General features: G+C 38.0%; 7 protein-coding genes across 28 annotated transcripts; 3 read left to right on the forward strand and 4 right to left on the reverse strand.

The window, feature by feature from the left end:
* Positions 1–442: 442 nt before the first annotated feature.
* On the forward strand, positions 443–15,387 carry MFSD14A (major facilitator superfamily domain containing 14A). 3 transcript variants are annotated; one of them, XM_075038760.1, is made up of 13 exons: positions 446–682; positions 1,390–1,816; positions 6,203–6,298; positions 7,400–7,462; positions 8,071–8,198; positions 9,311–9,425; positions 10,580–10,798; positions 11,061–11,174; positions 11,660–11,731; positions 12,214–12,326; positions 12,509–12,606; positions 13,219–13,382; positions 14,049–15,387. In XM_075038760.1, the coding sequence occupies exons 2-13, from the start codon at positions 1,781–1,783 to the stop codon at positions 14,253–14,255; spliced, it is 1,425 nt and encodes a 474-aa protein (XP_074894861.1). In that variant the 5' UTR covers positions 446–682; positions 1,390–1,780; the 3' UTR covers positions 14,256–15,387. The 3 variants fall into 3 exon arrangements, with proteins under 3 accessions (XP_074894860.1, XP_074894861.1, XP_074894862.1); XM_075038759.1 differs by lacking the exon at positions 1,390–1,816 and having other exon boundaries at positions 443–682; XM_075038761.1 differs by lacking the exons at positions 446–682; positions 1,390–1,816 and adding an exon at positions 6,593–6,621.
* A 112-nt stretch (positions 15,388–15,499) lies between these two features.
* On the reverse strand, positions 15,500–27,937 carry SASS6 (SAS-6 centriolar assembly protein). 3 transcript variants are annotated; one of them, XM_075038762.1, is made up of 16 exons: positions 27,703–27,937; positions 26,614–26,693; positions 25,403–25,507; positions 24,301–24,472; positions 23,251–23,328; positions 22,139–22,258; positions 21,843–22,034; positions 21,447–21,641; positions 20,965–21,054; positions 20,693–20,872; positions 20,005–20,086; positions 19,463–19,572; positions 18,462–18,584; positions 18,055–18,143; positions 17,482–17,588; positions 15,500–17,379 (listed from the first exon to the last, which is right to left on the reverse strand). In XM_075038762.1, the coding sequence occupies exons 5-16, from the start codon at positions 23,317–23,319 to the stop codon at positions 17,294–17,296; spliced, it is 1,443 nt and encodes a 480-aa protein (XP_074894863.1). In that variant the 5' UTR covers positions 23,320–23,328; positions 24,301–24,472; positions 25,403–25,507; positions 26,614–26,693; positions 27,703–27,937; the 3' UTR covers positions 15,500–17,293. The 3 variants fall into 3 exon arrangements, with proteins under 3 accessions (XP_074894863.1, XP_074894864.1, XP_074894865.1); XM_075038763.1 differs by lacking the exons at positions 24,301–24,472; positions 25,403–25,507; positions 26,614–26,693; positions 27,703–27,937 and adding an exon at positions 23,930–24,287; XM_075038764.1 differs by lacking the exons at positions 24,301–24,472; positions 25,403–25,507; positions 26,614–26,693; positions 27,703–27,937 and adding an exon at positions 23,924–24,287.
* Positions 27,938–29,883: 1,946 nt separating this feature from the next.
* On the forward strand, positions 29,884–37,791 carry TRMT13 (tRNA methyltransferase 13). 5 transcript variants are annotated; one of them, XM_075038768.1, is made up of 11 exons: positions 29,884–30,158; positions 30,601–30,647; positions 30,736–30,802; positions 31,656–31,718; positions 31,848–31,917; positions 32,342–32,448; positions 33,428–33,595; positions 33,898–33,970; positions 34,674–34,748; positions 35,470–35,718; positions 36,833–36,967. In XM_075038768.1, exons 1-10 carry the CDS (start codon positions 30,024–30,026, stop codon positions 35,700–35,702), a joined length of 1,038 nt encoding a protein of 345 aa, XP_074894869.1. In that variant the 5' UTR covers positions 29,884–30,023; the 3' UTR covers positions 35,703–35,718; positions 36,833–36,967. The 5 variants fall into 5 exon arrangements, with proteins under 5 accessions (XP_074894869.1, XP_074894870.1, XP_074894868.1 ...); XM_075038769.1 differs by having other exon boundaries at positions 35,470–35,672; positions 36,833–36,965; XM_075038765.1 differs by lacking the exon at positions 35,470–35,718 and adding an exon at positions 37,564–37,791 and having other exon boundaries at positions 29,893–30,158; positions 36,833–37,247.
* Positions 37,792–37,958: 167 nt separating this feature from the next.
* On the reverse strand, positions 37,959–50,195 carry LRRC39 (leucine rich repeat containing 39). 5 transcript variants are annotated; one of them, XM_075038774.1, is made up of 11 exons: positions 49,155–50,195; positions 48,364–48,408; positions 47,767–47,812; positions 45,516–45,644; positions 44,498–44,603; positions 43,260–43,416; positions 42,552–42,688; positions 40,869–41,014; positions 40,332–40,484; positions 39,112–39,251; positions 37,959–38,098 (listed from the first exon to the last, which is right to left on the reverse strand). In XM_075038774.1, the coding sequence occupies exons 4-11, from the start codon at positions 45,638–45,640 to the stop codon at positions 38,046–38,048; spliced, it is 1,017 nt and encodes a 338-aa protein (XP_074894875.1). In that variant the 5' UTR covers positions 45,641–45,644; positions 47,767–47,812; positions 48,364–48,408; positions 49,155–50,195; the 3' UTR covers positions 37,959–38,045. The 5 variants fall into 5 exon arrangements, with proteins under 5 accessions (XP_074894875.1, XP_074894873.1, XP_074894872.1 ...); XM_075038772.1 differs by lacking the exons at positions 48,364–48,408; positions 49,155–50,195 and adding an exon at positions 46,215–46,354 and having other exon boundaries at positions 47,767–47,922; XM_075038771.1 differs by lacking the exons at positions 48,364–48,408; positions 49,155–50,195 and adding an exon at positions 46,215–46,354 and having other exon boundaries at positions 45,516–45,716; positions 47,767–47,922.
* A 154-nt stretch (positions 50,196–50,349) lies between these two features.
* On the reverse strand, positions 50,350–62,859 carry DBT (dihydrolipoamide branched chain transacylase E2). 5 transcript variants are annotated; one of them, XM_075038752.1, is made up of 13 exons: positions 62,714–62,800; positions 62,350–62,584; positions 59,242–59,306; positions 58,135–58,258; positions 57,887–57,962; positions 56,831–57,012; positions 56,340–56,467; positions 55,311–55,554; positions 54,353–54,519; positions 53,269–53,346; positions 52,160–52,351; positions 51,922–51,993; positions 50,350–50,993 (listed from the first exon to the last, which is right to left on the reverse strand). In XM_075038752.1, the coding sequence occupies exons 1-13, from the start codon at positions 62,762–62,764 to the stop codon at positions 50,826–50,828; spliced, it is 1,782 nt and encodes a 593-aa protein (XP_074894853.1). In that variant the 5' UTR covers positions 62,765–62,800; the 3' UTR covers positions 50,350–50,825. The 5 variants fall into 5 exon arrangements, with proteins under 5 accessions (XP_074894853.1, XP_074894857.1, XP_074894854.1 ...); XM_075038756.1 differs by lacking the exon at positions 62,350–62,584 and adding an exon at positions 57,610–57,711 and having other exon boundaries at positions 62,714–62,786; XM_075038753.1 differs by lacking the exons at positions 62,350–62,584; positions 62,714–62,800 and adding an exon at positions 59,987–62,072.
* A 323-nt stretch (positions 62,860–63,182) lies between these two features.
* On the forward strand, positions 63,183–73,155 carry RTCA (RNA 3'-terminal phosphate cyclase). The gene is made up of 11 exons (XM_075038758.1): positions 63,183–63,860; positions 63,985–64,085; positions 65,115–65,258; positions 66,694–66,817; positions 67,368–67,426; positions 67,949–68,090; positions 69,846–69,970; positions 70,104–70,162; positions 70,792–70,886; positions 72,056–72,160; positions 72,519–73,155. The coding sequence occupies exons 1-11, from the start codon at positions 63,183–63,185 to the stop codon at positions 72,615–72,617; spliced, it is 1,731 nt and encodes a 576-aa protein (XP_074894859.1). The 3' UTR covers positions 72,618–73,155.
* A 23,625-nt stretch (positions 73,156–96,780) lies between these two features.
* On the reverse strand, positions 96,781–105,198 carry VCAM1 (vascular cell adhesion molecule 1). 6 transcript variants are annotated; one of them, XM_075037552.1, is made up of 9 exons: positions 105,049–105,198; positions 104,045–104,323; positions 103,017–103,334; positions 102,121–102,393; positions 101,236–101,502; positions 100,613–100,791; positions 100,325–100,476; positions 100,187–100,235; positions 98,749–98,992 (listed from the first exon to the last, which is right to left on the reverse strand). In XM_075037552.1, the coding sequence occupies exons 1-9, from the start codon at positions 105,098–105,100 to the stop codon at positions 98,966–98,968; spliced, it is 1,596 nt and encodes a 531-aa protein (XP_074893653.1). In that variant the 5' UTR covers positions 105,101–105,198; the 3' UTR covers positions 98,749–98,965. The 6 variants fall into 6 exon arrangements, with proteins under 6 accessions (XP_074893652.1, XP_074893651.1, XP_074893653.1 ...); XM_075037553.1 differs by lacking the exon at positions 100,325–100,476 and adding an exon at positions 99,758–99,871 and having other exon boundaries at positions 98,897–98,992; positions 100,525–100,791; XM_075037555.1 differs by lacking the exon at positions 98,749–98,992 and adding an exon at positions 99,854–99,871.
* Positions 105,199–137,456: the final 32,258 nt, after the last annotated feature.

Genomic DNA, 137,456 nt, shown 5'->3' on the forward strand with positions numbered 1-137,456 from the left:
CTGGATAGGGAATAAAGTCAAGTGCCTCCAGCAGTAGGGGTGGGGGATCGGTGTGCCAAAAGAAAGATGGAGGCTGCTGAGGGAGAGGTAGCACGCCAGGACAGAGGGGCTCCGTCTCCCTCGGGCGCTGCGGCCGGGCACCGCCGCACCGAGCCGGTTGCCCGGGACCGGGGTGCTGGCCCTGTCGGTCGCGTCACAGAGAACCGCACGGCTCCTGGCAGCAGTCTCTTCTCTTCTATTTATTTTTTTTACTGTATTTATTTTTTCCATCAATGGTTTTCCAACCATTAATTTTTCGACAGGCACCGAGGCGAGGCCCCGCCTGCCCTGGAGGCGGAGGCCCTGGCGCGGCGGGCCCGGGGAAAGGGCGGGCGGCCGGGGGCGTCCTGCGCACGTGACCGGCGGCCGGCCAATGGGGCGATCGCGTGATGCGCGGCGGCGGCTGCTGCGCCCGAGGGTGGCTGGCCAAGATGGCGCCGGGTGCGTGAGCGGTGGCGGCGGCCGCGCGGGGAGGGGAGGCGAAGGCGAAGGCCCGGCTGCTGGGGAGGGTCCGCTGCTGCCCCCGCCCCCCCCCCCGGGGCTGTAGGATGGTAAAATGACCCAGGGGGGCAAGAAGAAGAAACGCGCCGTGAACCGCAGTATCATGCTGGCCAAGAAGATCATCATTAAGGACGGCGGGACGGTGAGGCCGGGGGGGGCGGCGGCTGTGGGGCGAGCTGGCGGCGGCGGAGCCCTGGCTGGCAGCGGCCGGCCGAGGCAGGGGCGGGGCGGGGGGCCGGTGTGCCCGCGGGCCTCGGGCAGCCGCGGCTGGCGGCGTGCGAGCGGGCCGTGCTCCGGCGGCGGGCTGAGCTCTGCGGCGGGGTTTCAGTTTCATTTATGGTGAGGGCTGCTGCGACCCCCGGTAGCTGCGTTCCGTCACCCCGGGCGGGTGTCCTTGAGGCCGTTGCCCGAGAAGCACCTGTAAGGGCGTCGGGCTGGTTCAGGTCGTCTGCGGAAATGCTCTTTCTCAGCGTGGGCCGATTTTTAGGGCTCGGGAGCAAGTGTCGTCTCAGGAGTTAGGCGTCCGTAGCTGCAGATCGCTTACGTTTGTCCGAGATCGGGCGGGTACGTGTCTAAACCGAACTTTACCTCGAAAACGATTGAAACGAATCTTTGCGGAAGGAAGAGCTGCTGGGAAGCCAGCTGTATGCTTGGGAGCAGCAGTTGGCTGCGCGACAGCCCGGGACGGTGTGGGCAGGCAGCTGGCCGTTGTGAAGGAAAGCAGGAAGCGGCGAGTGTGGTTGGGATGCAGTCCTGCCGGCGGTGCAGAGCCCGCCTGGGATGGGCTTTGCCCGCACGGTGAGTGGATCGCCCCATCGTGGCAGCCTTCTGTCTTCTCTGTTTCCATAGTCTGAGAAAGAACAGGCCAGCGAGTGGGACAGTCCTGCGTCAGAGAAGTCCCGTAAAGGGTGCCTGGAAGAAGTGTTTTGCAGTTCCCTCCCGCTATCTTGCTTCCTCGTAAATACATTTTAGAAAGAAGAAGCTGTTAAGTGATTTGGCTGCTGGAGCTTGTTGGTTTTTTTTTTCAATTGATGAGTAGCGTTACTTCCAATGTATCATTGGCCCTGGATTTTTTCCACAGTGTAGCATTGTGTAGCTTTGATGTGCACTCTTCTAAATACAGTATCATTTCTTCAAATAAAGAGATGTCTTGACAGACCAAATCGCTAGTGGCCCTTCAGTTTGTCTTTTTGGAACAATAATGGAGAAGAGGGAGGTGTCGGAGTCACTATAGTTGTTCATGATACTGGTGACCAACTGTCTGGATTACTTGGTGGTAAGAAGCAAAACTAATTCCAGTGATGGATGTTGATGTTTTCCAGGACATGCTTTCCTGCTTTTTGTAAAGATAGAAATGTATGAGATTACCTTGTACAAATGTTAAATGCAAATATTTTAAAATGAGTAATAGAAGCAGAGTAAATGTAGTTACTCCTGGGACATAGTGCTTCAGAATTTCTCTCTGGAGTAATCCTTGATTAAAATACAATATACTTCTAAGCATCCTTTATCTCTTAACTTTAACTTTCTTTTGCCAAGAGAGGAGAAAGGCTATTTATGTAACCACATTCAGTGATACTTCGGGTGCTGCGTTCAGTGTCTACCACCAGTTTCAAAAGCAGAATGCAAACTTGCATGAGTTCTGTATGATTTTCAGTTGTTTTTAAAACAGTGGAAAAATGGGCTATAAACATTAGATGAAGGTGTGTAGATTGTGGTTAGATAACAAAAATACCAGCTTGTGATATCTTCTGCCTTCAAATAGATGGTTTGAGAATTTATTTGTTTTAAATACATTTTTAAAGTTATGAAGTCTGGTATAGCAGAGTACGCTTTATAATGACAGCAAAAACTTCAAGCTTGGGTATTTTCTTTAATGTTTGCTGAAACATATAATTAACCTTCTCTGCTCAGTCTCCTTAGCTGCTTTGCTTACACAACATGCTATGTGACATTATGGGAAACATGTAAATGAAAATGGCCCATGTCTTGAATGACTCCAACTGGCAAACCAGTAATTCATCAAGCATCTAAGTGTACAGTCTCCAGCCTGATTGGTTTGTTTTGAAACTATTTGACATCAAAGAAAACTCTGTGACTCTTTTGCCGGCAAGAATATACAGCTCTTTAATGAGGCAGTGTCACAGGCAAAAACAGTTTACTGATGGGGAGCTTCAGTCAGTTTAATTTATTGTCACTTCTAGTCACTGATTCTGATGTTGAATGAAAAAAAAACAAGCAAAAGGGGAGAAAATAACGCATCGCCTCTGCAGAGGCTCTCCTCCTGCCACAGGTTACGCAGGGTCCCCTTGGTGAGGCAGTGGGTGGTGCAAGAGGTTGGGTTGCTACATGGTGGTCTTTTTGTGTTGTTCTCTTTGCAGCTTAGTTAGTAGCTGTATCACAGAAAAAAATGTGTAATGGTGTGTGTACTCAAGTGTGTGTGGTCAGATTCACTGAAGAGGCAGTAACACCACTGAAGTGGTTTCAACACTGTTCTTAATTTTGCCTTCCTTTATGACCAGTTGAAATTCATCCTATGTAAGATTATGCATTTTTGAAGCAGTCATGAAATGGATTAGGAGGTGCACGCCTGGGCAATGCTGGATAGAATTAGAGCTTAGTACTTTCTTTGGTGCCTTTTCCTTTGCAGCTGAGGAGCAGCAGCTATGATCTTATATCTGATGCCTCTGTTGCTTTGATAGTTATTCTGTTGTTGTCAGATGTGTGTTCTTACAGTTGCCTGGCATAGACACTTTTTATCACTGGCATGACTGACAGTACAAACTGTTTGGTTAAAGACATTTTCTCTCTAACTAGAGAAGGGGGCATTCTTAGAGCACTGTTTTGTGCTACAGATTTTGCCAAACATAAATACACTCTGCTCTGGCTACATGGTTGCAGAGAAGGGTTGCTATTACTCTAGTTGGAACATCTCTGTTTCAAGCTGTTCACGCAGACGGTCCCTATCTTTTATTTCCAGGTGTAAGGCCTTCTGATTTGGTTGCACTTAGGTATTGGGCTACATTATGCTACATGAGCCAGTTTGTAAAGCACAGCAGAGCAGGTTTGTAGAGTTAAGACAGGGCTGAATACCCAGCCCTTGCACTATGCATGTTGGGGTAGGAGAGTACATCATACTGATACTTAAGTCTTGTGGACTGAACGCACATAACGTATCTTGATGCACTGTAATGTAACGACTTATTAATCTCCTTCCCTCTTTCTTTCACCTCAGGAGTATTTTTGCTACTTCATAGTTGCAACAATCTTTAAAAATAGCTATAGAGGTGATGGTCTAAATGCGACTAAATTACTTCTTTTTTTATAGGTAAGAACAAATAATAATACCTGTGATAAGTGAGCATTAGCAACAAGAAAGCAAGGAAGTTTAACCCTAGTGAATTAAATGTCAGTTCTGTTTGTTTCTGCCAATGTAATGGAAACATCTGATAAGGTTGCTTACAGCTGGATGACAAGGCAGAGGGCAGCCAGTCACCTGCTTGAATGCCTCAAATCGCCAACGCTTTAGCTGTGCAGAACAGCCGCTGCTTTCATTCTGCTGTTTTGGTTTGCTGTTTTGGAACAGCCACTGGTTTCATTCTGCTGTTTTGGTCTGAGTAGCTGCCCAGAACTGGACGAGGGTGGCATAGAGATGGATGGCTGTTGAGCATGTGTTTGCTGTATGTGAACAGTCCTTTTGACCCCTGGTGCTTGGAGGGGCAGGGATGGATGATTTGTGACTCCTACCTCACCATCTGTAATACTTTGGGGAGTCATGAGCCAGTAACTTGACAGGAATCTGGGGACTATGAGAGTGAACCTGATTTTCTGTACGAGACTGAGCCAAACAACCAAGATTGTTACTTACGGTTTGTGCGGAGCTGGATAAATTTTTAACCCAAAACTACAGTTAGGTTTGTGGGTGGAAAGGGAAAGGAATTGTGGGAAGTGAAGATCATTATAGCCACTTTCTGTACCTATAAAGACTGTTAATTTACCTCCTTAAAAGAATAGGCTGAAAAAATAGCAGAAATATCTGTATGGTATGTCTGTATTTACTGAAGAGGGCTTGGGAAAGAAAAACAGCACAGTGCTAAGGTACTTTTGTAGCTCACCTTTTAGGTATTGATATGGTTACTTTTGAAAATTATGATCTTTTCTAGCAATAGGGCTGAATGGCCAGTGTGTTTTTCTGTATTTATTTCCTACAGTTGTTCAAAAGCCTTTTTTTTTTCTGTGTTGGAAAGTATTGGAATCTGGAAAGAAAAGCTAGGTATGACTTGCATAAATCTTGTAATAAAAGAAAGACTCTAGTATTATGTAACTGAAACTTAAAATTGTGTAGTATTAGAGGTTGGAAGACACCTCTGAACGTCTCTAATCCAACTACCCACTCTTCCCCCAGATAGGGTCAGCTGGAGCAGTTTGCTTATGGCTGCGTCCAGTCAAGCATGGGGCATGGAGATTTCACAGCCTCACTGGGCAACCTGTTTCCAGGGGTTGGTTTTGTTTAAGTTTTAACTTTAACTTTAACTTTAGAATTTCCTGTATTTCAGTGTGCGCTTCTGGTCCTGTCACTGACACCTCTGAGAAGAGCCTGGCTGTGTTGTCTTTACTCCCTCCTATCAGATACTTATACACACGTTGATAAGGTCTCCCTGAGCCTTCTTGAGAAGCAGCTGAGGACCTTAGCCTGTGTGTGTTTGCTCAGTATAAATCCTAGGTCTAATCAAATCGGCCACTCTGTTAGTAACTCACCTTCACACAAAGCCAGGAAAGTAGATGTTAAGGCAGCACTTCTAAGCTTAAAGAATGCATATGAGATTTCTGATGAGTTGTTCATGCTACCTTCATATGACAATAATTAGTGCACCGTTTCCTCAATTTGCAAATGATGAACTGTGGCATGTTGTTTGACAGGGTAGCATTTACAGAGTATATGAGATGAGCAGGTTGTCCCACCCATGCTCTTTTTGTTCTCTTCAAAAGCTACTTCTGATTATACTAAATCACCTAAGAATCTGAAGTTCCTTATTTCAAATCTTTTATCCAGCTCTCTTCCTACATTTAAAGCACATTGTAGCTATTAGGCCTGCTCTCAGTATTTGGGAAGCAGTCAGTGCTGTTCCTGAGATTCACTTCTGGCATTCATTATTTCAGTTTTTCTTTCCTGATTTAGAGCTATCAAAATTTTGTACGTAGCCATGGTGCCTTTTAGTAACAGAACTACTATAAAGCTGTTTGATAGAGCTGGTGATTAGACTTTGGGATAGCCGAGTGTGAACACTACCATGTTCTGAAATTATGAAAACTTGATTTCCATGCAGCATTGTGTGGGCTTAAGCATTTTTCTCAAGGAAAAGGAACTAATTCTCCCAAGAAGAGTCTGTTTCTGCTTTCAGTAGCATCCTTGTTTCCCAGACTGGCAGTAAAAGTGGTTTATTTTTTTAATTTGAGATGGGAGCATACTTTGTGTTCTCTGGAGGATTAAGACACTATAGGACATTGGCAGCAAAGGGTTAAAAAGGGAATTTCACTCAGTACCAGTTAGCTTGAGTCCTGTTTCATTTCTTAATCCTTCTGTTTATAGTGTTCACATGGATTTCTCATGACTGTGATAGATTGTTAGATGTTTAATTACCTGGTTTTTCCCTTGCTTTAGCCTCAAGGAATAGGTTCACCGAGCGTCTACCATGCTGTTATAGTGATCTTCTTGGAGTTTTTTGCTTGGGGACTCTTGACAGCACCCACTCTGGTGGTAAGTGATATGCTTAAGCTTTTTCTTACTGTATGGGAAATAGGGCAGTTACTGCAAAGGCACTGAACATTGTCTGAATTCAATGAAAATTACATATTGTAGAACTGCTCTGTTGTGCAAGTGAAAAGTTTTGTGTTTTTACATGGAATCAGGAATTTAAAATTATTTCATTAAAGCAGTGTAATGATGCAGCATAGCTGTTTATGTGCAAGCTGGCTAATGGTCAAGCTTACATGTAAATATTTTCTGACTTGAAACCAGTAAGACAGTAATGAAATTATCTTTCCTTTCAAGATGCTACAAAAAGTTGACACATTACAAATGTAAGGACAAAAATACACTTGGAATTTGGTAAAATTATGCAAGCATGTGTGTGTAGGTAGAGAGATGTGCTGTGCTTGAAACAGAAGCTTCAGAGCTCAGACCCTATTACACCAGTCAAAGCTTCCCTATGATTAGCAAGACAGTCATACCAATGTGTTTGTACCAAATTATTTTCTAATGTAGTTTGTTGCTTTCCATTTGGATTTAATCTTTACGGGTGGCATATGCTTACAAATTAAAAGGAGCAAAGGCTTAAAGATCTCCAAGCAAACTCCACGTAAAATGCAGTCTTGGTGCGGCTCTGTAAGCTGATGTTAACCATGAGCAGTCTCTTGGATATAAACTGCACATCCATCACTGAATGGAATCTGCCTCACGTAATATAAGTCAGACTGAGAGAGGTGCCTGTTTTAACCTGCATGTCTAGGCTGTGGTCACTGAATTGATAACACAGTAACATGTGGAGAGTCTGGTCTGAGATAATTTTCTAGGTTCTCTGTGGCGTGTTTAGATTTCAAACACAAAAGTTGGAAGACATGGATCCTTCCCAAAGTGTTGAGAGACCTGAGGTCCCTATCACGTAAAGCTAAAATCTCAAAATACCTTCCATGTGAATTAAAGATTAAATACATTATTTGTGGTGTCTTTTTTTTCTTTCTCTGTATTCTATGAAAATAGAAAACTATTGTGCGTGTGCCACTGTAGAAGTTGGATGCATCATGAGCAATATTTGTAGTTAATATTGTGTAAATGACAGTGTTCATATTTCTTCTCCAGGTTTTGCATGAAACCTTCCCAAAACATACATTTCTAATGAATGGTCTAATTCAAGGAGTAAAGGTAAGGTGACAAAAATTAATCACAAGTACAATTTAAAGTGAATGGTGGGAGGAATATAGAAATTACTGTCAATTGAGAGAAGCATTCAAGAGGTTTTTCAATATAGCTTTCATGGTATAAATAAAACGGGAATAAATTATTGCTAAAAAAGCAAATATGCATCATTTTACTTTTATTAAGATATTGCTTGGTCTGTACCTGCTGTTTGGGTTCAGCAAATAAAAAGGTATTTGAGTAATCCCAAATGACATACATGGTGTTAAAATTTGAGAATTTTTTTACTTGGAGCTTGTTGTTCCAGCAGGGTATTTTCAATTACTTACATTTATGTGAATTCTAAATATATAAAACACTGTTCATGAAACTGCTAGTATGACTGGATCACCTGCATTTTGTACTTTGTTTAGTTCCGAGGTAACAAATTTCAAATTTTATGTAACCAGACATGGAATAGATCAGTAATGCTTGATCATATTGCCTTTGATGCATTGTACTGTAGTCATCAACTTTAATAAAAATAGAGCCCAGGCTGCTATCAGATTGTGGTATGGTCAGCTATCGCAATTCTAACCACTTAGTTCTAACTTAAAATGTTTTGTTTCATGTAGGGCTTATTATCATTCCTCAGTGCCCCACTCATAGGTGCCCTATCTGATGTGTGGGGACGGAAGTCCTTTTTGCTGCTAACAGTCTTTTTCACCTGCGCACCAATACCACTAATGAAGATCAGCCCATGGTTAGTAAATTTTTTTCACACTAGATTTGCCATTTCTTGTCAATGTTGCTATACAATGCTTATGTTTGTAGCATTGTTGATAAAATATGGTTTGTGCTCCATGGAAGGTTGAGGCTTTAGTATTACTTCAGTGCAAAGTTGGGAGAACAGAGTCAAAGTGAAGTAGCTGCCATGAGGCCAAACGACTTGGTCAGAATTTTAAGAGCTGCTGGTTTTGAGCTCTGTGCTGTAGGCCCCACTTCCTACTTCAGCACATTTGCAAAAGATACTAGAATGCTATCCAGTAAATTGTGCAGGTCTTTATTGTGGCCATATTGCTCAAATACTAGCTAACTATGCAGAAATTAAAACCTTATCTAATGCTAGCTAGTGCATGGAGTAACAATTTGTAACCTAAAACGTTGCTGCAATTTTATACTTTTGTTTCTCAAGTTTTAAAATCCACCAGCTTTCATGTCGTGTGCAAGTTGGTAAGCTCTTAACTGGCATGTACGTTCCCCAGGTAGTGCGTGAGTCAGAACTGTCAGTGGTGTTGGACTACCTGCATGCTGTACCTCAGGGTGTAGCTGAAGTAACATAGACTGCACTGATGCAGGGCAGAGCCAGCTGTTCTGGTAGCGCTGTGAGCCTTTTCAGTTTCCTTTCTGGTCACACAGATTGTTCATGGATTCTTCATCCCTTTCCTGGGAAATAGCTTGTTTCTAAGTGTAGACTAATATTTCAAATAATGAGTGCTAGTGTCTGTAGCATAAAGGTAAGGCTAATGTTGAAACCTTTCAATGACCAGATTCTCAAAATACTGAAGTTCCTAATTTGCTTTGTGTCATAGGCATCTGGCTGAAGTTAGTCTAACACCCCATTTCCTAGAAGTACTTAATCACAGCAGCTTTTTGTAGATGTTACAAAATTATGCTGTTTATCTGTGTACTCAGTGCGCTAAGGAGGAATTACACAACTGTATAGAGACACATTCGCATTGGCTTTATCCAAGTTTATCTTAGCGTTTATCAGGAAAAGTTGGACAAGATAATTTACTGTTGAACTGTACTTGGATTGTAAATAGAGAGTTTTTGTTCTCTTTACCCGTTCTAATTTTTTTACAATGCTCTTAGGTGGTACTTCGCTGTCATCTCTGTCTCTGGAGTTTTTGCAGTGACCTTTTCTGTGGTTTTTGCATATGTAGCAGACATAACCCAAGAACATGAAAGAAGCATGGCCTATGGTTTGGTATGTATTTTTTTGGCTCTGTTTCTGTGGTATTCAGTACTAAACACTTCAGTAGGTAAAGCTTTTCGAAATTGTATTTTTGTTTCTTCTGTGGCAAGCTGATTTTAGTTTGGAGTAAGGTTTTTCTGTTTAATTGTTCTTGTCATCCAGAACTGTATCTCTTGAATATTCTGCTTCTAACTTCAACAAAATATGACCATGTTAAAAGCTGTCTTTCAGACGTCTGTCTTAACAGTTACTGTCAGTGTTAATGATGGAATTTGAGGGGCTTCAGTTATTCCTCCATTGTTTCTCACACTAGTACTACTCTGTCATCTTTTCAAAAATCTAACCTTTTGTTCCTGGATAATTTTGGAACTGCCATGGTATATCATCTTGACTACTCCTGCTTGTGTCTCCAATCACACTGCTGTGCTTCAGTTCAGAACAAATGTAGCTGAGTAACTTGTCTGTCTTAAGTTCTTACAACTCGCCTCCATTATCTCCTGATAACCTGCCAGATCTTGGGAGCCCCTACCGCCCTGTGTATTATGGATTAGCAGAATTACCTGTTCCGTTCAAGTTACAGGATCCATTACCATATTCAGCAGGAAGAGCCAAAAGCAGTGGATGTAGAACTAAATAGTTTCTTTCTGCTTGTACGCATCAGAGATTGAGATGTGTTGACAAAGTTCCTTCAGTTTTAAAGTTAACATCTTTCACAACAAGGCCAGCTGGTTAACTGAAAACTACTTTGTGAAGATCCATTGTACTCAGTTGGATTAACCAGCATATTAAATGTAATATGCCCTTGATACATGTGATTTTTTTTCTTAACAGGCGTTGCATATTTCACTAATACAAAGATTAAATACAGCTCATCACTTCCCAGAGATACCAGCAGACTGTATAGTTAATTAAACCTAATTATAGCAGTACATGCAAGAGTGCTGTGAGCCTCACATTGCTGTCCACTTACCAAAAAACCCCCCTTGTTTTCTGTGAAAAATTTTGACTATCTGAAATACACAGCTGCTACCACATAGTCACAGGAAAGAAGTTACTTTTAATCACTACCTGATTAGAATGGTTAGGCTTCTGAAAATGAGGAAAAGTGGGTAATAATACTGTTGACTTCTGTCATTGAAAATCTTACCAGCCGTTATTTGTTCTAGGTTTCAGCAACTTTTGCGGCAAGTTTAGTTACCAGCCCTGCTATTGGTGCCTATCTTGGTCGAGTCTATGGAGACAGCCTGGTTGTGGTCCTGGCTACAGCAATAGCCTTGTTAGACATTTGTTTTATTCTTGTTGCTGTACCAGAGTCGCTGCCAGAGAAGATGAGGCCAGCATCCTGGGGAGCACCCATTTCATGGGAACAGGCTGACCCTTTTGCAGTAAGCTATTAAAATACAAATTTTGTTACTTGTAAATGTTGAGCTTTTCAGACAGGGAAGAGAATGAATTTACTATGTTTCAGGCTTGAAAAACAAAGCTCATATTTTTTCAAGTTTAACCTTGTGTTGCTGCTAATACTTTTGCCAACGATCTTGCTAAACATGCAGGGAATGTTTTGGTACCACATAATAGCTTCATTAATTGACATGCTTTTCTGAATATGAAGATGAAATGTTTTATAATACCTTTTTATTGCCGTAGTCACTGAAGAAAGTCGGCCAGGACTCAGTTGTGCTGCTAATCTGCATAACAGTCTTTCTTTCCTACCTCCCAGAGGCAGGTCAATATTCCAGCTTCTTCCTATACCTCAGACAGGTAATTTAATGTTTTGGTATGGATTTGAACAAATGTAAATTTATAGGAAAGTTTTCAGAATTGCTGAATTAATACAGAAAGTATAAATCACTAGTATAATTTAAAAGCTTCCAGCAGCCGACTGAAGTCGTCTTCCTGTTCTGTTTTTGTCTCTTTTTAGAGACAAAAAGAGAGAGAGATGAATGAGTTATAAAACGATTTCTTGTATTTTGTAATTATTTGCATTATTCTTGGGCTATGAGGTTCACTATGTTAAACTGTTTTTTTGTTTTTTGAGGAAACCATTTACTTGGTTTCTATGCATGCCCCTTTATTTTTGTATACTTGCTTGATTTAATGGAAAAAAGAAAAACAACTTTTTTTCTAAGTTAGGGAACAGTTGAATAATACTGGTTTTCTGCATTGTGTGTTCCCCCACTGATGTTTGTGACATCATGGTACATGGTTTACAGTTAATAATCAAACTGCCTTTTTTTTAAATATAGATAATGGGATTTTCATCTGAAAGTGTTGCAGCATTTATAGCAGTCCTTGGGATTCTTTCCATTATTGCACAGGTGAGTTACTGTTGTGTATATTTTTCATTGATTTGGTAATGTCAAAAGTTAAGCGTTGTGGAGAACTTCTGTAACACTGCTCGCCTTTTCTGTAGCTGTTTTTCTAAGTCTCTTAACAATTGATTAACACTCTTACTTTAACTTAGATGAAAAAACAGCTCACCAACCAGGGTTTGGTTCATTAATGTCCAAGTGTATTGTGTTGGGAAAACAAAATCCTTTGTGCATCAAAGAAGGGGTAACAGTTTGTTCATATTACCTGCTAAATGATTGCTGTTTTTTTGGTAGAGGCTCCTTGAATACTTGGCAAATACTGCTTTTGGGGAATTTTACTTGGCTTTTAAAAATAAATTTATTTATTTGCATGTATTTAACATTTAGAATAAAATGTTTTGAGGTGTTTTGTTGCTTTTTTAATTTATCTGCATGTATTTAACATTTAGAATAAAATGTTATTTTTTATTCCCTCCCGCCCCCCCCAGACAATAGTTTTGAGTTTACTTATGCGGTCCATTGGAAATAAAAATACCATCTTACTGGGCCTAGGATTTCAAATACTACAACTTGCATGGTATGGCTTTGGATCAGAACCATGGTACGTAAATTTAATTTTAATATCTAAATGATACAGCATTTTTCTGCATTTTATCCTTTACCCAAGGGAGACACTTAAGTATGTGTACATGTGTATATATACATGCATATATACATACACATGCTCCAAATGCAGAACGCTGTCCACGCAAAGCAGTTACTTTGAGTCTGTATTTTTTGCAGGATGATGTGGGCAGCTGGCGCTGTTGCAGCCATGTCCAGTATTACTTTCCCAGCTGTAAGTGCACTGGTTTCACGAACTGCTGATGCTGACCAACAAGGTAGGTTTTGTCCTAATATTTTGAATTCTAGTCAAAGCATACAGTGAAGACAGACATGTCAGGGTGTTGTCATTGTGCTAGTCAGCCAGCTGGAATCTGGGCACAGAGTAGCCCATACACCTGAGCACAGGTCACAAAATGTTAAAATCCAAGTTACTTGGAAGTTGTAATAAATACGTGTGTGTCAAGTCCTGGCACAGAGGGAAAACATTCAACTGGTCCCAACAGTAGCAAAATATTTAGCATACTTAATATGCTGTTCATTTTCCTCACTATTGACAAAAGTTTCTGTAGTTGTGCAGGTTGCATACGGTGCTTTCTCTCCTGTGTGAGACTGATAGCAAGGATATTGTGTACATATACTGGTCTGTGCACAAGCACAGCATGGGAAGTGCTACTCAGTGCCTATAGGGAGATGGGAAAAAAAACCTTGAATATACTATAATGCCAGTTTTTCTGTGCCCCTTGTTTATTGCTACCCGTAGTGCAACACCATGTAGAGAAGCTTTCCTGCTTGCATCAGTTTGAAGGTGAATAAGTCTTACTGATCCATTAAAAAGTTAATTATGTATGTATAAATAAATAGATAACAGCATATTTCACTTTTCCTAGGTGTTGTTCAAGGGATGATAACAGGAATTCGAGGACTGTGTAATGGTTTGGGACCAGCACTTTATGGTTTTATATTCTATATATTTCATGTTGAACTGAATGAACTCCCCATGCCTGAATCACCATCAGGAGGTAGCATGGTCACACAATACCATTTACAACAGGTAATCTTCTTTTATTTACTGATTCCAAAAAAGAAATTAGGAAGGGATTATGTGCCCACCAGTTCTTGAATATGATGCTGTATTACATTTTGTTATGCTAACTGTAAATGAAGCATGTAAAAAGAGGTTCTGAAATCACTTGGGAAGGGTTGTTGATCTGTTTGTTTTTACCTAGCTGGTATGTTTTAGTTTAGCTTTCAAATAGATACAGCTGATAGTAATTAGACAACTGATGACCCTTGTGAAGAGAACAGAATGAGGGAAGGACGGACTGATAACAACAGCATCCTGCTCTGCTCTTGTCTCCAACACTGTACTTAGTTCTCTCACATGTTTTTGTTTTGTTGTCATTTAACCAAGCACTCTGTATTTTGTAAGTTCCTAATAGATATTAATTTGTTGAGGAAATGCAGCAGCAAGAACTTGCACTAGCAAAGGAAGTTGGCAAGCATTAATAAGAACCATGTGCTCCCTCTCCTCCATCTTAGGATGCAACATTCTCTCCCTATTTCTTCTAGAAGACTCCACATGGAGACAAATGCTGTGTTGGCTAGTGTAGCAAGAAAAAGTTCTTCCCACTCTTGAAACTTGTAACTAGCAATTGTAGTCTGTTAACATGTACCTAAAGACTCAGTTAATACTTGGTGGTGTTACTGTTGATTGCAGAATTCTATAATTCCTGGACCCCCGTTCTTATTTGGAGCGTGCTCTGTGCTGCTGGCACTACTTGTTGCCTTGTTTATTCCTGAACACACAAACCTAAATGTACGATCCAGCAACTGGAAGAAACACTGTGGCAGCCATGGCCATCCCCACAGTCCACAAGCTCCTGGTGAAGCTAAAGAACCATTATTACAAGATACAAATGTATGACAAAAATCCAGAAAGATCTTTTGGACTTTTTTTTCATCAGCAGTTTGGGATACACATTCCAATTCCATCAAAAATGTCATTTCTTAAGGTAATCTTAAGAAGTATTTTTCTGCATGAAATCCATAGGAATTTTAAAAAAAAAAAAGAAAAAAAAAGGAAGTTTCTCCAAAGATGTTGCCACTGAATTAATAAGTTGCTTTTGAAAACAAAGTGTTAGGTACTTGTCTCTTGCCATGAAATACTGTTACTACTAAACTTTACATTCTAGTTCAGAGACAAAAAAGAAGAGTCAAGGCATGAGCATGTGTCCTTCTGTCTCCTTAAGGTGGTGAGCTTTAATTCTAGTCATGCTACGTCTCAATGAGACATACTAGCATCCATGTGGACCCATTCATTTTAATGTTGTAAAATCTTGGGTCAGATGATTCAAAGCCTTAATGTAAATGTACTCAAGTAGGGAGGTGGTGAATTGGTATCACTTATTTTAAAAGTCACATGGCAGGTTTTTTTTAAGTTTGTACTAATATACAAATCACATGAGCACGCTTGCTGAACAGTAAAAGTTATTTTTATGTAAGTGCATTTACTCTTTCTATTTTTGAATAAATGGTAGTATCAAACACTTGTTTAAATATTAAGTGGGTGATCTGAGCCTACAACTTTTAATATTGGCTCTAAAACTCTGCTTTCCTAAGTACCGTTTATTATACCACTATCTTTCTGATGTTTGCGTAATCATAAAGGACCTCAAAACTTGAATACACAGACTGAAATATAAGCTGATAGCCTTGAATATGTCCATGTGCTATATAGTGGCCTTCGAGGACTGTCACAATAACCCTTTTGCATTACAGAGCTAATGTTTTAGTCCTAAATTTTCAGGACCCTTAGTACAGAAGAGAGCTTTATACAATTACTGATGTGAATTTCTCTAAAAGTGTATATTTTTGTGTCCAGTTGTATTATTTAAGTGTTCCTTTGTATAAATTTGTGTATATTGTATAGGTTTAAAATGTTTTCATCTTGTGGTTATTGCTTAATGCTTTTTTACCTTTGAACATTCACCATCGTTGACCAAGAGCAAGAAAAAAATTGTAAATATACTGTTAATAAAGTTGAATATTTTAATGAATTTTTAAATAATTGTTAGTGTCTCTTAAAACCTTAATTGATGTTCTGCAGTGTATGTATGTGTGTTATACTTCAGCAGGTGGGAAAAAAAGTCTGGAGTACAGGTGGAGGACTGTGTTTTCTCTGCCTTATCTAACAGCCTTGAGCATGCTGACTGGCCCTTTGTTTAGCAGCACAGGGCATCTAATGGAACAGGATTGCAAAAGGAATAGGTCAGTACCAAAGACCCTCAGCCTTTAGGACACTGCAGCTTCTGCCTCCCCTATGCTGCAATGTTGTTAAGGCTTCCCAGGCCCACTGCGGTTTTGTTTCATTTTAGGTTAGAATGGGACTGGGAGATCTGGAAACCTCCCACATTTGAATCACCAGCTTCCTGTTTGATAGCAGCTTATATATACTTCAAAAGAAATAAACCTGATTCGCATTAATTTACATCTACTAAAACTTAACTAGAAATAGTAGCATAAGCACAGACCTTAGAACAAGGTGGCTGCCACCTGGGGATTGTATGTGCTGGTCCAGTAGCACTGCCTCGCATGGGGAAATGAACAAGCTGGGAAGAAAACTCCCCCAAAATATTCACCTTACCTAATAGGACTGTTCTGGCACTTACCTCATCTTGGAATTTCAGTACAGTGGAGATGTTGGTTTGGTACTCTTAGAATTAACATTACTAATCAGAGTTTTTGATAAAAACCATTTAATGCTTCCATTGAAACTTACACATGCCAAAACAAGTGAATGTACATTAACATGGTGCTGATTTATAAACAAATATACACATTTTGCACTGCAAAACAAACCACTTAAATATACAGTCCTCTGGCTGCACCTAAACAACTAAGGTAAAAGGTATGAAATATCTTTAACAACAAAAGTATGTAAATAGTAATTAAAAAAAGTCTGTGTTACAAATACCTGCATGCCCATTCTTTATTGGGACAGCAAATAAAAGATGGCACAGAATGAAGCTGTTACATGATTCTAGCATTTGGACCCAGGTAGTAAACAAGCTGAATAGACTCAGTCCACCTAAACTTGAGTATTAAGAGTATCTTAAATTTCTGTACAGTCTTACAGTTGTAAAATATGATCAGTAAATTAAAGTAGCTTTTAGGTGTTATGATACTTTCAATAGTTAACTGCTCAGATACTTCACCTTAAACAACGTTTTATGCATGGAGGCCTGTGGAATGTAATACTGACAGATTAATAGAAAAGTTAGGGTAACCAAGAGTAAGAATTTTAAATTATAATTTTATACTTTCAGTGAAATAATTTAGCATCTTTAATATTAATTAGATTATTTGTAAGTCCATATGCAATTCAAATAAGCTGGATCCAAAATTAAGCAGGTTTTTTAAATTAAAACTGTATGGGAGGATTTAGTGAGGCAATCATGCTAATTTATGAGCTTGACCATTATTAAAACTGAGAGCATTGCCCAGTTCTCCAGTGCTATCTATTTGTATCATCCTTTCTCTGAAAGGAGTCAAGAAAAGTATTCATGGAGAAATGTTCTCTCTCAGGGAATACTAGAGTGTACATTTCATCTGTTAGAGAGCCACATTTGTCAATTCCTATAATAAAAAACTCAGTGCACTTTGGTAGGTTTTTAGGAAGACTACAGCATCTCCACTATACTAAAAGTCTGGCACAGCCCCAGTGAATGACTGACTGAACTACAACATTGTTCCCACTAAGGCTGAGGCTGCTTAAAGCTTTTATGTTTTCTTTAGGCTCAAGTATCCTGAAAAGTCACCCAAGATATCTTTCTCAAAGAAAACAGATTCAGACTTATAAAATCACATCAGTTCACATTGATACTTTACTAATACATTATTACAGGACATCCAAAAATTCCCCAAATAGTTAAAAGAGGACTCTTACTTTAAGAACCCTGTCTACTATCCAGGAAAATAAGCTGAGGCTGGTGTTACTGCAGCTTTTGGTGACGGTTGGGCTTTAGTTGGCAAGTACTGTTTCAGATACTCTGTAGAATAGCAGAAACAAGATACTGTTCATAGAACCATAACTATTATTACCCTTTAAGTATATTTCAAATAAGGTCTTGTTTTACTATTTCCATACATACCCGAGTTAAGTGCATTTTGACTAAGCCCTCGTAAAGGAATGCTGTCATCTTTTTTCTTGAAATACTTTGATTCCAGCCCCAAATTATCACCAGTAGAAATAAAAAGGCTAATTAAAATTTAAAACAAATGTAGTTAGTTAGCCATGCATTAAACAACAAGTGTGGATACAGAAGAATCTTAACTTGAAGTGGAACTAGTGCATTTCTATGAACTTTATCATTTAAAGGTAAACCATCACCAAGTAGGTTAAGAACAGTCTAGAACTAGTTTTTTGATTGACCATCACTTGATAACCTTAGATCTGTCACTGGGAGAGACAATGAACTTTTGTTCTTTGGGGCCCACTCCTGAAAACTCTTCATTTGTTATCTACAAACCATACTTAATGACGAATTAAGTCTGCCACAACTTAAAATTCATTAACGTATTGATGGAGAAGGGCAGGTGACAGAACTAGCTTGGTACTGGAAATGTTTTGTTAAGTTCCATACACACATAGAAGACAAATGGCTTTATAAAACATAATAATAAAAACAAACCCCCACACTAAAAATGCAATAGATGACACTTACTTCTCCTTATTTGCTGGATGACTAGTTGCAGTCACTATCTGAACATCTGAACATTGATTCATTTTTGAAAGCTGTGTGTTAAACTGAATCTGCAGAAATGTAAGAGTTGGAGGTTAGAGAGAGCTACTCCAGATACGGTGGTCCACCAGTAAGTGTATTTAGAGAGTGAGCTTTTCAGGGATTAATGTTTCTATACCTTGCATAGCACTTCTGTGCAGCAAAGCATGCAAGAATAAGCAACTTAAAACCAAGCATTAGCTATTACTAGTGATAATGTTGAAGACAGAGTTTAAAAATACTAGGATATACAGTAAATATTTATGCATTTTCAGAAATATTCCAAACATTAAGCTTTGATATTTTATGCTATCACATTCTTAACCAAACAGAAGAGTCAAAGTGCCTGCCTTTGGTACTGGACATTGTGAATTGACATTTTTATTGTGTGCTGGTTCCAGAAAGTTCTGGAAGGCATACAGAGGAGAAATGGGATGACTGATTCCTGAGCTGGGAAAGGACGGTCGGTCAGGCTGTAAGAGAATAGAATACATCCATAAAGGAGAAGAACAATTCTTGAAATAATTGTTTGTAGAGATTCAAAATTCCCAAACTAACAGCTAACCACAATTACAAAGCTAATGCTCATTTGAGTCTTCCTGACAGGAAGAAAATGTCACTTTTCCAAGATTCTTCAGGAAAACCTGTAACTTTTTAAAAGTTAGATGAGTTGAGCACTCTTAGCTAATAATTCTAAGCTCATAATGAGCTACACACCCTGTAACTGATTAATATATTAGATGTACCTAGCTATAAATCAGAGACCTCTTTGCATGAATATGCCTTTCCACTACAGAATAAGAAGCTCATCAATTGCTAGGTGACAACAGGTATCCATACACACAGGGGCAACAATGAACAAGAACCAGTAAGTCATGGTATTTAACAAAGATGATAGGTAATGTTTCCTGCCCCTTATTTTCAAGTTTCTAAATATCACTAATAAGAGCATTCAAATAGTACACTTTCTTTTTCAACCTATACAAAGACAATTAGTATGTAAGTTAACCTCACAACACAAAAATGCTACCTTTTTTTTCCCCTTCACCCTGCACTTCATCTTTTCCAAAATAATTTTGCATTGTTTTGTGTATTTTAATAAATAAGAGCTTAGAAAATTCTCACTTAGAAGACCAGGGCATCAAGTAGCACCCAACAGGGTATTATGTTATTACAAAAACAAACAAAACAAAAAAACCCCTCCAAACCCCCCCCCAAACACACCCACCAGAAACTATAAGGCCCAAAGAAGATGAAAGCACTTTTTTTTTTTTCAGTTCTTCTTTTAAGGCCATACATTTCAGGAATTAATGACTACATCATAACCATGTTATTTATAGTTATATCTTACCATGCCATGAGGTGAAATGGCAGTCCTAACACCACCATGTGTACTGGCAGAAGTCTCTAGCTTCTTTGCCATCTGAATTTCATTCAGCTGTTTGTTTAACCATGTGATTACTGAAGAGAGAAGAAAAAGGTCAAGCTCACTTCCTACCTCTTACAAGCTGTTTAAAACAGCAAGTAGCCCTTCCTCAGAAGCGACAGCTTAGTGGGCTGTTTTTCCTCCTTAAGCTCAAGCATCACTAGAAGGCCTAGTCTCAAGCTTCCTCCACCCCTACATGCCATTCTGTTTCTTCCTCTAGAGTTGGCCCCCCACATGCACACCACCCCAAGCACCAGCTGCAAAGAAAGTCTTCTCTACATGCACCTCTAGGTTGTTGCATACCCACTACAGACAGAAGCTTATTTTCCATAAATGACAATAATCACAGCCCTTTACAAAAAAAAACCCCACAGGTAAAGCATTATAGTTGTTCCCATTAATTTTCAGTAGCAGCTCAATCACAATGTCATTTTTACAGAGGGGAAAATGAAATTGTATAAACCTACCATTTTCATTGGTTTTCAGTAACTGCTTACTTTCTTCTAGTTTTTGCATTGTAGTTTCTAGCTGTTCTTGTAGCTTGCAAACCTGCAATATTCCCATAATAAGTAAGTATAACACCATCAGGAGCTACTACTAATTACAAACTGAAGAAAAAATGTAAATACATAAAAAGGATCTATGAAATTGTTCTAAAATTATTTAGAGAAGTCTTTTACAAAAGCAATATGAGCTAATTCTTTTAAAATAAGCCCTACTTTTATCTAGGGTTTTGACAAGATGACCACCAGAAACCTTTCTGACCTTAATTTTTCTATGATTAAATAATGCAAGGACTCATAAGCATGAAAATATACTTAATGGAAGAAAAAGTTCACTCTGTTCCACCTTCCCCAACTTTGACATGAATATGCCCTCTAAAGTATGTTAATTCATCCATTATATTGCTTTGTACTGTTAATACAATTTTAGTTTTCTTCCATATAGATGGATGGCTCTTACAAATCAGTTTAACATGAAAAAAATGAAAAATTGATTACACGTTTAAATAAATGTGTTAACTAAGTAAAAGAGTACATTCTATTCCACAGAAAGATTTAAGACCTTATTGCTGTAAGTAAGTTAAAAAACACAGAACTTAACACACTACATACAATAGCATTTACAGGACAGAGGGTTAACCTATCGCAATACCTCCTGCTCTTTCATTTGAAGAGATTGTCCCATGTCCTGCAATTCTCTCTGCTCTTTTTGAAGTCTCTCTTCTTTTTCTGCCAATAGTTTTTCCTGCTGAATTGTTACTGTATTTTTCAATTTTAATTTACTCATTAGAGTTTTCAAATCTCCTTGTAACTTCTTGATAATTTCATTAGCCTATTAAAAAATAATAAATCAGATGTTCTTAAAATAAAACACCTAAAAATAAGGAAGACACTTCATAAGGATAATGGAATGTTCAAACAAACCTTAAGAAGTTCAGCTGACAGTGACTTAATTGTTGTCTCTAGTTTTTCAATATGACTTTGTTTTTTCTCTGTACTCTCTTCCAGTATTGTCTTTAAAAGAATATTAAAAATACTATAATAAAGATACATGATAGACACTGCTTATGATTTCAAGTAGAACCTCAATAATTCTTTGAAAGATAATCCTTACAAGAAATTCAGTCCTTGCTTTTCAGTCAAATTACATAGGATCTCAATTCATCCATTTTTTTGTTTACAAAAAGTACCACTAACTTTACTCCAGTACCACAATATTAAAACAGTAGCAACCTTTGTAAAACTGAATCCAGTATACTTTTGATGCCATTATTTAGAATCTTTAATTACATTTGAAAGCTTACTGGCTGTATTCATAGGAACTGGTCAACTGCTAATCTATAGATACTGCAGTTAAGGAGGTTCTACAGAGCTTTAGAGAAAGTTATTTTGAAACACGAAGGAACCTTTTGTTCTTGTGTCGCATCTAATACTTCTTTTGTTCTAATAACTAGCTGATCTTTATCTTTGATCTCTTGTTCCAGAACAGCAACCCGTGTCTGTAGCTGATTAACGAGTTTCTCTTTTTCATGACATTCAGCATCCAGAGTAGTATTCTCCCGACGCAGTGACAGCACCTCCTGCTTTGCTCTTTGACATTCCTAGAATGTTGGGAAGGAATTTTATTTTCTAAGAAAACCTGTAATAGTAATTTAAACAAATCTATCTAAATAGTAAGCATAACGTGGAATGAAGAGGAGCTGAACAAACTTAATATGCTATATTTTCTATTACATGCATAGGCAGGCAGTGTTAATGCTCTAAAAATAGTAAGTTTGGTTATGGAAATTAATAAGCCATACATCTTCTATTCCAGAAAGCTTTGCTTTCAGTTCTCTGACTGTGGAGTCTCCTTTATATCTCCTTTCTGTTAGATCTTTGTTGATGACCTCGAGTTCTGAGAGTCTGTTCTGTAACTGTTGAATACTTTTCTGATGCAAACTTTCTAACTCCTTTTTCTGTTGTTCTTGCTGTTGTTGGTACTGAGCTTGTGCCTATGAGAAGCAAAGAAACTAAGTAGTTATTCAATGAATCTGAAACTTAAGCCAAGAAACTATTCACATACAAGAATATTGTTAATTCTTTTCTGTTGTCATACCTGGAGAGCTCTTTCCTTTTCATTTGTCAGCTCCTGCGTGTGTGTGTTTGTTAGAGCTGTAGTGTATGATGTCCATTCATTTTTCAGTTTGTCTAGTTCTCGGCTCTTCTCTGACAAGCTCTGTTTAAGTTTGATAAAGCATATAGGGTTTTAAAAATGTAAGCATTTCAGTCAATACTGAATGATTGTTTACTGTTACTTCTTCAAAAGGACATGGAATTATTAAGAAAAGTCTAAATTTCAGCACCAGATGCCAAAATGTCTGTTCATTCTGTAAACAGGAAAGTAAGGCACTGAGAAGCTAAAGAGCACCTTTCTGGCACTGTGGGTAAAATAATCTTCATTTCCACTTGTATTTTCTTCCAACCACTATTTAAGAGTGAAAAAACAGTCTGCTGATATTCCCTACCCTTATAACTCAGTGCTGGGGGGGGGGGAGGAATTCTTCAGCAGCATCTTTTCCTCTTTTTGATTTGTAATTCTACATTCCAATCTAGCAAACACATTCCAGTAACTCCAACTGAAACTGCAAAGATGAGGTAAACAAGTATTCCATTCCAAAAAAGGTCCACAATAGGAGTTTTAATGGAATTTTTCTGTTTCATAATAGTCAAAAGTCACCTTGGTAATTCTAGAATTTGCCCTAAATCATCCTCTTGAAACACAAATGTGAAGTCATTACTGGGCTGACTGCAAAAAATCAAGAAGTAGTACAGTAACATGACATCCAAGACTTCTGATTTAGTTATCATGGTTTCACAAGTTTTCCAAACATAAGGCTTTCCAACCACTCATGGAATATGTAGAGTGTACTTATCTTCACACTACCATATATTTAGTACATAATTTGTGTATGCACATACAGGCAGACCTCTGTACAAAACAAAGTAATATTCTGTTTTAGTACTGAAAGAACTAAAATTTATTCTTCAGTTGCATGCTTTACTCATTCTTAAGAAAAGCTACAGTAGACTACTTTTCTTCTTTTCACTCGCTCCCAAGTCAATTATCTTGGCTAGGTAGTGGCTAACCAGCAAGCCCACAAGAAGGTACCTTTTCCATAGATTAAAAGAAGTGCAACTTACAACAGGAAAGTTAAAAATTTACACTACCTGTTGAGTGTAGCTCAGTTGTCTGGTAAGATCCTCTTCGGTTTTTCTAAGCTTTTCTTCCAACATCATTTTGTCTTCCTATGTACAAATTGACATCAAGTCAAATTGTTAGTTCCCAAAATACAAGTAGTATTTAGCTTCCATTTTATCAGCATACCCTGCCTAAGCAACCACATACCTATTATATTTGTGAAAAAATCATCTTGTTTTATCTTATTCAATATGAAGTTTATTTAATTAATAAATTTAAAAGAAAAGGCATTAGCTCACAAGGTAAAACCCAAATTAAATTCTCACCAAGTTTCTATAAGGAAATAGTATCTTATCATAAAGACTTGTTTACAAAGGAGTTGCATGAACAATAAATTAACTGAAATACTGTAAATTTATGTTATTAAAATAGCTTATTAGGTGGCTATAAACATGGCAGCACAGCAGGAGAGGCACAAATCCCAGGCTATAAACTGAAACAGACAACAGTCAAACTATGAGGCCATTAATTTCTCATTAAATAAAACCTAGCATGCTACCAACTGCATCAACATTACAATTTTAATTTGCTATTTATAGCTACTAGCCCTTAGAAGTCCATAAAGCCACAGAATTATATACACATGCATGCTTTCCCAAACCCAACTGCAGAACAAAGAGATTGAAAGTTTACAGTACTTACACTTACAGTTTACTTTTCAGTTGATCTGGCAATCAGCACAAGGCTATGAAGCACAAGACACTGGAGCATTCAGAAGCATTGGACAGCTGCATACTGCATGCATTGCATGTGTAAAATACCTGATTTTCTGCCAGTTCAAATTACAGTGCTTGGCTGAATATACATGTAATATTTTCATTGCTAGAGTGACAGTAACAATTTAGTTTTATAACATGCACCCAAATAACTGCATGCAATGACATATGTGAGCTAAAATAAAAAAAATAAACCAGAGCATACAATTTGGGACATACTTTTGAAGTATTAAGACGGAAAAAAATGCTTAAGTACACATAGCATCAAGGTCTAGTTGCCACTTAGACAAGCCCTCATTTTACCTTAAGGCATTTCAAACAGGTGGCTAAAAACTTCTTTATTTCTGCATCATTTCCTGGTAGGAATTTTAGAGAGAGGTGGGTAAGATGTTTAAATGGGTTGGTCTCCACTACATTTAAAAAGACAGGTGTGTGATCTAGAACAGATGCTGAAGAAACTAACTGCAGCAAAAACCTAGGGAAAATAAAAAATAATCAAATATTTAGCATATTTCTTTTCCTGAAATTACTTGTAGGTCCTACAAGCTATTTTCAAATAAAATAGGTTTTTATATGTGCAATAAAGGGCTGTCCAGCTTTTGACAAAGAACAATGAAATTCAGTCCCGATATTGTAGTTAATATTACAAACAAATACCAACTAAAATGCTTGTACCTTACAGTAAGAAATGTACAAAACTGATTAGTTTGTTTATTTGTAAAATTTTCAGAAGCCCATCTTAGACTTAAGAGTCCAAAACCAAGTAAGGCCTTTGTAACCAAATTCAAAAGGAAAACAGACTCCTGGCTTTTAAGTATCCTACAAGCTAGTAAGATTCACAGCCCACAGTACATACTTCAGGAAATAACCTGACTACCGAAGTGGAGCTAGGTACTCTGGACAGGCCTTTCTACACACACAGACGAAAATAATATATGAAAAGGCCCCTACAGAGAAGAGTGGACTTCAGGTCTCCCCCCTCACATCTTAATATCTGAAATGAAAGTAGAAGAATCCTTGTCAGAATGCCTCATAACTTTGCCTTCTCCTGTGAAACAGAATTATTTACACCTTGGTCCACCAAATTCAGATTAGTTCTCTAGCAGTAAACTGTTTAAAAGAGAAAAAAAAAAAAGAAAAAGGACCAGTGCTGCATCCTTGCACATCTGCTAGCTTGTGACGCTTGTCAGCTTCAACTCAGATGGGGAAACTATTACTAGACATCAGTTCCACTGCTCAGGCCTCCTGAGACTTAGGTTTTGTCAGTAACATCCACTGACTGATACTCAAATGCATCCAGGGGAAAGTTAAATTACCCTTGTTCTACTGACCCTGAGTGGCTGACAAGTATTTTAAGAACTCAAAACACACACACAGAGTAATATGGCACTCACTTATTACCTACCTTGGGATATCTTTGTTCTGTTCCTGAATGCATTGCTGAAGCAGATCTATAAATTTTTGTGGGAAAGCAGAGAAGTCTACCAAGAGACCTTGCTGAGATTTTAAACTATATAAACAGAAAAAAAATAATTAACCAAATATGTAAGCGTAGTTTATTTCCTATGAAATATTTTGTTTACACTAGTAGAAAGAACTAATTCTGATCATAACATTAAAGTTCGCTAGCATGTTATTTTCAATTCTGAACACAGAAAAAATGTGATCACATCTTGAATAATAATCACCAGAGGATATTTTTGATTTCAAGAGTTTTTGCAAATGGCCTGCACTGAAAAAAAGAAGTTACTGTAGCACAATAAATGTGCTCATTTGAGTAGATGTCTTCCTTACAGCAGAGTGGTACAGTTATTCAACAGGGGCACATGGAAGAAGCAAAGAACAATGAGGGGAGACTCAACCATTATGAAGACTTTATCTGCCTACTTGTTTATTTAATCGTGCACCTTCACCATAGACACAGTAAATTCAAAGACAGAAACATTCAACACTGTATGCACAAAGCCATACCTCATATAACAAAACACTGCTTCTGCACACCTGTTTTACAAACACTATTTCACTTTTGCCTTTTGATCCACACACTGATCACATCCCTTTAAAAAAAACAACACACACAAAAAAAAACCAACCAAAAAACCCACCAAAAAACAAAGCAGAAAACTGAACTGCTCATGCCTGGTGCCCAAATTTGATGATAAATTCTGAGCAAGTAAAGTAAAATGAGACCCAACAGTACAATTAGTATGCAAGAAACCCATACGACAAAGGCTCAGGTCTGTGAATCCATGTCCATGAAAACAGACTTTCCTCTTGCAATTATTTCTTGAAATAGTTCACACACATATAATAGTCAAGTAGTTACAATAAACAGAAGATGCAAGTAGTAATATTAACTGTGTTAGTGTAGCTATGCAGGGAACTTAACATCAGGATTCTGTCTTTCATCTGTATAATCCTGAGCCAATCACTTTCCTGTACTTGGCTGTTTAACCAGCTGGCCAAAGAGAACAATACTACCAAAATACTGACAAAACTCTGCAAGTGAAAAATGCCAAAACCTAAATTCTAAGATAGACCATTCTAAGCTAAAAATATTCCTTCATTCTTTTTTGCCATTTAGAAATGTTTCACAGACATTATAATTTCACTTACCTTTGAAAATCTTCCTCAGATATGACAAGATTATAAAGGAAAAAAGGATCAGTATCATCAGTCAATCGAACAGCTAAATCCTGAAAAGACAGACATTTAAATATGATTTAAAATACTATAAACCACCCTGTACGATTGTTTAAATATTGTAAACCAATATCGCAAACAAAAAATAAGATAGAATTGTGGCAACTAATTCAGAAGGTGAAAAACATTAAGGTTTAACACAACTTCAAATATTACAGTGGGAAAAACAGGATAACTATTCCTCACAAAATTAAACCAAGTAAAAACCTTCGACTTTGAGCAGCAAAGGTTTCAATGTGTCTTCTTCATTTTACAGAAAGAAACCTATTTGCTATTCTTCCCCATCGTGAAATAGCGTAGCACTAGCAGTCCACTGTAATGGATCACAAACACATCACTCCCATAACTGGAAGTTTTTGAGAGCATAGTGCTCCTAAACATTTAAGAAACCACCTTCTGAGGAGTTCATATATTTGAATACAGAGCTTTGCAAAGCAAGCATAAAAAGGATACAGCTGAAGCCCAGTAAGCTCATAAGGAAAATTGTAGCATAAAGCTGCTTAGCTTTTAAAAATAAACTTTTTTGTTCCTTGGAGGTCTACACAGAGTTTTGGAAAAACTGCCTTCTCTGTAAACATTAGTCTTTCATCACAAGGCTGGGGTTATGCAGAACACCTGGTAGCTTAGGCCCAGGCACCTGTTCTCTATGAGGCTCATACCCATGTGAAGAATATTCCCTAGCAGAGGCAAAAAAGGAAGTAGAAACCTGACAGCTCTTCCAACATAACTCAAGCGTGACCATAGCACATGTACATACACAGATCTGAAACAAGTTTCAGTAATTCAGATACCAGTAACACTAACAAAACTCTCAGTTGGAGATGTATAAACAAACTTAGGGATTTACATGTGCAGCTAGCTTCTTAAAACTAACATCACCCCAAACCAACTAGGGCAGACTGTTGAGCAGGATAATAATGCCCACTTGGTTTGATGTGTCATTAACTGATCCAAGCATTTGAAGGTATCTTTCTAGACTGATCACACACTGATGTACCCAACTGGATTTCCAGGCTCCTGCTGACACAGGCTGCAACTTGGTACACAGTTCTTGACTGAACTGCTTCTTCACGCAATATTATCATTGTCACAGTTAGCAGGATCTTACAAAAAAAAAAAAAAAAAATGCTGTGCTCCTTTACAAACAAATCTTTACTCAATAACACTATAACAAACTAATGACCAATCTTAACATCATGGTAGGCGGATGTACAATTTAAGTGACAAATTAGACATACAACAAAAAAGATTTTATAACCTCCAGTAGTAATCTCATTGCTATTTTTCCTGAGAAAGATGATTTTTTTACTGCAAATTTAGTACATTCCTTCCTACCCCCACTGGATAATTTGCAAACATTCAAAGACTAACACACTTATCAATAAAAAGCAAATGTTACATCCACATACAAGTTGTCATTTTTTGCTAGTTGAGATGAGGACTTTGCAAAGACAACTGCTGCTCTACATTCTTAAGTAAGTGTTGAGTATATTTAAAGTGAGACTGCTCTTAAGCTCCAACTTGGGTTCCCCTGAGGGTCTCCAAATACTTTTAATTTGCAAGTTTACCAAGACCCATGAACAGCCAAACTAAGAGACATCTAAAAAGGCTAGGAAAAAAAAACACTATACCAAACCAACTAAATTACTCAAGAAATGTTATCAAAAATAAGGTCAAGTGACAAACATACTAAAATCCTATTTTACTTTTCCTTTGCCTAATTATCCTCTTATACAATGAAATTCAGATAATACCTAATGAATGACACAAATTAAACTAATCCACAAACCTTTTTATGAACAGGATTAGAAATTGACAGTAGCTCAATATTCACCCGAACATTTAATCTCCTGCATACAAAAAGATGAAGCTTAGTAACAAATCAAGAAAACATTACCCAAATAACATGTGTTCATAGCCACATTACAGGAATCAGATGACACTTTGAAAACAAAACTTTAGGCAGAACTATCAAGAAAGTTCCCATTGATGACTACTAGTAAGATACATGAAAGCCCCACAGTTTCAGTTATCAATTACAGCTCCTCAGTCAACTCAGGTTTTTTTGTTGTTTGTTGTCCACCAAACTTTAAATAGCAAGGCAGAAATTTTGAAACATCGTCCAGAAACTAGAACCTTTGGAAAAGCCTGTTGAAATTTATTAACTATTGCTGAAACTTTTGATAATCATTTATACAGTGCTACCTTGTCTTCATTTATTTCTTGTTGAGTAACCCGAGAAGTTACTTGCATTACAAAACACACCCACAGACATCAGCCTTTCCGTGCCTTCTAATACAGGCATGCCAGAGTAGCCCTAAGGCCTGCCTGCACACACTGCCTAATCCAGATAGGACCTATATTACTGAAATTCACTGTATTTTGAATAGACACTTCACGTCAAATACTCCCGGGCTTTCCCAAACCCCAGTACTAAGCCATGCACACACGCACACGACTGCGCCCAAATCGACTAGCCCTCGGCAGAAACCGATCGGGGGGACAGACGCGTGGGCTCGCCCACGCCGCAGGGGCAGTAACGAAGGAGCTGAAATGCCCCGGGAGACCGCGGTAAGGCCGGCTCCAGCCCGCGAGGAGGAGGAGGAGAAGGCGGGCCTGCCCGCGGGGCAACCGCTGCGGCCTGGGAGACGCGCAAACACAGCGGGCCGGCCGGCCGGACCCGCAGCGCTGCGAGGGCCCGTGCGGGGCCGAGGCAGGAATCCCGGCCCGCGCGCCGCCTGCAGGGGAGATGCGTTTGGCCCCATAGCCCTCAAGCGTTTCTGGAAAGCCACTGCGTGTCTCCTCCGCCACCAGCGGCCCCTCCGCCCCCTCTCCCCTGGCAAGGCACCCGCGGCAGCCACTCCAGCCCTCACTGACTGCCTCCAGCCTTGCTGCGACCAAGTCCCCTTCCCTCTGACCCAGAGGGTCCCCATAAGCAGCCCCAAAGCAAGAAAAACGCAGGCAGCTACTAAGCTCACCGCCCGCACTACGCGCGGGGCCCCACCTCTCGCCCAGCTGCTGTTAGGGCACAAGGCAGGAAGAAAAGAGAGCAGGAAAGAACCTGCCGCTCAGCAGCCCTTCTCCTGAGGAATGCGATAAAAGCTCCGCGCAGCTAGCGAGGAAACCAAGTCAGAACCCGCCGCGCCGTTCAAGCTAGCCCCTCACCTCTCCTCGCAGCCCTGGCACCTCACTTGCACGCACACCGGCCGGTTGAACATACTCTCCGCCGCCATCTTGCGCTTCGAGTTTGGCGCCCGGCTCCCGCGGAGGAGGAGCCTCAAGATGGAAGCGAGGGGGTGACCGCAGGGGGTCCTGGGAAGGAAATGGCGGCGGCGGAGCAGGGGCGAGGGTTTCCAGTTCCAGGGCGATGTGCCTACTTCGTGGAGAGGAAGAAGCGATTCTGCAAGATGACCCCGGCTCCTGGGAGGCGCTTTTGCGGAGAGCATGGGCAGCAGGAGGTACCGGGCCTCGCCGGGCGGAGCAGCAGGCTCCCTTCTCTGGCTGGGGAGGATGGGCTCCTGGCCTCAGGGGAGCCCCGGCGTCTCTGGGAGGGGCTGCGGCATGCGGAACCCCCGGCGGCACCCCGGGGGCCGGGGGTGGCATGTCCGCCTGAGCTGGTCCCGCAGCAGGGGCAGGAGAGGCAGCGCCTGCGCCTTCCTTTGAGCCCTGGATGTGCTAAGGCTGTCGGTTCAGCCCAGCATTTACCCTGCCATTACATCATAGGCTTATTCTTTTAGGATCCGTTTATGTATAAAATTCTCGTCTTAGTTTCTCCATTCCGGTTAACCCACCTACCTCGGAATAGATGTTTTATGAAAGTCAGATGTCCCTCAATAGCTTTTCTAAAACAGGAACACTGCATGCTGAAGTGTTGTCTAAAACTTTTTCTTTTGTAACTAGGAAGAAAATAATAGAAAAAGAATTCCGTGCCCTCTTGATCCAAAACAGTAAGTATATGTAAATGCTTTTCCTACTCTTTGTCAGAGTTCACATGGTAAATCCTGTTACTTACTTTTCTTTCCATTTGGATTTTAGCACTGTATATGAAGACCAACTACAAAAGCATTTAAAAAAATGTAATTCAAGAGAGAAGCCAAAGCCAGTAAGTGCAGTGTAAATTTAGCACTACTCCCTCTCAGATTTAAGACCCTAAACATTACAGGTCTGCAGAGAATTTATTGTGCTGACAGCAGCTGTGAACTGGAGGACAGCAGTCTTAGCAAGCACTATAGTAAGGACAGTATGGAAGCTGAATAAGTACTTGCTGAAATGGAAATCACATTCTAGTCTCCTCATCTTCTATGTCCCCTCTCAGTGTAGTTCAGTACAACTTTTCAGTTCTCTTAGTTACAAATGAAAATGCCGAATTCATTTTTCTGAACAGCATTCTCGAAGAACAGTCTCACAATGCCATTCATTTTAGAGACATGATGAGAGATTGTCCTCAGAAAGCAAAACTAGCAGGGAGGCTCTAGGCATTTTCCTGCCTCTGGCAGTCTGCTGCCCTAGCCAACTGCCTGCTTCACTCCAGCTGGCAGTGAATTATGGAAAGCTAGGCTGACAGTTGCACCCAGTGCTGAGGGAAGGAATAGGATGTATGTCTTCAACAGCTGTTTCTAGAAAACAGAAGATGGCTTCTTTATTGTCTGCCTTTCTGCCTGATTGGTATTGCACCTTTAGTATTACCTGGAAAACCTTAAAATGGTCTCTGGAATCAGTCTAGTAAGCATTGACAGCTTAACTCTTATGAACATGTTCAATCTTGTCAAAATGTGTCAGAACAGTCATTTCTGCTGCGGATTCCGGATCAGACTATAGGAAAATAATTACTTGGAATATCTTCTTTTGCAGTGGATTCCTATTGCTATGTACCTTATGATAAAACACTGAAGAATTTAGCTTTTTGCTTCCTGGTAATTAACAGAATCAGATTTCTTTTCTTTTGATTTTTAAAGGTCTACTTTGTTCAAGATATTAATGCAGGTTTAAAAGATGTAGCAGAAATACCAGAAAAACAAGTAAGTACATTTATTTGTTCTAAAGCTCAGTCCCTACATAACATGTTGCAGTTTGTCATATGACTAAAGAACTAGCAAAAATAAAAGGGTCTTATATTTATGGGTGGTGCTTTTTTTTTCCTTAAAAAGGTACCTATCTCTTCTCTATCAAAAGAAGAGCTGGAGAACTTAATTATCAAGTTGAAAAAAGCAAGTAATGGTGAGCTTACTTAATACTGAAAATAAGATGTTTTAAATTGAATTGATTAAATATTTGATTGTTATTTTTTTGTTAGATATCTGAAAATGTGAGATATTTGGCACTAAACACCTCTGAAGTAATTATCATCAAGATGTAGGCAATCCTCCAATAGCTAAATTTTACTTGGAAGAATAAACTAGATTGAGAGAATGTTCATATAGCTAATTTCCCTTCTTTTTGTCTGTTTCCCACTCAAATATCATTACAGATAACAATACAGCTGTGTTATAAACATATGATGATATATTTATGCTCCCAACAGACTTATGTTGTTAGCACTACAAATTGAGCTTATGTCTGAATATTGTAACTTGTGTGTTACAAAACCAGAAACCCTTGGAAACTGGAAACTTCTAGGTATAAGTTTTGCATTTGCATGCAGGCCTGGAACTTTGCCTTAAGGAACGAATACTGTCCCACCAGGCTTTACAAGAAGCCTTAAATGACCCAAAGAATGGGGAATCTGCTTTCAAACACTTGAAACAACAGGTATTGTTGCTGCTTTACTAATAGCTATAGATGTTTTTGAACATGTGGAACTCTGCTGTTGTAAATTTGAGTGACTGTGCATGCATAATGCTAGTCAATTCATACAGAGGAAATCTGATATGGTCTATAACTGTGCTCTTCAAATAACAGCATATATATAACTTTTGAATGGCCGCTTTGTTAAGCATTAGTAACAAAAGTCACAAAAGTTTATTAGGATACCGAAATAAATTACAAATTATGCGGTGGTGTTTTGAATTTTTACTTGTATATTCTTATTTTATATTAACTCATAATAAATCTGAGCTACAAAAGGTAAAATGTTGTATTTGCTAAGAAGTAAAAGGAATGTTTTACTTTTTCTGTAAGAGTTGGTCCTAGATTTCCTGGTTATGTAACAGATGCATAAAAAGTATTGGAGAGCCTGAGTTTACCTTCTGCCTTTTTAATGGATATCGAACAGCAGGAATTTTAAGGAAAATGGATTGCATACTGTAGCAAAATAGAAAGTTTGGGGAAGAAAAATTTAAAAGTGAGAAATGTCTGTTTTATGTACTTTCTTCCCATGCTCTACTTTCCTTTCCTATGTATTACAAAATGCGTAACTGCAGCAGAGAGAAAGGGCTCTGCAGGCACTGATGCTTCACAGAAAATTCAGTATACTACCCATATATTGGATGGCTACTTCAAGAATCAGCAGAGAAAGATATTATAATGGGTACCTGATCCCAAAAATCCATTCCAAAAAGTACTGGGTGGAGTTCTGTGAGCAGTGGAAGAAGGGCAGGGTGATGCTGACTAGCCAGAATTTATAATCCCTTTCTTCTGTACACACAAGATCTTTTCCCTAATCCCTCATAGAAGGGAAGACTTGAAAAAGTCCTCTGCAGTTTGGTGAAGTAATCATTTTTCTATCAGGCATTACAATACACAGTGTATGTATTTGCTTGGTTCGTAAATAATCTTTTGATGTTTGTAGGCTTCTATTTTAGGTAACATGGAAAAATTACATTTACTTGGTCCAGGAAGATGTTTTGTTGAGTTTGGAGCTGGGCGAGGAAAGCTGTCTCATTGGGTTGATGTTGCCTTACAGAATGTTGAAAATGTTCAGTTTTTGCTTGTGGAAAGGGCAACTACAAGATTCAAGGTAAGAGAGGATATCGTCACATTAGCAGAGTATAGTTTTTAAACTGTTGTCATTGAAGCTGTTAGTATTTGCTTTTTATCTTCAAAAATAACATAAAGCCTTTAAATTTTAAAGTTTTGAAAGTGTGATTGTCTATGTTCCATACTTTGCCAATAGTAGATTTATTAGAAAAAAATCCTGGTATATAATGTTGGAAATGTGCAGGTGTTGACATGACAGGAAGACAGTCTGGCATTAATACCTGGAGCAAAATTATAATTATTACTGGCCAGCCCTACATAATGATCTTGTTCTTTACACAGGTGGATGGAAAACATAAAAGGAGAGATTCTGTATTTGAAAGGCTTCAAGTTGATATTCAACATCTATGTTTAAGTAAGTTACTTCTTGGCTTGCATAATTCTGAAATAGAGGCTTAATTTTAGATTTCAAATACTGGAGTTTAAGTCAGTTTAAATGGTTTTGAAGATTATTCTCAGTGGTTGCTTGGACACGTTAATGCTGTGTGTAGATACATATGTACACACATATATATTAAATGGAGATTTAAAATTTTCTGCTTTTTATGCACTTATAGGACATCATTATAGGTGAGAGATAACAAAACAAAAACATTTTGAAGGTTTTTTAGAACTTGCAGGATTAAACACCTTTACATTTTTTGTTTTAGGTATGCAAAATGAAGCAAGTCCTGCATATCATTGATATGCTATGCATATCAGTACTATAGAATTTGTGGGAATGCCTGTCATCAGGAGATGCATTATTAATGTCATATTTATATTTCATAGGCAGTATAAAAAGGCTGAAATACTTAAATATGCTTCTCAGCCACAGCATCCAATTCTCTTTTGTTTTAGAAAAAGAAACTTTCCTTTTAATAGCTTATAGCTGTATGTACAGACAACTATATTTTTTTTAGTGGTAAATATTTATTTCTTTAAGTGTGCTGAAATTATATTATTGAAATAATATATTATCAGAAAAAATATTGCCCCAACTACAATAATAGATGTTCTGGGGTTGTTGTGGAGTGTGCGTGTGTGTGTTTATTTTCTTTGGGTTTTTTCCCATGTAGAGAAGGTACCTGTTCTGGAGAAGAAAAAACTACCACTGGTAGGAATTGGGAAGCATTTGTGTGGTGCTGCAACAGGTATAAATTATATATGTGTTAACTTGTGGTGGGTTAACCTTAGCTAGATGCCAGGTGCCCACCAAAGCCATTCTATCATTCCCCCCCCGCCCCGCTGGACAGGGGAGAGGAAATAAAACAAAGGGCTCATAGGTCGAGATAAGGACAGTGAGAGATCACTCACCAATTACTGTCACGGGCTAAACAGACTCGACTTTGGCAATAAATTAATTTTCCCTATCAACCAGAGTAGGGTAATGAGAAATGAAACCAAATCTTAAAACACCTTCCCTCCACCCCTCCCTTCTTCCCAGGCACAGCTTCACTCCTGGATTCTCTACCTACCCGCCCCCCCCCCCCCCCCCCCCCCCCAAAGCGGGGCAGGCGGATGGGGAATGGGGGTTACGATCAGTTCATCAGACATCACTGTCTCTGCCACTCTTTCCTCCTCAGGGGGAGGACTCCTCACACTCTTCCCCTGCTCCATCGCGGGGTCCCTCCCACGGGAGACAGTCCTCCATGAACTTCTCCAATGTGGGCCCTTCCCACAGGCTGCAGTTCTTCAAACTGCTCCAGCATGGGTCCTTTCCATGGGTTGCAGTCCTTCAGGAGCACACTGCTCCAGCGTGGGTTCCCCAGGGGGTCACAAGTCCTGCCAGAAAACCTGCTCCAGCGTGGGTCCCCCAGGGGGTCACAAGTCCTGACAGAAAACCTGCTCCAGCGTGGGATCCTCTCTCCACAGATCCACAGGTCGTGCCAGGAGCCTGCTCCAGCACAGGCTTCCCATGGGGTCACAGCCTCCTTCGGGCACCCACTTGTTCCAGCATGGGGTCCTCCATGGGCTGCAGGTGGATATCTGCTCCACCGTGGACCTCCACGGACTGCAGGGGAACAACCCATCTCACCACGGTCTTCACCACGGGCTGCAGGGGAATCTCTGCTCTGGTGCACCTCCTCCCCCTCCTTCTTCACTGACCTTGGTGTCTGCAGGGTTGTTCCTGTTACCTGTTCTCAGTCCTTTCTCTGGCTGCTGTTTCTGTGTCCACTGCAACTTTTTTTACCTTCTTAAAAATGTTATCACAGAGGCACTACCACTATTGCTGATTGGCTCAGCCTTGGCCGGCGGCGGGTCTATCTCAGAGCTGGCTGGCATTGGCTCTGTCGGACACAGGGGAAGCTTCCAGCAGCTTCTCACAGAACCCACCCCTGTAACCCCCCCACTACCAAAACCTTGCCACACAAAACCAATACATAACTGCAGAAAGTTAGGATACTAAATCTTACAGTCTGAATGGACTGATCTTCCAAACTGTCCTTTTAAGCTTTTCTTGCCCTCTAACCCTTTGTTGGTGAATGTAACAATTACATTCTAAATATCTACTGACTTCTTCAGTGGAATAGTAAATGGATAATAGGTGCAAGCCTACTTTAGACAGAAGTAAAACCTTTCTTGTTTTTTATAGAGTAGAACAAAGAATAGTGTATGGTGGCATGGGTCATGTATTTGTAGTGTTTTGGGTTTTTTTAACACCATTGCCTCTACTCTGAAATATTTTTCTTTCTAAATTTGTATTGGCTATCTGAATATGCATCCCAAGCAAACAAGAGAATAATGTGTTTCTGTCCTGATAATTTTAAACTAATACACTCTTTAATCTCAAATATGACACCTATATAGGTACTGTTACAAAGATGACACAGTTAAGCATTTAGGAAGTACATCTACATATTAAATAGATTGTGTCCTAGATATTAAACTTTTAGAGCAAATATTTGCATGTTTTACAGGGAGTAGATCCTCCTACAATACACCAGTTTGTTAACAAAATTATTTCAGATTCACTTGTGTAGAACAAATATTCAAGAGGATAAGCCCTTAGTAGCTCCAGAGGTTTCATAATATTCATCTAGCATTTAGGGTTTTCATGTTTTCAAAGCATGCTTGTAATTTCTAGTTATCCTTAAAATTGCTTTTTGTCTTAGTTTACGATATATACTTTTATTCTTCTTTGTGGGAAGTACATTCCCAACCACGGCAGAGCCTGTATAAATAATGGCATAGTGTTCATCACTAATTTTGGGGGGGTATATCTGTTTTTTCCCAGATCTTGCTTTGAGATGCTTGGTTGAAAGTTATACAGCTTGCTGTGATGGAGAAGATGAGCAGCCTGCACCAAAACACTCTAGGACTGATATGACAGAGGTGGCTTCTAATAATTCTGCTGATAATGAAGGCAACAAAGAAGACTGTAAGCCTGTAGCTGGAATTGTTATTGCACTGTGTTGCCATCACAAGTGTGACTGGACACACTATGTAGGCAGAGAGTTCTTTAAATCAGTAGGACTTGGACCGGTAGAATTTCATTATTTTCAGAGAATGAGTAGCTGGGCCACTTGTGGCCTGCGAGAAACCACAACCAAAGCCTCTACAAGTGAAGAAAGTGAAGATCAAACTAATGACATGGAAGAACATGAGCAAACATTCAGCAAGACAGAGAGCGGTTCTGATACTTTACAAGGGTATGTAAATTTTTTTCTAGCAAACAGACTCCTGCAGAAAAGCAAAATTATGTATAGTGGTATATGAAATTGTTTTGAATTGTCAGAATTACTCATTTTACAGAAATGTTTTAATTACTAAATTTATAGAAATATTCTACTTTAAAAATACAGTTTTCATGGACGTAAGTTTAAAAATTTTTAAACAGTCATGCTTGCTTGAATTGAAATGAACTTAGTGATTTCAGTAGTTTTTCTAAGCTTAACTACTAATGTTAGTTAACAAAACTGTTCTGACACATGATGTTCATTCTTTTCCTCCTTTTTATGGAACTAGGATACTTACTGTTGAAGAACGAAAGGAGATAGGTTGCCTCTGTAAACTGCTGATTGATCATGGACGGATTGAATATTTACAACAACGAGGATACAAGGCTGTGCTACAGTATTATATAGAGTCTGCTGTGTCCTTGGAGAATGTCCTGTTGACAGCTGTCCCAAGTCCATCTTTGATACCAGAGCCAACTCATGTATGACAGGAGATAGATTTGGAATTGGTAGGAAAAAAAAAAAAAACCTATAAAACTTAACTGGATTTTCTTTAAAAAGCTAATTCTTTGCTTAGAAAAAAACTGTTTTAGTCTTCCCTGTACCCAGGAAAAGGTCTTTTATTTCCCAGTTTCACTGGGAATTACAAATATGCAAACCAGTTCTCATGAGTGGAAAAATAAAATCCCTAAGAATATTTGAAACCTGTTGTATGCCTCTTTGCTAGGAAGAAGTATACTTGATATTTTCTTCCATTCACAGTTATATTCTTTATTCATTAGCATTCATGATAGAAGGACCAGAAGTACAGTTTTGCAGATTTCCTGAAAGACAGTGGGTTAAAATAAGAGCGATTAACATACTTTATTTTCACTTTGAAGTTCAGGATAGCTTTGTATTTCCTCTTAAATTATTTAAGTAGGCCTAGGTACTTTTTCTCAGCACATGCTGCTAGGGGAATCTGTTAAGGAATAAAACTTATTTGTGAACTGTCATCTTGATATATTTTTGCTAATTTGATCATTCATTCATGAAATCTTGATAAGAAAAAAGCTGGCTTAGCGTTCTAAATCAAGAGCATTTCAGTCATTTATTTTTTTAAGCCTTGACAGTATATAGAATGAAGATCAGAGAGAACATTTTATATCTGCAATGAAGTTGTCTCTACAAGTAGCAGCTGCCACCTGCACATCTGTTCAGAAGTGCTTATTTTGGTCTCACTGCAACCTTTGAGCTGTTACTTTTGAGACTACTAACAGCATTTATTTTTGTCATAGTGATTTAGAAATGGAATGAAATTGTGGGGATGTTTTGTTTAAGTGACTGGATTTTTTGTCAGGAAAAACAAGTTATGAGAAACATCTGTTTATCAGATGTTGATACTTCATTGCTAAAAAATGTTAGGCGTCTCTCCCTTACATCCTTCTTTGGTAGTCCCCATCTGGACAACATCCAAAAACAGGGAAAGTTGAGCTTCATGAGACAAACAGTGCTGGAAGACCCACACTATGTAAACTCTGATTAAATTGCAAATACAAGAGACAGTCATCAGCTTCCAGTTACCCACCGCCTGGATAACTCAGGCTTTATTCCAATATTCCATAGTTCCAGTATGTTTCTAGTAGAATATACGCTGTTCATGTGAAGACCAACTCCTGATATAAGCACCTCTGCCCTCAGTAAAAATCTGTTTACAGATTTTTGGAAAATGTTACTCATTTATTAAGAAGATTATTCATGTTTCATTTGCATATGTATCCTAGCTTTCTTTTATCCAGTTTATCCTTCCCTTCCTCACTCTATTCTAGAGAGATTAGAATTAATAAAAAAGCCATACCTGCTTTCTTGAGTGACTCCTGGATATACATGTGCATGAATTCAATGCCAAACATTTCCTGTTGCTCCTCTTCTTCTGTATTCTTGCATGGAGGGAGTGTTATCTCTAACTCCAGTGGGTTGTCTCTGAAGTTGACAAATCTGACAATTCACCAGAAAAGGTTACTCTTGCAATAGGTTTTGTCCAGAGAGAACAACTCTTTTTTGAAACTGAATTAAGATTCCTCAAACAGTATTTTGAGCAAAATAAAATAAGTCTTTTCTTTTACTAAACTCACCACTATATTAGTAGCATTAAGTAAACTAAGCTCAGAAGATGCCTTATAGTAACAGTAGCTTATTGTGGTGGGAGAAAACATTGCAGTCCTCATCATTTTGTCTTTAGGTTTTAAGCCTTATTATATCACAAGCAGATGAGCAGATAAGAACTAGAGTGCAAATGCCTGCATCCTCCCAGCTTTGCAAGGTAATAGCTAGCCCTGTCTCCTGTTCTTCATTCATCCCTGGGCCTGTGGTTGTATATACTTGTTTAAAGAGGTGCTGCTTCTTTCAAAGCATCTGAAAACAGGAATTGTCTTACTGGGTTCGATGTGATTTTAGACTAGCATTCTTCCTCTAAAATGGCCAGCATCCAGTAATTCAAGTGAAAATGCAAACAACAGGAAAGTTTCTGTCACAATATACAAAATAGTATTTCCAATTCTACCAATTAAAAATTTACATTCATTCTTTTTTATTTTTCAAATCAAATACAGGAGAGTTTCATCCATATCCTTATACCTAATCCTTTTTGTTTAATCCCGAATGCTTGACTTCTCATTGCCAAAGTCCTACTTTTTTGTCATTTTTATGCTTGTCACATATTTTTCCTCCTAGCTCTTGGCTTTAGAGAGTGATACAAAAGGCCAGTTAGAAGCGGGCATTTGGACTTTTTGAAAATTAGAAAATGTATTACAGTCTCCTTTTTCATTTGGGACTGTAACTATCATAGCTTACTTCTTTAAATGAGTTGTGCTACACAAAGCTTTCTTGACCAGATCCCCAACTGTTGTGAATCTGTGTAATTACGCTGATTTATATGGTATTGTGTCCATCTGTACAACTGTGGACATGTCTTCTGTTTTCCACTTCCTTAGTATCACTCTATGATATACAACTCAACAGAGGCTTTAGAACTTATCTTCTAGTATTTTTATTTATATTTCTGTTGCTTTTTCTTACCTCAGATTTGTCATGTCCTTCATACAAGTGGGAATATCCTTAAGTTTGTTGTTGCTCAAAACAAGAGTACTAAGATTTTTCATATTGCTAATAGTTTCTGGCAAAGAGTTTATCTCATTCCTTTGGAGCCATAAAGTGTGGAGATTTTCCATTCTGTAAAATAGGTATTTGCACAATCAATTACAGATTTAGAAAATTAATCTTATCAGTCATTAATATAAAGTAATCGATTAATTTTTACAGCCACATAAAGGACTGTCATAAAGAATACAACAATACTCAAAGGAAACCCCATATCCATGATGATCACCTAACCTTTGGTTGAAAATGTCATGGGCGAGAAATACTTGATACTGAATTTATTGTTTATTGAATGGATTATTTCAGCTCATCCAAAATATCACATTAGAGCTGATAAATCTTAAGTAAGTTTGTAGTGAGGTTAACATTAAAATAATCTTTTTAAGTAGGATTTAATAATTAGAATTTCAATGCAATGGAATTGATACTAAGATGTGAGCTTTAATCCTCATTTACCTGTCAATTGCATCAGGAAGCTCCTGGAGTTTATTTCCCCCCATATCTAACCATTCTAGATTTGGCATGTTGAGAAGAGCTGAAGGGATGGTAGTAAACTGATTCATGCACAAATCTATGTGTGAAAGCTTCTTTAAATCACTGAGCTGAAAAGAAAGGGAGATTTAATGCAAGTTTGTATAGCTGTTCCATTACACCAGGGCTGTAATAATGTTGACTGAAAAAAAGAAACAATTTAAAAACATTACAACACATTCCAGAGTTAATAAATACGGAATAGTTTCTGAGTTACATTAGCTGATATTACCTAACAATTACAGTTCTCCCCTGAAAGGTAGGTAGGTTTGAAACTGATCAGGCAGAAGAACTTTATCTCCCACCTGGTAGTAAGTGCCCTAACTGCTGAGAAGTTAAATGCCATGACTACAATACAGATATACCCCAAGCCTTGAGAAGAAAAGGAATTTTAAAGACACCACTGTCCTTAGTATTTCATACTCCATGCAATATGCCATTTTTCATTAGTAAAAATTTAGATTTTTATGGATCACATTGCATAGACTGTATCTTAGAGTGAACCTAGACACCTTCCATGTCGTGAAGTCTATGACTATGGCAAGATATTCTAGAAGTTAAACATAGCATCACTCAGTATTGCAACATCTAAGTCCTTTGATGAATCATGCCTGCAGGTGCTTTTACAATGTTCAAGTGATGCAAAGATGATTTATTGCAAATCTGGTCCAATGTCTAAACGCTGAATGCCACTCAAGTACACATAACCAAAGCTTCACAGTGTTCACTTCACTGTAGTCTCAATAGGACAGAACTATGTATTTGCTATGAGCTGTTAATTTAAAACCTATCACTCTACATTACACCATGTAACCTGTATCCACATAGATTTTATAAATTCTGGATTCTGATTAATACCATATATTTTCATTTGAAAATCTGTTGTTAGGTATTACTCTTCGGACTCACTTAATTTTGCAAGGCACTGATTGCTGTCATTATTGCCACTACTGTTTTTTTTAAATAGATTATAACAAGTAAATATGGTTACATACTTGTCATCTCTATCTAAGAGACTAATAGTTAGAGATGCAGGTCTCTTTCATGTTTGGGTCAGTCCAAATTAAAGCTCAATAGTAGGTGAGCAGTTGTTTTTATTCTCTCTTAATTGCTTTCAACAGCTCAGAACATTCATTCAACTCAGTGCAGAGGCAGTTGTATAAATCACACAAATGCTTTTCATAGCTAGCAGTTCTGGTAAAGATGCTTACAGTTGTGTCCTGGTACATGGTATGAATTTGTATTCTCAACTATAAAAGGAAACTTCTCTGCTAAGGTGTCAGATCCTCAGTGGGGTAAATCAGTGAAGACCTTCAGCCTAAACGAATTAACGTCAAGTGTATCACTGTCCTGTATGCACCACCAAGTCATTTATCTGAACAAAATAAAGATTGTCTCCTTCAACTACTCAGGTATATGTATGTCCTTCTCATGTGGCTGCAGTTTGACTAGTCATATAAATATTGTTCACATATGTGTTTCTGTGGAGTAGTTGTGAAATCAGAATATCAAAGCAAATCTGAAAACATGGAGTGCAACACTTAAAGATAATTGGGCTTGGATAAATTCAAAATATGCATTAAACAAAACAAAACAGTCTGTCAAAACCTGAGGAGGAAGATCACAGATACTCCTGTTGACAGCCAGTTCCAATTTTTCCAGACTGACACAGTTACTTATTTCCTTAGGAACAAACTTTATTCTATTGTAACTGAGAAGCAGCTCTTGGAGGCTAGTCAGCTGGCCTGCAGAGAGCACAAATGAGAAAGGATAAATGTTCACGTTCATTGTACTGGCAATACATTACTTGTTTTGTGTTATCCTTATACTGTTATGCAAGTGCTCTGTGTTCTCACTGAAAAAAAAAAAAAAAAATTCACTGAAATTCAAATAGTAGGACTTAGGACTCTTTAGTACAGAACTGCACTCTAGTTGAGTGCTACCAAAAAAACTCCAAAACCTCAAAAAAAACCCAACTTATGAACATAGGCTACTCATGCTGTGGTCTGAGAACATGAAGCATGTTTTTCAATATCACTTTTCTAGCTGCATTCTGATGTCTAGTATCTGCTGTGCTTACAAGCTTTTTTCTCATGGGGAGCTTTCATAAAGATATGTCTGCTCCATCTGGCCATTTTTAAAAATTTATAGGGAATCGATGGTTTTAAGATCTCTATCTCACTGACAGATTTAAAGTGTCTGTTTGCTAACTACCCAATATGATTGTTAGACAGGCAAAGTGCACAAAAATGTCATGTTTGTGTAAGATTAATTTTCTTTGAAAAGCAGCTTAAAATAAAAGAAAGCACAGCTCACCGATTTCTTTAGGTACACTTTCAATTGAGTTCCGGGACAGATCCAGAACAACAAGATTGTGAAATCTTCCAATGAACTGCGGAATTTTCTGCAAACCAGTTCTATGAAGCTGCCATTCCTGGAGATGGACTAGTTTCAATAAGCACGAAGGTAGTGTCTGAGACAAGAAATATAAACCAGAAGAAATTCAGCTTAGTATACAACAAGAATACAGGCTTAGGTAGAAGTTTTATTTGAAACAGTAACAGTCTTATGACTAAAAAAAAAAAAAAAGAGAAAAAAAAAAAGAAAACTTTCCTTCTTCTTAAGCTATACTGTAACATCCTGAAATGAACATCATCAACGTGGGTCATTCTGACCACAGATTTAACCTACCCACTTTTTGCTCCCAGGATTTAGATACCTGCAGTACTGTAACTGCTTAAAAAGCCTCAGGCTTGCTTTTGTTTGCTGCCTTTTTTTAAAACAAACCCAATAAAACTGAAGATGAAACTGGTCTAAATAGCTTTTTGCATTTAAATGCTGGTCTAAATTGTATTTCCTAATCTGTTAAGAAAAACAGTGAGTAGTTGAGAGCAGAAGAGCTGAGGGATAGTAAAACTACAGTGTCTGTGAGTTTTGAACAAGGAACACTGGCATATGGACCACCAGAGTATTCTGGCTGTGGCTGTCACTCTCTCACTGGCCTCAACATGGTCTAATTCTCATCACTTCATAGGAACTGGCATCTGCATTTCTGTGTGGCTCAGAACAGACAGCTTCCACTCTGTCATTGATTCTACAGTTAGCTGCTTCTCCCCCATGCATTAGAAACAAGAATAGTATTCAGGCAATCTACTGGCTCATTTTCACTCTTAGAAAGTAAGCAGCAGAGAGAAATATTTTCATACACCTAAACACAGAGGGTTTTCACCTTGATACATTTCAGTAGTTCTGGTGTGCTAATGTTAAATGACAATTTATGTAATTAAACTCATAATTTGCAGTGTAAATAATTTCTAATGCATAAAAGCCTTTTGGGCTATGTTCTTGCACAGTAGTGCTTAAAATTCAGGACTAAAAAAATCAGCTTGCTTTTACACGCTTACAACAGTGTGTCTCAATTCATTGTTAGCAAAGCACACAGTAAGCACTTCAGACATTAAAAATAGTACAACTGTGAGTGCAAAGTTGTAAATAGTAGTTTTCTAATGCACCAGTCATTCAACCTAAGCAACATTCATTCCTATCAACACTACCTTCCATTCTTCTTCCTCTATCCTTAAAATTGCTCTTCCATCTTCATTAATGACTTTTTCTTTGAGCTTTGCTAAAGTGGCTCTCTCCTCCCACACAAGTAGTAGCCTACAAGCAAAAGAAGATGTCAGTGGTGCAACCATGAATACAGGCAATAATTACTATCCATTGTATTTTCTGGAATAAAGAGACAGTAGCCTTTTTAGATGTCAAACAATATTTATTATATCTGGATGCCAAGTATACTATCAATTTGAGTGAAGACTAGAACATAAAGTAACATTTGGCTGAGGTAATTTATAGGAATTCTATTTTACAGTTCTTCAAATTTACAGTCAGAAGGAAGACACAACTTCATTCACTTTCATCATGTTGCAGCAGGGCAACAGAAAGTCATGTGGAATTAAGTTCCAAAGCCATTAATTTTGAAGCAGTCTCCTAAAAAGAAAGCCTTCACTTCCACCAAGTGTAAGTGCAATCAAACAAGGTCAATCAGCTAGGATTTCTTTCAGCTTGATTTCCAAAGGGGACTTGAACAAGCATTATGAAAGTTAGGCTAATTCTCTTTCTTCCTGCTTCTATTTTCTATTAGTAACTTTTGAATTTGTTATTCCATTTCAAACACATCTGACAAATTAGGAAGAGTTCCAAAAATAGAATACTAAATCTCTTCACATCTCATGAAATTGCTGGCCACATAGAAGACCAAGTGACCCTGTTAATGCCTCCACTGAGAAGAAAGCATAACAAATTAAATTTCCCCTGGTTAGAATATCCACACAGGAGAGGATTTTAATATCTGAATTTAGGGGCTTTAGTATATATGCTAATATTTTTATCACAGAACACAATTCTTGGTTTGACCTGACCATATTGCTACATTCTAACCAGTGGGAATTCTTCTGGAGTAACGACTGGAGAACTAGACTCTGGATGAGTTTGAAAAGCCCAATTGTAGTCTTCTGAAATGTAACATATGGTCTAGCTTTTCACATACTTAAAAATCTACAGTTTACCTACCTTCCTGCAGACCTCTGTCTGAATTCCTTTTCTTTCTGTAATTCTTCATTTATCTTGTGTATTCTCACTTCCCAAAGTGTCTTCACAGCAGTGAATGTTCCAATGCAAACTGCAGTTTCAGTCATGATCCTTACATGTTCAGATTCAGTCACAGAAATCAGACTGTGAATTTCAGGCTCAATGCATCAGCACATGCATCAGCTACCAGATGGGGACAGTGACGTGAAAACTAAAATACTGCAATACCCACTTGATTATATTATTAAATTTAGTTTAGGTGTAGAACTGACAGAATTTTACCAACTGCTTTCTTTTTATGAAAACAGGTAATTGCACCTAGTTAAATTTTCTTATAATAAGAAGTGGTATTCTTGCAACCTCTCTGCATTCTTAGTGAACAACTGCTTCCCTCAGATCCTTCCAATGGTAGGCTAAGTACTGACCAGAATTATTAAATGCAGATATGAGCATTCATTCCCTTCCCAGGAATAAATTAAGCTGTTACTTGCAATTTAAGGCAGTTAAATCCTGGTAGTTGCAATCCTGGCAGCTACCTGGTATAAAAACTTGTAACTAAAGGAGTTTTGCACTTTAGAGAAACTGAACTGTTGCTGGAAATAAATTGGTATACTTTATTTGCATTCATCTTCTTCATAGTTTAACTCATTATAATATATTTTACAGTTAGTAATGCATTACCTTTAAGAAAAAGCTTTCTAACTTCAGATCTCTCTTTGAATCTTCTTGTAGCCCTGCTGAGGGTCAGGATCCACATTAAAAAAAAATTCAGCCTAAAGTTTTGAAGTCCTCTATTCCTTAGTGAGATAATACATATTTTCCTGAAAAGCAGCAAAGTAGGATGGATACTCAGTCATCCTAATCAGTGCATCCCTCTAAAAAGCATTCTTCTTGCCATTGTTGTAGTCATTTGGGAAAGGTTTTTTTGGAAATAAACTGGAGCCAAAATACTGATATTAAGATAAGCTTGGAGCTAAACTTCATGGCAGCAGCAGTGTACTCTGATGATCCCTTTCAAATTTTTACTCATACTTGCAGGGACGAGTAAGAAAAATGTCTTACATAGCCATTCAAACTAAAAAAGGGAGGATAACTTTCTTCCAAACAAGCAGGTAGAAAACAACAGAAGTGGAATTTCAGATCTTATCATACATTTATTTCCCTACAGTAATTGCTACAGGTCTGTCTTTTAGAGCAATCTTTTCTATCATATTTATTCTATTATAATATTGTGTGGCATGGATAAGTCACAATTGCTTAGTGAACATTTTTGTGTTCAAACTGTCAATCATTCTGTTTTATGTTTACCATGTCTTTTGCCAACATAGTTATTTGTAAAGCCTGACAATACTGAAATCACTTAATAAAAAATATATAGGCAAATAGTAAGAAATGTAAATTGTCAGGATTGCTTCCTGTTGTAAAGACAGCATAAAAATCAAATTATAATGCTTGAATAAAGAAGAATCTAGTCCAATATGTTAATGTTAAGGATTCTTAACTGTTCTGGTTTTTAAGGAAAAATGGCAGGATTTGACAGGTGATGCAAATGGCAACCACAGTGCGGCACAATGCAGTCTGGCATTTGGGTTCCTAAAGAGGGACTGAATTTCTTCCTGTAAAGAGAGGATCGTATCCTCTTCCCCCACTCCCCATAAATGTGATCACAGTTACTAGTTTGAAGGATTAACTTCTCTTTCAGTGGTCTTTGCAGTAATTACCTTTCCCATTCCTCATCCAAATATACAACAGTAATGACTAAGACATGAGATTTTTTCCTCTGATTAGTGGTTACAATTTAAACTGCCTTATTTTTCTGGATTAAGCATCTACTGTGATTAAGTGATTTACCCGATCTATCATTTCTTGCTGTTTTGAGATTTTTTTGAACTATAAGCCTTTTTGGGTAGAAAACTAGCAATCTTTTTATATAAATTGTGCAGAAAAGAGACATTTGTTAATACTTGTACTACTAAAACCAGTATCGGACTATACAGTTGAAACAATACTTATTTTTAGTAAAGCTTACAGAACTACCATCAAAGGCTTCTTGTTCTTAGATCTTATTATTTGTCAGCAGAATAAAAACCATAATAATCATGCCATCACAGCCAAGAATTCAGAAGTGAATTGCCAAGCGTGGCTGTAAAACAACTGCAAATTTACTCCCAAGTAATCAGATCTCCTAGCAACTTCACCTCCAAGTATCTGAAAGAGTATAACAACAACTTACCTCAATTATTTGGTGTTTTCAAGGATTTTCTGTGACTCATTGCTTTCTGGGCAACAGCAGAGATAAATTATGAAGCTTGTCTGCACTACCAAAACCATTTAGAACTCTCACCCAGACTCCAATGCAATGTCAGTCTAGTTCTAATTTTAACCTATGCTGAGAATAGAAGGTATCACATGAGGCACTTCTGCAAAACCCCCAAGCATTCACCACTCTTAATGTCTTCTCAGTTTGCTCAACATGACTGGACTCCCATAAACTCCCAGATTCATATTAACAAAAGTTACAAATTGTGAACAAAAAGAACAAAGAAGTACTTGTTATGCTCCACAATGAAAAATAAGCTAGTTTTGAATTCAAAATGACAGTTACTTGCTTTACTCTAGTAATGTTTCTCTGCAAGATAACTGAGCTTCAAAGTGCTATTAAACAGCAACATTGACTAATTATACTAGAAAAAGTATTACATCACTAAGTATATTACTCATTACTTTTGTCCATGCTGAAAAATTCTTGTTGAAGAATTTTAGTGTAAATTATCGAAGTCCAGAAAGAAAAGTAATCTTTATCAGGATGTGCAGAGGGGTTATTACTCACCCCGTTTCATGCTTCCAATTTAACATTCTATTTCTTCAAAGAGCCCTTGGAGAAGATAAAAGGAGAACAACTCTGTCAGAATTTTTTCTTCAACCAAACGGAAAGAGGCAGAAAGCAACAATCGCAGGTCACTATTTGAGATAGAAGCCATAAAACTGGATGACTCTAACCAATTCTTGCACTGGAGTATAAAATGTGAAGATGAAATTTTAAAAATATCATTCATTTGGTTATAACCCTCTTTCAGGGGAAATAACTTTTCCTATTAGCCTTGGATTCTAGCATTACCACATAGAACTTTATAACCAAAAAACCCTTCTCTAGTCCATGACCAACTAAAAACCTGAACACCGATACCTTTTTAAAGACATTAACTGCTTTAGCTTTCAATCTTCTAAGCTGTTTGTTTAAGTTATGCAAAAGCAAAAATAATCCAATGGGTTCTTTGGTATTTCTTCTTTCAGTTCTGGTATAGATTCCATCCCCACAGTGTTTTTTAATCAATGTTTTTTCTTGATCTAAAAAAGTCGTAACTGAAAACCTAATCGCTACTTAATTTTCTCCTCCTTAAAAGAGACATGTAAGTAGAGCTAGGAAAAAAACCCAACTTTCCCTTTTATTGGAGTTTTGAGACACATAAAAATTTCAGGCACCTTGTGTGAGCAAAATTATTCTGTCTCAAATACCTAAAAAATCACTTTATTGCTTTCTATCATACACTTACATTTCCTGAATTTATTTTCTTCATGGTCATCAGATTAAAAAATATACTATTTAGACTAAGCCCTTACCACAACAATATACTTGTAGGAAAGTAGCCATTAGGCTGTGTTCTTTTGGTAGTCTTGAGTGCAGCAGGTTCTTTAAGATAAGAAGAAATAGAAGTTTGAGTCACCTGGACAGGATTGCCTGCATAAAATTCACAAATAAAAACAATATTACTGCAGTTCTTTGTGGCTTTAATTTTTTTTATTAGGAATAAATAAATCTGATAAAAATGAAATAAGCGATAAGCATGATATATTACTCAAACTTTGCAAAAAATGACCTATATATAAAAGACCCTTATACCACAATAGAAATATAAATAGCACCTTAAATGTATGCTCCCATGCTCCCTCCCCTACATTACCAGCTTTCCTCTTGCTCAGTCTCAGCATCAAGGATAGCAGAGACTACCTCTGGTAGCTTGTGTCTTCCATCGTCACAGCTAAATGCAATAGACAACTTTGGTCTACAATTTTGGAGAATGCTCCTGTAGTAGCAGTTTTTGATATATCTAAAGAAAGGAGAAAATGTCCATTTTGTGCCTCACAAATTGATTTTTACAGCCATGTAACTGTCTTTTCTTGTGTCTATTCGCAACTTATGTTTCTAGAAGGTATTTATATCCAATGGTTTTCTTCATATCTCCTGTTAAATAACCACTGCAATCCTCATCTGTTTAGTTTACCTTAAAGCCACATAACTGTTGTCTGTTCTGAAGGCAGTAACTTGAACCTATTCATTATGTGCCTTGTATCTGAGTTTAAAAAGTCCTTATCTCACATAGTATTTTTTAAATGTTAATTCTTTGTTGTATCTGATTCATCTGTCAAGTTCTAGTATCTGAACATCAATAATACAATGCAAGCTTTTAGAACACGTTCTGCTTACTGTCAGGCATACCTGATGACAGAATAACAAATGAGATACTCTTTTTTTTTTTTTTAAACAGACAGATGCTTTCTATAAGAAACAAAAATAACTGGAAAGTATTTAAGGACTGCAACTACTTCCAGAGTATCAAAGTACAGGATATTCTAGAGAGTATTAAGGCCCTGATATTTATCACTAAAATGTTACCAGTAAGCATCTGAATAAATACGGCCTCTTCATTTATAATTTTATAAAGAGTACCTGTGCAAGTAATTGCCAGGAAAAAGTGGACTAGCAAAAGACTTGAGAGGTTCACTCAGTTAAATAACAAAAAGCTCTCTGGACATCTTACAGCAGAAGCATCAAAGGCATTTTATTTGTATATGATTTTTGCATAACTTCTTTTGGGAATTTGGATATTATTTGTTAAAATAAATTTACGTGTCCAACAAGAAAGAACTATGAGTATTTCCCTTCAAAACAGGTTAATCAGGTTATAAATACTGCAGATGTAGATCAGTGTCATTCAGTCACACCAGCCTCACAGTCATATGCATTATAAAAGGCAAAATACATTCCATCACCATATTCAGAAGTTGTACCATGACCTATTAAGTTTGACAGTCAGCTGTAGAAGAAATTACAGCACTACTAATTAAAAGAAGTAACAACTAATTGATAGACTGATATCAGCTGCTGAGATCTTTTAACCACATAAAATTATATTATGTGAGTAGCAAAGGGCATGTGCTAGGAAGGCCAGCTTTTATAATTATTTAGTCCAGTCCACAAAGTTTAAAGGCATATTCTAGCCATGGTTTCCTTTATTTAAGGTCTAGCAGCATCGAAGCAGGGTTCTCCAAGTAAGATTTCCACAAGTTAGAAAACCGGGCCATTGTAGCTCCATCAATGATGCGGTGATCAGCTGACCAACTCACATTCATTATCTGTGCTTTAAATACTTCACCTTTTCCATTAAACCGAGGAAGAACCTAAAAATCAGAGGAAGGAAAAAAAAAAAGAAATGTTAAATACTTTCATTAACAAATCTGTCTATTTTTATTGTTAATTTGTTAATCTAAATTTAAAAATTTTGCTAAATTAGACAGCAGTAGTGCCGTTCAAAAAACAAAGACCTTCCCATTACTGTTTGTGCTGTGGATTAGAATATATTGCAAACCTACATAATGAAGAGTCATATCCTGTTTCCACCATCATGGAAATACTGAAGTAGTGAAAACCTTTCTTGACTCAAAAGTTTCTTTCTAAATAGTTTATTGCACTGTTAGTGCTCAAAGTAACAGTTTCCTTAAAGCATCCCCTAAACAAAAGGCTCATAGGGTGAACACAGAGAAAGTATTTTAAATTAATACTAATTTCATTTCCAGCATTGATCTCAAATGTCTATTACAGAATTAAAGCCTGAAATTCAGAAAATATGAAACTGCCTTCACCATACAGAGTTCTGCACAGATTCAGTTATCTGGCTCATGAAATTAAACTTCGTTATCAGAATACTTTCTTAGTCTCAAGGTTTCTCCTTGATGGTAGCAAAAATGCTATCACCATGTTGCAAAACTTGTAAAAATATATTTGTTTCTTAATAACTAGAAGGCTAAACATGTATGTGAGTGAAATATAACAGGATTCTGGAAAACAAATCTGAACCTTTGGCATAAGGTTTCTTAAAAAAAAAGTTCTATTAAACTTAAAAAAATGTTCTATTTAAACATTTGATGTCTCTGCACAGTCATCTAAAAACATCACAAAACTTTTCAATCGCAAGCTATGCGGTTTCTGTAACAAAAAGGAAATGTTTATACAAGAAAACCAAAACAAAGGCACACTCCACCTTTCATTTTCATTACAGATGACCTCAGTTAGCTAAACACTCACATCACTGAGATAAAGTTAATATACCTGTATCTTTCCAAGTGCTCCAATAGCTACTTCAGGAGGTAGTATCACTGGTTTGGTGTAAGTGCCACCAATCTAGAAAAGAAAAAGCTGGGGATATTAGTTAACAAATTTTTTTTTTTAAGCAAATTGCCTCTTGCATTAATTGCTACAGGTTTTGTTCATTGCATATTAAACTTTACCAAGTTATTCATTTCAGAAGCAGTTTTCAGTTCCAAGTTCTCATTTTTCCTGTACTTACTGTGCCAATATTTGAAAGGGTGAATGTTCCCCCAGTGAGGTCATTTGTTCCCAGCTGGCCTGCAGAACCCAAGGACTGTAGGCGATTTAATTCGGAAGCAATCTCAAACACACTCAAGACCTGAACATTTTTCACATTTGGAACAATTAAACCTTGCTCTGTGTCCATAGCAACTCCAATGTTGTGCGAAGCCTGCAACAAGTTTCATTAACCCGACATTAACATAAGCAGTTAACATAAAATGTATTTTACATAAAAAAAGCACTTGAATAATGTCTTCTTTATATATCTTTTTAACCTAGAAAGTGCTGTCTGTAGTAAGCAACTCCTCTATACAACTTTGAGGGGAAAAGGGGATGTAAATTTTTAAATATTACCTTTCCACATCTGCAAAGTGCAAACTGATTTCAGCAATTTCACATCCAGGAAATAAAAAATCCTGGAATCAATTTCACACTATAAATATTTCACTTTAGGATGATTATATGGGTAACAAAGCATGACTAGCAGATTTTAAAGAGAATACTAAAATTAAAAAAAAAAAAAAAAAAGGAAATTGAGTTGCCTTTCATTTGCTAGAATGAATATATAAGGATTCATCTGAGAGATACTGATAAAATAGCACAAAAAGAGTTTGTACTGCAAGGAGCATGTACACATCACTTAAGAAAATAGACACTTGCTGTCCAGAAGTATTAATCCAGCACCTTGTATGAAAATTAAATAGTTTTTATCAAAACTGAGTTTAAAATATTACTTTAATACATAAGGGTTGAGCATTGGAACAGTGGAACCACTGTGCCATTACTAAAAAATTACTGTATTAGATTTTTAAATGCTTGGCCCATCTTCAGGTGAAAGATAGGGAGTCACTATATTAATATGCTTTTTTGAGGCAAGCCTGAATAACAAAGTGACTCTCATTAAACAAACTACTGAAATAAGATCATTAATAAATCAAATCCAATCTTAGAATCTGGACATATAAATAATTTTCCACCATGACACCATAATTTTGGTTCTTACAATTAGCTCAGACATTCTGAAAAGCCCTTGTTAGCTATTAGTTTAGGTTTTCTGCTTACAACTTTTATCAGTAGTTTACAAACCTTGTATGTGACGTTTTGACAGCTTTCATCCAAAGAAGCATTAAGAATGGGATACTGCAATAATCCCAGAGAGGCTGCCTGTTAAGTATAAAAGGAGAGAAAAGAAGATAGATTTTTATATTTTATAATCAGAGAGCAGCAAGGAAAGGAAGGAATGGTGGGAGACAATTTAGATTAATAACAATATGGATTTCCTCAATGCAACTCTCCTAAACTTGTCTGTTGATACTGTCATTACTAAGATAGCAGAAGAAAAAGATGACTTACAAAACCCAAATATTTATCACACATGTAAGAAGTAATAAACCCTTTCCCAAGTATCACTGAAGTTGAATCTGCATTTGTTGTTTCTGTTCCACAATTCAGATCAAATATCCAAAGACCAAAGTTATGACAATCAGCAGCAATGTCATTCTCAGCTCTCCACTTAGATGACAATTATTTCAAGGAAGTAATATTCATTCACCCTAAAGAGAGTGAGCAGAACAAGTGCTTACTTAGCACTCTAATTGAAATAGCATTACCAGAAGTTTCAGACTAAGCTATGCATTAAATGCATAGCTTAGGCAGTGTATCAGCCTTCACTGATGCCCACAGTTGGAAATGGAACCATGGCAACTAAATGAGTGCAAGTGTCTGGTCTTCTGAACAACGGAAGAGAGAGACTGATTCACCTAAGGGATTCATTACCAACAAAAATATAACAACAACAATAACAATAATAATGATGGATTTCACGTGAGGCTCATTTTAATGGAGCTCATAAAAAATACTGACAGTTTCCAAAAGTTGTTTTGTATAATCCAAACACCTAGTGACGCTTACCCCCATAATGAATAATGCTTTATCTGCTTTATCCTTCTCCATTCATATTCAACAAATTTTCCATGATATTATATAACCCTAACTACAATTCCAACAGTAAATTGGTAAGTGGTTCAATAAACAAGAAAAATTGAGACATTTCTTGTGACCTGTAATTATTCAGATGATAGAGAAGTGCTCCAAACTTACAACAATCATTTATCAGATTTTGGCAAAATCTGCATAAGTACTCCATGCAGTGCTCTGCTGCACATCTCACCTTTATAAAGAAAGGCATAAAGGAAAGCTTAACTCCACGAATTTGTGCTAGAGGTTTCAGCTCTTCTCGCAACTGAACAAGCTGAGTCAAATCAATCTCATCACAATAACCGAAGTGGGGTATCTTCAAGGCTGCACTCATAGTCTTCACCATTGCCTTCTGAAAACCTGGAAAATATTCACTGACTTCTTAAACGAACAAAATTTGCTTCTGGAAGCTATGGTGAAATTTCAATTATTTGTTTCGATTAAACAAATTATACAACTTAAAAAACCCAAACCAAAACAAAACCCAACCACAGCAAAAAAAGGACAGGGTAGAGCTCACTTTAGGATCAACAGTTATTCAGCACATACAACTCAATTTTTATGATTGTAATATTTCAGATTATATTACTGCATATCTCTCCTATGTATGTATGTATTTGAACTCATAATACAGTAACCTGCACTACTCTCTCCAGCCTCTCCAAATAAACATTGCCTGAAAGGCAAGCAAAAACCTTTTATCTTCCTCTTTTAATGTGATTTTTCTTACCTTAGTGTCTTTTGTTGCACTCTTCTCGAGAACAAGTGTGAATGCTGAAGTACACTATTATTAAGCACTGATAAACCCTTAAATTCACTGCACTTTGCCACTAATTGCATAATGATTCATACTGTGACAAATTCACTTTTCAGAATTCCTACTTGTTTCAGCATACATTTGAAGAAACACAGACTAAAAATGAGCAAGTGCAACTTGCAAGCCACCTCCATCCAACCAAAACATGAACAATTATTTCATAGAATAATAATTTCATGCAACACCTTCTTACAGAGCATGTTTTCCTATTCCTCGCTTGCATGACAATAACATGAAACATACTCCCATCAAAAGGAATCAACTGTTCACTGAGTAACATTTACTGGTAGTCTACTGTGAACATGGTCTCAAGATTTTATATTTCATGATTTACCTGTTACAGGTTCAGTTTTATCTTTTCCTGAAAACACAATGGGTCTGGAAACAGGTACAGGAATTTTGCGTGCTTTGTCCTTTGGAGCAGCTGGCAGAGTCTCTGATTTTGGCAAAGGTGGGATAATTTCAGCCTTCGGTGATGGAGGTAAAATAGCTCCTGTTTGTTTGGCCAAGTAATTGAGTATGTCTTCTTTAAGGATTCTGTTATCTTTCCCTGTTCCAACAACTTCACTCAGTTTAATCTGAAATGTATGTAACAAGCTATGACACTTTAGTTTTACAACAATATAACAATATCCTATGTTGTGAGCTACAGTTAAAAATTATTCCAGTTACTGATTTAACACACCTACAGTTTTCCTTCCCTTTCTATGATTTATTTGGTACTCAACATTGTTCAAATCATCCAGAAGGCCCATTAGGTGTCTAATTGCATACTTTAAGGAGGAACTATGAATACTACTTACCTCTTAATTACCTCACAGGATCAATAGTGAAATATTAATTTGAGGAAAGTTATTTGTCACTTAATTTTCTCTACTCACTGTTTTATTTTTCTCCTGAAAATGCACCACAGGCTTTCAAAACCAGTGGAATATTCATAGATCCACAGGAAAAAAGATTTAGAAAAGTTCTTAAAATAACACCTAGTACATCCTCTGCTCTGATACAAATCTGAAAAACATAACAAGGTAGCTAAAACTGAGATTCCATTTTTCCCTCCTCCTTCATCTGTCCCAGGAATCTATTCTGATACTTTATTATTTTTATTCTAAAAATGTTTTCTTAATCTCCAGTCTAAAGCATCCTAGCTGCTGCTTAAGCCCAGTAGTTCTTTTCCTATCCTGCATAATCATCAGAAACCACAATCCTCTTCATCTTTGCAACAGTTTTTACGTATTTGAAATGTATTTGGAAACAAGTCATTTCTCACTGCACTTTCCTCTAGATCAATGTTCTCCTAGTCAGTCAAATTGCTATATAAAAGATGGATAAAATGCAGCAGGATCTGATTCACCAAACTTACATTGTTCTCCATGGCCAGACGACGAACTGCAGGGGTTGCTAATGTTTTGTGACCTTTTATCTCTTGGTGAGTGTGCTCTTCATGAGACATAGGAGGTGTTTCAACAACATCTTCTTCTGGGGCAACACCTGCAAATGAAAAGAAAAATTTTAACTTTACTACATTATAAGTATTTGTTAAATTCCAACCTCAACCATTCTGTGATTCTGTGACAGCTGAAGTTTTTAACATTTACTTTGAGCTACTGTGAATGAGAACATAGCATGCTAAAGACTGCTGCTTAAGCTAAATTTTCAACAGGAAATGTCTGGCTTTTGAGATTTTAAGTACTAATAAAATATTGTGGCTTTTTCTACTTAAATCTTCTTGACGTTATAAAGGGAAAAAAAATAATTCATTTTTTTCAGGAGGAGAAACTAAACTCCTCTGTCACTGATGGTTTAAAGACAACAAACATAAAATATGCAATAGAAAAAAATGGTTTACAATACCTTTTGAGGCATCAATTTCAATGTCCACTAACGGTTTTCCAACATAAGCAATTTCATCTAAATTGTAATGGAGTTTTCTAATGATGCCATCATAACGACTAGTAATAGTAACGGAAGCTTTATCGCTTTGTACTTCACAGATGCTATCAAATTGAGACACGCTATCACCTTCTTTTATATACCTAAGAGAAAAGACACAGGCTAGTATAAGACATATTAAGTGTAAAAATCTATGCTGTGTATTCTTTTGATAAGTTCAGTTATGTACATCCCCATAACATAAAAATGAATATAACTTTTGCCTGACTACTCCAGAAGCCTTTGTTGTGTGAAATGACACGATTTAGAATATCATCACACGTATATTTTTACTATTACTTTAGTAAAGCAGAGTTTCCTTGACAGATTATAAACCATCTAAAAATAAGAATGAGCCCAGCTTAGTCTGAACCTAAGCAAGTTCTTAGTTTTAAATTACCAGGATCAGTATATGATCAGTTTCAGAAAAGAAACTGAAAGTGGGAAACACTGTCTTCTATGCAAAGAGAAGCATTTTCATCTATTTGTACAAAGAACAAGGCATTTCAACACTGCCTTCCTTCACTGTACACTTTGATTTTGCTTAATCCATTCATCATTGGCTTTTTACAAACAATTTAAACGTTCAAATCTTTTACTAAAGTCAATAGAGAAGGGCCATAGGATAAAATTTTGTGGATTCTCCAGACTAGTCATTTGTTTCTAAAGTTCAGCCTAACTAAGTATAATAAAAGACAGACCTCCTGCACTCTGAAAACATTAATCACTGAAGGAAAGTCTATATACAGGTGTAGTTAGGGCATCCCATTCCTTCCATCTTTTCCACTCCCAAATAAACCAGACTGCAAATAAACAAAATGTAAAGCTCAGTATACACAAGGTTTTAAAATGTGGAAAATGAAACTTGAAAAACTTCACTAGTAACCCAGAAAACATATTCTCAGATAAATAACTGGTAATACAGCTGTTAAACTACTTGCTGATTTCTTAGTATAGTTCTAAGAAAGTAGAGCTTACCATTCTTTTACAGTGACCTCTGTAATCCCTTCTCCAATGTCAGAAAGCTTAAACTGGACAATTTGGCCACATGAAACTTAAAACAGACAATAAGGAAATACAGTATGTTTAATAGTAAATAAAAGATATCAGACAGAAAAATCTGAATGCATCAAAAATAGCCTTCATACCAGTCATATACAAACCGCTAACATAACAATCATAAAATAGCAAAATAAAATAAATTATTTTATTATGAAAAAGATTACCAGCAGATGTTCTGAATAATCGCTGTTGATGACTAAACTTGAGGGCGGATTTGTCAAACACGCACACATATTTTGATTTTATAAAGCGAATGCTGCTGCACGATCTAACACGGTGAATGCAAACCTGGGGGAGAAAAGTCTCAAGTGTTAATATAATGGACTGAGGAATGTTGAGCTCATTTAATATTCCTGATGCAACAGTAATACTAAATAGTTTAATTCTAGTTTATATAAGAGAAGTTCTTATGGAAACACAATTATACTGAATACATACTGAATGTACAATAACCATAAATTAGCATAAGCTTTGCCAGGTCTTTAACTTCTTTCACTAACACAACACGTGGGGACATTGAAGCCACAACAACATAACCAATTAACAAAAATCATGACAAGATCTGGTAAGAGATTCATACTTGCTATTGTTTCTCTAAGCAATTAGTTTAATCAGGACACACACACAATAAGCATACATAATATCAACTACATTAGCCATCTGAAATAATTCTTATCCAGAATGGGTGCTGGAAGGGTCCCCTAGACTGCAGGAAAAATCAGCATATTTTTCTTTGTCAGTTCTTATTCCAATCAAAGGTTGATCAGAAGTACTAATTGGAAAGGAAATTCACACCAGAGGGCACAGACAGTTGCCCTTTTATTTCTGCTAATATATAGGAGGTAATCATCTTCAAGCAAATATCATTTCACATGAACTTTAATGACATTTTTTAAGAACTGGGCATGAGATGGCTTTCTTTCATGGTTACAATTATATTTATCCAGAAATCAACTTAAAAGGTCAACGGAATTTTCTGAAGAGTTCTTGAGACAAAACCTTATACTTTAAAGCATCATGTAATCAGTCATGATTTTGGTCAAAAGCAAAGCCAGTAGCACTTGCATTGCCATAAACGGGCATTTTATCATTAATCTCAACAGAAGTTAGTTCAGACCCTTCCTTATTTAGTAAGATTTCTTAAATCTAATGTAATTCTGGTGTTATGTTGTCTTAGAGTGCTGTAAAATTAATAAAAATAACAACTTATCTGTAGATACTATCTCTAATTAATTTAGAGAGATGAAAAAAATTCAGGTGCTACAATGTACCTCAAGTAGCTCAAAACTGTAAAATTTAGAAATTATCTTCTTAGAGGAGCCAGAAAACAGCACACCTGCATGGGAAAGTTCATTTTAACTTTTTTTTTTTTTTAAATCCTTTCAGTAATTACAGACCATATGAAACTTCCTGATTGCCCTTCCCACCCCCCAAGCTGTTCAACTATTTGATTTTATATTACACTTTTTAAAAGTAGATTGTTCAGAAAAATGTACAGTTCTGAACTGATGATGTACACATTTTCTATATTACTTAATCTAGCATTGCAAGTTATATTTAATATCCCCTTTCTTTTAGGAACAAATATTTATACAATACAGTCTACCATAAAGGACACAACAAACTTACATCAAATTACTTTGCAGCTGCCTGCTACTAAGGTTTTATCTACTGATCTAGAGTAAGTATTTTTCTAATTCCTATAATTAGTAAACAGAAAAACCTTTTCATTAGTCCTCCAAAGAATTTTCCCTATTAAAAAAATCAGGTAAAATGGTAATTTTAAGCTATGACAAATCTTATTTTATGAACACATTTAAAATTCTCATTCAGTTACAAAACTGGTATATAATGTACAGCTTCACAAGCCTATTTTCTCCTATTTTTAATTCTGTTTTTCTTCCCACTTGAATTCATGGTTACATTTTTTTGTCCAACAAGATCTTTTTGCCCCAAACTTAGAATAAAACTCTTCTCTCTTTATATGACCCTACATGGAAAACGTTCAATATTTACCTGCGAAGATGATCACAAGGAGCACATCAAATCTCTGAACTATTTCTAAATGTGAAGTTTCATAACGCTTTCCATGTGTTTTTAACATTTGGTAACCAATGCAGGTAGTGAATTAGTAATATCACTGCCAAAAAAACAGACTGGTTTTGTTACAGAAGAGTTTCAATGCCGCTTCAAATTATATTTGTAGGAATAATTCAGAACTACTGCATTTTTTAAACATGAAGTCTTTTTGGCTTGCAATTTTGCACATTCTCTACTAAAAAGTTGGTGTGCTAGTACGTTAAAGCAGTAATACAGTACCCAATCTCTTCATAGAGCAGTGTTTCTTTCTAACAAGGGAAAAAATTAAAATCTGTGAAATAAAGAGGTTGTGCTTACTAATTTTAGTATTTAACCATTGCAATACCATTTTCTGTGTAATGCCAAATAAGGAAGTAACAAAAGCATATAAAAGACAAAATTAGTTCTAATATCCATAGCATACCCATCTACGTATCTTGATGTCTGTAAAAAAAATAAAAAACCAACAAGCACAGTACTAGCAGTTATGTTTATGTCACCCCTATTGTGCTATATGACAATTTAAAGGCAATAATACCACAGTAAGATAACATCTGTCCTGTTCAAGTCTTCAAAGTGTGAAGTTACTGTTGTGTGAAGAAACTGAGGGCCCGCTCCAGTCTCTCACTGAGGATGCATCAGCCACTGATAACCTGGTTGACTAAGAGTTGTTTGAACCAAGACAACATGGGAGCTGTATGCTATCTGGGGGAGAACTGCCTTGCCCCTGTTTAGTTCAGTTTTGGTTGTTTCCTTAAAAAGAAGCCAACTGGGGTTTCCTAAATCACCACTGATCCTAAAAATCTACTGCTGGCCTCAGAACAAAATGTTTTTATGCAGCCTGCAGGCAACTGTTTACCTGATGAAGTAACACTGAATTTCAAAGTCAAATTGAATAGCTTGTGCTCAAAGGCAATGACTTCTCATTAGAGGATACTCCTCTATAGAACTCTTTTGACTTGCTGTCACATTGAGTGATTTTAATGAACGTTTACTTACATTGGATTTGTTTTGCATACATATTCTATGTTTCCAAGTACATAGTTGCCTATACACTAAACCAATGTCCTTGGTAGCATATTTCAGTCAGACATTATTTCTCACCTAAATAACTGGCACCATGTCCTCATGTCTAGATAACGGTTATCTCCCTACTACTTAACACAAAGACCCCTAGGCTCATTTCTTCTTCACAACTTACAGCCCCCATGGACAACCACCATTACTTTGTCCTTCTTCCTCTCACTGGTGAAAGTGTTTGCAAAAGCATTGAGAATATTAAAATAAAGACCTTTAATATTATAATAACCATATTATTTCTTGGATCTTATCACTGTTTCACAGTGCAAAATTCAAAATGTGCTTGCAGGAAACACACACTATAAATAGCCAATTCTACAGTTCAGCATTCACGTAGATAAAATGAGCATTTTCATCTTATCAGAATCACCCTCTGGATTTAAGAGTAGATGGTTTAGTTAGACAGAAAACTAAAAAGAAGCTGCTATTTTCAATATTCTTAAGCAGTAAAATTACTTATATGTAGCCTAAAACTAGATAATTACAAAAGTATCACTGAAAAAAAATCTTCACTACGATGCTTTCAAAATACAATATGGATTATTATTAAGAGCAAAAATAATTACAGAAACTAGAACCAATCCTTAACTTTGTTTTCACTTGGATTTTCTTACAAAAAGATGTTTCTTTTCCTGACATTCCACAACACAGCAGTGACATAATTGGAAACCAACACTCTTCACTACAGCAGTAAGACTATAATACAGAAAGGCAGAAGAAAGCATGAAGTAAGCCTTCATGATGGTATATAAGATTGTAAGTGTCCTAAAAGACAACCAAGCAAATTCACTTTTTGAAGTACGGTAAGGTATCTCAACTACTTAATTTACAAACATCAAGGCTCCTGCGATTCAAAGAAATACATTTCCCCTTTCCGTGTGTGTAACTACACCGCCTCTGTGCAGATACGGTATGCAAAGGGGGCTGACGCGGAGTAGCGGTGACGGCAGTATAGGCAATGCAATGAATCAGCTGACTAAGAAGTAACAGAAGAGAAGGTTCAGTGGCCTATTACAGGAGGCACACGTTTCTTTCACAGGCAACATGGGCAACGGGAAAACATTCGGGGTCAGCAGCGTGGGGCGGAGGAAGGCTGTTTTGGGGGTCCCTGGGGAGCGAGGACACCCTGACCCCCAGGGAGCAGCGGGCGGGCTCCGCCGGCACCGCGGGAGCAACGGGGCGTGCGGGGCCGGGCACTGCCGGCTAGGGGACACGGTCACCTGTGACGCCGCCCGTGGGGGCAGCGGAGCGTCGGGCTGGGGCGCGGCCTGCGCGGAGGCGCGGCTGAGGCGGCCGGGCAGGCTGGAGGGGAGGCGGGGAGGGTAGCTCGGGCACCACCCGCCCGCCCGCAGGCGCGGAGGAGGCGGCGGCGGGAGGGCTGAGGGGAGGCGGCAAGTCCGCGAGCGTGTCATGTCTGCTCCGACGGTCTGTCGCGCGGTCCTCCCTCGCTCCCAGCTGGAAGGAATCAACAGGGCTTCAGGATGCCGATGCCGCCGCCGCCGAGGCGGAGAGGCCGCGCGTTGCCCACCCCCTCACCGGCTAACCGGGAGCGCCACCACCCGCAGGGTCCCCTACTCCCCTTACCAGGCGCCCCGCGGCTCGGCAGCTGCTCCTCGCAGCGGTCACGGCCGCCATCTTACTCCGGGAAGAGGCAGCCCCCGCGCCCCGCACACCTCCCACCGACCAGCCAACCGGAGGGCAGCCACGCCAACCGCAGCCAACCAGGCGGCGGGCGGCTACCCTGGGCACCGGCCAGGGAGGCCGGCGGCGGCGGGGGCCGGGAGCGAGGGGCGGCGGCGAGGGGCAGCCGTCTGGTCCTGCCCGCCGCCGGGGGAGTGCAGGCGGCCCCTCGGAGCTGTCACACGCCCACGGGAAGTAACGGGAGGGTGTCACTTGTCCCGAGAGCCTCACGGGAGTTTCCGTAGCAAAGCCGCTGGCGGTGGTGGAGGGAGTGCGGCTTTCCCTTGGCCCAAGTGGCGTGAAGGGCAGCGCGAAGGGCCCGGCATTTCCCGGTACACCTGCAGTAAGGTGTGACTGCCAGACCAACACCCGTATGTCTCTCTGCGCTTATTTTAGCGATCTCGCTTCTGGGGTAAACTACTCGCTTGTAACCGTGACAGCAGGACTCGGCGGCGGCGCAGGGCGGCGTGGGGCAGGGCTGTGCCCGCGGGGCTGCCGTCCCAGCCGCCGCTCGGTCGCGCCCTGCGGGGTGCCGCGCTTGCCACCGCTCCGGCCTAGCCTGGCCCTTGGCCGTAGCCTCGGGAGAGAGGAAAGGCGTTGCCTCCTCCGGGACGCCGAGCCGCCGCAGGTCCTGCCCCGTGTCGGGACGTGGACGTTAACGCGGGGAGAAAGAAGCTCCCCCTGCCCTCTACACGGCTGCCCGGGCGCTGGGACCCGGCGGCCGCTTCTCACGCAGCGGAGCCGCCCCAGCCAACCCGCGGCGGGTGGGCGGGGAGGTGGCTCCGCTCTGCGCCTGCTCCGGAGCCGCCGCCCGGCCCGGACACCGGCACCGGCAGGTTGGGGCGCCGCCGCCACCGGAGCGCATCTTGGGCGCTCCTCTGTCGGCCAAGCGTTTGCGGCCCCGGGGGGGCTGCTTCTCCGCGGGTTCGCCATCTGCAGGGCCCCGCCGGGATCCCATCGGCGCGGCTGGGGCCTCTGCGAGAGACAACTCCGCTCGCCGCCAGTCATGGACGGGGACAAGGTGGAGATAGACGGCGGGATCATGGAGGGGGTGAGCACCAGCGGCGGGCTGGCCTCGCCTTACCTGGCCCCGGGCAGCGGTGACGGGCGGGCCGGTAGCCGCCCGCTGGGTGGGAGGTGCCGTAGCGCCTGACGAGCGCCGTTTCTCCGTTCAGGGCGGGCAGATCTTGCGAGTATCCACGGCCCTGAGCTGCGTGCTGGGCCTGCCGCTGCGGGTGCGCCGGATCCGCGCCGGGAGGAGCCAGCCCGGCCTCAGGTAATGGCCCTTCCCGCGTCCTCACGTCGGCTTCGCCCGGGGGGGCTGTCCCGGGACGCGGTGGTCCCGGGGCCCTGTGGTCCCCGGGCGCGTTCAGTGGCGTCACGTCACGGCGTGTGTCAGGCCCTCCCGGGCCGGGGGCGTAGCCGTGCGAACGCCTTGGCTTGCTTTTGTCTGAAATACTTGCAAGAACGAAGCCCGTGTATTTCCATTGCTTTAAGAGGGCCTTTTTATCAGCAAACCCCGCCCGTGGCTCAGCTACGTGGAAGGACTGAGCGCGGAGGGTACGCATTGGGGTACGAACCGGGCGCCCCGCAGTCTCCCGGCGAGAGGTTTCGGAGCCCTTCGCCCACTCCCCTCAGGGCAGTTCCCGCCCCTGGCCCTGGCCGGCTGCCAGGGCAGGTGAGGGCGCCGCCCCTGTCGCCACCTGTCAGGCACCACAGCTTCACAGAGCGTCTCGAAAATATTTTCAAAGGTGCTAAGCAGACTGCACGGTATGAAATATGAAGTACAGTTAAGGTCGTGTAATGCCTCAGCAAAAGATGGTTCACCACGCATACAGCATTAGGAACAGTTCATTTCTTTCCGATTTAAATTACTCAAGCAAATGGAGACACAAGCACAGCAAGACAGATACATAGCAAAACTGTTAGCTGTCTTGTGGCTCTGGCAACCAGTTACTGGCTTGGCTCCAGTTCAGTATTGCCATCGTTATCCCATTGCGTTTTTGTTCAAGCATTTGTCACATTAGAGCAAGCGACTGCTCCTGTGTCTCATCTGTCTGTCTGGACCCATTCTAATGGAAAACACACCAGAATCCTGCAAATTCCAAAATGGCCTCAATGCTGCTCCTTTAGCTCCTGTGAACTCAGGAGAAGTACTGTAGGAACCAGATCGAATTTCCGATCCTTGTTTGATCTGAAATTTGCAACTGCAGTATTTATTAGTTGGTGTTTAGTAGTTCTTTTAATGTAACATGAGTATGTAGTCTACTTGCATGTATCTTTAATTTTGTATTGTCACTCCAAGGCCTCAGCATCTGTCTGGATTGGAGATCATTCGAGATTTATGTGAGGGGAAACTGGAAGGTGGAGAGATTGGCTCAACAGAAATAACCTTCACTCCTGGGAAGATCAAAGGTGGAACCCACATAGCAGATACAAAAACAGCAGGGTACGTCTTTGTACACAGATAATGACTGACTGGTAACTGCTCTTAACTGCTTTTGGTAACTTTAAAATTATGACAGAAGATGGTCTGGTAACTTTAATACATGGGTAATGAGCCAAAATCTGTGCTGCCTGAGCCACATATATGTGACCAAAGAACCGTTAGTGTAGGCAGGATGTGTATGAATAAAGTATATGCAAGTGTAATAGTTTTTAAATTATAATTGATATATAAGTTGAACACTTGATTAATGTTAAGCAAAAAACAGCTGCCTATGTATTTAAAACTTTATCCGTTATTTTCTCACATTAGTACGTTGCATGTCAGGACAAATGCATCAAAATACATAAGTATCTCACATCTGTGAGATCTGAAATAATCCTCATCATGTAATAAAATAAAATTTGAGATTTTACTTATGCACATAATGGTACAATATGGGATACTAGCCTTGGAACTGGGAACATATTCTGTCTGCGGTTCTTTGTGCTTGTGTTTCTTCTATCCTCTATTTCTGTGTTGGGTCATTTGTTCTTGGAATCTGTTGCAAAACCAAGTAAATGGGTTTAGCTATGGAAGGCTGGTGTGAACAGTTGTTTGGAAGCATAAGCTACGCGTATGTTAAGGTTTCCTTTAAGTTGAGAGAAATATTTTTCTGAGCTGCAATCGTATAAACAACAAAGCTGATGCCTTTTACTTAACACAGAAAGGTTTGAGTAAGCAACAATGCAGCAGAATTAGTAATGAAGCACAAGCCAAAAAAAAAGAGAAACAGTATGATTCACAAACATTTGGAAGTTATTTAAGAAAATAAAACCACGTTTTCTTCAGTTCAGTGGTGATTAGCGTTTTCAAAATTCAAAATTATGTTTGAAACCCCTATGAGATAACTGTTTTGTTTTGCTGAACAAACTTTTGGAAAATTTATTTTGGAAGTTTTTTATTACCTATGAAATGTGGAGAGATTCAACGATAGGGGAATCTTGTATCTAAAAGCATATTTTCTATGCCCCTGAATTTTCTTGTGCAGGATGCTGACCAGCTTCTAAGTAATTTTGTAATTTTCTAAATATTTTATTATTAAATAAATATTAAAATGTTAAAATTGCTGCCTAAGCCTTTTCTGCTTTTACCATCTGCTAGCTAAACCTACAGTTTTCACAGGCCCATCACAATACTAAGCTACATTACTTTTATTTCAAACAGGAATAATAAAGACGCAATTATTGTGAAACAAAAACCTTCATATTTAGGCTTGCTAAGGACATGAAGTTTTAAATAAGTATTTTTTAAGACTAATAGGCTTAGTTTATAGATAATGTTCAAGATCAAATACGTAAATGCTCTGGAAAGTCATTTGCCTTTGATATGTAATGATTCTATGGAATTCTATGGATTATGACTGCACGACATTTGAGTATCTTATAATTGCTTTTAGGAGTGTGTGTCTACTGATGCAGGTAGCAATGCCCTGTGTGCTGTTTGCTGCTTCCCCATCAGAACTTCATTTAAAAGGTGGGACTAATGCTGAGATGGCTCCTCAGATAGACTACACAGTCATGGTAGGGAAAAATTCCTTTGGCTTGGTGCATCTTTCATGCCTATATATGCAATGTAACTACTGTACTTCTGTTGCTCTTACTGCAAGTTTATTTGTAATTATGGAATTAGGCATGGGAATATAACACTATTAGTGCACTGTATGTAGAGAGCAACCAGTGTTTCATGGAATTGCCTGAAACAGCAGCTAGTCTGTTTGCTTTTAATTACTAAAGAAAATTTCACTTAAAATATATTCTTTATTCTATAAGTACTGTGAATTTTTAAAAACTTCTTTTCCTCTTTCCATAAGAAAATCCTTTTACACAAAGTGTCATTCAGAATGAAGTATGGGGAATGTCAAATAAGCTGTATAGATGAGACTGGCTTTTTTTTAATATATATATATAATATATATATTAATATATATATTTTTTTATATATATAATGTAACTGAAGTTGTGTTGTGTTCTGTGTTGAACTTTTTTTTTTTTTTTAAGAATGCATAAAATAGTGGGAAATTAGAAATGCAAAATGGATTTACTCTGTGGTTTATATATGTTTGTTTTTCAGGTTTTCAAGCCAATAGTTGAAAAGTTCAATTTCACATTTAATTGTGACATAAAAAAGAGGTGAGTTACAGAGACATGTGGCAGAGGCAAGCCATACTGAACCAGTGTGTGAGCAGAGGCACACATACAAGGTGCCCTCAATCAAGCTGAGGGATGAATTTATAATACATGAACTAATCTGCATTAGCTGCCGCTGTATGTACTGTCACCATATGATGAATGTGATATGGTTATTTTCTGTCTTATTTTTTCATTGCCGAGTCTTCAGCTGCTGTTTCATGTTTCCTATGGGCCACCTCGGAGGGAAGTGCATGCTGAACAGGCAGTATATTACTGAGCTTTTTCCTAGGTGCCAGTTGTGTTGGTGTTAGGTAGTTAATAAGGTGTATGTTATGAGGTAATACTCTTAGAGAATGTAATTCTATTATAAAGATATCTAAGGCACACATCAAGAAAATTCATATCTACAGTAACAGAGAACATAAAAATGTATAATGAAATATATGAAGAGCCTTCTAGCTCTTTTCTTGGTTTCCTTGTGGTCTTTGCATTTAATTATATCTGATTACTGTTTCTAAATAGGGGCTACTATCCTCAGGGAGGTGGTGAAGTTGTAGTCCAGATGTCACCAGTCAAAGAGTTAAGCCCAATAAACTTAACAGAACGTGGCACAGTGACAAAGATATATGGAAGAGCATTTGTTGCCGGAGCACTGCCTATAAAAGTAAGTGTCGATAATAGCTCTGGTAGTATCCAACTTCATATATCTATACAAAATTGCATGTAATCTGCTTAACATGCCTCTATTGTTCCTGTATTCTGCAGTCTTTCACATACGAACTAAGTAGCCTTATTAAATGGTTTCAATTATTCAGGCTGTAGAATAAAATCTTGGACATTTCTAAAATGCATTTATTGCATAGTAATATGGTAGCAGCTAAAACAGGAAATGAAAATGTATGCTTGATATCCTTCATATGACTGTTCAAAAGTCTTTAGCATATATTGAGGGGTATGTCCTGGTTTCAGCTGGGATAGAATTAACTGTCTTCCTAGTAGCTGGTACGGTGTTATGTTTTGAGTCAGTATGCGAAGAATGTTGATAATGCTGATGTTTTCAGTTGTTGCTCAGTGATGTTTAGACTAAAGTCAAGGATTTTTCAGCTTCTCATGCTCAACCAGCAAGAAGGCTGGAGGGGCACAAGAAGTTGACACAGGACACAGCCAGGGCACCTGACCCAGACTGGCCAACAGGGTATTCCATACCATGGGACGTCCCATCTAGTTTAGGAACTAGGGGGAGTGGGGGCACGGGATCACCGCTCAGGGACTAGCTGGGTGTCGATCTGCGGGTGGTGAGCAATTGCACTGAGCATCATTTGTACATTCCAATCCTTTTATTATTACTGTTGTCATTTTATTAGTGTTATCATTATCATTATTGGTTTCTTCTTTTCTATTCTATTAAACTGTTCTTATCTCAACCCACAAGTTTTACTTCTTTTCCCAATTTTCTCCCCCATCCCACTGGGTGGGGGGGGAGTGAATGAGCGGCTGCATGGTGCTTAGTTGCTGGCTGGGGTTAAACCACGACAGGTATCATATCTGATTTATGTATCGTTCATATTTATATGGATTATTTTAAATCTGAAATCATGGCCGTCATTCATAGATTTATGGGTAAACTATGGCGCACTGTAGTAGGCAGAGGTCAGACTACATAAAATTTTTCAACTATTGCTAAGGGTATTAGAACAAGTTAAGGTTAGGTTTAGCCGAAGAGAAAACAGAGAGAAATTTGCTCCTTTGTACCTCCATTCTTTCTATTACTCCTATCCTGTCTGTGTTTACAGAGAATGAGTGGTGGGATCTCCTTAAGGCTCCTTCTCACACACAGGCTAGAAATTAGGGAAAGGAAGAGGAGAAACTGAGTTACTTTTTGAAGAGCTGTGGACTGCTGGTTTTGGTCTTAAAATCTCCAAACCTATGAATATTGGCTATGATTGGATCACAAGGATGGGATAAGCTTCATCTGCCCCCACCTGCCTGTGATTTAAAATTGTTATTTTATATATTACACCTTATAGAGTATATCCTGTATATAATAATTGTGGGGTGGTGTTTTGGTTTGGTTTGGTTTTTTATAATCTAATGACTTGAGATAATCAAGACTAAATCAAATCTTTCTCCCTATGAATGGAGAAAAGTTCTTGAATTTCTATTGGTATTGAAGCTTCTACTTACATGACTAGAATTGTAATTTGTTCAGCATTTCATGTTACCTTAATTTTGTGGGAAAATTCTCAGAAGAGATGATGTTCAGTGCTTGCTTGTAGGGGTTTTATAACAATCTTTTGTTTTTCTAGTTAATAAAGTAGCCCCTTTATTCAGGGATTCACTGTAATAATTAGACTTATGAGGAAAAAGTATTACTATAGTTACATAATTTAATTAATGTTTTTACCTCTTATCTTGTTAGCTGGCAAAAGACATGTCAGCAGCAGCAGTGAGATGCATCAGAAAAGAAATTAGAGATCTTTACATTAACATTCAGCCAGTTCGAGAACCTGATGATCAAGCCTTTGGGACTGGAAGTGGAATAATGTAAGATGAGCCCAATCTTTCTATTGACACCTGTAACCTTGCTGGTTGATTAGCTAGATCCTGATTACATACCTGATAAATAAACTGTAATGTGATTTTGTTCTTACTATTGGTTCTGGTTTTTTCTGCTTAGCATTGTTGCAGAGACTTCAACAGGTTGTTTGTTAGCTGGGTCATCACTTGGCAAGAGAGGTAAGAGTTCCATGAAGTATACTTCTTTCAGATTTAACTTACTGTACTATTAACAAATAGGAATCTGAAGTATATTCAAAGATCTGATACTTTGAGTGTTGCATTTTTAAATGGATGTTGTTTAGTAATAAAGGACAGTATAAATGAGCAGATTTTAAACATAGTAAATGGAATCTTACACTTTGTACTAATCTGCTTCTGCATAGTGACAAAAATGACAAAATTATTAAACTCAATTTTTATCAGAATGGTTTGTTAAGGATCACTGAGTTGAAAATACTTCTGGACTTTTAGAACATACAGTCTTTGTGGTTTACCTGTAAAGTTTTTGTTCAACAGTGAATCTAGATATGTATCTAGATTAAAAGGAATAGAAATTATTTTGGTTTTAAATGGTTTGAATAAAATGTTTCTCTGACTAAATGGGGCTACTTCTTTCCACTGCTTAGAAAGTATGAACTATATGTCATCATAAGATGGGAGGGGTTTTTTAAGCAGGCATTTGAGGCAAGAGCATGGAAGTAAGGTTTAAAAAGTTGATCATTTCTTGATTATTTTTTTCCCTTCTGTATTTTTAAAATGTTAAATAATAATTGGCAGCATCCTAATCTCCCAGATTTCTCTGTTAGGAAAGAATTCTGACAAGGTTGGCATTGAAGCAGCTGAGATACTGCTTAGGAACCTTAAACATGGTGGAACTGTGGATGATTCTATGCAAGACCAAGTAAGGCTTCTGTATGTGTTTACATGAAGTTGAAGTAGCAAGAACTTGCATGTATGTATTACTTGTAAAGAATATAAATCTGAACAGGGAAAGAATGAGATGTAGGTTTCAAAGTTAGACTGTATCTCCCCAGGTAGGGATGGCATTACATAATTATTTGATAATTAGAAGTCTTGGGAGGTTTCTGAGTGTGGTCACAGTATCACTAGGATTAGCAAATTACATACAGTTCTAGGAACCACAGATGCTCCTGGCTTTGTACCAACACCCTTAAATTTTCCTTTCCTGTAAATCTTAGTAGGTATGGAAGAAAGAGGTAGAAATTTGCTTCTATTTGGCACTCTGTGTAGTGGAGTAAAAATAGCACCCTGGTTACGTAATAAGAAAGATACTAAGTGAAGCTATTGGAGAACAGAGAATCTAGGAGGTGCTCCTCTTTGTCTTGCTCACCTAATTACATTTGAGAATGAAGACCCTCAACTATATTATTTTCAGTAACGCAGCCTGATAAGAATCTTGGGCTGTTCTAGATAGAATGACATTACCTTTTAGCTCTAAACACCTGGCCACACGTTATTATGTAGTATAATAGGAAGTATTCAGGTCTTGAACTCATCCTACTTTTTCTGAAGCATACACAGTACAATTGGCAGAAACATGCTACAGCTAGATTCAGTGTGTATAGGAACTGCTTGGAGTTATATCACGCTTTACAGAGTACTTGTCATGGTGATGTTTGTAAATCAAACCAGATTTTTTTAGGTATCTGTCTGGCGAATATGTGATCAGAAAGTGTTAGAATTAAAAAGCCTGTTGCTGAATTTTTCTCTTCATAAAAGTAATCTGCCAATCTGGAGTCTGACATGACTTTGGGGAATTTCAGGGCAGGAGGGTGGGGGAGAGCAAAGTTAAATGTAGTAACAGGAATTCAGTGGCAAACTCCACTGCAGCACAGTAGCAGCCCTACGGTAATAGACATTACAGTAGTAATTTCCAAGCTTCTTGAGCCTTGGATCACTCTTAACACTCAGCACCATGGAATTTTATGAAACATGGCAGACCACATTTTTATATCTACAGTCATTTTGCATGTTTTTCCTTATTTTTTTAATCACTAAGTTCATAGGATCTGAAGAGTTACTTAATAATTACCTTTCTCTCCCTTTCAGCTAATCATTTTCATGGCGCTAGCAAAGGGGGTGTCTAGGGTGAAAAGTGGACCAATTACACTTCATACTCAAACGGCTATACACTTTGCAGAGCAGCTAACAAAGGTGAGTCCAAAGGTTCAGGAAGTTTTACCTATTGGTTGTCATCTAGTTATCTAGGAAATGTACAGTTCAGCAGGCATTGTGAACTGAACTTGGTCATGGAGGACAAGCATTGATAAAATAATTGCTACAATATTTATATGGGAGTTTACCTGTAGAAAGTGAACATATGTTAGAGTTAAATGCCTTTAGAATGGTTAGATACTTTTACCGCCGTTATTTAAATGTTTTTTAATGAAATCAGTCAAAGCTGTAACATACATAAACACATGGCAATACAATTATTGGGCATCAGATATTGAATATTTAAACTTATGTATGTTATAACTTAATTAGTGATATATTTCTAATCCTGTTTTAGGCCAAATTTACTGTGACAAAATCAGAAGAGGAAGATCCCAGTAAAGATACCTACATCATTGAGTGCCAAGGAATGGGGATGATAAACCCAAACCTATAGGGGTTTAAAAAAAAAAAGAAAAAAAGCAGCAAGCTGACAAAAGCAACACTCAACATACCTCAGTGATGTATTACACTACATTTCAATGGGTGTATAATATGCATGTGAACAGGAGGAGCCTTCTGTCACATCCAAGTGATTTAACTTTAAGGATGATGTTGAGTTTTTCCTTCCAATGCTGAGAATCTGTGGTGTGAAAAATGGAAACTTTCTTTTTCTTTTTTTTTTTTTTGTTACTATTAGCAGCAAAATGAGTACAGACAGGACAGCAAATAGAATACATTGTATGTATTTGAGAGCTTCAATTAGAAGCTTTGAATATTCAGATTCCCCAAAGTAGAAAATAACTTTCAGTTTTGAAAAAATACTGATACATTCTTTCCCCTTTAAAAAAATGTGAGTTTTAGTCTTTGGGAACCCATATGTTGAGAGGTATACGGAATGAAGTGCACCATCAAATCTGTATCACTGTTCTTCCTTAACCATTTTGCATAAATTATGTGTGAGGAATTAATAAAGCAATATCATCATAATGAAAGCCTGATATTTATATTTGCTGTTATCTCAGCAGGTTGTGTTAGTGGAAGATGGATACAAAGTAACTTTTCAGAAGCATAATTTCTTCCTCTCCCTACAGAAAGAACACTTAATGCATAGAATAATCTCCTTTAAAATCTTCTGTTTTCATCTATTTAAAAAAAAAAGTCTCAGGCAAGCTACAACAATGTACCACATTATGTCCCAAACACAAAGTGTTAACTTTATGATATGATTGGATTTTCTATCTACAGTTGTCCTTGTTAGCATAGTAACTGGGTCTACGTTTTTGCAAAGCTGTTGTTGTTTGCTCTTTTTTAAAGGAAGCACTTAATTTCAGGTGAGGTTTGGGAGCTGTTGAACACACATATATAGACACAGATACATACATGTATGTACACTGAGCACTGCATATACACACAGGTGTCTTTAGGCATATAAAATGCAGTTGTGTTATCCCCCATCTGTGGATTAAGTAAGGAAGACCTTCTGCCAATCTGGCCTTGATCATGCTACAAAAGCTTCTTCTGAAGTCAAAGGAAGATAAAAGGAGAGATAGGGCATAATTTGTTTTGCATATGACGAATTGAATCAGAGTTGGAATCACTTAACCAAAACTGCAAATGCACCCTGGAAGCTTGAATTGATTTCCAGGTTTTTCCACAGCCCAGTCTGCAGCCTTTGCTCTAAGATCTTTTTCTCCTCAATTGTGTCTACTGAACCTAACAGCTAAAGATGTAACTTGAAGTACCTTTTGTCTTAATAAGCTAATTACTGTGCATTTCTAACAGAAGAAAAATCCTTTGCTGATATACAAAAACGTTCACCAACTATCTACTTAAAAACATGTTGCTTCTTAGGGTTCTTCTCCTCTCCCCACCTGAAAACTAGTGCAAAAGAATGGGATGCTATTAATGTCTGACTAAATAGTAATGCTTTTTCTCTAATACTTGGAATGGTCTGAAGGGGGCAGCAGATACAAACATACTTCAGTGGGTAACACTCAACTGCCGTTGAAGAGCACCTCTCTGAATTCCTAGTCTGTGCTGCTAATATTTTCAATGTTTCCTTTTGGAAGAACTCTGAATGTATTTTTTCAAAAAAACTTGAAAGAAGTCCCCTAAAGAGCTGTTGTGTGTGCTTAAGAAAACAAGCTCTTCTAAGTCACATTTGATTGGATTTTTACCTGTTTCCACAATTCAAAAAATTAATATGACTAATTTAACTTCTAATGGAGAAATTCCTCCTGAAGGGATGGCTGGGTGTAATTTAATTCAACCTCCTGATCAAAGGACCACTAACTTAGAAGTTATATCGGGTTGTTTAGAGCCTAGTCTAGTCAGGTTTTGAAAAATTTCAAAGATGGAGGTTCTACAATTTTTCTGGACAACTTGCTAACAGAGCTTAGCCACTCCCAGAACTGATATTTAATGTGAGCAGGCAAAAGCGTTAGGCTTTTTGTTTGTTGTTTTGGGGGGTTTTTTGTTTGTTTGTTTCTTAAGCTGAGTCACTGCTTCTTAAATGGAAGTTACTTTTTGCTACAGGAAATGTACTGGGAAGGTGAGCTTAGCAATATACCAGTTCTTCACTACTTCTTCAGAAAAAAAAACATGGCAGAAGAAAATTATATAATCAGTTCTACCTTACTCAGAAGACTTCTGTATGTTGGAAATACTCAGGCTGCTCTGGCAGCTGAGAACAAGGAAGCTTCTGTAAGCCCTAGAACTAAGATGATAAAACAAAAAATTTATTACAAATAGTTATATATCCTTGCTGAAAATTAATACAGAAAAGCATATTGAATACAGTTTGTAACCTACGTAGTTAAAGCATTCCTTTTTGTTACCTTCAAAGACCAATTGTTGGTCTCTGTATTTTAATAGCTTTTTACCATTATCCAGTCAAGCAAATTTCACAGAGTACAGGCAATTAAATTTATTTTTTATTATACAGTTCCACCATTTGTAGAAATTATGCTCCTTGAGAAATAATAAAATTGACATTCTTTGTACTGTTATTCAAAGTAAGCCAACATTGTGTACATCTTTATAAATTACAATCCAGAACTAACACCTTCCCATTAGGTTTTAAAATCTCTAGTGAGTGCCTTACACACTTGGCCTTCTTGCCCTGTAATCGCTGCATCACTTTAGCAATCAAATAAGAATGACCTACTTTCTTGCCTAATAGATTATTTGTGGACTATAAGCATACATAGATGTTAATTGTCTAGATGGTTTAAAAACTAAACAGCATAAGTAGCTCCTGTCATGTTAAGAAAACCTTATGAATAAAAGCACAGCTAAATTAAATCTTTTAAATTTAGGCAGACCTTTATATATCTGTGCACATATACATGCTGCATTATGTATGAAAAGTAGGATAAGCTTGAGCATGATTTTGTATCTGGTCTCAAAGGCTGGCTAGTGTACCTTTTCATAGCTTTTCTTTGCTTCTGAAAAACTATGCCAGTTTGCACACCTGATATATGGTCTGCAGTGCTACAAAAATTTTCCCCACATTCACAAATGCCCAAGACTGTCTTGGAACAATTGCAGCAAAAAAGAAGAGCTAGTGAAACCTTGAGAAAACTAATCTCATGTTAGAGTTTCTAGCTCTGTCCAACACTTCCTGAAATCGGGTCTATCTAACTAAAAATTTCTTTTGGAAAGAATTTAAAAATGTGCAGGTTTTGTTTCTAAGGAAAATAAAAACAATATAAAACCAAAACAAAATTCAGTTGAACAAAAAAAAATCCCATTAAAAAATTGAAATGCAATTCCTGTCTTCCAAACTGACATACAAAAGCATATAAGTGATCAGCCAATGTATTTAACAAAGATTAACAAAACCCAGGTTACCAGAAAAAAACCTCCTCTTATCAAATGTACAATAAATAGCAGCTCAGCAATACTGACAACTATTACTGCACATCCCCGCTCTTCGTAAGCCTGCTAAAAAGAGCAGCTGGTCATTAATACTTGGCAGTCCTTGGTAGCTTCCTTGCAGGCCTGTTCAAGTGTCCAGCCCCCTCTCCTTGTGACACGACCACGGGGCTGCCACCAGATGGATGAGGAGGCTGGTGAGCTGGCCCTTCCTTGCTCGCCTTTGTCATTGTGATGGCTGTCCCCTTGTGCCATCCCTGCGGTGCTTCCTGGGTTGAAGGAACCTGGTTCTTTCAGGAAGCTGATTTGATCAGGCTTTACATGCAACCTTTTTCTCCTCAGGGGTTAGAAAATCTCTAGATGGGAGACATCCACAACAGGTTTTATTCTTCAATAGGATTAAATTCCCCAAACAATTTTTACTCCCTGATACACACGTACACACACAGAATTTGTTACTCAGGCTCGATTCACATCCTGTCACCTCATCGTGACATCTTGCCAGGAAATGTTTATCATAATTCCTGTTCTTTTTCTATATACAATAATTAATTACTATTCATTACATATATACTTGAACAAATTTTAACTGAGGTAATAAAATTCATAAAATGAATTTGGGACTACTAGTATCATTCATATTCTACCGAGTTGCTATTTTCCCTTTTCAACAGGGTTCCGCATCATAAAACTTAAATCCTCCAGGTTTACATTTACTTTCAATTCACTTAGATTTTAAATCTACAGGTGAAAACATGAGCTGCAGATATTGTTACATCACACTCGTACATTTCATATGCTGTATGCACTTAAGCTTGAATTTTACAGCATAATTAATTCCTAAAATTAATGCAGTGTGTGCAAATTAGTTGTTGGTAGTTAGTGGTGTAACTTTTCTTTTTTTAAACTTCCTGCCCTTTTTGAATATTAACTAATAATTACAGTGCCTTACTTGAAGCTTTTTACCTTTCATTTATATGCATTTACAATCGTATCATTTTTAGCAGTAAGGTTGGATTAAGTCACTTCTGGGAATGTATTAACCTTTTGTTCAGGAAGAGATGAGACATTGCTTGCACCTGCTCTACAAATATGCACTGGGTTTTCTTATGTTAATCAGGCACATTTGAATCTTATATAAAAACTTCAGTGTGGGTGTATAGATACAACTAAGATGCTTACATTTAATACTGCTCAAACAAGTAGTGGCAATGACTCACAAGTTCTATATACCAAGGAAATGGGATTAAATCTCTCAAACCATGTGTCCCTAGTGTACTTCCATGAGAGAGAATTGTGTTTGGATGAATGCGATGACCAAAGAAAGGCACTGCACTGAGGTATGTGGGGACTGAAGTATCAAGACAAATAATAAGGGCATTACATGCAGCCAGTTACAAAAAGTTGCCCAGGAAATACTGCACTCTGGTTCTGACTGAACTCTGCTACTCTCAAAAAGAGTACCTTTGAACATTTCCTCCTCTCATGCCCTTAAATCTACTTCAGCTGGTAACTGTTCCTCTTCTGAGCCTACACATCTCATTCTGGTCACTAAAATATTAGTGAAACATTTACTATTTTCTAGTCCATGTTGAGAATACTGCATCCAGTTTGGGGCCCCTCCATACAAGAAAAACACCAATGGTCAAGGTGGTCTGGGGCTGGATCCCTGCGAGGACAGGCTGAGGGAAGGGGGCTTGCTCAGCCTGGGGAAGGGATGGCTTTTGAGGGCACCTACCAGCAACCTGCCAGTGCCTGCAAGGAGCTTATGGAGGAGATGGAACCAGGACCTTCACGCTGGTGGTGTGTGGTGGGAGGGCAGGAGGCAGCGGTGGTAAGCTGAAACGAGAGATGCTCAGGCTGGGCAAAGCCCTGGCCAACCTAGCCTGAGCTCATGGCTGACCCTGCGCTGAGCAGGAGTTTCGACCAGAGCCCTCCTGCTGTCTCTTTCCACCTCAATTATCCTGTGATCCTGAATGCCCTATCTGGCAACTAATGATCATCCAAACATAATGCAGAAGAATTCTCTAAAATATTCCAGCACAGGTTATTTATAACTGACATTGTTAAAATGAGACATAGGTTAAATAAAACACTATACCAAATAAAGGTGCATATAGGGGAAAAAAGGCCAAATAAAATTCTTTACAATGGAAACACATGGAGAAGGTTTTTTTAGAATTAGAGCTACATCTTCTTGAATTAAAAACAAGTGAATGCAAACACAAAGATTCAGTCTGTTGGTGATTAGAGAGAATAGGAAGTAATATCAGTATCTAAAAATCAAGTAAGGTACGTCAACTGTAAAGTTCTTCCCTAATAATTGACTGCAGAAAAGTCTGTAAAGACTAAGGTAAAACAAGTGGGAGCACAGTCCTGTGTAAACTTGGGCAGAACCAGAATTTTTCCTTTAATCCCAGATTTACTTGTACATTGAAGACCAAAGCGCAAGGCTTAGGAAACCTACTGATAAGTCCACTTAAAAGCTAAAAGCTCTTGCAGAGTACTCATATGGAGAAGCTCACACTACCAGCTGTGTGGTTTTGAGTTGTTGCACCACCCAGCTGCCTCTTAGGTGTTTCACAGTCTCTCCACTGCCCAGGAGGCTTTCTGCCCAATGCTTTCCAAATCCAAAGCATTTGGAATCCTGTAATGATAGGATATCTACTAGAACAAGGAATTCTGATTTGAAAATCCCACTTTCAAATAATAACTGAATCTTTTTCTTCACATACAAGTATTTTAGGATGAAATTTTAGACAAATTTTCTGCCACACCATGCAAGTTTTCAAAGATCCATAATAAGAACAAATATTATTAGCTCAGAAAACATCTAGAATTATTTCTCTTTCTCTCCTTCCAAATGTATTTGTCTAGCCACTTCAGATTTCCATTACCAGGCGAATGATTCCTACGTAAAAAGACAATTTGTGAATGGGTTTAATGATTTTTTCCACATGGAAACCTCTCTATAAACAGAGAATTTTACATACACTGCCTTGTTCTAATTTATACAACTCCAGATGACCTGAAGTTTATGCAATTCTTGTAATCCAGGAATGTGCTAGTAAATTGTATGTTTTCTCAGCCATTAATGCTTGTAGCATCTGAACAAAGTCAGGCTTGCTTTAATCCCAAACTTCTTTCCTATTCTTTCCTATACTGGTATTACATTCCATAAAAAAAAAAAACAGTGACTAATAAAGCATTTGCTTTTTATCAGAATGGGTTCTTATACAAAAAGGTTGCACAGACTAAGACAAATTCTAGTATACTTTGTTTTAGAAACAGTGGTCAAGACTTTGTTATTATAATACAACAGCAAACCTTTGCTTATAATATGATGAAACCATGACTAAGAGAGTTTACATTTGTGTAACTGAAGATGGAATTTGGGCTATATGCATAAATGAAAAAGATTAGCAGATTACTGCATTTGCCAAAGAAAGGCGGGGAGAATAAGCAGTTAAGCCGAAACAGCATTTCCATTACTTTTATTCTACCATCACCCCCCCCTCCCCAACTTAGCCACAGACTACTCTGATTTTTGAATTATACTTTGCTGTAATGGCTTGCTAGTGAGTACTCCACAGCAAATGAATTACGCTCACTCACTTATCTTTCAGCTATGCAAATTTACCAATTATATTACTTTTTACAAAAGTTAGTCCTCTCTTCCCCAGCCCCCCTTTCCCAAGATTCCTTAGATTTTTCCTTTCTCCCTGATGAAGGATAGGTTAACAGTTAGGTCCTCTATCAGTACCATTTTGAGATATGAGCGTAAAGAAAGATTCTCAATTTGTAGCTATTAAATTCACAGAATATCCAAGTAAGTGAAAGAAGTTACTCTGAAGTAGCACTGGAAAGCACTGGCCCCAACTGAATAGGGAATATCAATACATGCTGACAAATCTTAGATAGCTACAGTGGGCTCATCATGAGAAATGAGGATAAGCACATGGCCTCCTTGTGTTTGAGTGATTTGGTGGTGCTGTATAAATATCTCTTATCAGAACAAGATTGCTAGCATTCTCTTCTGTGTGGGAGAGTTCATTTTCGTAATCAAATTATCAGATGTAGAACTGTACAGGAAGGCTCTGCGAGTTAAGCTAAATTGTATGAACTCAAAATAGGACTTAAAAATTAATTACATTTCATACAGCCCAGCAAATATTGGGCCTTCTATCCATTCAAACCTTTCATCTTTTTATTACCCCCCACATCATAGCTCTGGACTTTAAACTTCAGCTCCTCAACTTTACCAGTGATTTTGCTAGACATAATTGACTTCTCAGCTGAAACATTCTTAATAGTACCACTAAGGTTTGTTTTTCCTCTTTCCTTTCCAAAATGTAAAAAAGTGTCTCCAAAGCCTTTGAAAATAACTCTTAATTCTGTATTTTTCTTTCTCTATTTTTCAGTGCTAAAAAAAGGAACAATTAAAAAAAAAAAAAATCAGTCTAAGCTACTGCTTTTGCTGGAGGACTAAGAAAAGACCTATGCAGCTAACTGAGGAAAACATTCAAACGTGCTGATTTCCTTCACCTTATTAATTACAACTGGAACAGAATTTTCAAACTTGATGGACTGCTGGAGCAAAATTTTAAAAGCAACTAACTGATTTAGAAGTTTATATCTTTCAATAGGACAGGGACTCCTCCCAGGTACAGTAAAGAATACTTACATATCTGTCTTATTTCCAGAAGTGGCTACTTGTGCTCCCACTGAAGTTTACAATCGTTGCAGTGTGCTCAGCTCCTCTGAAGCTAAGGACATATTAAAGTTTTCTTTGCTGATTTTTTTCTTTCTTTTTAAATCAGTTGTAAAACCTGCACAGCTGAAGACAGATTTGATTAGCAATAATGAAATAGAATATTTAGAATGGATTAATACAGTCCAAAAAGCCCTATACTAAATAAAAATACTTTATATACTAACCCTTCATGCTTGCAGAAAGGAATTAAGGTAACCGAATCAATGATAACCACTGTCAGAGAGTAGAGGTCAATGTGATGTTGAACTAACTTGCTTTTAACATATTTTGGTCAGTCAGCACAAATAATTTTGACACTGTGCTTTTGGATAGATTTGTTTTCTTCCGTCTTAGAAGATGGTGACCTCCAGGACCACAAGATTTATGTCCTCTGACTGCAAGCCAGATTCCTGTATCCTGTTTATTATTTAATATGTGCTCTGTAAAATAAGCACAATTCAAATGCTTTGCCACTCAATCAAGAGTCAAACCCAAGCCCACGTTTAGACAGAATTTAGGTATGTGTTTTATCCCATAATTATTTAATGATCCTGAAAGAGAACAAATAAAACCCTCTTCCATATGAACACCCCAGCCACTCTGGTTATCATGCAGGAAAAGAGGAGAGCCTCTCTCCCACAGCAAATTGGATAGCTAGTGATTGCTGCAATTTGGAGGGAAAACTATTTAAATCCTTTCCGGCAGAGGGAGAAGTTAAACCTGGATCTCTTAATTCCTAGATAATGCTTTAACTCACACATTGTGAAAAGAAGGAAATCCCACCACCTCTTGTCCTGGTTGTTATATGACTCCTGCTGTCTTTCTGATGAAAAGGTTGCTGGTCTCTGACACCACAAGATCACAAACGGACGGAAAGATGTCCCTGCAGGAAGAACTGGATTTCAAACATACCCACATACCGCTTAGGTCTCAGCAGCAATCGCCAAGAATTTGGATGGTTCCCTGCTCCTCTCCTCATAGGCTGCACAGTAAGCCTGGGGGGCAAACCCAGGCTCCCATTGTCCAGGAATTTGAGTCTCAGAGCCAGCCACAGCAATCTAACTATTTTCCCTTAAAGCTGCTTCTCCTACCATGGGACTGCATGAAATTCAAGTTTCTGGTAAATCATAGGCAGGCTGTTTCCAGGAGCCACTACTTTCCTGGACAAGTCAGTAGTATGGGTAAGATAGAATCAAATTAAAAAAAAAAATAAAATTGTCTTTTTTACTTGTTGTTGGTTTTTTACTTCCTTTTCTGCTTCTATTTTTATTTTCTATGTTCTGCTTTCAAGTTCATCTCTTTCCTGCTTTATATGCATTTCCTCACCTTGCCTCCAAATTTACATTTATTTCCTTTCTCCTCCCTCCTCTCACATTCACATCTACTTACAGAAGCTTTACAATATCACAGTATTGTTAAACTACAGAATTAGAAGTACAGCCTGACTCCAGCTAACCTTGGTCCTTGCAAAACCATTTTACTTCCTGCAAACTACAACAACTGGAGATGCAGAAAGCATTCAAGGTCATCTCTGCAAGCCCCTCCTATGGTTTAACTGGACAGAGGCTCAGTTCTCATGAATGCAGCACTAGCCTTTGCCTGCAGAGACAGCTACAGTAAATGGTGGTTCATATCTTATGAAATAGAAGGAATACTGGAATATGGGATTCACCTTATTTCTGCAGGAATAGAGGAGAGACATCTTCCTACAGAGTTTGGTTGGGTTTTTTTGCATGAAACAATTTGTTCTTTAAACCACATGAAACTGAAGACAATTAAGCTCACATATATAACACTGCAGCTGTGCTTGAGTTTACACTCAAGTTCCTAGAGCCAGCTGCACCCACAGACCCCAGAGGGGTAGGACTTCCCTGTGAACCTGGCTATCCCCATGTCTGAGTCACTCCTCCTGGAGGGCCCTTGGCTCAACCAGCTTAGACAAAGTGAGATTTAATGTGAGGCAGCATGGATTATCTGGGAGTTCCGGCTCAAGCAAGCTAAAAAATAAAGTCTAGATGAATATGTAGTCAAATATTATTCTAGCAAAAATGGATCCCCATTGTGTACGTGGAGATTTGTGAAGACTTGCAACTACTTCCTAGTCCTTAGCAAAATAACAGTTATTGGCCCATAGACGACAGACGTCTTTGAAAGAAGGATGTTTTTCTTTTAGTTCTCCTTGTTTAGGTGACAGAGTATTTTTCAGAGTATGGTTAAGGCTTCATCCAAACTGCTGGGAAGCTGTGATGGAAATTTCACACAATGACTTGCATGAGATTTCTGAGGTTTCCCAGCTTCATCCAGGAAAAAAACAAGACTGGTTTTTCTCACATAAATATAAGACTGACCTTCAAATAAACCAAGATATGCAAAATCCACAAAAAGCCTAGAAACAAAACAGATTAAAGAAAACTTGATCAAATTTTAGAAAAGTCTTTTTCCCAGCATCTTACTCCTACATATGCTTTATCTACCCCATACTCAAACTACCACCATATGAGGAAGAGCACTCTTTTGCACCAGCGTCTTTCTCGTAGTAGTTACAAAGTGATTTACAAGAATTAAGATTCACTATATGCCTGTAAGATAAAAACAGTGTAACAAGGCAAGATACAGGACAGACAGATGAGTGAAATCAATTGCTAAAAGGCATATTAGAAAAGACTGAGTCAAAAAGTAGGTTTCAGGATCCCTGGTTCTCTGTTCCTAGTTGCACTGCCTGACTGCTCTTACTATTTCATAATGACTGTGAAATTTATAACTATTTTGAAGATTTCCACACATCACTGATGGTAATAATATTTTAAATCTCCCTAGTATAGTGCTAAAAAAAAATCTTTTTATTTTCATGCTAACAGATCTCTTAAAAGGCCAAAAGTGCCTCATACACTGTTCAAATGTAGCACAATTTTCTTCTTTGGAACAAAACCTAGCACCCAGCTTGTGTGCCGTACCACAGCTGTTGCAGTAGAACACTCCCAAGCACACAGAACATAATTAATGTCTCTCTACAAATAAGAATGCAGCATGAAAACAGGACAAGATTAATTCAAAACCAACTTTCATTTATAAGCCTGGGGATCTCAGCTTAGGATCAAGTGCAATTTTGTGGCAATTTTTCTGATTTTTTGCACAAAATCAAGAGGAAAACCTTTGCAGAGAAACCGTTGCATCTGGAAAGCTTTTTGAAAACCTAGGTCACTATGCTTCATGAATCCTGGCACTTTCATGGCCATCCTTCCACTGTCTTACAAGCTGCTACCCTGTCTCCTCTCCACAACATTTCTGCAATTACAACCCCGCAGCTCTATGGTCACATATCTTGCATGTGGCATAGGGCTGGGGCACAGTCCTGAAAAGACTTACTGAAGCCTCAATGAAGGGCACTGAATTTACTTACACATTTAAAAAGCTTTGTGTTTTGTTAATACATGATTTTCTGGCTCATATTGTTACTTAATGTGAGCATCATGGTAATTTTTAAAGACTAACAAAATGGATCTTAGCCTTTGTGATGACTTATGTCTGGTGCAAAGAGATGTGGGATCAACTTATTTAGTTACTTCTTACCTTGTCCATACCATTGCAACTCAGCCATTCAGAAAGGAGACAAATTTGTTAACAAAGTTAAATTAAAGGTTCATCAAATTAAATTGTGGCTATTAGTAATATTAAAAATAATGTCTTCTACTATCCAAAAAAGCCATCATAAACAGCACCAGCTTTTACTTAAACAATTTACAGGTTTTAGTAATTAACGGAGTAAAACCTACTCTGGCATAGCTTTACAACTGCATGCAGCTAGGGATACTATTACCCCCTTTAATCTTAGAAGCAAAGAGTGGTAGTGTTGGCAGTGGTGACAAACACCCAAGTTTAGGTCAGGGGATTAAATAGCTGCAAGGACAGCTGTCAGTTCACACTACAGTTATACTTCGCTAAAAAGGCACAGCTGTTGGTTGTCATGAATTTTGATGTTACACAGCTATGTGTCTAAACCAGCTGACTCTAGATTATCACAGAAAAATTATTTCCTAAGCAATTTCTTTATGAGAAGACAGTAGGAAGACAAACAGCAGCACTTTGTAGATTTATGTTCCTGACTCGTGGATTTTGTCATAAAGTTTTGGGCTTTGGGGGGGGGGGTGTTGTTGTTGAGCAAGTGGGTGATAATACAAGATGACAGGAACAGCATATGTTCTTAGCCAACTTGCTGTTTCAAAACAATGCTGGGAAGCTGCTGACATACCCATATGTATCACTTGCATGGCAAAACTGCTGAAAGTAACTCAGAATGCACATTCATCTACAGCTTTAGATCTGCTCACCAAGTCCCTTAGGGAAAGCACCTGGCTCCAGACTGCAGGCTTTCTCCTGGGGCAGTGAACACTGAACCATCCTGATGCAGCTCACAGCTCTGTGTTTTTTCTGTGCACCAGGCATCCCACTGTTACACCCAGCATGACTCTTGGTTAATGCCGTCACTGAGGTGGAAAACACTGAAGACGTGTTATCTTAGTAACATAGGGAAGCACAACTGGAGTTCATGGCTGCACCTGGGATATGGCTGATGTGGTCATAAGACAGGTAATCCAGAACAGATGTACAAGTGAGAACTTTCAAACAGGAGAGGAGCAGAAGAGGTGTTTTCTATAACTAATACTAACGAGGAGTGAAAACCTCTCTCTTTTACTCAATATTTATGCATAAAAAAAAAAAACAACCCAGAATATGCTGACTTTCCCCACATCGAAAGTTCTTATAACTTTCCATAGCAAGCAAATCTATATTTTAACTGGCTTCTGATTATATTGGTGATTTATGGATGGCTGATCCTAAATGCCATTTGCAATAATGTGAAAAGGAAAGTGATTTTTCTGCAAAGCACTGCAGGGCCATGGTAGGAGAGAGATAGCTCATCATCACATCTTCCTTTGTAAGGGTTGAGTCCTTTATCCCGTGTAATCTCTGACAAGCCTTATTTATTTCTACAGTACAGGACTTTGCATTTAAAAGAATGTTAAGACAAACTTAAACTGTTTCTGTGAATAAAGATTTACTTAAATACACTCTTCAATCAAGGATACTCTAAAGGAAGTCCTAAAGGGGGTAATCAAACACACTTCAAATGTTCAGGGAAATGAAAAATACTTTTCAGTCAACTTACTTGGAAAATCCAGGTCAGGTTTTATAAATATCAAACACTTCCCAAGAGAAGCTAACTGCTTTCAACTTTCTACAGGAAATTTTTGCTGTGTGACATGCTGAACAATGACCATTTAGGTGAAGTTATTAAATCCACAATAAGTTTAGTGTGCATGTTACTAAGTAGGAAATTAACAATTACTGTTCTAAGCTTAGTAAAGGTCTCTGCTGAGTATGCATTTATGGTTAAAAAAAGGTCAGCTAGCAGGAGTAACTGGTTTCACAGACACTTTCAATTGATGCAAGTGTGGGAGAGATGGCTCTGTCATCGTGCTGATGATCACCACCTCAAGCTTGGTTGCACTAGCCTAAATGAGTAAGACCTTATAGCAATTTGGATTCAGGACCTGATCCAGTCAAAAATTAACCCAGCAGAAAGAAAAAAGGTGGGGTAGAGTGAGAAATCAGTAAGGAGCAGACTCAACTTTTGGCCTACTATGGGTGATTGGGATTGGAAATTATGGAATATCTTCTTTTGATATCAGCCAGACTTTGTCAGTTTAAGACAGCAATATCCCCAAATATTAGGATCTGCAAGGAATGAGATGCAGACTAACACAAGAAACATTTTAACTCCTTTAAGGTAACTAAATGATGGAGCTTCATTTGGAATAGAAAGTACCAGACTGACCACTGCCTATGAAAGGTGACATTGTACTAGAAGTTTTGGAGAGGGTGACAGAGATTATTGACATGTGAAAAGCATTTCTAAATATAAGCACTTAAAAGACTGATATTTTGGTGATTTTTTTTTTCATTTGGAAAAGATATGAGTAAGACAGAATTGCACACATTAATGATTAGTAGAAAAATGGTAGATCACAAACTTTTAGTCTTCCTGCATTGTAATTCAAAAACAAGGAGCCAAAAAGGAGAAGTATTTTAAACCAATCAAAGGAAATACTTTTTACAAAGTGTCTAATTAAACTATGCAACTCTTTTCCACAGGAAGTAATTTGGGACAGCACTTTAAAAGGAGTCATTAAATGACTGGACATTTAGACTTATGACTAATGCTAGTGATTTGGAAGAGAGACTAAGACTCAGCCTGCAGACTTACATTTAAGCAATCTATACCAGATATCAAAAAAAAGCCCAATACTGTAGAAGCAGCTTTTCCTAAATCTGTCTTCAGGGGTGTTTCTTACATCCTCCTGTGAAACTTTGGTTGCTGCTTATTGCCAAAGACCAGTGTACTGAACTGTTTCAATATTTTTCATTTGATCTTGTATGGGAATTACATTGCTCCTTACAAAACAAGCAACGATATCTCGTGGAAGCCTCTGTCATGCATAGTTACAGGAAAATTTAGGCAGGGATGACCACAGGAGATCATTAAGTCCCACGTCCCACTCAATGCAAGGCTAACTTTACAGTTAGATTAGGTTGACCAGGGTCTTTTCCAACTGAATTGCAAAAATCCTCAAGGACAGAGGTTCTACAGCTGCTGAGCCACCTGTTGAGTGCTGAACCACCCTCACCATGAATTTGTTGCTCACATAGAATTGGAACTTCCCTTGTCACATCTTTTGACCATATCCCTTTGTCTTTTTATTGTACACCTCTGAGAAGAGACTGGCTCTGTGTTTTTTCTAACCCTGATAAGTGGAGGGATATTGAAAGACTACAATCAGTCCAGAAATACACTCTGCCCTTCTAAGATGTGTTTTTCATCTGGCAATAGTGTTTGGACATATCTGCAGATTACAAACCTCAAATTGCAAAACAGATTAAATAGGATGGAATAGTAAGCTTACATTAGCCACAAAATTTCTCATACTTTGGCTTTTAAAGCTGCCATCAATCTATTTTACAAAAAGTCTACACTTTTAATTCAGTCTAATTGTGAACTCTTGAAAGTTAGGAAATCAAATTATCAAGAAGTAAATTGATCAGACATATTTAATGAAATTTAAAGTGCTTCTTTGTACAACTTGTGTATGGGACATAATCTCAGGGTGACCTAGAAGATGCACTGTACTACATTCTTTTACCTAGACTGCAGACTTCTGTCTCTTTCCACAAAAACCAGGAGCCTGAGGATGGGTCTTTTAAGACACTCAAAAAAACATGCTTTCAAGATGTCTGTGCTTGACAGTTCAACTGCAGGAAAGATACAACTAAAAAGAGGTATTGATCTTTTAAGTACAGGCAGGGATGTTAATCTTGTAGTTCAGAACTGACAGTTTTTCTTTTCAAGTGTCATAGACTTGAGCTCTGATTACACACTCTTCACAAGTTCCAACAAAAGAAGCTCTTGTTTCATCTGTGCTTCATGCTGTTGGTCTTTTGTTTCACATATTCATTTTGATAAATCATACAAAATGCTACCTTGAAATTAAGTTTTTGTCATTAACAGTGGAAACAATACCTATGTAAACAATCTTTTATAAAATTCTATGAGATTTAAAAAATGTTCTACCAATTCAGTAAGGTTCCCAATATTTCTCTATTGTCTATTTTATTACTACTCTCTACCCCGCTTTATTATTACTCTTATTTAACAGTTTAGGACATTTAACAACATATCAGCCATTCTTCTTTAACACCCTCTGGTCAAGATTTCTACATACCAAAAACATTAGACTTTCCTAGCATCTGAATAACCTACATCAATTTTTTTTCCCACGGTTACTGCAAAAAGCATAGTGAAGGCTTTCATTTTGTTTGCAATGAACATGAGAAGGTGTGGTGGCTAGTCTTGCTCCTGCCAGCCCTGAACCTGACTGTCACAGCCGTCCCCTGCTTCATTGTATACTCTACAAAAGGAAGGGTAGCACAGCATAACAGAAAAAAAGAAGTCAAACAATCCCTCTGCAACAAACCCCAGGGGAGTCCTCTTCAGGCCTTCAATGAGTCAAAAAACCCCAACTTCCTCCACCTCAAACCTGTCCTCCTTAACCTTGATTTCAGTTCCTTGGAAGGGCCCAGGTCTCACAAAGGAGCAATATTCTAAATTGTTGTACATCTTCTGGGCAAGAAATCTTTAAAACTTTGCTAGGTGAAAAGCAATTTTATGAACTGACATAATGTTCTAACCAGTCTGAAAAGTAACTAAGCTACGGTTTTAAAGATAAGCATTCATTTAATGTGATTGCAACATTCTTCCAATGAAATAACCTCAGTTTTTATTTCAAAGAGATACAGCATGAAAACAGTGATTTTTTGGAAAGTTTTTAACATTCTAGTCTGTTTCAAACACAAACTCTTCATAAAAATACTATTACATCAGTAGTATGACTACCCTCCTCAAAACCAAAAAAATCAGGTTTTCTTCCAATCCTAATTCTACAGGAAACACTTGACCTAATTTTTAAAAAGCAATTATCCAATCTGCTTACATTTTTTTTTAAATAGTAATTTGAATGTTAAATATTTAAGTGAGAGTTCTTCAAATGTGAAAGTAATTGATTACTCACTTGTCCTGTGTTAAATACAGTAATTGGCAATACAGATTGTCTGCAGTATTACTCCCTAATAGATTTTGCACATTCAGCCCTCCAGCTATAAATTTGTGGGATCGCTGCCAAATCACTCCCTCCTGCTGCTGACAGCTTGTGGTAATGCTGTGCAGAATTCTTCACACCAAGTTCTCTTGTGTCCCAGACATTATCTAGAAATCTAGATAGCTCAGTGTTGAAAGATTGCTCAAACTTTCTGCTGCTTTCTTCCATTTTGAAAAGAACACAAACCAAAAGAGTATAAAACAGAAACTTCAAAAGCACCCAGACATACCACCACAAGATAACAAACTCAGCAAAGCACTACTTCATTCCTTGCAAACAAGGATGTTGTGCATGCTATGAATTTACATAATTTCAAGTGACAAGAAAACAGAAAACAAATCCATTGCAAGTTACTAAATGCAGTGAAGCAAACTCTGACTCAGTAAACTCCTGAGCTTCAAAACTGTTGGAGGCTGGGAGTATATCTGGAGACTATATTACAATACTTTTTGTTTTTACAGCATTTTTTAGGCATTAACTTTTACTTACTGCTTGTTAAAAAACTTGGTCTGACCTAGGATGGTCATTCTTATGCTCTGCATCATAGTGAATCTCATTTCCCTTTCACTGGGTCTTTCTCCAATTACCTTGTTACCTCCTTACCTGGGTCTGTGTCCAAAATTATGTGTGTGCACTCATAAAAGACTGCAAAAACCTTGGGGGTGAGTCAGCATTAATCTCACCCCGTATTTACCCTCACTTCCCTATTCAATCAAGCCCAAGGCTAAACAGGTGCCTCAGTCATAACTCATACCTACTTACCTGTCTCTCGTCTCTGCAACAAGAGGGCTTTGCTAACAAAAACCACAACAGCTTTTAGGAGGTGGATTTTCATATCCAAAGAAGTGCAGATCGGGGGTTTATACAGCCCCATTCTATTGAATTAACAGTGAGATAGATACAGGAATGAAAAAGGAATAATCATATATGCAGACTACTGGCAAAGTATGCTCTTCAACTGCTTGCTACTACAGGTACTTGCTACAAAACAGGGAACACAAAGAAGAATTAAGTTCTGTCAATAAGTTTATCCATATAATAAACAGGATACTTCAGTACATTTTTATTTTGAACAGAGAATTTTCAGCCTATTAATTTACCTTTAGATGTGGAAATAAATTCTCCTGTATCCTATACATTTATTTAGCTGCTTCTACAGATAGGCCACTTTTTTGGCTGGCAGACAAAGCAAGTAAAGCACTATTCTGCCATGTTCTTGCTTTTTACTTCAACTCAGACATCTTGGGAAGAGTGATTTATGCCAGTATTGTCACAGTTTCCCAAAAGAAGTGATGTTCTTTAATCAATACAAACGAAATCTTGCTATCATCTGCTCCATCCCTGCTCTGTTATCAGCACTAAGGCCATTGTGACTATGAAATAGAACAAAAGACTCAACAACAATGTGGCACTGGAATGGCATTTTGTTTGTGAGAAGGATTTTTTCTTTCCTTTTTCCCAGAGCTTATGTACAAAAACTAAATTCTCTTCCTAAAATGTTTATTTCTGTATGCTTTTCAGATAAGAGTGCCTGAATGAATTATTCAACAGTGAAGAATCACGCTGTCTTGCCTCACTCTACTGTTACAATGCTTGGATATATATGGAAGGACAAAATGTTCCTGAATTTCAGTTGAACAGGGAATCAATAGAAACAATAGCAGATACATTTTTGATGTAATTTTAAAAACTGCAGGCCGTCATGTTTTAACTCTATTTCATATGTATTTCTGATATTGAAACAAGCAAATGAATGCATAATTTGGGGTAAGATTTTGTTGCTTAAGCCCATTGAATAGAGGTCAGGATACAATGCCAGTAAATAGCCCAACCCCATTTTCTGAAGTTCTCTCTTCAGCTGCGTGTTAGAAGTAGGGCTAAAGGATCTAGTGCTGGATCTTTCCATGCACACCAAGTGCATGGGAATGTAAAAAGCTAGTTTAATCTACTAGGTTTGACTAGCCAAAGCAAATAGGCTCTGTGGCTCAACTGGTAGCAGTGTCTCCAAGTTACATCACTGTTAAAACTGATAGTTTCCATTACTGTAAGTCTCTGAGCCCTTAACAAGTATGAAAGAACAACATAAAATATAACAGTCTGAAATACGTGGGAGAGTTCAAGACATGACATCTGTGCTGGGAACACGAATTCATTCAACATCTATGGCACCATTTCTTTCAATTGCTGAGAGCAAATGTCCCATATCTGCCTCTCATTCAAAGGAAAGGTAAAATATTTAAGAGAAAAAATCAATAGCATTAGGTCGCAACATTCTGGTTTTTTACAATTAAGCAGAGCAAAGATCAGTAAAATCATTCTGGTTTCCTCATATGCTCTTTTCTGGTTCAATTAACACATACTGGTATAGTTTTCATCATTGCAATGAAAAAAAAGAAGAGTCATTGTTGTCCTACTTCAAGTCACATAAGCACAGAGTCCCAGACCCTCTGTCACATCTGTTTATAAAATACGTATTTGCCTTTTTTTTTAAACAAATCTTCAGTTAGTCCTGGCACAAATCTTAGTATTTAAACATCTAAATTTCTTCACATTGCAAAAAGCAAAAGGTGCCCTTGTAAAGGTAAATTTTCAACCTGTCAAAAAACTGTTCCCCTTGTTTCATTCACAACAAACCTTAAACATAGCAGAATCACCAAGAGGAACCAAGAACACAGTAAACAAGGTGAACTTCACACCCCTGTATCTCACAGACACACATTTGGCCATTCTGTGTACTTCAACAGCATCAGAAAGACTCCTCCATTGGGAAGGGGAGAGGGACAGACAGGAGATCCCCTGCTTTGGTACCTGGTGGCTACCCAGGTACTCAAAACAATAAATTTTAACTGCTAAGATGCCTGGTAGCTAACAGCAAAGCACATCACACTTTTTACAAGCATTTCTATATTTCTGTTAGCATAACTTGCATCACTTTGGTGGCAGGATATATAGCATATGGACCCCAAAACATTGTGAGGCTTAAAGGCTCTTGACCCACGTAACAGACAGCTGAACAAGAGAGGCAGTTTCCCTAATATAACTGCTTCTCTTGTTTCTTTTTTAAATGTGAAGTGGCCTTCAAACTGAATATTGAGTAGTGTCAGAAACTCTGTCAGTTTTTGATTGGTAAGCTGAATGATATGGGTAAAATTCAGACTGGTTGGTACAACAAAGTTTTAAATAATGGGAAAAGCTGATACAGGGATTAAACGACAGAAAACATAATTAGTGCCAGTCAGCATGGTTTTATGGAATGTAGGCATTATCAGACAAATTAGATTTAAGGTATTTGGACTCATGAGGCATTTGACTTTGTATCGCATAGCTTTCTGTTTCAAAAAAACATACTAAGAACAGCTCTGAGTGACTGAATCCTACAAAGGACTAAGAAACCATAATGGGAGTTAGGAACTGACTTACTCTGTATTCCCTGCAGTGATTCTCTGACAAAAAAATGGCAAATGTAAAAAAGGCTGTTTATGGAAGCAGAGCTGCACAGAGGAGGAGTAAAGAAGCAAAATCACCTCTGGCACTGGCAGAAATAGCACTGGAGGATCATCTACAGATCTTTCGCCACATGTTAAAGGGTATGTTGAAGTGCTGGAGGGGATTTAGGAAAGACCACAAGGATTATTTACCGATGCAGAAAATGTCTTATAGAGAAAGGTAGGTTTACAACAGCTCAATCTGTTTAGTTTATCAAAGAAATAAGAGACGGCTTTATTACAGGATGCAATTATCTTGTGGGGAGAAAGGCGTAAAAGGCCAGACAAATTGGACTAGGAAGTAGGCCATGTATATACACAGAAAGGGCACAGCTAATTACCAAGAACAATGGTATATTCTCCATTTGTGAGGAATTTCCAGTCAAAATCAGATTCCTTACAGGAGGACATGCTCTGCTCAGAGAAGTTACCTGGTCCAGCACAGCAGCAAGTTGATGAAGCTGAATGGCCTGCCACAGCTAGAGACACCAGGTCATTGTTCCGCCTTAAACATCATGATCATGCCCTGCTGGTCCCTGAAACTGGGGCAAGCCTGTCCCTGCAAACACAGGGCCTCCAATATTATCTCCAGCAGATAACAGCACCTCGGTCATGGCATGTATTAACTATTCCCTTCAGTATACCTACAAAATAATTTGAAAGCATTCTTAGAGAAGTTTAAAAAACTTTTCTTCTTCTGTTTGAGCTTTACACTTTAAGCAAGAGCACATCCTGAACTAGCTGCAGGGAGTGAGATTTTGCAATCACCTTTCAAAATCCAGGCTCGTTTTAGCATTAGCATTGCACCATGATATTGCTGGGATAAGGCCCTGCTCTGAGGACACAAGGGCAACTGGTGTGCTTGAGCACAGGCCCAGGCAGGGGAAAATGCAACTCCGTAACCTGTGAGGTGACTTTGCAGAGAAAACCTGAGTGGACCTGTCACAGCCCTTTGCTCTACAGACCACTTTCTTGGTTGTGAAGACAGGCCCCATGGCAGGGAGTCTTACCTAGACCTCCAGGTGGCCCTGACCCCTTCTGAAAGTGCTTACTGGGCTGGAGCTGCTGTTCATGCCTTTTTGCCAGGGCAGAAGCTCTGCATTTTGCTTGATGAGAAACAGTGCAAAGAGAAACAATATTCCTTCTGCAATTTTCAATAAAAAGAGAAGTTATTTGACTGTGAACTTTTAACCTCCATAGGACTAGCTTCTGCCCAAATCATTAAGTGTCCTGGAAAATACCAAGAATCAGGCAGTAGGCGAGGAGATCCCCTGGCAAGGTCCTTCTTTGTGATTTCACTGAGAGGAAGCTTGCTCCCCACACAAGCACAGCCTCTCCTAAAATGAGCACTATAAGCTCTATCAATTCAGTTAGTGTTTCTGGCTGAAAAACTGGCCCCATTGAAATCACAGGCCAATTCCTATTGACTTAAATGACTTACTTAATACTGAGACCCTGTGAGGGCAGACAAGCCATGCAGACATTAAGGTCTGTATCTGTATCATAAATACTAGTGGAACCAGCAGCCAAGAGGATACCGGGAACTCGTGGGGGAATTTCCAGGAAAGACTACACAAGTACCAAAGTGCTGTTGCAAGATGACTCCTATTTCTCTCCCACTCATCTTTCCTCTTTTTATTCCTTCTAAGGGACTATGGGAGAGGGAAAAACAGCACAGGAACTGCTAAGCCCCTTCTCCAAGTAGGCCACTCAGAGCAGGCATAAGAAGGCAAGACATACCTTACTGGGTCTCACCAGTGATCCAGCTACCATAGTATGTCTCCAGCAGTGGGAGACACTATTTCAGGAGAGCATGCAAAACCTGGCCACTTTCTGCACTATATTCCCTGAGGATTGCTCAGCATCAATGGCCATTGGTTTAGAGATGTTATGTAGTACGTTTCTGCCTATGCCCTTTAGTATTTGTTTATGGACCTTTAGTCCCTTATCTTTTCCATTAACTTTTTGAGCCAATTAATACTGTTATCCTCCACAACCTTCTGCAGCAGCTTCCAGTAGTTCACCATTCACTGTGTAAGGAAGTATTTTCTATTATTTTTGTTAAACTGCTCTCTCCTTAGTTTGTGTGCCGTGCAGTTCTGGCATTGAATGATTTAGCAAACAGCAGTTCTGCATCTGTTGTTTGCTATCAGCTGCCTTCACAATTTGGAAAACATCAGTCGCATCCCCTCCTCCTTCAGAATTCTCTCTCCAAACTGGAAAGTCCCAGGCATTTTCATTTTTCCTGTTTTCCAGTCCTCCTTCTCTGTATCTTTTCTAACTATCCTTCTTGCAATACAGATACCAGAACTATACCCAGTAGGCAACATGTGTGTGCACCAAAGTTTTGCACAGTGGAAAAATCATGCTTTCTAGTTTGTTCACAAGACAGCACTGAGACAGGCCTGACATTATTCTGAATAAATATGCCTGGCACCACCTCCAAGAAATTTATGTCACGGGCCTGTCAAAGCTCTCCTCCTCCTCTGTCTTCAATCTTTTCTTCACCCTCCTACTGCATGCTCACATTCCTCCAAGCCAAGTCCATACTGCTCTCCTATTTTTCTGCTACACCCCCACTTTCCAAGCCTCCCTTTCCAACTGTAGATAAGCACAGGACCCTGGATGCACTGATTTACTGTCACAAAACACTGCTGAACATGCTATGAAAAAGATATGGGAAATCCACACCACTGCCTCATCCTGCAGCTAGCTACCAAGAGACAGCTGCATTTGTGTTGGTGTTGGGGGCAGTTGTTACCATTTGCATAATGTAAAGAAACTCTTTTCACAGATCTCTGCTTGACCTTGTGTGTGCAAGTTTGGGGGAGCCAAGCCCACCTTCCTGTGCCTAACACAGTGGCTCAGGGCTGCTGAGACGAGGTGTACTTCAACATCTCAGCCACAGTGCCTGCACCTCCTACAACCTTGCCTTCAGTGCTGAACATCACCAGCCAGATGAGTCAAAGCAGCACTGCGAGCCAGGAGAAGGGATGTAAGAGAGAATACCATCAAACTCCACCTCTCCTTCCCCCTCATCTTTGCCTCTGCACAGAAAGTCCACTGTTTTCACAGCCATTTTGGCAACACTGGAGAGATGTGTGGTGAAAAAAGGCACTAACCAGGGTGAAACATGCAGGCACCAGTTCTCTATTAAAAGGAAAGTTGTCAGGCAAGCAGTTTAGTTTTCCACAGCGAGCAGCTTGGGAAGGGCATTTCTTCAGGAAACAACTCAATCACCATCACTGAGGCTGTGTACATTTTGCCTCCCCCTTGCCTATGCCTTTAGGTTGCTGCCTGCCTTGCTTATGCCTTTACAGCTAGTGCTTCCCATGACAGTCGAAGCTGCTGTTGCTAAGGATAATAATTTTCACTGGTTCCTTCCATAGGAATGTGTATTCTGACATAATCTTAAGCAAGAATCACTAGGGGGATTTAATCAAAGAAAGCTACTGGTAGTTTTATTTTGCAGTGGAAATCTATAAAGCCTATTTATTGGCAGCTTATATTCTAAATGAAGTGTCTGATTTGGCTCATCACAAAATAACAGAAATCTGACACTGATTTGAGAATGATTAAACCCTACAAAAATACCTCAGCTGTCCTAAAACTAACTAGACTATAACCCCAGATACATTCTGAATAATATTTAAAAAAAAATGTTTTAATTATGAGACTCGAGATCTTAAATTAACTTAACCAGGAATGCACAGCCCAGTGATTGTGTAACTTCATTGAAGGTACAGAGTTTATGGCAATATGAGTGAAAAGAGAATATTTTCCAAACATTACCATGAGCAGACAAATTGTATTAAAAACATTCACTCTGTAGAGTAATACAAAATAAAATATTGTCATCTGATCAGCCCAAGTAATGCTGATTTATATCTTTGAATTAACAACATTTCTCTGTACAGTTGCAGTAAGACTGCAATTTTACAAACTGATATTCAGTTGAACATATTTTAACACAAATTATACACTATGTACAAATCTAGTTCTCCAAGGAACTCTTTGTTCAGCATGCTTCAACACAGAAGTGATTTACCAGTTTCTAGGACAGGATGCTAGCATTCCCTTTAAATTAAATACTGAGACACTTATCAAAACATGAAAAAAATCCATTTGCTATCACATGGCAGTGTTCTTAAGTCATTTGTTTGTTACCATATGTTATAGACGAGTGGAACCAGTCACAACAATAAATAACATTACTTATTATGAACTTAGACTTATATTCATGCTATCACACTTTCAGCCTGAGTGCTTTTACAAGGCTGTAGGATCCATTTATCTTTGCTTTTCTTGACACGTAGATCAAAATTGCAACTACAGGTACTGCTATTGCTGTTACACAGGAGAATGCAATTATCAGTGGTATCATTTGATCTGTTTTTTCCAATCTTCCTGAAAATGGAGACAAAAGGAGGAAAAAATTGTGTAAAACCTGACTGAAACAGATATATATATATATATATATATTACTGTAAAAGCAGTGTTATTAATGACCTTCATTTGGAACACTAGTTCTGTTTTCGTGCACAAAGCACATTTCAAAATGTATTCCTTATGCTTTTTTCTTTCGTAACTCCATATTACACACTTGAATTCCTAGCCACTATCTTGGTCTTGAATTTGCTGTGCAAGTTCAGACCCATCTGATATCATCTACAATGAAGGATACCATGGAGCTTATGAAGAATACAAGAAGAATATAATATATTTTACCCAGGAAACATCTGGGGACATTTCTAACTCCTGGAAACAACGCTTCAGGAGAAGACCCATGTTTAAAAAGTCCAAGTTCTAGACCTTTTTGAGAAACAGAACTTTCTCTGGATTAGTCTCACCATTCATGCATGTGGACAGAAATGCAGCCAGGATCCACCTTTTTCTGGCCCTATCCTTACAGCTACTGCACCAACTTGGGTAAGAGAGATAATAACATCTACACTGTAAGGAGGTTTGTCCTGGTTTCAGCTGGGATGGAGTTAATTTTCTTTCTAGTAGCTGGTATAGTGTTGTGTTTTGAGTTCAGTATGAGAAAAATGTTGATAACACACTGATGTTTTCAGTTGTTGCTAATTAGTGTTTATACCAAGTCAAGGATTTTCCAGCTTCTCATGTCCAGCCAGAAAGAAGGCTGGAGGGGCACAAGAAGCTGGGATGGGACACAGCTGGGACAGCTGACCCAAACTGGCCAAAGGAATGTTCCATACCATGTGATGTCATGCCCAGTACATAAACTGGGGGGAGTTGGTCTGGGGGGATCGCTGCTTGGGAAATAACTGAGCATTGGTCAGTGAACAGTGAGGAATTGCATTGTGCATCACTTGTTTTGTGTATTCCAATTCTTTTATTATTATTGTCATTTTATTATTGTTATTATTATCATTATTATTTTCTTGCTTTCTGTTCCATTAAACTGTTCTTATCTCTACCCACGAGTTTTACCTTTTTCCTTCTGATTCTCTCCCCCACCCCACTGGGTAGGGGGGAAGTGAGTGAGCAGCTGTGTGGTGCTTAGTTGCTGGCTGGGGTTAAACCACAACAAGGTTAAATACAGCTTATTCTCATCAGCTGTTCTATTATTTTGTTTGATTTGGGGATTTTTTTTTTTTAGGTTAACTGCAGTATTGTTGCACAAGGATCAGCCATGAGCTAGTTGTGCTCACCTTGACACAAAATTCATTAGAAAGTATGAACAAAGTAAGTTCAAGGCAATAGATCTACCTACCTACAACAGATATCTCAATCACTTTGACGTTGTTTCCAGCCTCATTGAAAACATCAAGCAAATATCTGCCTGCATCATTTTTGGTGACATTGTAGAGTATAAAGGTTCCATTCACTGATGACAGAATAATTTCTTTCTCCTGATGGACTTTTTTCAGGACCATCTGTGATGGTGGGTTACTGTACGTGCTACATGTAATAGTGACATTTTCTCCTTCTTTGACATTTTCTGATGGATATACTAACACAGTAATATTTTGGGGAGGAACTGAAAAGAAAAGAAATGCAAGGTAGGATTTAGTAACAAACAGAAGTAAAAAACTCATGAGGTATCAACAGCTTGTACACACAAAGTACTAATCCAGTTAATGTATTCACTATAATATTCAAGCATGTAGCTTCAGACACTGCTCTGTCACTAGCTATCCTTCACACACCGCTGTCAACAGCAGCTGACAGAAAGAATATTTTATCAATTGGAGTATGTTGCATATCTTTTACATTTTATGGAGTCTTTTCTTCTTTTCTTATTTTAAATTCACTGTTTATTCATTTGAGTTCATGAAAGGACACAGACCAACAGACCCAGAGGTTGATGTCCTCTTTCAACAGAAGAGAAATAGGGAAGGCAAAGGAAGGAGTCCTAGAATAGTATTTTTTCACTAGGTTCCACAATTTTACATCCTGTTTTCAAAGGTGGAAGCGGAACTATGAAAAATTTTGAAGTAGCAATTGTTTTGTGCATCTGCTGTTTTGGACAGTTTTCATTAGCACTAAGATCCTACCACTTATAACAAGAACCTGTGCAACTCATCTCAGTTTTTTTAAAGACAATTCATTCTTAATGGAACTGAAGTGGAGATGTCATTCTGTCTGTCTAAACCAAATCCTAATATTAACTCTGTACAGTAGCTATTTTAACTAACCTTTGACATAAAATACTATGTGCTGAGACTGCTCTCCCCATTCATTAATGATATGCATTTGTATGTTCCTGCATCCTTTAGCTGAGCCCTGTCTTTGGTATATTTACCACCTACTGCTTCAAGAGTAGCGATCCCATCACCTATTTTCTTTCACGGAGTACTCTGAACAGATGTAACATCTGCAGATGTGCAAGAGATGGTAACACTTTGTCCTTGTATCACTGCATTTGAAGGGAAAACTGAAAGTGTAATTTTTGGTGCAGCTACAAAAATAGTAAAGAATAAGAAAGCGAGATGGATTAGTGGCAGAAGTGATCCCTAAGCAATACACTGTTGCCATGCAATAAACAGAAGCAGTGGGGCTAAAGCAGAGAAGTCTGCTTACTACTGAAAATGAAACTTGCTATCATTGCATGTAGGTTGAAGACTCAGCATTTGGTATAGCTTTAATGCAGCTTGCAAGAACAGGATAGACTCATAACAAGGAGAGCCAAGGGGCTGTAATACAGTCCCTCCACAGAGATTTGAGCACGTACTTTTTCTTTGAATCTTTTGTATGCAGGTGTCTGGATCCTCCACTGAGACCTATTTGGAAGAAAATACGGGCACTGCATAGCTTCTTTGCCTCATGCATACATTTGCCAAACAGAAGGAGTAATAGAAGCTCAGCTGACCTGAGGACTTTGCATATGCTATCTGTACCAAGACAGATTTCACCCTTCATTATTTGAAGCTTCCTAAATGACCTAATGATATTAGGACCACCTTTTAACTCCATTGACATCAAAGACAGAATTCCCCCATCCTTCACAGATGAGATCTGGACCTACAATACATAAAACAAAAAACTTGTGTTCCATCTTGTTCTACTAACCTTGAACAAGCAATTTGACAGCTTTTTCTTCTCTGCCAAATTGGTTATAAGCTTCACATTCATAAAGCCCCATATCTTGACTTTTTACATTCTGTATAGGTAAAGTGGCATCTTCAAACATTTTCTCCAGCTCCCCAGTGGCTGTCTTTTTCTTCCAAGAGATCACTGGAGCCGGATTACCAGAACTAGTACACTTCATCACCACAGTTTCTCCTTCTCTAACAGCAGTAGCAGGGATAACAGAGATCATTGTATTCTTTGGTCCATCTGAAAGGAAGAATCCTATAGTTAATCATCACTGGATTTTTTAGAGATGGATCCAACAAGTCCTACTGAATGCCAGGCTGTCAGCCTCCCGAAGTTAATTTCTTTTTCATTCTCAGAATAAGTAAAGCACACAGTATGGGAGCTTCCATACAAACTCTTTATAGCCTAAACATACTAACCAAGTACTTCTAAACAAGAACGTTAAGGTAGATCAGTTTCTCATTCATTCAGATCCTGACTTAAGACTGTCATTACATTAAAGATTTCATGTCTTTGTTTTGCTCATCCACACTGCTCCTTTTCTTGGGGAATAGCAGAGGACTATGCTGATTTTTTTGTACTCCCAGGGTTTTGTTTAGTTTGATGGTTACATTTATCACTGAAGTCAAGTGGAGAATTAACCAATTATTTTTAAATTATTGGGAAAACATTACACATACTCACATTCCACATTAAGTGTTATTTCACTTTTACTTTTCCCAAACTTGTTTTCTGCTATACATTCGTAGTCTCCTCCATTTAGGAATGTCACAGATGGAAGAAGGAGAATTCTTCCCTCACTGTAAGACCCCATGTCTGCACTGTCAGATTTTCTCCTTAAAATAATCTTGGGAGGAGGGTTACCCTCAGCAGAACACTGTATGGAAACATTTTCTCCTTCTCGAACTGTTATAGAAGGCTCAATAGAGAGTTCTGTAATGTTTGGAGAACCTGCATGACAAAAGAAAAGGCTGTTATACTAATTAAAAAGTACTAAAGATGGAGAGGGTTTTAAGAAAGCAGGAATTGCTAGCCCAAGGATCTGTTCATTTTGGTTTTGGTCCCAGGCTCCATCTGAGACTTTGGCTCTATTGAAACAGTAGTAGTAGTAGCAGCAGCACCATCATCATCAGTAGTAGTAGTAATAATAATAGTGTCCCAAAGAGTTTTACTATTAAACAACTACTAAATGACTAAAACTAGTAGTTCAAAGAAGGAGACATGACGTCACTGTGAAATTGCTATGTATATTAGCATTTCAAGGAAGTAAGTGCCCCCCCCCCCACACACACTTTCCCAGATTCTTTTATCACTTTGAGTGTTGCATTGCAGGAAATGTATAGAGTTACGCATGTACAACAGCAGTACAGAGAATTTGCTGAAAATTAAGCATAGAAATGAAAAGCACAGCCCATGAAGAACAGCAGTAAATTGAAAGCTAAATCCTGAATACATAACAAGGAAGGCCCCATAATTTCCTAATTTTCAGTGTTTCAGCATCCTCTAACCCAACAGGCAGCTGCCAGGTGGGTACTGGATAACACAAGTTAAATTCAAGCAGACTTGTACCTTGTATGACAATGTCCATAGTTGCTTTCTCTGTTTTATTAGTTACCAGATTAATTACTTCACAGATGTACAGTCCTGAATCAGTGAAACGGGTATGGGGAATAAAAAGGACATTGTTTTCTATCAGATGCTGAATGCTTTCATCAGCCAAATGTTTTCTCCAAACTGTTTGTGTTGGTGAATTACTCTCAGTCACACAAGTGAGTTTTAGAGGGTCTCCTTCCATTGGCGAGTTGCCTGGAGATGCAGTAATGATAGTAATTTTGGGGCCAACTGGAAGAGAACAAAAGAAAGATAAGGTCAGTAAGTTAATGAAAAATGACATGCACATCTTTAACACTAGCTTCTCTAGAGGTACATTTCACGCAATATCAAGAAAAAAAAAGAATAATGTGTATTCCAGTAACACAGTGGAACAATTTTTCCACACATGATGAGACATTTAGCTTGCAGCTTTGAAAGATAAACTAGACAAAATATGTACAAATTTATTTATTTTTTTTTACTCATACATTTGTCTCCCTATTGTTTAGGACTATAAACTTGGAACTGCTAAGCATACAATGGCAATTTTAAAAATAATTTTTTATCTGCATGCTGCCATTTTTCTTCTGGTCCTTACTTTTTGACTGAGCACCAGGACCCAAGGTAAGAAAGTGAGAGAAGAGTTACTGAAGGTCTTACTTCTGTCATGAACAACAGTAGGTATTTAATGACACAGTGACTGTTACTGAATACAACAGAATTCAACTGAATACAATAGATTATCTACATAAATAACATAGATAAGAAGTTCAGATTATAAATGATTTATAGCACACGCTTTATAAGCCCATTCCATTAAACTTAACATTAAACAGTACTTGGTGTGAAAGCCTTAGAATAAAAATACTTACAGTTTGTATTCAGTTTCTGAGAAGTTACTCTTTCTTTAGGTTCAAAGTCCATATAAGCAATTGGTAACTTGGCCACACAGATAATCTCTTTCCCAATATCTTCAGCCGTGGGATTAAAAGAATAAGTCACAGTTTTTGTCTCTGTATTTGTGCTGTCATCTTCATAAAAATTTTCTTCATGAAGAATATACCCCTCTTTCTTTAGGAGTACTTCCAGGTGATCAGAAGGATACACATCAGGAATTTTACAGATGACAGTGACTGGTTCTCCAGCAACTAAGGATGGCCTGATCTCAATGATAGGATTGCTGGGGAAAGCTAAAAGAATAAAATCCATTTCTTTAGTCTAGCAGAGATGAGCTCTAGGGTCAACGTAAGAGCAAGATCCAGACATCAAACATCTTGAGTTCAGATGCATTCAGAACATGATGTTACATCAACTTTATTACAAGACATATCTTGATATGAAGACATACAGGTCTTTTATAAGCAGTTCATACACTAACAGGAATTATATTTGTACAATTGTTGAAATATGATCACAAATAATCTAATAAGATCCAGCAAGGCACCTAGGCAGTGATAGAGCTGCCTAAATATGGGCATTCAGAGCAAGCCATACATTGGTGGCATCCTGTTTTCTGTGTTGGTAGGTTTAGACATCTGAATCATTCCCCTGCAAACTGCAAAGGCTTTGGTTTTTTGGTTTTTTGGGGTTTTTTGTTGTTGTTTTTGTTTGGTTTGTTTTGTTTTTCCCAGCTCTATGGATGTTTTGGGGAGTCTACGTTTTGGCTTTCAAGTATTACCAAGAATAAGTACTAACTTCAGTGCAGAAAGCTAAGCAGAAAGGGGCTAAGAAAGAGTCCTGAACAGACAGATAAAGGAATCTTACAAGGAAATATATGTTGAGCTATAGCAGGCTCATTATCCTAGCATTATCAGTTAACTGCCAACCATGATATCCAAAAACAATTATTGATTTTTTACGAATGTGTACTACTTCAAGAGAATTTTACATGTTTACTTACAGTAAAGTTCAACTTTGATACTCTTCTCTTTTTTCTCTTTCTCACCACAGAAGACAGTACACAGATAATCATGAGAATTCACAATGCTAACTGGATTCATAGTCAAGGTAGAGTATGTCCTATGGTTGTTCACTGTTCCTCCAAGGGGGTTGTCCATCTGGGTTCTCCAGGAAAAACTTGGTGATGCACAGCCAGTAGTATTGCATGTGAGTATGAGTGTTTCTCCAATCTGTGCAACAATTCTGTTAGCAGGTATAATCTCCATTTCAAATGCTTTAACTACAATAGGGAGAACATACATAAACTCAGCAGCATTCTCAACTTTTATTTTGCCATTTCTTCTCATGTTCTACTGTGACATGAGGTCATCACTTTGCAAGTTTACTTTACAGTTGTGTGGAGGTTAAACTAATAAAGCTCATACAGTGGTTTACCTCTCCAAAATACCCCATAAACATCGCTACTTTTGTCAAGGATAATACAGACTCAGATGACTCTAACAGACGGTTCTCATGTATAAAATGGCATAAACCCAATGCTGTCAGTGAAAATAAATGCAGAGGCACAATATAACTTTTTTTTGTCAGGTGGATCTGGTTCTAAAACTTTGTAACATTTGAGGGGAGGGGCGGTAAGTAAGATAGCAAGGACAACTGCAGAATCACTTTCAACAGGACATTTAGTAGCAGACTTGACTGATACTGTCAGGGATGACAGTAAAAATCAAACATGCAGTGATATACTGCAGTTGTCTCCTAGACTGTCTTTTAGTGAACTCAGTAAGAAAATGACTGTGTCACTGCAGAGCATAGAAAAGCTCAAAGTAAACGTCAAAAAAACTTTCTGACATTTTGACAAAACTACTTAATTGACAGTTATAGTCACTGAAATCTAAAAGCAACCAGAACAAAGAGAAATAAAGATCAAACAGTAAATTGTAGGTCAGTTTACACTTAGCAAAATTAAAAACAAATAAAGCAAACGCCCCCATCCCCCCAACTTACCAGTCATAAACACATACAAAATTAGCAGCACAGCTCGGCTTGTTCTTCCCATCTGTTCTAACCTTTGTAAGTGCTGTTACTAGGTAAAGAAAGTAAATTCAAAAGCCGTGCTTTCTATTTTCTGTGAAGAAGCACAGTGAGATCCTGCTGCTCTGCCACAGTTTTCCAGAAGAGAGCCCGCGCGCGGTTTATAAGGGCTCTCCTCCAGGTGGAGCGGGAAATCCCGGGACGGGGAAACCCAGGGCGGGAGGAGACCCGTGGCCGCGGCCCGGGCTCGGCGCCCTCTGCTGCCTCTCTCCGCACAGAACTCAAAGCCCGGGGAAGCCGTAACCACTGACACTTGTGATGCTGTGCCTGCCAGGCTTAAAACGAGCAAGCCAAGGTCTGGTCCTACAGGTAATTGAAGGGCGCTGTATCTCCGAGGGAAAAGTTATTCAAGCTTGCTTTCAGTGCAAATGTATTTGCAGGGCTGAATCTTCAGCATACTTCTAACAATCCTCGGTTCTGTAAATAACTTTCCCTTGGAAAACTGCGCTACCAGTTTAAGACGTGTTGTTACTCACGTTCCTAAGTATTTTGGGCCCCTAAAAGTGAAGAAACAAGTCAGATAACAGAAGTCTGGAGATCCGACTTGATCAGCTTGAACCAGGCTCATCCTGTTCAGATGAATTGAATGAACTAGTTTTCCCAATCCCTCTTTAAAAATGTCCCTAAAATGTCTCTCTTTCAAGAGGCTACTGCTATGCATTATGTTACTGATATGCCTCTCAGATCTCTTATGTCCTGTTTATATATAATTGAAGTATAGCAGTTGATAATACAACTCTGGGATTATTTTCAGAATTCGGTTTCCAGTGGGTGTACGAATCCAGTTTGGAATGTCTGAGGACAACTATTACTGGCTAATATAGCGGCAATGTTATAAAAAAAGTAAAATAACATTTTCAGTGATTAATTTTCAATTGCAAAATGCTATGAGTGCAAATAATGGATAAAGGTTTCCACATCTCAGTTGTTTACTTATTCAACTTCTTGAGTAGTTCATATTGGTTGATTATGAACCACTGAATAAAAGCAGCAAGAAATTAAAACCAAAACATATATGCTTTTAAAATGTCTCTGGCAAATCATCTGGTATGTAATACTTTGGTCATTTGATGTCTGTGAAATATTGTCATCATACAGTATATTTTATAAGCAGCACAGATTCAAATGTCTAGTAAATGAGTAATAACTTGGAAAAATAAAGGCTGTAGTAACAATGCTGTAATGTTAAAGAAATTTAATTGCTGAAAAGCTGGCACTACATCAACATAATATTTTTTGAGTGGAGCAGATTTTACAGTTAATAACCTAATGCTAACTCCAAAATACCATGTTCACGCAAGAGCAGTACCAGAACGTATAAGGCTCCTGCTGGCCTACAGCAAGTGTGTCTTCTTCAGGAACTATTTTCTTCTGCTTTTTCCCTGACTGCAGCTGCCCCTACATTTGCATCCTCATCAAAGGACAGCTGGACAGCACAAGCTGCTACAGAAACACACTAGGTAAAATAAGAAGTATCAACCACTTTTTTCATACACCTATAATAAACTCCTAAATATAAAAGGGATGTAATGATTGTGGGAAGATAAAATTGTGATCTCAGGCAGAAAGTATGTCTTCAAAATAATAATAATTAATAATAACAACAATATTCAGAAATACAAAAAAACTAAACAAGACAACCCAAGCATTACCCAGAAGACAATAACACAGGGAAATCTGAAGCACCTAGCAACACTGAACCAAAAGTCACTAACGCTGAAATTCACTAAAACTGCCACACTGGATTCTCCCATAATATATTATTACCATCATCATTGTTTTTATTGGAGGAGGAGGAGGAGGAGGAGGAAGAGGAGGAAAAAAAAAATTCTTGTAAGTCTCAGGAAATGCAAGCAGAGTACTGTTCTGGAAGTACTATTATCAAACCCAGAAATCCAAAATCTATCCAGAGTAGGCAACAATATCTACAGAATGTGATTTTACTTCACAGAAAACAGTTTTGTTAAAGGAAAGTGTACTCTCTCAGTTAAGGTGCAAATAAATACTGTTTAATCATAGGCAGAGAGAAGCAAGAAATGAAACTCTTCTGCTTTGACTGCTTAAATAATCATAGGCTAAACTGAAGGAGAAAAGGTAAAATTTTCCCTGTTTCTGGGAAATCAGTTTCTAGATATAAAAATAGGAGGCCATATCCGCATGCTGGAAAAATTGTAATCAAGTCCTTTATCAGATAACATGAAATAGGAAATAACTTTGATCCAGCTCTCAGTAAATTAAACTGGACAGCTGCCACTAACTTTACCAGAGTTGGATCCTTACCAGAGGGACTACTGTACTGAGCGACCAGACAAATTTAACTGAGACAGTATAGGTAAGAGCAGGGTTAGCTGACAAATGTTATTATAAGAAGTACAGATCTGCCAAGAAATTAAAAAATTTATTAAAACTTGCTCTTTATCCAACTTCAAATGTAAGCCTTCTATGTATTTAAAAAGAACATGTACTTTACTGTTGCTCCTACTATCCTCAGCATCAACCCACAAATAGAAAAATGGGTATCAAGTTTGCTTATTTTCAGAACTGGATGTTCTGTCCAAAAACAAACAGACATCAGCTGACAAGTTTTAGCAGTTGACCTCAAGAGTTCAGATAATCTAGCTTTTTTTTCAAATGGGACAGAGGAGGTTGCTGGGGATAAAAATAGAGGATGCATCTAGATTCACAGTGAGATCAAGTATTACAGGATAAACTGGAAGAAATCCTGACACATGCAGAGCATAATGAAGACTGGAATCTAACAAGTATTATGAAAATATTACTAAAGACAAAAGAGATAAAAAGAATTAGGCACTGGCATGTAAATATATGTTTTCCAATACATCTAGTAATCAAAAGAGACTTTTCTCAGGCTTTGATGGACAAAGATAAAACAATTGTGTGTCTCAGAAGGGAGTTTGGAAATAGTGAACCCATCATTTTTGGCCTGGTGTCAGAAATTACAAATGTCCTTCAGGAAACTGAAACTTACTTCAGACTTTTCTGGAACGTAAGAAAAGAAAACCATTTCAGAACCGTGCTAAGCATTTGCTTTAACTCATACTTCTACAACCCTGCCAAATACCGATATGATGAACGTCAATGAATTTCCTCTAGACAAAAGACATAATACATTCAGGTATCAAGAACCTGTTATTTGAACAAAATGCATGTTATCCTACATGTTAGTTATCCAACATTTCTAACCCTCTTCCTGCATTTTTAATGTACTGCATTGTCTCATGGAGGCTATTAGGGGAAAGCTGAAAGGCTAAACTTCATGCAGAATTTGGTCTCTTAAAACCTTCACTACTGGTTTTGTGATTTATGGCCAAGGACCTATGGGGAAGAGGGCTAATCCTTCTCTTTTGGCAGAGGAGATTATAAAAAAGGAGGTAGAAGGAAACTCATCTAGTTCTACATTCTATTTCTTGTGTCGCAATAAAATGCTTCATGGCACTTCATCCCAATGTCTGCATCTAGAGCCACCATTTGGGGTTTCTGCTAAAAATACCCAGTGCTGGAATAATAACTTCTATACAGGGCCCCAACACAGAAACATATGCAGCATGTTTATTACCAAGCATCCTTCTGTCCCATTAGCTTGAGAGGGCAGAATCCTGTGGAAGGCATGGCATTCAGGTGAGAATATGCAGCTAAGTCTGACTCAGCAATTCTTTAGCCTCAGATCATAGAGGTATTACAGCAAGTTCACACTTAGGTCCCCCATTCAGACTGCAGCTCTCACCCATCTAATGAAAAATCTCCTTGGGATGCACACTGGATGTCTGAGTATAAGAAAGCCTCTTACAGGGTCTCTGATGTTTTATGGAAGCAGCTGGGATGAAGACTGTCTCTCCCTACACAGAGAGTGTCTGATACCTCCATGGTATGACCATGCAAGAGGACTATGCTGTAACTCAAATGAGAACTATTCTCAGAGGGAAAAATATATCTGCATCAGCAAAGATGGAATGCCCTTCAGGCACCAAATCCAAGGTAACACCTTTAATATGGTCATATCTTGATCAAATAACTGAAAAAAACATGAACCTGGAGGACATGTATGAATGCTGATGACTATGTGGCTTATACAGCAGATAATGATCTGCCAGCCTCAAAATTTTCAGTTCTCAGCAACCTCAATAGCCTGCTATACGAGTTATACAGTGTCTTGCCTTCCTCAGTGCCTACTGGCTTTTTGGTTCCCTGACCCTTTGCTTTCCCTAACTCCTTCCACCTTCTTTGTCATCATCTGACAATAATACAACCTCTGTATAGCCCCCAAGAGAGGGAGGAGAGCATCACTGACTCCCTATAATTTTCATCTCTAGATGGGAAGGATGAGATCTACATGCAGATCTATTTAAAGGGTTGTGTCTGTTTCAGGAATTGTAACTTTGTTCCTAGCTACAAAAAGAACACCAACGCATTACCGTGTAACCCACATCAGACCTTACAATTGTACTCCACATCTAACTTGTCATCTGTTGAAAAAAGGATTAAAAGAAACAACTTAAAGTTCTGTCATCTGCTTCTTTCCCTTTTCTGGAATTTCTGAAATACTGTATATAAAAATAAATGCATCTACTTCCTTCATTACCTTTCTCAGGCACCAGCTCCCCAGCTATGACACTTCCTGTTTTGTTAGTCTGACGGGATCCAAAATCTACAAAAGATGCAATACAGAGATGTGATAACTCACATAGACTACAAAATAACTAATTTCTTATTTTCTTCTATTCAGAGGCATTGCCTTTTTCACTTTACAGAAGGAACAAGTTAATCTAAAAATTAAATAGAAGGCACTAGAGAAAAAAGTCCCTACTTTTTACCTTAGTCTCTTGTTGCTGGCAAAAAACAAGCTGTGGAAATTCCAAATCTTATTTCTAAAAAAAAGAAAGTATGATTTAAGTGATGCTGAATCTAAAAGTGAAACTGTTGAATAGCCTTTAAATCCACATACTTAGAGTGCCAAGTACTGTACCATAAGTCAAACTTTATTAGTTTGGGTAGCTGAGACTATGTCTTCATAGTGGCATATGTAAAAAAAACCCAAAACCCACAACAAAAAGAACTTTCCCTTTTGAAATACTCTCCAGTGTATATCAAAAGCCAAATTCAAATACAAGCCTTGGAGTATTCAAAATCTCTTTGGGAATTTTGAAGTGACAGCTCAGATCTACTTTTATTTTGAGCCAGATATACTGAGATGTGTCCAAGTCATTTGTTCTCACTGGAATTATAGCTTTTCAGATGAAACTCATTCAAAATAAGCAGAGTAAAAAAATAAAGTGGGATTTGGGTCAAAGTGCACATGCTGGCTAGGACCTGGGATATGGCAAGATAAAGTCAGCTAAAAACTTTTAACCAGCAATATAACCAAATTAATTAATTCCACCAGCACTCCACATGAAATTCCAGTACCACTAAATAACGTTGTGTACCTCATTAAGGCTAGCATTTCACATGATCAGCTGAAGTTAATCAAGAAAAGGGTGGAGAACTTTTTGACCAAGCTTTGTTATTACTTAACATCTCTCTAAGGCACTTGTAGATCCTTGACTATGGGAAAATGGAGATCAGCCACTTCCCTATTTCCCCCCTCCTTCCCGCTCTTCAGTCATGAGGTACATGTCTGTCCCTATGGACCCAGAAAGACAAAGGTGAACGATGAGAGCAAGGTCTGTAACAGAACATTCCAGCTGGAACAAATGCAGAACTTGGATTGTCCTAGACAGGCTACTGGTAATTGCACTGCTACTAATTGATTATCCTTCAACTTGTCCATCACAACTATATTCTTTATTCTCTTACAATGGTTCATATTCTGAAGAGCTGTGTTCAGCTGTGTAGATGTTATTTTTGCTGCACTGTGTTACATAAATGCTATCTTTTGTAGTCCCACAGTGGAGTGGCTCACTAACAAGCAGAAATATTACACAGATATCAAAAATGAATTAAATGACTTAATGTTGCATGATTCAAGAATCATAATCTTTACATCTTCCATATGGGTGAGGATTACAAGGATTGCTCAATTTTTTAACTCTCTTTTAAAGACATATAAGGAAATCTTTCTTTTATCTAGATATTGTCACTTTTCCCTCTCTGGAAGTAGACTGAAAGTTCTAAAGAAAATGACCCTCCAAATAGAAACAAGAAGGAATGAACTGATTTTTACTTCCATCAAGCCAAAATGAGAAGTATCCAAGAAAAAGCATTTTGCAATAGCAAAATATGTGTTTGTGTGTGTGTGTACGTACACTAATAAACTGAGTGACACTTAAAGCCAGCTGCAAGTCTGTTAAGGATCTGGCACCTTTCCTTTATCTCTTCAATGTGCTCTACCCTAAATCAACAATGCTGTTTTGCTACTCAGACTATTTCTCTCTTTCATTTTTTTCCCCTCAGAGTTAAGTATTATCTTAACTACTTGCTTTGTTAACACTTTCATGGAAGGAATATGCTAATGTAGGAGTAGCTAAGTGATAAAAACCATGGGCAGCCAAGTTTTTCTACACAGGCAAGGGTAAGAAAGATACAAGTTGCTGAAATTTATTTTGCCTTTCAAGACAATTACTTGGCTAGGCATCAAAGCCCCAATCCTTGTCTGATACAGACAACTGAGCAAGAATTACTTTCATAGTTGTGTCACCCTCTATCATAAACCACGTTACTCTCTAGTGATAAGAGAGGCAACTTGAGAAATGTGACGCATGTTTGAAATTGCTGTCAGACAGGATAAACGTCTGTGCCGAATTAGCTTGACAAATGTCTGACTTTCAACATTCCCATGCTTCTTAGCCAAGGATCCCTCCTGAAATTTCCCAGAATTATATGTGAATACCAATTCATAAGGAACACATGGTTTAATGACCCTTTTGATTGGACAAATTTTGCCTCAATTGACTTTATTTCTGACCATAATTAGCTCCACACCATGAGTAACAGATATTAGTACCTCTTTTCCACAGCTCAGCTCCAGGCAAACGCTCTGCCTATATGGTTTTCTGGTCAAGATTCTCTGCCTGCTGAATGAAATCACTACTGACTGGGTCAGACAACCATGCAGCTACTGCTAGGGCTTTCACTTGGAAGCTGGGACATCCTAATGGGAAACAAAATATTTCTGTGCAGTCCACAGTTTCTAAAAGATAAGGAAGACATGTAAATGTTGCATATGCAGTGTTGAATCTTTTTGTGGATCAAGGACCAAATCCAGTTAAATTCTGATAGGCCTTGAGATTAGTTTTACCTCTGTAATGTCTTTCTGTATTCAGGATAGCAAGCAGCATGGTGACTTGGTATCTGCAAGACCATCAGGATGAAGGCACAGAAATTTCCAGGGGCATGTTCAAGGGTGAATTCATTAAGATTTTGAGCAAATTATCTGTTTTACACTCAGTTTCCTGGATTATTTGAATGAATAAAATACAATTATCTCACACTGAAAAGAAATACTCTCTAGTAATTCTGTATTATTGATCTGAAGTGTTTGATATAAAACTATCAGCCTTTAAATGATTTATTATTACATTTTATTACACTGATTCATCTGCTATAGTGCCATGATCCAGCTGCTGACTTTGCTTTTCTTGCACTTTCAGGTGTCTTGTGCTATGACTATATTGAGTTTTGTGGCATGAAGAGATGTTCATTCTACCTCTAAGGTCAGCATGTGGATACTGCTGTAGCTTATGGCTTCACAAATTGTGTTTGTATAGAGCAAATACATTCTATTAACAATTCAGGATCTCAGACAATTTAAGAAAAATTGCTTCCCTTTATCCTGCATATTGTATTTATTAATTGGAAGCTTTATTTTTTATTTATTTTTATAAGCAATTCATTAACTGCAAAATCAATAAATAAAATTTATTTTAAAAGATGACTAGAAGGTTTTCACATTGAATGTAAAGGAGGACAAATTTTCAGGTGGCTTCTATAGTACAGAATGATTACAAGAATGAACAGAAATTTATCACAAGGTTGGAAAGTAAGCAGTATGTTTTAAAATCCATAACAATCCATGGGGAAAGCAATTACTAAATTAATCTGCATTATTTACTAGTGCCTACTAGATCATATTATTACTATTTTAATACAAGTAACAACACTACTTTCTAAGTTGTCAAAAGGATTGGACAGTACAGTTGAAAAAGACCATTAATTTAGACTAAAGCTGCAGCTTACTATAAAGATGAATAAGTGATGAGTTGACAATTTTGTATAACATGCTTTGTGAAGTTAGTTTCATTTTTGTGAATTATCTGTAAACTTACCTTGATCTTCTATTTTCTTACTCTTTATTATAAAAATGTAATGTTTTAATGAATGCATTTCATACTATGGTATTTGTTTATTTTCCTCAGGATTTATATTATACAATATGCCATTTAAGATTGACTTTATCCTTCCGATCCTTTTTTAGACAACCAAAACTCAGACAACCAAGTTCAGTGCTTTGACTGACAGATACAATTATCTGCTGGACTCGACTGGGAAAAGCACTTTTCTGGCACATAGCTATAAAGCAAACCATTGTGAATAACTGGAAATCCTGGCAGGATCTAATTAGAAGAACTAGGACATAAAAACAAGCAAAAAGTCATCGGTAATTTCTTGGTAATCTCATAATAACCAAGTTATATCAGTTGTAACAATTTCGTAGCTACTCTTTAAGGTCACTGAAGGTGAAATGCTATGGAAGACTAACTTGATAGCCTATAGAGAACTTCCAGATTTATCTTGGCTGCAATTGGCTGCTTCTCAAAAGAGAAATGTCTACATTATTCAGAGAGCTCTCTCAAGTACATGGAATGTCAAGAGCCTGAAGTGAAAGTGAGTATAGCCTGCATTGTCACATCTGGGTTTTACAACACACAGAAGTGTTCAGTACCAGTGAGAGCAGCTTTGTGCTCCCCAAATCAATATGCAGTAAGTGCCCAGGAGCTCAAGGCAGCTTTAAAATCTTGCTGTTAAAGAGGAATGAAATCTACCATTCCTGCCAATGTAATAGTCCTTTACACAGAGATAAATTTCACAGGCTCTTCTCTGAGGAATTTACTACTCAGCTGAGAAATTCGCTACTCAACATAAGCGGGAATGCCAGACACTGCCACGAACTTCTTCATAAAATTTCCAAGATCCAAATAGTGAGAGGCTATTTGAAAGAGTAGTAAAGCAAATTATTATAAACACCATAAGTTTTTCTTACTCTAAAACTTAAAATCTTTCCTGACAAACCCCAGCTTCAGCTCAGGAATCACTTATGGTTGCTCCAAAAAGCACAATAAATAATGCAAATAGATTAAAGAACAAAAAACAGAGAAAAAATGGAAAATGGGAAATGGATATTAAGGAAAAAGCTCTTCTGGAAACATTATTAAATAGTCTTAAGTATCTCACACATTTTAGGAAAAATGTTTTGCCTTCTCAAGTAGCTCAAATGGAAGGACAAATGGTGCTACCACATACAGTTCAGATAAAAGAAAATATAGAGAATATTCTTATTCTCATTTTCAGGTATTATAAAACACATGACATGTTTTGGGTTGGAGGTTACACTTTTTATTTTCTTACACCAAAAGGAACCTTTTTCATCCATAAATTCTGCTGCTGCTGTTTCTCCCTTATATTTAGAACTACTTGCTTGTGATCTTCTCCATCATATATTAGAAGAAATGCAACTCTACACCAGAACTTTTGACATAAAGGTCTACTTTTGTAAGAGAAAGAGGGTTTTTCCAGTTAATCCAATATTCCTCTGAATCTTTGTAAGAATCATGGAAAGTAGGCCAGAGGATAGCTAGTACCCCAGTTCTCACTCCTCCTCCCCCATTTACCGTATTTCTGAACTCAAATCCTGTTTGAACGTGCTCATCAGTATAGTTTTTGTAAGGGGAGAGAGATGGCATTATCCAGACTTTGACACATCACTAAGGTTTTGGTTTATCAACTTCAATTTTTATCAGAATATATAAACACCTGCAGTGGATCAGTCAGAATTTTATTGAGCCAGAATCCCATCTCTGACACTGGCCAAAAGCAGATGAAAAGATAAAAGCTTGAGAATGGGGGAAGCACAAGCGATACAGTTGCTTACACAGGGACTCAGAGAGAGGTGGTCTCTATGCATTTAGCTGGTGTTTTTGAGAGCATAATTCAATACAAGAAAAAAACCTATGAGTGAACAGAAAGATATTTGAGAAACATCTAAGAGATTTGGAAATACAAGTCTACTGACATGTATTCCTAAAGCTTGTAGCCTTCGAAAATCTTATCCCAAACAGTGTAGAAAAATAGAAATCAATAGCACTAGTTAATACCAGTTCATTTAGAACTCAGGAATCACCCACTCTGTTCTGCCACTCTAAAACCAACTCTGCTGCTTTATACAGCTCTCCTCTGCACTACTACTACAACAAAATCTCTTTTTCTCCATGGAACTTCATAACAATCTCAGTCATTCCTGAATCTAAAATGCCACTGAACTTTATCAAATGAGCTCTTCTGAGCATCCCAATTTTGCACAGAGACTCTGCCAAACTTTTGCATTGTCAAAGAGCTGTTGTTGTCTGCCAACTACTGCTAATGCATTACTCCCAGGCCATCTCACAGTCCTGTTACCACATTTTGGCTTCCTCTACTGTGTAGCAGCTTCTCCATCCGCTGACTTTTCACTACATGCTGTTACAAAGCTGCCTGTTGACATCTACCTCTAAAGCTAAGTTCTCCCCCAGTTAATCATGTCACCTTCTTACATTTTCATTCTGAACTAATCTAAAACCCAATGGACTCAAATAGAGACTCTCCTAGAGATACTACTAGATTTTGCATTGTCCCTTTCAGCAATGGGGGATGTAATGACTTACTAATTGATTTCTTAACATTGAAAGCATCACATTTACTATCACTAAAAACTGGAATGACTGAAAGACTAAAGAGCTACTTTGCTACCAAGGACCTGTGTAACTTAAGTCACGAGGAACAAGATTCTTACGTATTTTATAGGTGACCTCCTGCTATGATGGGCCACTCAGCCCAGGTCTCAAGCACAAAGAATGGCTGTAGTTCAGAAGGCTGTCTTTACCATAATACAAAAGTTTGCAAACCGTATCAGAAAGAATAAACATCTTTGATAAAGACTGAAAGTTGGCTTTGCAACACAACTTGAAAATACATCGAAACGGATTTCAAAATAAAGAGGCGTTTCAAAGGAAACACATGAAATAGTAAATCTCTAATGCACATAGTCAAAATCACTTTATTTTCTGATTTTTTTTTTCCATTCTCCTCTTGGGACAAAATTGGCAGTTACGTTTTTAGTAGCACCTATTATGACTCTTTAAACATTTCTCAAATTTAGTAGAAAAATCTCCATCTTCTCCAAATACATCATAGATGAAACCTTTTCATAGCTTCAGTCCTTTTCAAAATCCCAATGTCACACAGGGGATAAAGAAAGGAACAGGATATCCAAGGAAAATACACAAAAATAGGAAGAAGTTTGTTTATTAAATGGCAACCAGAGTCCTGACATATACAATATTCTCATTGTTTTTTTCCTTTGCCATAAGTTTTCTGACCCTTCTGTTTTGTTTTTCTGGTTGATTTATTCATCAGCTTTTTCTATCACTATGGCAAAGGCAAATATCCTTTGGAAGGAAGACCATCTTCCCTCCTCCACACTTCCTCCAGGACAGAGAAGAAAGAACACTGATTTATTGTCCTGACGAAGTTGGCCACCTGGACAGAGAGACCCATCAATCTCAGGCCAGAAGTGCAAGACTATAGTGCACTCTAGCAAAACCTGCCTGAGGAACAGATCATTTGCCACATTAGCAGCATTTACTGTTGGTCCACTGTCTAACTTACAGTGATAGTCAATAGCGGGTGCTTCAGTGGAAGGTGAAGACTGCACATAACAGGCCAAGTTCACCATGCAGTGCTTTAAATAATTTCCTTATTTGCACAAAATACTGTCTCCTTACTTGAGGTATGACTTCATTCTTTAGCTTGGCTTACTTTACTGCAAATATTATTCTTTCAACAGTGAAAAACCACAAAATTTTAAAAAAAAGTCAAAACCCATGCAGAATGAACAAGACATACATACAAAGAGTGGTAAATACTGGCGCATATGAATTTGTATAAAATTCCAGCATTTTATCTCTGAAAACAACAAGAAACTTCCTGAAAGTTTCCCAACTAAAAAGTATCACATAATCAGACAGTATCATTATCTGAAATCAAAAGCTACTTAATTCAAGGAAATGTGAAACCTTTGACTGGAAATGAGAGGAATTCTTGATTATCAAAGCAAAGTGCTTGCTATTCTTCAGATAAGAAAAGTAATCTTCCTCATTTCATCTATGCTGTGATATTTTAACATTGGAATTGCCTGTATTTAGGCTGTGAGCTTAATATTTTACCTTTAATCAAAATAAGTTATAGAGAGACAGAAGAAAAAAAGTAAAACAAAGAAACTTAAGGTTTATGATGGTCTAGAAGTTAAAAATCATTGCCATGCAAGAATTGATTTTTTATTTTTTATACATTCCACCTAGCTGTAGGACTTAGACTGGTTTTATTGAACTTCAGTAACTATGAGTTGATATATGGACACCTACAGATATCCTGCAGATGTCTTACATTTTGGTGTTTATATCTGCAGTTTAATCCCATCCTGTTATGTCCCTTTGAAAGGATATTCATTCCCAGTTACAGTTTAAAACTCCTTACAACACAAAACTTTATGGCCTATACTAATACTATAAAAATGTTCTGTGTTATGTGAAACATGCAGATATATCACTACAATAAGGTATTAATGTCAAAGTGACATTTACACTAAATAATTATATGCAAAAGAGAAAACACACATCTGTTTCTCCATATATTATCATTTCTTTTAGAATAATTTTTTACTTAGTGATTTATGTATATACTGCAGATTACTACTGAAAATTTCTCCTATAAGCTATGTTTTACTAAAGCTACATAAAATACAAATGATTTGTTTCCTAGTGCCACAAGGAATGCTATATCTACATTTATTTTTTCAGTATTAAGAAACTCCTACCAAAAAGAGAAACTCAACTCATTTCAACAATGAACTTCTTAGTTTCATTCTCCATAAGACAAGGAATTTATAGTTGAAATTATCTCAGATTTACTGAAATTTAAGTTCATTTATAAACATTTTTCTCACTTTGCCGGTGAATGCCATTATCACCAAGTCATTTGTATGTATACAAGTGGAGGCCATGGACTACTGTTTCTGATGGAAACTGCTATTTGACCTTGTCTAACAAGCTCAGAGAAAGTGTGTGCTGCTATTCAAACTGGGATGGAAAATACTCACTGTGAATGAACTACATGGGAAAGTTAAAGACCCAACTGTAGTATTAAAGGGAGAGAAAATAATACAACATTCCAAGTTCTACTGGAATCCTTCTAGACAATTCAAATGTTGAACCAATGTATCTACACGTGGAATTATGTCAGTCTTCAGGAGTACTGTATTCTCTATAGGGCACATAAAGTCCATACACAAGTAAATAAGTAACTCAATCTCAGTTTTAGATTTCTTTAAAAAATGGTTTAAAAACATTTTCAGTTACAAAAAATAATAATTCACCCATATCTTGTTTTGATTTTGGTTTAATTGTCATGTGTGTTCACCAACAGAACACATCAATCATCTCCCCGACGCGGGTACACAATTGCTTTCAATATCCTAACTTTGTGTGTGTGTGTGTGTGTAATACATTCTATTCCTTATTATAGATTTTTTGAGTTGACATTCTAGTCATATTTTTTATAAATGTCCATCCAGCATGGTTACGTAGTAAAGCATCAGTGTTATTAATATTATTAATAATAGAGAGAGTACTCATTTGGAAAAAAATTAAGGCAAGTGAGAGACACTGCTATTTTTTTATTTACTTCTCTACAGAGAAATATGTGACCGGAGTGATTTGGCCATACAAACATACATGAGAATTTCTTCATGTGGGCCCTGTAAATCTTGCCACTAATCAGGCATTGCAAGTTCTTTATTTGCAATAACTTCAGAAAGTTATTGGCAAGGATTAGTGCTAGCCATTGAATGCTATGCATTGAATTGCTTTTGGAGCAATTCAAAGAGGATGGAGCCTTGCCTTCCTTTGGAAGGACTTCATAATTATGAATGACTGCCAAGACAAGCAGCCTTTGCTAGGAAAAGTAATGTTAAAACAATGCAATAGGTCACTGGAAGTTTCCCTCTAAATTTTTTTATACACAACATTTTGGGGAGCAGAGGGAGGTAGGGTCTTTCATTTGAAACAATAAACCCCAACTAAATATGATTTAAAATATCTTTTAAAAGGAAAAATATTCTAGGACAATTGGAAACTGACTACTGCTATGTAGCACTGGGCTGTTCTCTTAATTCACAAACAATGTTACTCTAATCAACCCTGCTGTGTGTGCCTAACTGAATGAAAATCTTCCAGGACTAACACAGCTGGAGCAACAGAAGTGAAGAATGACTTTTTTGCTCTGTTACGGAAGGCAGTATTTGGGGCAGCTGTAAGTGTATGCACTGTGGCTTGTACCGTGTCCCTGGATGAGCTCTAGACAGTTCAGGATGAGCTGTTCCATATGAAATACAAGCAGAAAAAATGGTTTTGGTAAAATATATAGCACATGATAACAGGTAGGACACATTTTAACAAAATGGTATTTTTGTACCATTTAAACAATATGGTAACATTTACATATGTTGCAAGACCATATAGCTTCCAGTATATGTCATGCTATGCCATGGCATGTTGAATGGAGCAGTTCCTAAGAATTTTTTAGTTACAAGAGAAGACTGCCACATTTAGGGGCAAGTCAACCTGCTGTAATGCTACTTTTGCAATTAGGTTGTTTTTGTATTACTTTTTACTGGGTATGGATACATATCAAGCTAACATACAGCCGGTTCCCAGATGCAGAATAATTTTAGTCTTGGTTTTCAGTACAGCTTTTAGGACCAATCATTTTTAATTTCTTTCTTAAGTCAGTCTTGCTTTGTACTGGCTGTACTGAGAATCAACTCTGTGATGGAAGCATAACAAAATTCCTCCCTCTGCTATGGCCAGATTTTTTCCAAATATTTTGCTAAAGGTAATTTCCAAGCTTTTGTTTCATTTTCATGTCTATTTGAAAGGTGGTAAGAGGCAGTTACTTGATAACATCAGCAGAAGCTTAAAAATATTGAGGAAGCAGAGAAGAAAAATAAAGGACCCCAAATGCCCACATAGTGATTACAGAAACATAGGCATTTCACACAATTATGTTAAAGAACAGTAGGTGCTTTAGGAGTCCCCATCCAAAAACAGTTTCCTGTTTTTCAAAACCTCAGCTACAGATGCTAAATGCTAAAAGATTCACCTTAATGCAGTTCATCTCATTACAGCCCCTATGCCCTGTTTGTAAGTCTTCTCAATCACTGAAATTAAACTTACAAACAGCTGTGAATGCTTTGCAAACTGACCACTGTGTACATGCCAGATCAGAACCTGATGTGAACTTACCTGAATTAAGGACCTGTCTTCTCTGTGGGGTACCTCATATTTCTGAGGTGCTATAGTAATAATTAAAAGCCTTATAAATACACACAAAAAAAGAAAATTGAACCATTGAACTAAACTAATTTCCTAGTTCTTGATAAGTTTGTTCATTCAGCTATAGGGTTAGCTTTAGACTTTAAAAACGCCTATTAAAACCATAAAGACACATTTACAGAAACACAGCTTCACAGGATAAAAGCAATTAGTCATGGATCAAATACTGTTAATAAAATGGAAGTGCTTTGTACTTCCAAACTTGTTCTAGTGAAGATGACTATTGATCAAAACACTTTCTTAGAAACTCCCACATCAATAGCTATATGTAGAAACAAAAAAAATTACATAGTCAAATCCTGTATTGACATCATCTGATAAAGCAAAATCTGTCTCAGGGACCCTTCCAAAGTATATCTCCTGGTTTAGTCCATTTTCTCTCTTTGGTAAAAAGAGAATGAGTCAAGCTTTTAAGAAACCTGGAGAGTAGACACTTAAGGAAGTACTGCCCTTCCCAAGTTGTATCTAAGCTCTTAAGATACTTTTTAATGATCTTAGAAATTTGTTCTGGTAAAGTATGAACACTGCTTAAGAGAATTTGTCTAGAATCTCTCAATTTGATTAGTGTATTTATTTTGTTTTGCTGATATCTCAAGCAATGGTTTTCAGAGTACAGGCTGCAACACCATGAAATCTGATGAGACCTGTGCTGCTTTACTGCACTGATCTGATTCTCAGACTGTAATGACACCCACCCCCTGCCCCAAAAAAGAACAACCAAAATTAAATTTGATCTGGACATACAAAGCCTCACCAGTACCCACTCATTGTCTTTACAGTACATGAGTTAAAGCAGGTTGATGGGAATGACTATTTTTCATATAAAGGCTTTTTGGCTTTGAGATATTGTCTGTCAATTAAGACTACTTTGAAAATGTCTGTCCCCCCTAACAACATCCACTGAATTGTGTGAATTTTCCATACTACCATCATCCTTAAAAATCACTACAGAATCATTTCCTAGGTAAAATCTGAAAATTCTTAACATCAATTTTGACCTTTTATAAAATTTTTCAATCTGTTAATCTTTGAGGCATGATCCTTGCCTATGCATATGAATGCCTGTATACATACATATTTTACAAATACAGTGGAAAAAACATTTTCAGGTTCTCATTTATTCAACTCTATTAGAGTTTAAAACACACCACCAGTATTTTAGCAACTTCCATATAAAACAGACTGGTCATAGCAAAGTCCCCAGTGGATGTAATGGTATATATGCTGCTCTTACGATATAATTTTTAATATCCTGCACCCAAAAATACATAGTTGCTCACATTACTTATTTTAAGATATTCCTTAAAACACTCACAACTCTGCAAATTTTAACATTTTTTTTAAATTTTTGACCCAAAAGTTCATCTATTTCCAAATGGAGCTATTACCTAACTATTGCGTATGACCAGACCATACAAACAGCACACCTTCAGAGCAAATAAACATGTTTCAGTTCTTGCTTGCACGTACTCAGGATAGTCCTAAATGCACATCCATCATAGCTTAACAGCACAGCTGACCTGGTGGAGCAGCAAGTTTAAGGCATTCCCACAGTCTCTGTCAACATGACACAGTATAACGGAATTTCTGCAATGAGATATTATGTTTAAAAATGCTATTAAGGTTGCAAACACACATGCTATAAAATGGGAAAGAAGAGAATTAAAGTTCACTTACATGCTCACATACTTTTTCCCAGGAAACCTTCAGTTCCTTTACTGTAGGAGAGAGATTGACTGTAGGAATGAATGAGGAGTTGGAGGACAAGGGAGTCTTTGTACCTGAACTTTGCCTCATTTAGCCATGATTAAAGTTAGTGAGAACTATCTTTTGCCTAATTAAAGTAGTAAGGAATGCTTATTACTCTGAAAACTCCGGTGCTCAAATTAGGCATTCAAAGTTAATGGAGCAGAGGTGCTCCAGAGAAGTGGGTGGAAAAAAACCAATAAATTAATCAGTGGCAGTTTTCTTCCATATTTTGGTAATCTACATCAACTATGTGGGCATAGATACAATAAAAACACATGTGTTCAATTAAGTACATCTACTATCCTCTGAATAAGCTGCAAGGGAAGGGGAAAGTTTTTAAATCCTGTTACTTGGGAATGGGAATTGCCGTAATATCCTCATGATTATAAGGAAATACTTTGAGATCACGGATGAAAAATAGAAGGCATCATAACCGAGCAACTGAAAAAACAGCTTTAGGCTATATCCAGCTTCTAGACAGTTTTTACATGGGAAGTGACACCCATTTGTCCGATTTCTGACACACACATCCACTTACACAAGGAAAGAACACCAAGCAAGACCCAGATCCTCACAGCAGTTTCCTCTTGCCAGTTTTTTCTGTACTAAGTGTACCTAAATTCCAGAGAACTTGAGGGAAATAGCACCCCCAAGCAGAGACTGAGACTTTAGTCCCCGGAGCAGGACACATGCAGAGTCCTTTAGTTACACCAAGAATACCCTTCCTTTTTAGAAATGGGCCTGATAAAGAGCTTGGTTTGTGACAATCCATCTTGTAAAACACAATGATAAATCTGAGATCAGTGAAGCTTGGATGAGCAGCGGCTCACAGATAACAGTCCAGCACTTGTGGAGAACCCAGGCACCTGATCTCAAGCAGGCAGCGATGTTGCTGTGAGCCCCTCCCCAGCACAGGCTCCTCTGGGCTCCAACAAGAAAGCCTTAAAGTTGACCATGAAGAATCTATCCAGAGAGCTCATCAACCAAAGAACAACATTTGGACTATGGACAGAAAGACCTCATGCAGAGTTTAGATTCAACGGTGATTCCTAACACTGGGGGATTTTGTGTGATGTAACACTTGTAGGGAGTTACAATGGAAAAAATGAGTGGAATTAAGTTTGTTTAATATCAGATAACTTTATATTCCTTGTAACCTCAAAAAGATTTATTTACAACAAACATACAAAAGTATATGCTCTGCAGATCTCAAAAGCTTCAGAACATTACTATTAACATCTCCATTTTCAAACGTGGATGGGCCTATGCTGCAAGGGAAACCTTTGCTCACATTAAAATCTTATGCTTCAACTAGCTGTTGTACAAATCATTCCCAACTAGATGTCCCATGCACAACAGCCTACATTCTGCAATGCAAAAATAATAGTCTGCCTTTTAACATGTTGACAACATACACAATTTGCTGCTCTTTCTAGAATTTTCTGCATAATAGCATACTTTGTCAATAGTGTGCAGAAGTTCAACATAATCTTTTCTAAATTTCCTTTTTTCTTAAATGGTCTAACTACACCCAGAAAAAGTAAACCAGACTACAGTAAAACATTTACTAACAACTTTTTGATAGATTGATGCACATTAATACAGCTCCTTCCTGACAAAAATACCAATGGCCAAGCCCCAATGACCTCTTTGTCACTATGTGAATATGTACATAGTTTTTCTTATTCAGACGTACAGACAGCTGCATGTCATGTTCTCACAGTAATTTCCTCTTTCCTCTTTTCCTTTTGGGCAGTCAGAAGCTGTGCAAACTCCTTCCAAGTATGCTGATGGCCTCATACAGTGGGGAATAGGAAGTTATGGCATAAATACCTAATGAGCACAAACATGTAAAAAACCAGTATCTTATGAAAAGATAGCTACAAAGAGAAATTCATCCTTGGGAAGAAGGCTGCCTCTCTGCCAAGCAGTTTTGCAGTACTGCAATGGCAAATGCCCCAAGTTATTTTGGTGAGTTCAAGATTGGGGAAGCCTCACTGCACAAAGCACTGAAACACTTTAAACACTACTGTTTGAAAAGTACCTGGAAGAGTTACTTTTCACAAGCATATAGTTCTCCATGTATACAAAATTGTTCTCAGACCCAAAGGAACTTAAAATGTCTCCTCCTTCACTATCACATGCTTTTACTTCCTTCTTGATTATCACATGCCTTAGCAGCCTCTGGTTCCCTGCAACTGTTTGGCACTTTTGTCCAAGCAAACAGCAATAATCTAGAATGACAAAGACAATCTGCTGACAAAGGTAACTTGCTCTGTCATTCTATCCTTATGAGTCTGTACAATACCAAACCTTGGCTATTCTGTGGCAGAACAGTTGCAAGTGCTAACATTTAAATTCACACCAGGTATATGAAACTTTTGAACCTTTGTTGCAGAAGTGTCTCTTTAAGTACCTGGGCTCTCCTCTTTCAATTTCCTTTCAGTTATCAGAAAGTTCAGTTATTTTGAAATTCTTCTTGCTGGTAATTAATTTTTTATCTTATTTTCTGGATTTCAGTTTGACTATCTTTCTCCTTAATTATGAAATCATCTGCAACTTTATACACTAGTTTCAGCACATCCAGTTTCCCTTTGCATATTTATTTTCTCTTCCCAGTTCTGCAGAGGGTAACTTCAAAACCTGCTGTTCTTTTCTTTAAAGACTCTCTTCTACACTGACAGTTCTCACATTTTCTATCATCATAACTGTTCTTGTGCCTTTTTCCAGTCCTCTCAAGATCACAGGCTAAATGTTCTAATTTCTTTTCCAATATGCCTTACTTACCAAGTCAGTTTCTGACATTTTGAATTACAGCTAATCTCTTATTCAGTATGCTGAACACCTCTCCTACTCCTTTGTAAACATTTCCTCACTTGTACCTGAAAGGAGTTAGCAAGACCACTCAGCTGACTACTTTTTCACAAGCCATTAATGGTTCAAGCCTCTATTGAATGTAGCCTGCAATGGCTCTGATAGCTAAAACTAGCAGAACTGTAAGACATTTTGTAGCATAATATTTGCAGGCATTTAACTTGTTTACATTTCTTATAACTTCCAATACTAGCTGCATTCTCAAACTCCTTGCTTCCAAATCCTTCCCAAATCTAGCCCCATATTACTCGCTAGTATTGTGTAAACATGCTATTATTCTTTTCCCACCTATTTCCTGCTCTGTCATTCCAGCTAGTTTATTTGTATAAATATAGTAGAATTAAATTGATTAAGATTTCCTACTATTCTTTCTTTCAGTTATCTTGTTGGAAATGCCCCACCTACTTAGAAACCTAAAAAAAATTTCAGAGGTATTGAAACTGAAACCTTCTACAGAAGAATAAAAAAGAAAGAAAAAGAAGAAAAAAAGGGGTAAAAAATCCTCTTATTTGTGAAATAAAACAAAAGCAGACTTTAAAAAAATTCTCTTAATACTCCTCACACTAAGTTTAGTGTAGGCTCTCAGCACCTTGCAGACTCTCAAGACTGAAAAAAGTAGTATTTAGATGTTACTCTGCAGGTATTTTTGATTATTAGTTCTCCAAAACACTGAAATACATACATTACATCAGTGAAGGCATTAGTTCCAGTTAACTATGTAACTGAAGTCTCATGCTTAAGAGTTTTGCCAAAAGAGCCCTTACTAAACAGGAATTGTAAATGAAGGGGTAAAAATGCTAGAAGATGCTCCCCTTAGTTGGTAGAACATTAACCAATGAAATCAGAGGCTCATAGGCTTTGTGTAAAAAAACTTTACCAAACTTTTACTATAGCAATCACATCTTAATAGCTCTGAACATGTTTTGTACTTATGTTCTAAGAGCAGATAGCTGTTTAATGACGGTTTGAAAGCTGTGGAAATACCCTTGTAAAATACAGGAAATGGAAATCCCTCCATATCCATCATTACTTCAAAAATTTATTTATATAAAATTAATATCAGAGTCATGGATGAAGTTGAATGTTTGGGGGGGGGGGGAAGAAAAATCTTCCTGCATTCCTGATATTTTGTGGAGAACCACAGGGGCCTGTGTTGTTCCAAAAATCTCCTGCTCATAACTATTCTTTCCCAGTAAAAAATTCATCTCTGTTAGATATTGGTCCCTCCTTTATTTTTTGTTGGAATCACTCTCGTGTTTCGCAAGACTAGACTAGAACAGAAAGAAAAGGAAAAGGAACGCACATGGTCAAACTAACAGCTGCTTCACCCAAGTGCTGCAGACAGCAGAGCAGACGCATGGAGGCGAGGCTCTTTTCTCTGGCTTGTTCCACTGGTTATGAATATTCTCTTTTTTTATTTCTTTAGACCTCACCTGTGCTGGAGCAAGTTGTTTTCAGATACTCCTGCTCGTAATAGCAATACTGTAGTTTAGAGCTGCATTACTGGTCAAAGCTTACACTTGGAGAGGAAACAGAAAGAGAAGCAAAAAAGAGTGATGCACAAGTGAGACACAAGTAGGAATCTCTGTCCTTCCTCCACACGGCAGGCCATGGAAGGAAGGCTCCTGCCCCCAGGAAGGTGTCTTGCGTGTGGGGAGCAATTGTGGAAGCTGCAGCTGATTTCAAAGCTGTAAAGGAAAGAGGTGGTGGGCAGACAGACTGGAGTCACTTGCATATAAGCTATTACCACAGCCAGCAAAATCAAGAGTTTCAACAGGAGATGAAAAGAAAGATGTGTGGCTTTCCATAAGCTGTCTCATTATCTGCAAATGCAGTAGCAAGCTTGGGGGTTGCATCCTAAACTGAGGCAAGCAGAAAAATGGGTCTTTCAACCTCATCTCTTACTGTGTTCTCTTCAGCCTGCCTTCTTCCATAAGTAGCCTGGAGGACACATTGTAGCTGAGTTACTGCAACTAAGTTAGGGTAACTCTGGAATCACTGAGGCAGGGTTGGGAATTTGTCATGTAATTTGCAATGGAATATTGCAGCAAATATTCACAGAGGATTGAAATAAATGTAATTAATTTGGTACCTTCCAAGAATGTTAAACAAATTAATTTACCAGAAACAGTTTTTTAAGCAGAAGAGTGATTTACAAGTGACTAACAAATTAATTTACCAGAAACAGTTTTTTAAGCAGAAGAGTGATTTACAAGTGACTACTGCAGTATAAATGCATTTATAATAATTACCTGAAATTCTAACCACTCTTCAAATCAGCACGGTGCAAAATGCTATGTCAATGGAAAGCCCATTCAACATCCCACTATAATGTTGTATATTTCTAATACATTCCTAGTATTGCTCAGAAACTATTTTCATTGTCATAAGTAATTGTTCATTAATTCAGAGCAATTAGCACCTTTAAGAAATGTTAATATTTTCATGTACTGTCTGTGTCTTCTGCTAGAAGACTCACAATGTCCTAGGCCTATTCATAGGCCCTGTTTGGACTTCCCGGTGAACAGTCACCAGCCAAAATTTATCTTATTACTTTCAGTATTTTACAAATACGTTGCAGTTTTCCCTTAAAATATACTGTTTTGATGAACTGTCTTGTGGATAAATTCATCCAACCATAGTGAAGTAAAAATAAGTGATTTCAATGTATGGTAAGCAATTAAAAAAAAATTAATTTTTAGAACAATTATTTTTAAACATTCTCACAGATTCAAAGTACATTGACTTTATCAACTCATACTTTCTTCAGTTCACCTATGATACTAAATCCAAAAAACAGTCATGTTGGATTTCTTGCTGAGTGTGCTCATTTTAGGGCAGTTGCTGCAATCCAAAATTAGTACTTTATTTAGCATCAGCACTTTCTTGAAAACAAATACAAAGTTGATGGTTATTTTTAAGAATTTGCTGCATCACACATTTAGAAAATACACATAATGCCAGAAAACATGAAGGAGATGTACCTTATAGACTGTCACAGGAAACAGAAATCTGATAGAACAAAGAGATCTTCCTATCACCAATAACTAGAAATTGGACCTGCTATTGTTTATTTACAACATAGGGAAAACTCTGCTTCCTGTCACTATACATGTATTTTGCTCCATATACAACATGACCCTTGACTTATAATAGACATTAGAGAACTTCTTGGCTTTCATTCAGTTTAGCCATTATAGACTGAATCTGCAGAAGGTTCAGCCAACATCCACACTACTTTAAAAGGATTTGACACATCATCAGAAAAAAGAAAATGTGAGTTTCCTTGAATTCTAGTGGGAAAACACTTGAATGGCAAAAAAAGGAAAGAACAGAAACATTGTTAGGTCAGACAGTACTCTGGGGACAGTCCTTGTCCTTGTTGCTGAGGCAGCACAAAGCAAAACTCACAGTTATACAAGTACTGTATCAGCACTACTGTACTTCTTAGGGCTTTTGAAGGCTGAAATCTGCAGTCAGTTCTCAGATGTTGGAAGCCAAATGGCAAACTGCACAGTATGGTCCCCATAAAGGAAAAAACTGTACGATTCCCATAAGGTTAAAAAAAAATTTAAAAAAATAAAGATTGGGGTTCAATAAAGCAGCAGTAATCCATGGTTAATTAAGGACAAGGCTCATGATCTTCCATGTCTTAATGTATGTTGGAGGAATGATACTACTTACTGGATGATGCTCATTTTTCTTGGTAATCTATGGCAGCTGCATATTCAATGCAAACGGGGCAGATCAGCAAGTAGGTGGTGTTTCCTAAAAGGTGTTAACAGGAACTAGAGTTTTTCACATGTTGTTGACAGAAGGAAAAGATTTTGTAATTTGTTATAATTTATTCTGAATTTTCTTCCTAAATCCCTCCAGTTTAGCCATTTTGGTCATGAAGAGCTTTTATGTTTTCCAACTCCTGGGAAGCATCATTTTTCCCATTTAAACTTGAAGTATGTCCTCCTAGCATACTGACACTAAGCACAGGAGCTAAAAAGGACTCCTGAATCATCAACTACACAATAAAGCAGGAGCTGACAAATTCAGTGTATCTTGAAATGGAAGGAATATCTCAAAAATAATTGCTGTGAAATGGATTTCATTTTTTCCTTATTTTTAAACAAAGTGCCATGTTAAAAGTAATTGATTTTTTTCTCTTTGCAAGCCCAAGGGAAATTAGGTTTGCTGCTCCAGCATATGATTGTTCTAATAGCCTGGTTCACATTTCCAATCCCACTGCCAATTAATATGGACCTGCTTCTCCGCACACTTTCTACAAAACTTTTGACCTTCTTCTTCTACTATGACTTCTGTCTACAGATAATTCCCTCTCTTCTAGCCTCTCTTGAAGCATCTTTGATAAACTTTCTAGTTCCTTGCCAGTATTGGCTATTTCCATTATCTCATTTTCACTTCCAAGGAGGAGTCTTTTTCTCCTGTTCATTCAGATCCCATTTTCTCCTCTTCATTCCTGCTCCTCGGCTCTATTTCTTTTCCAGCTGCTAGTTCCTTAACACTGTCCTTGTAGGATTGCAGTTGTATGAATTTGCTTCACTGACCTTCATATGCTGTTTTGCAATTGTGTAAGCATTAATTATATTAAGCTGTAATATATTAAGCTGTAATTATATTAAGCTTTTAATTTCATCTTGCTCATCGTTTTTTGCAGGTTTCCCAGAAGTTCCTCAAGCGCTTCCCTAGCAACTACTGACCTTGAAGCTTTTCTAGCACTTCCAAATTAGTTACATGCCCATCCATACCCCTTACTGTCATGTTAATGACATACTGAACTCTGAAGGAACAGTATTCTATATATTCTATGGTATTCTATGGTTACCTTCTGCCATGATAAAATACTACAAAATCAGTCATTTATTGCATCTGTTTTGTGACAGATGCATGTTTGTGTAACTTGTCAGTTTGTATAGCAATACCTTCTCTCTAAGCCAACAACTATTGAACAACTCTAAAAAAACCCCTCTTCCTTTAGCAAAGACCTTGGATCAAACATAGCGTGCCACAATACAGAGCCCTTCATTGCATAAGCAAAATATACTAATGAAAAAGCCAACAGGCTGGCTTTACTACAGATGCAAAGTTATTTGACTGCCTGGATTTTATTTACTTTCAAATGTTGAGACCTTTTTTAAAATCATTATTAAATAAGACCTCCCCAGACATCCAAAGCTTAGGGTTATTTTTGTTTATTTGTTTTGCGTTTTAATAACTTTCACATTCTTCTAAGGAATTCTTAGGCTTAACTTGCCTACTTGTACTCTTCAATACTAATTATAGGTTAGGTGAAGGCTTTGCTTCACCTTGTAATTTTAATAAAAACTATATTAATATATTCTTGTATGACTTTCATTTCTGATAAAAATACAAATGGATTAATTACATATATTAGTTAACTAAAAACTAGTACAACTTCGTAAAAAATCATTGTGTCCTAAAAATAGATATTAGGAAAACTGACGTATGAAAGTGAAAATACATGTATATAAAGATAACTTAATGAGTGTCTTCCAGTAACTACCCCAGATATTGGCTTGTACAAAATTTATACTTTGGTAGTGCAGGTCCCTTTATCTCCATCCCAAAAAAAATCATCAAAGAAATGCTTCTTGAGTGGATCAGGGTGGATTTTTTTCCCTCTAGATTGCTGGACCAAATAAGATGAGTGTGTTGGTTTTCTTTAACTGCACACATGTGGTTCATTGCTTATCTTCTTCCATACGTATTAACATATGTGAGCAGAAATATCTAGGTGTATGTTTAAAAAACACAAATATGTTTAAGTTATGTTGAGGCAATGATGCACAACGCATTTCTCACAGTTTTATCTGTCTAGGCAGTCTTAAAGCTATTTTACATCTGTAGCCTTCTCTTTCATGTCTATATGCTTAAGTTTAAGCCTATTAGTGTTATAAAAAACAAAAGCTAAATAATTCTATCAGTGGAAAGCCTGTTCTCTGCCTAATTCCACTTCAGGAATTCTGACTCTGTTTTTGCTAATATCTATTAAATTCTAGAGGCTTTTTAGACCAGATGACTTGCACAGCTTCCTCTTGTTCACCAGCACCACATGATCTTTTTGGACCATAGTGCCATCTAGCTTCTCTTTTCCTGACCTCAGTAATTCTGTGTGCTGAACACAATTGTGTCGTGTAGCAAAAGGAGGTCCAGGGAGCTACTGCCAATATAAACGTCAAGCTAGTCTTGACTATTTGTCTAGACATACAGCTGAATGAGGCGAAGAAATTATTCACTGAGCCTCTCAATAAACTCCTCTTTGATCATCCATTCAAAAATGGGAGATAAAAGTAGGTATTTTCCTTTGGAATAGGTCTTATTGCTTCCCTCCAAAATGGAAAATCAAGATCCATACCAGTGCTCTAGGCAAACTACCTGTGCCTTTGCGAAAGCTCTGGCACCATACCAATACTAATACAAACTTCACAGGACATCAAGGGCAACGTGGCTAAATCCTCTCACATTGCTGAAGGCATTTGTCTCTTAAAGAAAAATCCCTGCTCGCAAAGGAGCAATATTTGAAAAGACTTGGAAGGTTCCCTGAGGTGCCAAGAGAGGAAAAATGCTAGAGAAAGATACTTTTTATTCACGTGAAGGTGGGGGCGTTGTGTCTCTTCCTTCAGTAACAAAGACTTTTTAATGAGAATAGTGGAGCAAACATGAAATGGTCCACCATAACTCCTTGTAACAGGCTGTGTGAAGCGGGAATCCTTTTGGGATAATGGATTTTCTTGTATACACCTGGAATCTGAAACCCACTCAGAGATGCCTGGGTTTCATTTGCTTTTGCAATATATGCAGCACCTACCTATATGCAAGCATACAACAAATCCAATCCCTTTAACAAAGGTGTAACCTCATAGCAAAGGTTGCAGTAGAAGAGCAGATAAAGTCTCTTCCACATCTGGGTCTAGCTCACATCCTTGGCAGCTTCTGGTGAGCCAGGACTATACAAGTTCCAATCTAGTTTCCTTAATCTTTCTAATTCACTGATGTGCTCTTTATTGCTAGAAGGGTTATTTCCTGCTGTGTCTCATGTGCATGGTTTGCTTCCATCAACTGGCATCATTACACAAACTTCTCACTGTTAATGCCCAGTAGTAAAACAGCTGAGTCTTCAAACTCTCACTTCAGACTCAATGGTAAGATAAAGATTTTCCATTAAATTCTACTAATAAACCAAACATCTTAAATGATTAGGGTATAATAAGGCCTTAACCCCTAAATAATTAACAAACTAATTAAGATTCCACTGCCCTTATTCCTTTTCACATAAACCACTTGAAGTCTGTGAAGATACAAGGATAAATGTGCTACTGAATGTGTAAAGGTGGCATGTATGTGCAGCTGTTAGAGGGATGCAATAGTTGTGACCTTTTGCAGCTGGCTTGTATGAGGGAGAATAACTCAGATCCCTGGGCGGACATGGTAAAAGAGTGGGCTGCCGGCTAGCAGCCTTCTTGTTCCTAAAGAACATACAGACACAGCTATCCTCACTGCTGACAGCATCCACTAGCATCAGACACCCTTGCTTAACAACTACAGACAACCTTGTGATCACTGAATGTTTTAATGGACATTCTTGGCAATGATTTGTTCATAGACTATCTGAATAAAAGTACTGACATAATAGGTACCTATGCCAATGTAGGAATGGCTGGCACATAAGTAGCTTTGTACACTTGTGCTTGAAACCAAATATTGATGTCAAAATATTACCAAAAATATATTACAACAACTCACCGACTTTGTTCTCAAAATTGATTAATAAAAAGCAGTATTTCAATATAGTACTGTGTAAGTGACGAGAATAAGACACAAAGCAACACTGCAGTATTTCTACATATCTCATTTAAAGATAAAAACTTGTATGTACCATTCTATCCTCATTATGGTGATCATAATTATTTTCAAATTACAGATAAGATTAACATATAATCAGCTACTTTATTCATTAGGTTAATGTAATATTTATAGTGCTAGATGTTACTAAATGAGATAATGGTTGCAAGACCCTTAGTTTTACATGTAGTGGGTTTTTATTTTGAACTATTTGCTCCCTGAGTTGCATTCACACAGGTTCCTCAATGTGGTTTCCTTAGAATCTTTTTACATTTGGGAAGATAATTGTTTTATACATTTGTATACTTATCAGACAATATTTTTTTCTTTAGAATTAAATGAACAATTGTCTCCCAAATCTAAAAGAAAATAGACCAATGATAGTAATAAAATCTATTTATTTAGAAGAAGATACCAGATAATGACTTAAAATCTGTTCTCAGAGTTCTGCCCTTATATTCTACAGAAATCAGATCACAGCCTGAAAGCACGTATTTTATTCCCTGGGAAGTCACCCCCTACCTGCCACCCACGATCTGCGGTCTCATAAACATGCACCTCCCAGGAGTCCTCGCTCTGGTTCCTGGATCAGCTTCTGGGCATTAGAGGTCACCAGCCTCTGCCATGAGAGAGACCTTGGGAGGTACAGCCGGAACGCCCAGGGCACCATGTATTGTACTGCAAAAGGGTATGGGCTTATCTACTACACCGACCATGCTGCCAAACAAACTTTCGCAAGATTTCTTCGATCTCTGAGTAATAACTGCATTTTTAAAATATTCTTAAATTCCCAAACTCAGCTGAAGGGATGTTTGGCAAGGGATAAGAAGTCCTGACAAGTTTTGTTTGTCTCAAATGAAGCAAAGCCATAGCTCAAAAGGCTACATATTTTTTTATTTATATACACATATATGTACATATAAGTATATAATTTTCCTTGAATGCTAATAAAAGGCTATATATTGTTTAATATACACACATATATGTACATATAAGTATACAATTTTCCTTGAATGTTAATAACTCAGAAACAAAATATTCCCCCCCCCCCCCAGAATCCCAAAATGTATTCGTGTTTGGGCTGATACCAAGCATGGGACACTACCATCTCAAAGATACATTTTTTAGCATAGTATGACTACATTGCAGAAGGGACTATAATTATAATCTTGACATTACCATAACGACCGTGGTTGCTATCAGGTGACAGGTATAATATAGATAATCAGTAGACAGTACAATAGCAATATTTAATGATTCATGAGATAGAAGAAAATTAATTCATGCCTTTACTTCAGCTCAGAGCCATCATTTGTTACTTTTGTGTGTGACTTTCCTAATCCTGTTAGTATGTATATAACAGTTACAATAAACAGCAAAGAGCCAAGCAAGATATCTACTGTGGAATCCTGAGAACTTTCATTTACTCATCATATACAATGAATAATTTTTGTGTTCCTATTTATCTCCTTTTTTTTAGCATGATAGATAGTTCTACTGTCTCGTTTTAATACCATACATAAAAAGCTGATAGCCACAGTGAAAGCTATGAAAAGTGCCTTTGCCTTGAAATCAAACAGAAGCAGTAGTGAGGTTGTTCTTTTGTTTTCCCATGTTGCAGTCTACCAACTCTCTCATTTCATCAGCCTGAGAAAAATAACACCACAAATTGAAAAAAACTAATCTGGAGTAAAGGAAGATGCTCTGTTGAATGAAAGAGGGACATATATGCTCACTGGAGGAGCTAACATGGCTGCACATTTCAAATCCTGCAAGATTTTACCACTACCTTTATAAAAAAAGGATTAATTGAAAGAGATTTTTTTATGGAAAATGACACTCCTGCAATGAAGGTATTCCAATATGTGTAGATAGCAACAGATGAAATGCAACAGAAGACAAAGGAGTAATACTCAAACATAGATATGAAGAAGTACTACTTATATCTTCACAATATTTCTGGTTATTACCTCTGTTCAAACCTTGCTGCTCCTTTCTCCACAGCTACAACACTGCTACAGCCATTTCACTGAGCCTTAGAATGAAAGTTGTGAAGTTTATAAAGAATCACAGAAACAGTGCTTTATGAAACGACATCAAAGTTAGTGTCCGAGGCTCTAGGGCGAGAAGAAAGTGTCCATCCCAGCACTGCAGTACACTGATGCAAAGCAGACAAAGGGGGCAGAAGAAAACAAAGAGGACATTTCACTGTGACATCTCAGTGGAACAAACATGAAGCAAAGTTTGTGTAATGCTTTGGAAAACTCTGGCTATTGTTTGATTCATCAACTTTGTGTCTCAAGCTCTCTTTCATAGTTTTCGTCTGTTGCTAATGCTCACTTCTTTGCTTTCAGACTGCCATCACACCTCCATCGCATCACCAGCTTCAGAACAGATCAGGATGGATGCAGCTCTTGCCCAAAGCATATCTGCATTTTTAATTCTGCCCTGAGACTGTCACAGGACAGGTGAGCTCTCCGGACAGCCTGAAGACATCTATTAAGAAATTTCCACCTGAGATGGCAGATTCATGAAGCTACGAATAAAATAACAAGGTATCAAATATATCTCTTCAAGGTATGGTAGTTGCTGCTGTTCCTCCCCCCCAGGATTGCACTTCCACTTTCCTCACTCAGCTGCTCTCTGAACTCTCACGAAAAGAGGGAACAGAAAGGCCAGGTCCTGCTGCAGTAATCAAAATTTGGCCTTACTGAGAAGCCCAAGCTGCACAGCTATATTTCACAAATATTAATACCTTCTCTAACAGCAATATCACAGGCAAACACCACCAGTGTGTCCATTCAGAAAACAGCAATGTGACAACCACCTTCAGTATGGCTCTATGATAGCATTTTTCACCAGCAGCTGTTTCACTTTGTAGGGCTGCTCCTGAACACAAGGCGTCTTGGGTCTTAAGTGAAGCTTTTCAATAATAGCAGCTCCCTCTTTGTTCCTTATACCTTGGTCATTGAACCACGGGAGCTTGTTCTGTCCAGTAAGAATAAGAATTATTCTTTCTTCCTTTGTGTTTCTTTAATAATTAATACTAAATACGGTTTTCATCCACTGTCGATTCTACAGTAGCAGGAAAACTTCTGAAGCAGGGGATGATCTCACAGAAGTACAGAAAAAAAAAGGGAATTTAAAGAATGCTGAAAAATTTTGGCAGAGGCACATTTTTGTTATTCATTATTTCAACTCGTTGTCCCACAAAGGCATAGTTCAGCATGGTGAAGCCCATGGTACTACATAGCTCCCTTGTTTGGCTTGAGCTCCCCCTCCAACAGGCAGTTTGCTTTCCTTCCGAACAACTCACAAAAGCTTGTCTCTATACTTATGATAAGCTTGGTGTGGGGTTGCAGGTTAGATATCCTATAGTTTGCCCTAAACACCAGTTAACCTGCCTGGAGTGGTTATTATATTTCTTCAGAAACCCAAAGCTTCAGGCCAGAAAGCAGGCACAAGTGGTTTTTCTTCAGGATTGTTTCCAGTTTTTTAATTTCATGAATACCTGCCCAGACTAGGTGTAGCGCAGACGGCACAGGAAGCCTTGCCATATTGAACTCATTGACAATAAACAAACAAGGTGGCCCACACTCTTAAAGCAGAGCTCTTTTCCTTTAAGGTCATGTTTTCCAAGCCAGAAGAGATCATTAGATCACCTTGTATGGTAACAGACTGATCTGAATACTTGCATAAGGGTGTGTATTCAGTAATGAGGTCACTTTTGATAAGTTAATCATAATGAGCTCTTCAGCTATGAAGTTTTTTTCTCCAGCCTTCAAACTATTTGTGACTTTTTTCTATATATTAACCCTGTTTTTTACATAGCCTTAGTCAAATGCAAGTATCTGTAAATACAGACACAGCATTTGTCCACTACTCTACACAGGAAAAAAGCCCACCTTCAAAACCTACTCAGTTTTAAGTAGAAATTTAAGCACGTGCGATTTGTCCCTCAGTTCTTTTTTCTTAGTTCACAATTGTCTCCCCAAACTTACACTGTTCAGGGAGTCATGCCCTGATCAGCACTCAGTACTTTTCCCTTAGTGAAAGAAATTACAGAAAATACTGAAGAAAGGGAAAAAGAAGGAAAGAAAATAGACTATTACCCTGGTAAAATTATGACAGTGCATGGGAAGGATTGACATAAAAGAGCAAAAA

Source organism: Buteo buteo, chromosome 10, assembly GCF_964188355.1.
Source record: "Buteo buteo chromosome 10, bButBut1.hap1.1, whole genome shotgun sequence".
Classification (NCBI taxonomy): Eukaryota; Metazoa; Chordata; class Aves; order Accipitriformes; family Accipitridae; genus Buteo; species Buteo buteo.

Coding starts and splice junctions, on each gene's coding strand:
- MFSD14A (XM_075038759.1), top strand. CDS start 596: ATGACCCAGGGGGGCAAGAAGAAGAAACGCGCCGTGAACCGCAGTATC. Junction 8,199..9,310: donor CTAATGAAGATCAGCCCATG/GTTAGTAAATTT, acceptor CAATGCTCTTAG/GTGGTACTTCGCTGTCATCT. Junction 10,799..11,060: donor AACAGGCTGACCCTTTTGCA/GTAAGCTATTAA, acceptor TTATTGCCGTAG/TCACTGAAGAAAGTCGGCCA.
- TRMT13 (XM_075038765.1), top strand. CDS start 30,024: ATGGCGGCGGCGGAGCAGGGGCGAGGGTTTCCAGTTCCAGGGCGATGT. Junction 30,803..31,655: donor CAAGAGAGAAGCCAAAGCCA/GTAAGTGCAGTG, acceptor TGATTTTTAAAG/GTCTACTTTGTTCAAGATAT. Junction 31,719..31,847: donor CAGAAATACCAGAAAAACAA/GTAAGTACATTT, acceptor TTCCTTAAAAAG/GTACCTATCTCTTCTCTATC.
- LRRC39 (XM_075038774.1), bottom strand. CDS start 45,640: ATGACTGAAACTGCAGTTTGCATTGGAACATTCACTGCTGTGAAGACA. Junction 44,604..45,515: donor AGACAGAGGTCTGCAGGAAG/GTAGGTAAACTG, acceptor TTTTGCTTGTAG/GCTACTACTTGTGTGGGAGG. Junction 40,485..40,868: donor CTTCCTGATGCAATTGACAG/GTAAATGAGGAT, acceptor CCTATTTTACAG/AATGGAAAATCTCCACACTT.
- VCAM1 (XM_075037550.1), bottom strand. CDS start 104,390: ATGAGAAGAAATGGCAAAATAAAAGTTGAGAATGCTGCTGAGTTTATG. Junction 100,792..101,235: donor AATAACACTTAATGTGGAAT/GTGAGTATGTGT, acceptor TCTTCCTTTCAG/ATGGACCAAAGAATACAATG. Junction 97,396..98,725: donor GATTGAGATATCTGTTGTAG/GTAGGTAGATCT, acceptor CTCCATTTTCAG/GAAGATTGGAAAAAACAGAT.
- RTCA (XM_075038758.1), top strand. CDS start 63,183: ATGTCTCTCTGCGCTTATTTTAGCGATCTCGCTTCTGGGGTAAACTAC. Junction 66,818..67,367: donor AGATAGACTACACAGTCATG/GTAGGGAAAAAT, acceptor TTTGTTTTTCAG/GTTTTCAAGCCAATAGTTGA. Junction 68,091..69,845: donor CCGGAGCACTGCCTATAAAA/GTAAGTGTCGAT, acceptor TTATCTTGTTAG/CTGGCAAAAGACATGTCAGC.
- SASS6 (XM_075038762.1), bottom strand. CDS start 23,319: ATGATGTTGGAAGAAAAGCTTAGAAAAACCGAAGAGGATCTTACCAGA. Junction 20,873..20,964: donor TGTCAGCTGAACTTCTTAAG/GTTTGTTTGAAC, acceptor ATTTTTTAATAG/GCTAATGAAATTATCAAGAA. Junction 17,380..17,481: donor TCAAAATGCACTTAACTCGG/GTATGTATGGAA, acceptor GCTATTCTACAG/AGTATCTGAAACAGTACTTG.
- DBT (XM_075038752.1), bottom strand. CDS start 62,764: ATGGCGGCCGTGACCGCTGCGAGGAGCAGCTGCCGAGCCGCGGGGCGC. Junction 58,259..59,241: donor ACAGTTTTGAGCTACTTGAG/GTACATTGTAGC, acceptor TTTCTCCCCCAG/GTTTGCATTCACCGTGTTAG. Junction 54,520..55,310: donor TAAAACTGAACCTGTAACAG/GTAAATCATGAA, acceptor AATATTTTCCAG/GTTTTCAGAAGGCAATGGTG.